The sequence below is a fragment of the Ascidiella aspersa genome, chromosome 2 (genome assembly GCF_963924565.1).
Source record: "Ascidiella aspersa chromosome 2, kaAscAspe10.2, whole genome shotgun sequence".
NCBI classification, from domain to species: Eukaryota; Metazoa; Chordata; class Ascidiacea; order Phlebobranchia; family Ascidiidae; genus Ascidiella; species Ascidiella aspersa.
Window position 1 is genome coordinate 30,989,255 of NC_139448.1, and position 144,179 is coordinate 31,133,433.

Consider the following 144,179-nt stretch of genomic DNA (forward strand, 5'->3'; position numbering starts at 1 on the left):
TGAATGTTGAAAATATGTTTTTGTTCGAAATTTAGTTCTTTACCTGATAATTTGTCTTGATGTTAAAATACGAATTTAATTTAAACGATTGTTTTAGACCATTAAATAAAACGAAAATATATATTACTTTTGGTTGTTACGTAAGTTTTAAATGGTACGTGGTTAAACTTAAAAACAATGTCATCTTATTATAAGCCGTCCTACATTATTTAACGTTCTATTTAGAGAACAGGGCTACTTCACTTGGTCGATATTGCTCGTCTAGTATTATAAGCGAATGCTACAGATAATAAATAAATACATTTCAAGTTCCTCTATTATAAAACCGCATTCAACATTACTAAATTGCAACTTTTAAAGAACGATTAGTTGGGTGCTTGTTACACAATGTAAACCTAATCAACAGTGGTGGACAAAGAGCCCTGTGCTAAGAGTACTTGTGCTGTCATTTTGTATTGTGTTAGTTATATAGGATAAAAAATCATATAAAAATGATAAAATAATTCACTTGTTAAAAACAAGCTCAGATAAATAAGTTAACTTTGCAAGTGCCATGACTATCCACAATTTGACACAAACATTTATGTACACTTGAAGTTCGGAATCCTACCAGTTAACCCTTTTCCGTGATTTAGGTGTGCAATTTACTAATTAAGGTCAAAAATCTTGGCTATGCACCTATTACAGAATGTAGACTGGCCACTGTGGTACTCATACCACTGGTTGAGAACCAGTGATTTAAGTGATTGAACTCTTGTTTGAATAAAATTTAATTTTATTCTGATGGTAGTAGTTTGCAACCCTGATTGCATTCTAGTGCCTTCCCGCCAGAGATCTTTACCGCGGAATGCTTGCCCAAAATTACGCCAGTGACATCATTTGGCGTGGAATATCGCCGGCCTAGCGAATTCACCAAAAAAAATTGTCGTTTTGGCGTATATATCTTCCTATTTGGCATAGGATTTCAGCCAAAAAAACATTTGAAGTAACTCTTTGGCGGCCACAAATTATGAAATGCAGTCAGGTTTGCAACATCGTTCAGCCTAACCCACTATTAACCATTACCAAAACATTTGTTTCCAGATTTAGTGAATTTATGGTCAGCAGCCTGGCTTGAGGATATGTTGCCGTGCGGCAGCAATGAATCTTGATTCACTCTCGTTGGCCTTGTCTCAAATAAGCTACCTTGTGGCTAATTTGACCAAGAAAAATTATAAGCAAACATCTTCGGAACTCAACAGTGTAAGTTAATGTAACTCTTAAATTATTGGCAGGAACTGATTCCAACTTTATGGAACCAGATATGAAAATGATTGGGGAGTTTACCCAACACCAATATAATGCTGGTCGATAGCACTCTGTTGTTTTCTGGTTTATGTTCAGCCTTAAATTTATTTTTTTGTTATTTTATTTTTTCAGTTGATTGAAAAGAGTGGATCGGAGGCAGAACGTCACCTTTTCCGCTGTCTTTTCTCCTATGTTTATTTTGGAGGTGATGGTAAATCCAACTCCAAGGATTACCACCAGGTAATAATATTTATGACCACCAAAAAAATGGAAAAGATTTATCTTCTAAGTAATTAAGCTTGATTTTTTTTGGAAAAACTACATTGACATCAATGGTTTCTCACCCGAATTAAGCCCCAGTAGGATTCTATTTTTAGCATTTACCTTCTACTTGATTCCAACAAATCAACATAAATGTCAATCACCTGAAAATGTAGTCAGACTGTCTTAGTTGTTAACCATACTGAAATCTATGAGATGTCCTTAGGTGAAAATCTGGAGTTATCTTCAGCAAATTCGTAATTTCATTGATGCTAATAAAACAAAATAAATGTCGGTCACTTGTAAAGTAACTAGGACTGCCATTGTTAATAAAACCCAAGAGATGATTTTCTATGTTAAATCTATTTACCTAGATTACTTAATGCCACATAATCAAATTCTATGTCACTCCCTCTCAGATACAGCTACTGATCCAAGAGTTTCAATCCCTGGTCACTCGGCCGAGTTTTGTCACCACAATTTGCGGAGCGATAGAGAATCCCCTTTCTCACCAGAAGTCGCTGCATCCCTCCTCGACACTCATCCCCAACATCAGCAGGGTCCTCCAGTTCTCCAAAGTCCAGGAGCTTGCCGTTGCTCTTGCATTGCAGAATTCTGCAGTTCCTGCGATCGAAAAGCAAGGTGAGTCAGATTTGAAATTAATAACACAAATGAAAGGTTGTGCTGCCCAGAGTAGAGTTCTTTCTGTCGTTAAATAAGGAGTCTTTTTTAATCATGCAATAGTGTATGATTAAAAAAAGACTCTCATATGCAGTATGTATGTCTAAAATGCAATATGTACTTCTTGCGTGTACTATTCAGTGCCTTGCTTATTTGTCTGCATGCTCCACAGCATAATAATGGTTTTCATTAATTTCTCCCAGATAGGCATACAGCTGCACCAGGCACACCTGATTCCATTTGTCTTTTGCTGCTCTTATACTCAATCAACAAACATACAGATTCATTGGAAAATTTATTTTGAAATCATACAGACCGAAAGTAGTCATCCCGAAGTGGAGTTGTTACCCTCTACCCTCAAAACTGTACAATTATGAAAAAATCCATTTTTAAAATTTTTCACCATTCAGTGGCTTGTTTATCTAACTACTTGACAGAGTATGACAATGGGTTTTCCTTTCTTTTTTCATATCAGGCATCTTTGTTCCACTTGTCCTTTGCTCATCTTATACTAATTCACTGAAAAGACATTTTTTTATGATACTTCTTTAACCTAAGGCCAGGCTGTAATATGTTTTGTTTTACTAATTAGCCACCGAATTTGTGTCAACCCAACTTCCAGAGCTTGTCAAGTCGCACATTGAAAGTCTTAACGGAAGAAAGACATTTGAGGTAAGTGGTTTTAAATTGAGTTTTTTTCGCCTTATTGATCGGATTTTGAACCTTTCAAATAGTGGACCACTTTTTTAACAAAACCAACTTTCTTCTATTAAGCATAAAAAAGCTTCAAAAAGTAGCTTGTTACCATTTTAGGATTTTTACTGTGGCTTATATTTTTCGAAGTTTGGTCTGTCATATCTTGCTTTTGTTGGTGACGACAGATTTCTTCCAAGAATGCTGTTTTTTTTAATTCATTTTTTTCATTCCAGGATATTGGCTTGCAAGACACTGCTGTTGAGGTTCTTCATTTACTTCTGTTAAACATCGATCGGAGTCACTTGATCGAAGAAGATCAGAAAAATACTTTTCTCAGCTATCTGAGAAAAGGTGCTTTGCCTAAGTAGAACATAACTGAAATTTGAATTCTTATCAGAAACATGGGAATAATTTGCACTTTCTTGATATGTTTCCGTATAAATGCCTTGAGTAGTATACCATACACTAGCATTAATATAGCTATGTAAAACTTCCAAAATATAACAAATATGTACTAAAAACCATGTATCATGACTGTAAAAGTTAAAAATTAGAATGCAAAACAAATGATTGTGCCAATTGTATTATATACCCAAATGCACATTGGTGCTATTTTTTGGTTTTTATCTGTTCCTCATTGGTAATGAGTTTTTTAATTGCCCAAAGAGCACTCAGTGGGGCGACTAGGATAGACTCTTTCACTGCTTTACTGACAGAAATATAGCAGGCTCCATAGGGAAAAAATTACCATCCTAATGGCATTCCAACTTATTGAGTGGCAAAAACCAGGAAATAACTGTATCCATAATCCATTAATACTAACCGATGAGTCATTCCAATAGATCACAGTAGTTGTACACATATGTGTACCCTGTGGGTATCTTTCATTTTCCCATGCACTTAGACTTTCCTGTCGAGCGGTGTCCTGTTGTCCTCCTTCCATTCCTTTACAAGGATCAGGAGAACATCCACCTGGAGCGTCTGCTCGGAGATCCATCCATCACCACGATGATACCTCCCGGCTCACTCGCCGAGATTCTGCTCGAAGTCGGATACACTGCCTGTGCTAAGTAAGAAATCTGTTTTAAAAGCTTTTAATTAAAAGCGTGAAGTAAAAAATTAAGTCTTATTGATTAAGATGTTCTTGTGAAACAGAACACCTATTTTAAACTATGTGCAACAAGTTTATTCAGGTTTGGTAGCCCTGGGTCAAAACAGATTCCGGCTCTGGTCTAGAATCCCACCACATTTTTGTCTGGGGTTTATATTGCTTACAATGTTAGGGTTAGGGTGAGAGTTTGAGTTTGGGTGGCTCAAGTAATATTATTATACTAATTGTAACATATTTATGCCTTTCCTTGCAATTTTAACTTTTTAACTCGTTTCGTTACTGCAAGAATGAATGTGGTAGGATTCCCAGACCAGCGCCAGGATTTATTTCACCCTATACCAAACCTAAATAAATTTGTTGCACATAGCAAGTAGCTCTTCTCTTTTACAAGGACATCTTAATTAAATAAGACTGGATTTTTTATTTCGCGTTTTCAAACGTTAAAATCTTTGAATGAAAAAATCTGGTTAATAATAATTTGAAAAACTTTCATATTTTGGTAAACTGTTTATATGTCTCTTAGTATAGGACAGTGTTTTGATTTATTTCAGTGTATTATTCTTTATAACATTTTCATGCATTAAAATTAAAAGTCTTCCTTAATCTTCAGTTACATCAAAGTTAGAAATAAATTTTCCCAAAATAAAAAAATTTAAAACTGACATGCCAAAAAAACACAGTTTTACAAATTATTGCATTTTGCTTTACAAAGCATAAACTTTTGATTCCAGTGTTGAGGAATGTCGGAAGACCCTGCAAACTTACAAGATCCACAATGTGACGGCCAGTCATGTTGCCCAAGCCTTGTCCATGATGGCTCGCACTCCATCAGATGCAATCGACAGTGTCACTCCATTACAGGTATGACATGTAAAAAATCAATTTGCTGTAGTTTATCAATGTATCCGTTTTTAGAGGAAATATTAATCCTATACAGATGTACAGGTTTAAATGTAACTTTTATTGATTTTTAAAACTTTTATAATTTTTACAGCAAATACTCAAAACTTCACAAAATGTTATCTAATACCGAATATAGGATTTGATGCTTATTCATGTCTTACCAGTAACCACACTATTCATTTAAAACAGTGGTTCTCAACCTGGGTTTAGCGGCCCTCAATGATACTTACGTCTAACTCTTGACTATAATAAAAGGTGCATGTCCGACTCTTAGCACCGTTTGTTGCACTCGATAAACCTCTCTTTAACAACATTTATACATATTTGAATTTCCTTTTACAACATTTCACCCGTTTAAACAATGCAGAGAAAAATATAAAAAATACATAAAACAATACTGCTCAACCCATGTGTTGTCAAAAACGGAAAAGGGAGCCGAGACAATAACTACTTTTTCCAGTTGTTAATATTTCTTTTAATATTTGGGTTTTAAACTTTGGGAGTTTTGAGTTAACCAAATGCTGTTTGGGCACACTATGCCCGGATCTGTAATGTAGCTTGATTATTTATCTATTTCTTTGCAGTCATTTGCTGGTGGGTGGACCGAAAACAAAGATAAAGGAGACGATGTTCCCAACTCCTGGAAGGTGGAAGTTTTTCTCCAAGTTGTCAAAGAACTGGTATGACACATGATAACCTTCAAATAATTAAAAAAATAGCCAAAAAAAAAAAAAAATTTACGACAAAACTATTAAATCCGAAATAAAACTTCTCTTATTTGTTTTGTGTAGTAACCACCTAAAAATTAGTAATTTATGCTAAATCTGACAGTCTTCACACTAGGCAGTTATTTCCATTATCTACTTATCTAACCTACTTAAATAGGAGTAAGAGTTGAACAAATATATGTAATATATAATCAATAAATTTCACTGGCCATGTAAGTAACATTTTTTTACTACTCTTTCACTTTAAATCAACCACCATTTTCATTAACAGAACCCGTCCTTGTCAGCCAGGGATATCTTCACGGAATACGACCACCCCGGGTTTATAGTACAAGAAGTGGGCGGCTTTCGGCTCCTCGTACGAGCCCTAAATCTCCTTTATAGCCAGGGTCCGCAGCAGTACGAACATTTCCCCATCGATGTTCTCTTCAGAAACTGGACAAACTCTCGTGGCCAGGTACACCTTGTGAACGTCAAGTAAAAACGTTCATTAAACATCTTTTTAATTGCTTCTTTGTAGGGGTATTTGAAATTCGTCGTTTAGTTCAATTTTGATGCCCTATATTCAGGGTTAACATCTGCTAAAAACAAAAACTAAACATGCTGCCCTGTAATGGCATAGTAGTAGCTGATCTCCCGTAATTATTCAGTGCAATCTTTTAAAGAAATATATTTTTTAAATTCTTTGAACTGGCAAAGTTTTGAATAAGAGCTTATAATGGTCTATTAATGCTTGGCATTTAATGTAAGTAAAAAAAACATGCTTAGAAATTAAATTAAGGCATTTGAACTAAGCACTTGACTAAAAAATAAGCGTGTTTCAAAGAAATATCCACGTTAGTACTTCCTAAGACACTACTAAAAAATAAGCTCAAATCTTGGAAAAAAAAGCACGGAATGGCAACCCTGCCTATATTACATTATTATTATCCCTGCTTGTTGGTGCCGCTTGATATAAAATAACTTTGCTTAGTATAGGTCTTGACTCACAATGAGTATATCCCGATAAAAACACACAGCCAAATGGCAGTGGATTTTTTCACTAAACATTAAATTCTAAGAATATAGACAAAACAGTGATTACAAACTTTGAATCTAAAAGCCAGATATCTAATACTTGTTAGTTGGTCAATGGTTAATTGGTCATGCATGGCGCTAAGTTAATTCTCTTATTTCGAAGTTGTCCTGGATCATGCAAAGTCTTCTACATCCAAACGTCTTCTGCATCGGAGATTATTCCTCGCGAACAGTCAGCCTCGAAGTACTCAAACAACCAATCGACGAAGACAACAGAGAAATCCTATCCTGGTAAATGTAGTATCGCGTATAATTGCTTTTAAATTCAATACGTGACTGTGTTTCAAGAGTTTTAATCGCAGAGGTACAGAGTCCTTTGTTTAATTTATCAAACAAGTATCTTTAACTGGAAATTTTATGGTACTATCTCAACTTCAACTTAGTCAACCTGATATGACACCTGATTTAAATTCAAGTAACTGACGTTCCTTAACGGTTTATTTTTTCAGGAAATCTTTGGATCTTGTTGAGACATTAATCGCACTGTCTGATTGTGGATTGTATGATGAAGTGAAGAATCTGTTTCAACAGCCGTTTAAACAGTGCCCTGATCTTCTTACACTATCTCTCATACAGGTAGAGGGAACATGTTAAATTTTTACAATTTTATTAAATAAAAATCAATAGCGAATAATTAATAACCCTTTTGACGATAAGTCAAATAGACCACAGTTAATGTAGAATAGTTATGATATGCCTCTAAATCTAAATCCTAGTTCATTGTGAATAAATATATAGTTATTAGTTGTTTATTTCAAAGCAACGTCACTTGAAACCTGACCAAACATTTCTCCATATACTTTTACATAAAGTAGTAGACGTGCCCAATAATATCATTTATCATAATTAGGGCGAATATTTTTTGACTTGTCAAAAAAAGTCAAAATTTTGTCAAAATTTACACGTTAGGTCAAAATTTGTCAAATTGTTTTTGGGTCGAAATCGAATAAAATTGCACATAAATCGCTTACAAAATTAAAAAAAAAACTAAATCATTTTAACCGTATTATATCTTTATTAAAGCAATATACAGTATAAAAAACGCGTGATTAACGATGCCTAGGTTATTTAAATCAATGTATTTCTAACAGGTCAAAATGTTGTCAAAATGAATTATTTTCAGGTAAAAAATTTTCAAAATTTTAATTTTTCAGGTCAAAATTTCCTATTTTTTTGGTCAAAAAATATTCGCCCTAATCATAATATTCCCATTGCGCAGTAGTAGTTTCGTTACCTGTCCGATACTGGTTTGGCATCGGTGATCATCCAATACCAAATAAATGTATGCATTTTTGCCATGGTTTGTGATCCAACTTAGGGTTTATACTTTTAAAGTTAAATTCCCGAGAAAATATCTGGCTAGTACACTAAAAATCATTACTATTTTATCATTTTTTTCATTTTCACCCTAGTATTAACGTAATTTGGTATCTGTTAGGATTGCGTTTTTTTACCTAAAAAATATTAAGTATCGTTTTTTACCAACTATTGTAAACCTAACACACTCTATTATTATTTCCCCATAGTCGGGACCCGGTTGGCAAGCCTTGAGACGCGAGTTGATTCTCACTCTGCTTCCCGTCTTTCTAGGAAGCCATCCCAACTCGGCCACTGTACTCGCTTGTGTCTGGAACGCTCAGGTAAGGGCTGAATATCGTGATTTATGACGAAACAGTAACTTGTCTGGGGTGTGATGACACTCGATCGTTTTGGATGCTATGAAGCAAATGAGATTTCTTGTATTCATACTGTCTGACCCTGGTATTAGAAAATTATATTACTGTGGGCATTTCAATAAATAAGTAATATTGCCTAACTATAAAAATCCAACAATTTGCAGTAACTTTTATATATATTTTACTTCAACTAAGCCAAGTTATAAATATTTAACATATGTAAAAAAATATTCATGTGTTTTTATCAAATCCGTCCACTTGTGTAAATTAGTGCCTCATTAGACCAAGCATTTAATTGATACAATTGTGCGATTCTCCATGCGCTTTGGTTTGAATAAAAAAACTGAACTATCAATTATGACATGCTCAACTTCTACGCATTATACATAAATACAACCCAGTTCAATAATATTATTGATTGTACTTGTATTACTCGAAAGAATAGCTACCGACCAAGAAAAATAGGTCGAAAACGCTCGCCGGGCGTTAGATTTATATAGCCTTACAATGTAAATCAAGTCACGTTGTTTCCTAACCCCTAAAAACGCACACTTTTGCTTTATCTAAACAGCAAGGCCAGTCGCCCCCGATCGCTCGTCAACTGGTGATGGTGAGTATGTCGGAGTGGCCGATGAGAGGTGACCAATATGACCAGCAACGGCTGTCCCGTCTGCTCGACATCGCTCAGGACCTCAAGGTTTGTAGTTTTTTTAGCGGTAAATTTTATAAACTGACTGTTTTTATCAGTTGTCAGCGTTAAAAATCCATTAATTGCGTTGGTATTTGATAGCGCTCGCGATGGTCTTTTAATTGTCCCTGTCGTTTTACATTTTATGGGTGTTCTCTGCGCTAGAGGATTTTGATGTAACTATACAGTATACAGGCAAGCTTCACAAAACAAACAAAAACTCAATAATGTGTGGTTAATTTTAAAGTGATAGGTCTTCTAAATTGTCCGTATTATTTGTAACATAAACACTAAACAGAGCCCCTGGTGTGGCCATTGGATTTTTTCCCTCTTTCTCCATCAGCCAAAGTTAGGCATGTTTCCACCCGTGACAATCTGCTCTGGCGTGTTAAACCCTGTAATGCTGTAACTACTGAATCTTGCCTCTGCTGAAACGCCTAAAATTCAAATGTTTCATAAAACCGTAACAAGTGACAGTTTCTTTGAAATAAACAATAAAACAAGTTCAAAAACACGAATGAAACACAGGATCAGACAGTTTTTAAGGATTAGATATTTCTGCCACGATGCCAGTGTACGCGAAATATATATATTCCTTAAAAATGCCTTATCCTGTGTTCTACTTTGATTTTTACCTGAGTTTTTTATTGTTTATGACAGTGATCGACAAGCAGAAATATGCAGCCACTGGTTTGGGATTCCATAAAGAAATACCCTTTTGCTTTGGGATATTTACCACAGAATACAGATCCAAAAAGCTTTTTTTTCACTTCTTACTCCTAGGCCTTGTCGGTGCTGCTCAACAGCAAGCCGTTCGCTTTCGTGATCGACCTAGCCGCTCTTGCCTCCAGACGGGAATACCTCAAGCTGGACAAGTGGCTTTCCGACAAGCTGGCCGAGCATAGAGAGGAATTCGTGCAGGCCTGCATTAGCTTCATAAAGAGGCGCTACCCGGCCATTCTCGGTGGGTTTATTGAATAATAGAAAATACCTTAAAAATGGATCTGTACAGAATAATTTTCTCGAATTTCAGGGAAAACAATTATTCTTACTGGAAATTTTAAAAGTATAAAATACTAGAACCTTAGTCTTAGTTACATGTGTGGTGTGTTTGTTTAACTACTACCAAACTTTAATATATTTTCAAATGTGAAATAAGTAACGTTTCTGTGGCTGGTGTCATTAGGCAGTTTTTATTATTTAACCAACCTCACTAAATAGAGACTAATTGAAACAAAAAAAACATCAAAAATTTCTTACTGTGAGTAAAGTGTTTACATTCAGACATACGGTTTCTCAAATCTTATCTAAGTTTATTTAACTATCTTTACGGTTTAGTATTCAACTGCTATACTTTTCGTATGTAGGTAGCCCTTGTATTTCCCATTGAACGCGATTTTAATCAGAGTATTTACTTGCTATCACATGGCCGCCGCACTGCATATCCCATCAATAATTCAGTTCGCAGTTTATTTTCGTTGGCGCTCTTTGAAACAACCTAGCCTCGATGATTGCGATTGTGATAACCTTATGACGTAACACTGCACTCTTGTCTACGTCAAGGTGTCCACCACCTAAAGGAAGAAAACCTGGCATCGCTCCAACTTCCCCCAGAGACTCTCGCTACCATGGTAACGTGTCTTAAGCACTACACGCAACATCCAGGCTTTGCAGGGTGAGGCGGACGTTTCGTTAAGCTATCATTTTTTTAGGTTTGTGTGTAGCTGTTCAATAGCGGTGCCAATTTGTTCGTAGACCCTATAGATTGGTTTACTGAAAATTGTGATTTACTAAAAGCGGGTAAATTCTGCTGCAAAACTGAACCACCTTTGGTAACTGTTATGCAAGCAAAACTGAAAATTGGGGTATGTTGGAATTTAGAGAGAAACTCTAGTTTTTTCATAAAGCATATTGCAAATTTCGTTAGTAAAAATAAAATAGTTTTTGCTTGAATCCTAATAAAACTAGTTTTTTAAACGAGCATATTTTCTTATTTCACAGGTGAAAAATAAAACAAGTTTGCTTTTAGCTGTTCTACATTGTGTCGTTTATCTAAAGTAATTGTAAAAATTCTGATGCAAAACTGAACCACACTTAAAAGCTATTTATAAAAGCAAACCTGAAAGTTGGGATATGTTTGAATTCAGAAAGAAACTTTCGTTTTTTAAACAAGCATATTTTAGATTTCGTTAGTAAAAAGAAAATAGTTTTTGCTTTAATCTTAATGAAACACTAGTATTTTAAACGAGCATATTTTTAAAATCTTAAGTGAAAAAACAAAATTATTTGCTTGTAGTTGTTCTACATTGTGCCATTTTCTAAAGCGAACATCATATCTTATATCTATTTGCGAAAGTATATGTTGAATATATGTAAAATGCAGAAAGAATTAAATTAAACTAAAAACTGGACGATGTTTTGGGAATGATTTGTCGACCGAAAAATATGACAAATGATCGGTTTTAAAAGCACCAAAATATTATGCTTTAAAATCCACTTTTGCAATTTCATACAAAAAAATTACAATTTAACAGATTCACAATTTTCATTGAAAAATACAAACACCACTTTGGATGGCCAAATCATGTACACCAGTGGTTCTCAACCTTTTTTTCACCGCGTACCATCTCGAGGTTCTATGATCTTGTTGCGTACCAACAAATTATCGAAAAACTCAACTTTAGTCAAAATGTATATAGGATTATTAACAGGGATGGATTAGCTAATTAGTTAGGCCGGAAATTTTGAAACAAATGCGGCCCACTAATCTTGAAAAAGTTTCCCTTTTTTAACTTGCAAGATACCGGTGGTCAAGTTTTGTGATTCTTTGTTGTTTTTCTATGATGTAATAAAATAAATTTGCATAGATGTTCCAGAAAGATAATAATTCCTATCCTTGATGAAGCATAAAATATTTAACTATACAATCGTAACGATAAATGTATAGTTTATTGCAATAGAAAAAATGCTAAACTTTTTCGTAAAACTGTAATTTTATTTAAAAACATACTGTGTACCACCCAAAATAACTTCGCGTACCACAGGTTGAGAAACACTGATGTACACGAACTCAAAAGTTTTTCTTATTCCAGGTCGCTTCCCCAAGATATGTCTGACGCGATCGCCACAATGGCCAACAACTGCAGTGGCCTGCTCAACAAAACCCGTCCGCCACAACAAGGGGTGACCGCCAACCCCCAGCAGCCCTCCAGCCTCATCCCGCCCCAACAGCCCCAGCTTGGCATCAACCCAGCCAATGCGCTACCCCCGGCAAACAATAAGGTCGACAACCTGCTCGCAAAACCGGTGGGTTAACTGCTTCTTCTTTAAAATAGCGCGATGAAACGACATGTTTGTTCTACTTTTCTTTAAAAAGGCATTCAAAATTATGAATTTTGTACTATTTTTAACAAAAATAATACGGCTTAAAATCCGGCCTTTTTACCTTTTTCTAACCTCCCGTTGTGCAGACTTTTGTGCCTTGTTCGCAAAACAAATCAGCCCGGCATAAAAACAGGTGTTTCTGTTCCTCTTTTCTAAAAAACAACCCCGGCATAAAAACAGATAGGTTCTATACTTATCCTAAAAAAATTGTTATGTTTTCGTTAGATTTTTGTCGTCAAAATTTGTACGGTTATTGGTCAAGGTTACTATTCTTGCGCCATGGTGTTGTTTTAATCTAACGTGTGGCTCTTTGCAGGTTATGTACTTAAGTGATGAACGAGCCGTCATACACGTCAGTCTGTATATGACTATATGGCTTAGCCACAAACATTGCACTTCAAGAATATTTTTCTTTTTTTATCAGTGCTTTTTTAATGTTGATTTTCATTGGCCTAGTTTCGAGCGCTTACAAACACGCTATACTTCCCCCATACCAATGTGTTGTACCTTTTCACACACATATTTACAATACAACTGTCACCAACGCTATTTAAACTTTATTCAGATGGACCCGGTTTCGGTCGGAAACGCCTTCAGCAACAACAACAAGGCCCCCGGTTCGAACCCCGCTAACCTACCCGGCTTCGGGGGAATTACCGACTTCGGCAACTCGGCCCCCGCCAACGGGCGCATGGGTCACGTCATCGGCCCCAATAACCCCAACCCCAACAGCATGCCCAGCCCCGCTGGGTCAGGAATCGTGCCCCCTAGCAACTTACTTTCGGACGTGGGGCTGGGGTCAGTTGTCGGCGCCAACTCAGGAAACCCCATGGGCCCCATAGGGGGACCCAGCGGTGGCCAATTCGGAGGGGGTGGCGGGGGTCCGTATGGGTCAACTATCGGCCAGGGCATCGGACCCCAGCTGTCGGGCGGGGGCTCGAACAATCTGGGGCTTTCCGGTAGCCCCATCTCTACTTCCAGTGGTTTTGGATCGTCGTCTCAGTTCGGAATAGGAGGTTTGCCTCGCAATAGTGAAATGTTGTAGTAATGTAACTTGGTGAATCCATTGTGGTTTTGCAAAACTAATATTTTCGCAATAATCCATATTGAAATGTATTACAACTTCAGATAAAATTTTCTCAATTTTGAAAGTATTTAATTTTAAATGCTTTATAAAATAGACCAGGGATCGTCAATGCCAGTGTTTTTTTTATTTAAATGATTAATACAAATATGACTGGGAAACATTTCATTCCAGTGTTCTTTTTTCGTTTTTATTAATGAATGTGTTACCCCTAATTAAAGGTTATAAATTCATTATACTATTTTTTTTCACTGCACATAGTCTTAGTCGGTTAAATTACAAATTTGTAATAAATGTACGATATAAAACAACTTCAACTCCTCTAAAACCCGCATCGCTTTATCTCAAATAGAACTGAAGCAAGGAAAGCTAACGGCGGTATGTTTATCATTAGGTTTCTCCAACCAACTACTCTCAAACCTGGGCGGTATTGGAGGCGGTGGCGGGGCAAGTGACGCCTTTGGGCCCAACAAGTTCGACTCGTTCGCGCAACATCAACAAAAACAACAGCAACAACAACAGCAGCAGCAACAACAACAACAGCAGCAACAACAGCAACAACAACAACAGCAACAACAACAGCAGCAACAACAACAACAACAGCAGGAGCTCTTCCGCAACAAAATGCCCGACATGTTCGCGCAGCAGAAACCGCCCATGGCCGGTGCCGGTAAGAAGCTGGCGTTTTTGCTTAATTAAAAAAAAAAAAATTTCAAATTTAAACAGTTTGATTTGAGCTGCCGTTGTTCGAATAATTTTTTTTTTTGCTTTTCATATTTGTTAAAATTGAGCTTTACTCGCTTAAAACGCTAGAGCCTATGCAGAGGATACAGCCAAATTGTTTTCTGTTATTTGTTTTTGCTGTATTTCTAACCCAAAACACTGTACCAAAAAAGTGAGTTTGAAACTTATTTCAGAAAAAAAGAAAAGCAAGAAACCCTTGACTGTAATTAAAAAAATGATTTGACAACCTCTTTGCGACTAAATATATGTTTGGGAAACATAGATTTGCCACAAATCTATTGAACACAAATCCCACCATATATGATTCTAAAAAAAACAACGTTTATAAGTTGCTTTGACTTACTGGAACGAATTTTGTGAATTTATAAGAACACAATAGGTTTTAATTACTTTATACCGTCTGATCAGTGCAATAAAAACGACCCATTTCAGACAAAATATCAGGAGTAATATTGTTTTCCATATTATATTGTACGAGCGTTCGGTGTCATTCACCCTGACGAAGACAACTTGCATAGGCTGCCGAAACGTTGCTAAAGAATTACAATTAACAGAAGAGCTGTTTTCTTGATTATTATATGAGACATACGTTTTATTTTGCAAAAAACTGTGCAAACTTCTATCGGTTCAATCTTGTACAAACAGACACGATATTGCTTCTATTACTGCAGGCGGCGGAATGGGCATGGGTGGATTCGGTTCCAGTCTGGGCGGTGGAACCGGTGGCCTGGACGTGTTTGGCCAGAAGAAGCAGGTGGGGGGCATGGGGTCCCTGGGCCCGGCGGCGCAACAGGCCTTCCAGCAGGCATCGGTCAAAACCAACAAGCAACAGCCGTCCAGTAAGTACCGCGATAGTTAGTGACGTTTTTACTTGCATTAAACGTTTATTGAGTTAAATATTTGCCGATTTAAGATATATTTTGGGTTTGTTTTGTGAAATCTTAGTTGTGTATATGGGTTTCGGCACCAGACGACTTTTTGCCGTTTACTAGAATCCATACTGTTTTTTTTAAATGCCATTACATAGTGTGTAACACCTTTTAATACAAGATAAAAGGTCGTGTTTAATTTTACGTGGTGTTTATGAAACATCACGCCTGTGGGGTCAATAGCCTTCACACAGAAAGTGCGACAGAAAAAGCGTTAAGAACCACTGGTACAGATTTTACAGCTACAAATTTTATGAAACTGAAACGAACAAAAACTATCAAGCAACAATAAACCTGCTTGCTTCTTTAAAAAAGTGACCGACTTGTCGCAAGTGTGGCCCGAAATGAACCAGCAGTTCAGCAAAGAGATCGAAGACGAAGCGAACGGTTACTTTCAGCGAATCTATAACCAGCCCCCGCACCCAACCCTCTCCGTGGACGACGTGAGTGCTACAATTGCCAATTCGTTTAGCCTGAATTACAAGCTTAAAATGGCACGCGCATTTCTATGCTGAAAAAAGGCGTTTAAAAAACTTCGTTATAACGTGCTTTGTCTAACTCAGGGGTTCTTAAACTTTTTTTACCGCGGACCCCTACATTTTTTTGTTTGCTTTGCATGGACCCCGGTAGACAAGAAATGCTCCAAAATGACGTCATAAATTGACTTCATGACTCTGTTATTTCGGTCCGAAAAATGTGAAAGTTAAATGGAGTCTAACTATACATTCAGTGCAAAACCGTTTAATTTTGAATTAAAGTGTTTTCTTTTAAAAAATTATTGCATTAAGTATACACTAGTTCTTTAATTAGGCCTTCATGGACCCCCTAATATCAGTTCACGGACCCCCAAGGGGTCCATGGACCCCAGTTTAAGAACCCCTGGTCTAACTCGAAAGTAAACATTAAAACTTTTAAGTTTGAAAACCCGAGTAAAACCAGGATCAGACATTTTTAAAGGAATATATACCTATACTGGCATCGTCGTCAGTTTTTAAATTCGAATGACTCCAATATATTGTCTGAAGAATTATTTAAACTAGAAATGTTGTTAAACAGACGTTAATTAAAATATGCAATTCACCTACCAACAAAGTGTACAAAAATTTCTTAGAATTTCATTTTCCAATTTTCGGATTTACATGAATTTTGCTATAAAAAGCCCAATTTCAAATACAAATGTAAATAAATTGAAGATATAGTGCAAAGAAACTTCGTTGTTTTATCTCGATGCAATCGGCGATCTTGACAAATTTCTGCTTTCAGATTCTCGACCTTTTGCAAAAGTTCAAAGAATCGAGCAACAAGAAGGAAAAGGAAGTATTTAATTGCATGATCAGAAACCTATTCGAGGAATACCGTTTCTTTCCGCAGGTAAACTTTTGCTATTTTCTTATTTTCACCCTATCCATCGCAACATAAATCTCCCCATGCTATTCATATAATTTAGAAAAACTTGCAAATATACTTGAGATAGACTTTCTATAAGTTATAATCTTTAACATAGTAAGTTCTAATATTTAACAATATATATTTCGCAAAAAAATATGGCATCATCAGTCTCTTTAATTCAATTGAATTTCGATTCACTTTGACTAAAGACAAGAAAACTTTGACTAAGACAAGAAAGTCCTCATTTACGTCTAAGGGCAAGGGGGTATCTTCCTATTTTACACATTCAGTTTATCATTAAAGAACTTGCTGATATTTTTTTGCCAACATGTGCTATATGTTTTCAGTACCCCGACAAGGAGCTCCACATAACCGCTTGCCTGTTTGGCGGAATCGTAGAGAAAAGCTTGGTGACCTATCTTGGTAAGTTGCAGCTCGCTTTTACTTTCAACGCTCATGTTTTTTTCCCCTTAAAAAGGAATTGCCTCAGTTTTATTTTGTAAGCTCATTACCAAGGTTAAGCAGTGTTTTTCAGCTTTTTGTAGGCTTTTGGCTTTTTAACTAACCGGCAGCCTCTATATATTTACGGTAAACATTTTTCGAAGCACTACTGCGTAAGTATTGAGTAGTGGTTGCTTTCGGTGGTAGAAACATGGCAAAATAACCCGTTTGTTTATTTGTCATAATTATTTATATTTGACAGGAAATAATATTATAACAGTTGTTCCCGACCTGTTTTAGGCTGACGGCACCCTACATTAAATATAAACAGTTTGCGACACCCTTATTAGCATTTCGCTAAGTGGTTTAGCGCAATGTTACAGTTAACGAAGTTGAAACACACATCAAATTTGTACAATAGGTAAACATTGTTAATGAGTTGTACAATATTCGTACACAAAATGGTATGGATATAACCTTAACAATGGAGTAAAATTAGAATAAGAAAAATTGAAACATCTCTTTCCGGCATCCTTTAGCGTTAGAAAGCGCATTAGGCCGGGGATCGTTGCTGTAGTGTGACGTAACACAAGTATTTTTTGTCATTGGGTATCTTCTTCATCCTAGAGTAGTGTTAATCAATGTCTGGTTGTCTTACGTGGTTCTATACCAGCGCTTCCCATACTGGGGTCCGCACAGCAGTTTCAGAGGGTCCGCAAGGAGAATTAGTCTTTTAAGTTTTTAAACATTAGTCTATGTTTGAAACATTATCTTTATTGTATTAGTTATGCTTTATTATCTATTGTGACATCATAAAGCATTTTTTATGCTGTACTACCTGCTATCAGCGAATCGTTCGCATTAGTTAGAACCGGGTGGTCCAAACCCAGTTGCAATTTCAGCCAAATTGATCTGGTTAATTAAACCTTTTTGCGCGAAATGATAACGTCTTTGTAATTTAGCGATTGGGAAGTATGCAATATCTCTTTTACGCGAACATTCTACGCTTATAAAATGCAGTCTTCTAATTACAATTTTTGTCAAATACGCAATTTTTTCGCGCTTCGCGCACACCAGTTTTCCCAGTCTCGTAACATTCGATGTTATTTGCGCACAAGTTCGACGAAAGAAGCAAGTTTCTGGAGCGTATCTGTCTTTCGATATTACTTTGTGACGTTATCTTTAAACATTTCATGCCTCGACCAAACGAAAAACGGTGATCCGCTCCTGGTACGCATTTAGCCCACTTTATGTGGCCCGCAGAAAATAGGCAAGAAATATTGTGGCCCGCGATGCAGTCAACCGTGGACCACCCTGAGTTAGAAGATTGTTACATTAGAAAGAATCGTGACTGCACTAGTGTATTACAAGAAATATGGGTCAAATGACCCTTGAAATTTTATAGGGCCGCGAAATATCAAAATAATTGCAACGGGCCCGCCAGGCAAATTTTTTAGAAAAGTTGGGGAACCGCTGTTCTATACAGTGAACTAACCTAGAAAACAACAAATAGCGGTCCAAAAATTTGTTTGCAAGCATACCTAAACACTTATATTTTTCCACAGGACTGGGCATCGCGTTGCGCTACGTCTTAGAGGCGCTTAAGAAGCCGCTGGGAAGCAAGATGTACTACTTCGGTATCGCCGCTCTCGACCGCTTCAAGGCAAAACTGAAGGACTACCCGCAATATTGCGTTCACATCTCCACCATACCACACTTCAAGGACTTTCCTGGACACCTTGTCGAGGTAATTACTGGGAGAAAATAGCTGTGTTGTATATACCCTCTCGTTTGTCCCCCAAAAGGCTGTAGACTTGTAGGTGCATTATCGGCGACGGCAGTGTATCCCTGTGTTTCAAGTAGTTAAGGGTCCTTAGTGGTTACAGCATACGACAGGCCTAATTAACTAGCTTTGCTAAACCAGGGCTGTTACTGAGTCTGTAAATTAATTTGCGTATCGAAAAATCTTGTTTTTCCAAAAAGTCTTTTAATAGTTTTTGAATTTATTTATTTCTAGCTTGTGTTGTGTATTTAGAAAGTGTGATTTAAAAAAATATTTTTGGATTTGTGTATATTGAAAAAACATCAATCGATCTGATTTTAGGTCTTTACATTTTTTAAGAATATGATTTTTATGTAAAATTGTGTGGCGCGACCTGTAAACGTCCACCTTCAGATAATTAAGTTTAAAATTTACTAAGCAAGGTCAAGGCAATACACACTTCCAAAGTCTTTAAATCTTAAAGTGTTTGAATTGATAAAGTTTGTTCTTTTAATAAGTTTCCCGTTTGTTAAGTGAACGTAAATAACCAGATTTTTCGTCAAACCCATGCAGTACGTGGACTGCGGCAAGCGATCGGAAGAAGCCACCGTAAAGTTCCAAGGCAACGTAACGACCCCGGGCAGCATCGCGCTAGCCCAGCAGCAACAGCAGAACGCCCGACAGCAGCAGCAACAAGCATCCGAGATGCCCCAGCTCCCCCAGTCCAACACACCCACACAACTTGAGGCATCCAAGATCACCCTGGGGGGTGGCGGCGCCATGGGAAAGGAAATTCAGGTGCGTTTTTTTATCGAGAATGGTATTAAATCTCGAATTCGTCTGAAATTTCGGGCCGTGGTTTCAATATTAGCGAAGTTTGCGGTTAAAGTTGGGCTGGAGAATCGTGGTTTTACTTCACTCCGTATAGAAGACCAAAAAAGTTCAACTTTAAGAAGAAAACATTTCTTGCCTTGGTAAAAATCCCTCAAACTTTCCCACTTCCAAAACGTTTAATAGCAAGCAAGAACGACATTTAAACTTAATTTAATATTAGGGAAGCCCGTGGTTAATCTGGGATTAGGTGACTTGACGAGGAAAAAAAGTAAAACTTTCGCGAATAACTTTTTTCTGCTCGTTGCTGAAATATTTTTATAAAAACTCACCTACCTGACACTGTTACGCTTCGAAAGCAAAAACAACCTAAAGCACAATTAATTTTTAAATTAAAGCAATCAAGGCAAGTCGTGCAGTTATATTCTTGAGAGGACACCGATATCGAAAGAATATGGTCTATTCTGAGGCCCACGGAGAATTTCCTTGTTGGCAGGGGATTCGTATGGCCAAGTTAAAGAAAAACTGCTTTAGTTTAGGAAAAACCATGGTGCTATCTAAAACAAATAAAACATTTTTTCCCCTTTTATTTTCCAGCAACCGTCCATCGCCAAGGCAACGAACATCGACACGCTCCTCGGAGCTCAAGTTCCCGAGGAGAAGATTCCAGAACCTCCGGAGTCGATCCAGGACAAGATCGCCTTCATCTTCAACAACCTCTCAGTATCCAACATGCAGGCCAAGGTATACGCTCTACCTAACCAACTATAATTATATACATACCGGTTTTATAATATATGTTGTGCAATGTATATTGTACAAGATCTATTTATTTGCGATTAAAAACATCCTCTATATCAGAGGATGCAAACATCTACACAAAAACTTATCATTTGATCTATTTTAGTGGACGTTTAACATAAAAAATGTCGAAGAGTAAAAATATAATTAAAAATAAATTATTTCCCTGTCATTCACCCCCATTTGTTGGTTCACCCTTGCAAAAACTTCATTCATCCTTGCAAAAACTTCATTTTTTAAACATTTTGAATAACCATCTTTCTGTACAAGCATGGACATTGGACAAGGTTAGAAAAACGTTGCTTGCGGCGAGTTTCGAACTTGCTACCTCGGACAAAGCAAAAACATTGCTCAATCGCTAAACTGAATTAATAGGGAACAAGTCGTGGAACAATCGTTTTTAAACTTTTACCCCACTATCTTTCAGTCGGAGGAACTTAAGGAGGCGGTAAAGGACGACTACAACCCATGGTTGTCGCAGTACCTTGTCATGAAGCGGGTCAGCATCGAGCCCAACTTCCACCTGCTCTACTCAAACTTCCTCGACTGCCTCAAAATGCCAGCGCTCAGCAAAATCGTACAGGAGGAGGTCTACCGCAACATCACTGTAAGCTGCTTTTTGTGCTGTTTTTGTTGCGCGAAATTCCAACGGTCACTTGTTCGGATCCCGTCCTGGACTTAAATAATCGCATTTGTCGGACGTATTATCACCGTCAGCTGCTTTTTGTGCTGTTTTTGTTGCGCAAAAATCCAACGGTCACTAGTTCGAATCCCGTCTTGGACGCCTGGACTCAAATAATCGTATTTGTTGGATTGCATAATCACCGTAAGCTGCTTTTTGTTCTGTTTTTTGTTTGCGCGAAAGTCCAACGGTCACTAGTTCGAATCCAGTCCTAGACACACAGACTCAAATAATCGAATTTTTTAGGTTTGTGTTTTAAATTGTGGCAAAGTTTGCTTACCGTATTTCTCTGATTTATGATTGGGCCATTTTCGTTCATTTCCTAAATTCTGAAAACAAAGTTTTAAAAACACCCGTTAAAATAAAAAACTTCAATATGGTAAATATTTATTTTGGATTTTTGTTATACCACATACACACATTATTTCTAGTCATTCGAAAAACGTTAAAGGTGTTTTTCGAGTACATGGACAGCTTTAATCGCCTGTGTAAGATGACGAAGTATGTTTATTGTTTAGTGGTTTGTAATGCCCAATTACTTGTTCTACAACGACCCGTACCTTCTAACTTATGTTTTCCAACTGGTAAATATTGTCTGTCTTTTTAGAATGCACACAAACTGTATATATATATTTTACTCATTTATTGCGCTTTTCTATTGACAGGTTCTTCTTAAGTCTGACAAAACCGTGGCCAACTTCTCCGATCGCTCACTGCTCAAAAACCTCGGTCACTTCCTCGGAATCATTTCGCTCGCCAAGAACAAACCAATCCTATACGACGTAAGTGTTCCAACTGAGATAAGTATTCAACTAATAATATATATGAAATGTATATTCAAGGAAAACAATAAGAGACCTTCATTTGTCAATTTTCCCACTCCTTTAAAGGTTATCCCTGTCTTATATCAGTGCTCCCAAACCTTTTTCACTTCGCGCTTTAATGCAAGTTTTATTGTGCGACCCACAATAAGATATGACTGAACAAATGAAGTTTCATTGAAACTGCATCTTTACTATTGGCGTACGTTTTAAAAATGTGATTGCAACAAAACACATCCTATATTGTTACGTATTTGTGATATTGTTGCATAAATGTTACAACCAAATTAATGAATTTTTGGTTTCATGACACTTGCACAAAAAACTGAAAAAAATCAGCGGAAGCCCTAGACTAGACTAACACCCCTATTTTGGTCGATCGTTTTTTTGTGAAACGTATTTTTCGGTCGTTGTAGGACATCGAACTCAAGTCCCTTCTATACGAAGCCTACCAGAAGGGCGTGGGCGAACTGCTGTACGTTGTGCCATTCGTGGCCAAAGTCCTCGAATCGGTCGGCAAAAGCAAGGTCTTCAAACCTCCCAACCCCTGGACTGACGTCATCATGAGTGTGCTGGTCGAACTGCACATTGAACAGGATCTCAAGGTGCCTTTTTGTGCTGTTTTGTTGTCTTGCATAGAGCCGCGTATGTGGTGCAACACGTGCGTGTGTTCTGTTGTGCTGTTAAGGTTTTTACGTTTCAGATTGCAAATGGCGCGGAAGAAGGTAAAAATTGAAGTGACCCATACCAGGTTTATGTATTATGCTGTAAAACAAATGGAAATAGCAAGTTTAAAGATAGGAATTTTAAGTTTTATAATTTATGCATTCGGCAATTTAGGACATTTACCTAATACCTCCTTTAGTGAAAGGACGTAAAAAGTGTATTTTTTTAAATAAATCATTGATTTTGGTCATTACAGTAATGCAAAAAATAGATTGAGTACGTATTTTATTAATAATAAAAACAATAAAAAAGTAGTTTTAAAATATTCCGAGCTCTGATCTAGAATGCCCTTTAGCTGCAGACGTACGCAAATGCAAAATTTCATTGACCTCCAATCTTCCAGGATAGGCATTCTAATTACTCTTGGCGTTTTTTTTAAGTTGAACCTAAAGTTCGAGATCGAAGTTTTGTGCAAGAACCTTCAGATCGAGATCAACGACATTAAGCCGGCTTGCTACTTGCGCGACCCAGAGATTAAACACAAGATCGAATGCCAGGTGAGTGAAACGTTTGCCCTAAACAAATGCATAATTTTGTTTAAGTTTGGCCTAGTCTGATCCCTAAACTGTATCCATGGCAGCTTTCGATGTACCTTGTAACAAGCTATAAATTCGCCTGCCCTGTGAAATATCTTTTACTTTTTCATTTCAATTTGATTTTTTATATATTCAATAAATCTTATAATCGTTGTAACTCCTGTATGATAAATTTGCTTCATTTTTATATTTTGATTGTTTTTACTTACAATGACACTGGCTCGCAGTTCGCGCATTGACAAAATGCTTTTAAAAAAACGGCTTCGTTTTAGGACAGTTATCCGTTATTTTCTCTACATTTAATTTTGACAGTTATCTGCCAAGAAGGAGAACATCTTGCCCATGAAGCCAAGCACTCCTTCAGAGCAACCTGCCATGCAAACAAGGTTAGTCGTCCGTAAAGTATTTTGCACAAAACCAACTGAACCTAACTCATTGAAGTTTCTTAAGGCCAGTAACTTTGTTTATTTAGACCTCGTTCTCCACTACCCCGTGTTTAGCCTATTAAACAATAGCAATACGTTAAAACGCAACAGCTATCAAAGTACACAAATAAATTTTCCACAAAACCCTTGATTGAGAACCACTGCCCTAAATAATTGCAGAATACTCTAGCAAAGCTAGTAATTTAGGTCAGACATTTTTTTATACATGTTAAAATATATATTATATATATTTCGCCAGCAATGGCATCGTCAGTATATCTGAATAACAACTGTTTATCTATAATTAAGTATCTGACCTAAATTACTAGCTTTGCCAGAGTATTTTGCTTTTATTTATGGCAGTGGTTCTCAATCTGGTTTTGTGGAAAATTTATTTGGGTACTTTGATGCTTGGTGCGTTTTCACGTATTCGCTATTGTTTAATGTGCTAGCTAAACACAGGATAGTAAAAAAAGAGATATAAATAACAAAAGTTACTGGCTATTACTGATCAGGAAATAAGGTCAACATTTTATCTTGCTAAATGGTCAAGGTGTTTTTCCAATATTACATATTCACTTCTCCACTGACATAAACGCCTTTTTTTCACCACAGAGTGAGCGCCCCCAACCTAACTGGCCTCGGTGGTTTCCCTCCCACATCAGCCCCCACCCTTTCGACCCCGACCCAGCAGCAGCCCCCGCAGATGATGCCCATGCCGGCGATGGCCCCACGCTTTTCCTTCCACGACATCAACATCTACTCGGTGTCGACCTTACAGTCGCACCTCACCATTAAGATGGAGGTCTGTAATGTTTTGTGTTCGTTTTATTTGTTGAAGCGATTGTTTATTTGGATTTTGGATTTATATTCAAGAGTTAAGTGTGTGTAGTTGGAGCTTCGATATTATTGCTTTGAAGCGACTTTATCTGTTGTTGTTAAATTTTTTTAAAGTCGCTTATCGGTATTTTCGACTGGATGCTTTAGTGTTAAGTCTGATTTCACAAGTCAAGTTCTAGGTTCAAGAGTTAAGTAAGTGTAATTGTTTCCTCCGATATTATTGCTTTGAAACGACTTTTGTTAGAATTATGACCGCCCAACAAAACTTCACAAAAATAAATAACGAAGTTTGCGGAAAATTTCTTTTAATCTTAGCCAATCAATGAATTGTTTAAAAAGTTGCCTGTTTTGTTTTAAATTGGTAATAATTTTGCAAACAAATATTCCAGCAACTAAATCCTATATTTACTTTGTCAGCTTCCCCTACTGCAAGCCCAACCGCACCTTAAGGTGTGCGCGCGTACAGCTGTGGAGCGAGCAGTGCAAGATGTTACAGGGCCGGCGGTTGAACGAGCAAAGATCGCCCTCACAACTTGCGAGCAAATTGTCAAGAAGGACTTCGCCTTAGACCCCGAAGAATTCCGCATGAGGACCGCCGCCTATCACATGGTGAGTAGGAGCGTATATGCCTTGTAAGGTTTCTCCTTCGCTGTACTGCTCAAAAACGACATTTAAACAAGTTTAGATTGAGATTGAAATCAGCAAAACGGAATGTTGTGCCACAAAACACTGGGAAATTACGGTAAACGTTGTTGTAATTCTTGTGTAAAACCAATAAAACACATCTTGCTTTATTTACGACTTTTATTTAGCCGTTATTACGTCTAATAGAGCGGCTGCCACTTTGTACCAGGAGTGCAACTTAACTCAAAATCGGCGTTTTAATAACTTTAGCTTAAAATCAGAAAAAAACGGAATATTGTTGCATAAATGCCAGGAAATTAACTTTTAAACCGTGATTTTATTCTCGTGCCATAGTTACGATTTACTGTTAGCCGCCATTGCGTCAAATAAAGCGTCTTCCACTATTGTGGTTTGATTTTGAACTCTGGCGTTTCCTAAAGGAATTTTACTGTAGGGAGTAAGTGTATTTTATTACAAAATGGTTTTATAAACAGTGTTTATGCGTCGTCTTCGAAAAAAAAAGTGAATAGCGATCTTAAAGTTTTACGATTTCTAGCTATACTGATATATAAGCTTTAATAGTTTTCGTACTTGTTTGATTCGTTTACTTTCATTAGGACTGTTATTTACCAACAGACACACATAACATGGCGTTTCGCCGTAAAATCAACCGAAATAGAAATGTCTTGAGATTGTGTTTAACCCACACAATTTCTCCAATGTAATTCCTGAATTGCGTTAAATGAGGTGACCAACGGCATTGAGGAAGGCTTCTGGGCGCTGGTCTAGAATCCTACCACAGAGTTGGAACAATAATTAATAAAAGCATGGGTTAGGGTGTCGGTAAGTGTTTGGGTGAGGGTGGGTCAAGTGACACTTTTAATAATATTGCTTAACCCACCCTCAACCCAAATGCTAACCAGCACCCTAACCCAAATAATGTTCGTTGTGGTATAGGATACTAGACCAGGTCCGGCGTAAGTCTTTCATCTCTGTGTCAAAGCAAATTCCCCAACTAGTTGTGTGTTGTTTCCAGGTGCGCAACTTGACAGCCGGGATGGCGCTGATCACAGGACGCGACCAAATCCTGCAGGGAATTAGCAGCCACTTGAAGCAGAACTTCGTGCAGCAGTTGACCAGGGTAAGAGGGTTTCCTTTAACTTATTTTTGTAATCTACGATCGATGCGAACGTCGGAAATGCGATTGCTTGGGTGCAGAGCACAGACAGCGTCGTATTTTTTGTCATTTTTTGCAATAATATCATGCGAACCCCTGCAGACGATGTGGCAAAGATAATATAGTAAGTATATACGTCATATACAAGTCTCAAGTTAAATTCTCTTTGAGTTAGAAATGCTTTAACTGGCAAAATAAAGAGTCTTAATTAGTGCTTTTCTTTCCAATGTTCAAGTTGAAAACCTGTTTTCAGTCCTCTATAACTGTTTAGTACCTCACGGTCGAAACGTTAAGTTGACCAGTACTAGCTATGACCGATAATAATTAACAATTGACTTTTTATTTCGATACCCATATCCGATATTTTGGACAAAAAGTATCCAAACGACGTCATTATTACGCCTAAACAACCATGTTAGATGAAATTACGGGTAATTAAAGGTTTACGGGTAATTTATTTTCTAAAAGTTGCTTTAGCGGTATTAAGTCTAGTTACGTCCAGGTGTTAACCTACTGTATTTTGATAAATTTAGTTTTAAGTTAGAAATCAATGCGGTAGAACACAAAGTATAGCTTAAATTCCCATATCAATTTGGATTTGGATGTGCACCAATCGTCCAATACCACCCTAGTATAGGACGAATAGCGATACTACTGCATCGGGTAACGACTCCAATCCAAAATTATCAGACATCCCTAGCCAGTTACCCCGCTTAGAAGGCATAATTTTTCATTGCATTTCGATTTGTCTTCTGCAGACAATGCCTCAGCTGACGATGCAACAGAAGGAGATGATAGAACAAGCGGCCAGTGTGATCGCGGCCGATAATGTTGAGCTTGCTTGCTGCTTCGTGCAGAAGACTGCAGTGGAGAGGGCTATTGCCGAGATGGACAAGAGACTCGCTTCGGTATGTGTGGACGCTTCACATATCCGATTTCAGCGGAGTTTAAACGGCGTATTTATCCTTTTTTAATTGTAACAAATTTCCCACCAGATCTGTCTATATTATTTCATAAATTTCTACCTAAAGTCCGTTGTTTGAATTACCAAGGCTTTTCTTAAATTTAAACTTTGTTTTGTGAACGACTGTTTTGTTTTATCAAATCGCCCGCACTTACAATATACGCCTAAAAAACAAACATGTCTCGTGGTCATTCTTAAAGATATCCAACGTTACTTTCAACAGTAGATCGTTGATGAACACCTGATTGGCTTGCTCGAATGTTGTAGGTGTTTTGGTCATGTTGTTATATATACTAACTTTGTTTTACAGTCGCGATTGAGTATTGACATTTAACCCAAGTAACAAAAAAATTCTTTTTGTTGAGGTTGCGAACTTGTGCACAGCTGAAACTTAACTAACCTTTAGAGCCTAATGCTTTCAGGCTGATCGTTAAACCTTCCCCTTACCACTTTTGCAGGAGTTCGAGCTTCGTAAGCGGGCTCGACAAGAAGGAAGAAGATATTGCGACTCACTGGTGCTAACTTATCAGGCCGAACGCATGCCCGAACAAATCAGGCTCAAGGTAACAACCATCAATCATACGTGCTATATTCGCGTGTGGAAAACAAATTAAAAAGCATTTTTTATAATATGTTTTTATAAAAAAACAGCAAGAAAGCCTATTATGTTACATATAGATATATATATATATTATATATAATATATCTTTCTTTCAAAAGGCCTATATGACTGGCGACTAACCAGTAACTGGACCTTTTACCTATACTACATAAAAATACTTTTTAAAACGCCTCTAAAAATGAAAATGTAAGCCGTGCTACAAAAATTGCCTTGCCGTTGTATCAGGTTGGGGGAGTCACCCCGCAGCAGACGGCAGTGTACGAGGAGTTTGCGCGGTGCATCCCCGGTTTCATGCCAAGCAACGACTCGTCGCAACCTTCCGGATTTCTCACCAAACCCATGCCGGTAAGAAAACTGTTTTTTATTAAACATTAACGATGGAAAGGTAAGGACAAATTGAGCATAATTAGCCTCATTGGTTATTTTTTTACAATGAAAGATGCACACACGTATGTGTGTTAACAACTGTGGCCTAGCCCTTCTGAAGCTGCATTTTGACCAACGATTACGGCTTACATATCAATAGTACACTGAAAGCCATTGCAGACTCGCCGAATCTGTCGATCAATGATGCAAACAAGACAGGCTAGAAAAACAACTATAACCTGCCGTGAGGTTCGAACTCACGACCACCAAGCATAGGTCTATAGTTGTTTTCCGACTCGCTCCTCTCTGAGCCTGTGCAGCTCAATTGGTGGAGCGACGATCCCGGTATGACCTGAGGTCGTGAGTTCGAACCTCACCGTAGGCTAGTGTTTTTTTTTTGCTAGCCTGTCTTGCCTGCATCACACAACGACCAATGTGGCGAGTCTATTTCTTTTCGGTGAACTGTGGTTATAATTTCTTCACGTTTCGCTTTGATCAGCAAATCAGTCGAACAAGACCGTACGAATTTAAAATTGTTACATCGGCTCTCCAAAAGAGTTGTGATGCATTCGCGTTTTCTGTTTTACAAGTGATCTGTAAAACCTTTACATTCAGGAAAATAAAATTTTCTTTCTTTGTAGACTTGGGGAGTGGACGAGATCACGCAGGTGTACGACAGATGTATTGCAGACATGGAGCAACAGTTGCAGGTGACTGAATAACTTAAAGATGCGAATTGTCGACTTGCAATGAAGTTGACATTTGGTGCTATAGAACAACAAGAAATTTATAATAAAAAATCCAGTTTGAAAATACCGCTTACTGGCTATATGCTTAAGAGTAGATGCGACATACTACTTTTATGGAGTTAATCTGTTCAGGGCTGCCAAAAAGACTTTTATCCAGTTTACAATATCACACCGCTTAGTTTTAGCTCTGGATTTTTAAAGTGCCCAAATAACCCGACCATTTCTCTATTCTCAACCAGGGCGTCGGCTTCTCGACCACGAGCCCTCCCTTCCAGCAGCTGCAGAACCTCCACGAAGCTCTTCTGCTGGCTCGCAACTCCCGGGAGATCGTCACAGCACTAGCACTGCTGCAGAAGGCGGTCGAAGGACTGCTGGACACGCCAGCGCTGCCCACTAACGACCAAGAGGTAGACTAATTACACCTTTTTATTGGTGTTAAATTAAGACTTACGAAATACCAAGAATATAATGACGATAAAATTTAAGTCAAATAATTAAAAAAAGTTGACTGGGGCTTAACGACATTATCGTTGTCCGTCAGCAACGCAGGCAATGTTTGTTGTCCATGCGCGTCGCTATCTACTGTTTTTTTGTGTTAACAAGAGTTTATAAGATCAGGAAGCCGTTAGTTAGAAGGCGTACAGAAATTGCTTTCCTTGTTTACATTCCGTATTAGTAGACAACTTAAAAGTATAAACCACACTCCAAATTTTAGAATTTTATGAAAAATCTTGTCGCAATTACTAGAATGGTTTAAAATATAAACTTTCACGTCTAATAACACTTGACTATTTCCTGGCAATACCCCGACAAGAGTACAGAGCGAGTCGAACTAATACGTCTATTGCTAAAAAGTTAAAACAAGTACTGGTAAAAATTAAATAATAGTATTTTAAAAAGTAAACGAGCGAACAACAGGTAAACCAATACCACCGGAACATAGCTCAATGCTCATGGACATCCGCAGGCGCATTGCCACATTTTTACTAAACTTTTTTAAAAGTTTAAACCATTTTTACTAAAAAACAGTACCTATTCTTACTGAAAAAAATACTTAAAAACAGCTAGCGGCAACCTTTTTCTCTTTACACCCACAGGCGTACCGAGCGTGCCACATCCTGGTGCTAAAGGCGCTACAAGACCAGCGCGCCTACGGACCACAGTGGACCAACAAGCAGGTGACCCAATGCCTGACCAGCCACCGTGACGAGTACAAGTACAATGTCGAAGCAGTCGAGATTCTTATTCGTTCGCAGCTCGTCAACTTGCAGCAGTACGACCAGCATCTGGCGCAGGTATCTGCACTGTGCATTGCGTTTTTTTACAGTTTGTGAGTGAAACTTTTGAACCCAACAAATGAGTTCCTGAACTATAACGAAAAATAAATGTCCATGTTTTGTTTCCGTGCTAAACTCGCTTTAAGGGGCAGCAAGGGAAATTTGTTTTGACCCATTGTTTTTATAAAAGATGCTTTTGCATGTTCTTGCAAAATCAGGTGCTTGTTAGTTTTTTGTTGAGCCCTGAAATTTGAGTTTATTTCATGTTTTGTCTATATGAAAATAATTTTGTGGTATCTTGACAAAGATTTGGGGGAATCTTTACAACTGCATTTATTATAGTGATAAAGTATGTAAAAGATATACCCCATAGCTGGAATCTGCAGTATAAAAACTTTTCTAACACATGTTTCCGATTTTCATCAAGATTATAAACCAATCATAACGGTATAAAAAGTCTTTATTTTAAATCAGCGTATTGCAGTCAAGCTAGAAATTTCCAATTTTCAAGAACTAAAATATCACGAAAAATATGGAATAAACAATAAATATAAATACAAAAATATATTTTCGTATAATACAAATAAAACGAAATGCATTAGCAAACCCAGCGCGGACGACTGTTAATCTTGTTCAGAAAGTTTTCACGATTTAGATGGTAACTTGTCAAATCGTACACCAAGATAACAATAAAAAAACAAAAATAAATTTCCATTGACAACAACAACTTCTTTCCTCTATAGGCGATGGAGGGCGGACTGAACTACATCGCCGTGATGTTCGCCATGAGGCTTGTGCGTCTCTTCCTCGTCGATGAGAAGCAAGGATCGCCTGTGAACGAGTCCGACATCTTTAACACGATCGAGACGCTCAACAAGATCAGCGGCATATCGAGAGGCGCAGGATATGAGGGGTGGGTTAAGTCTGCTGCTGGTGTTTCCCTCTTTCTGACTTTACAAAGGACACCATTTAGGAAACGTACTCCGATAGTTTTAATGCAGAATGTAAAAAACACCGCCCAGTTAATATTTACTACCCATTTATTAATTTTTCTCTTACAAGACAAAACTCCAACTCCATTTGCGACCACACGCATGACAAAACAGGCCACGCGACCATTTCGCCAACTACTTTCTTCAGTTTTCACGAAAAACAACTAACAACTAACCCGAATTCCTCTTCTCGCAGCCTGGACCAGCCATTGATTTATTTTTAACTAGAACTTATTTAAGTTCTTATTAACACTTCATCAGGAAAATGTGACCTTTATAAAAACACTAAAAAAAGCTAAAATACTCCATTTCCTTTACAGCCTGGGCCAACTAATGGAGATGGTTCGCTCCAGCTACGACACGATGTTGGACAAGGCGCCCGGCGGTCCCACTCACATGATGCATTCGGGAATTTCCCAGGTATCGCAGGTGCTTAGACGCGGAACCCTTGTTCTGGCGCCGCCCAGCGGTCGGGCCTGTGTTGTATTAACCTCGTTGGTCTCCACCAGGGGGCAGCACCGCGCCAGCATGAGCCGGTGTGACGCTAACTCGCTTCTAACCCTTATTGCGGTCGTAAACCATGCATGAAGACATTTCACTTTTTTGCATCGTATAAATCTTACGTCTTTTCTGCATCCAGATTTAAAAAAACTTTTCGTTTTTTTTTTAAATCGTAGCAAAGTGTGATTTATTTAACCAATAGCGCCTTCCGGTATTTGTCAACGCTAACGCTTATTATTTAATTCAGGTTATACTTTTAATCGCATGACGTTTTTTTCATTATATCTAGGATTTAAATTAACTGTTTACTGTTTGTATTTGTCAGTCAAAGTTTTTTTTTTGTAATTACAGCGTAAATTCTTGTCGTAGATTAATAGTTGAGTCCTTGCGTGATAATCAACTGTTATTTAAGCATAAATGTTATAACATAATATATCCTGTCAATTGCGAAATTATGTTTTATCGTGACAGAATAATTTTTCAAGCAATACTTTTAAATAAAAATATTTTATTTTTCGAAAGATGAAATTGTATTTTGCAAGTATAGAGTTGATCAAACGACGTGTAACAACCCCAAACACAGGCATTTCACTCTCTTATTAAACGCCATTATAAACATAAAGAAAATTAATTGATAAACAATTAAATGCCTTCTATTAGCGCGTTTCACCTTAGTTAATTTTTTTGCCCCCATTTAATATACCCCGAAGATAACAGTGTCCGATATAGTTTCCAGCAAGCTTATGTTGACGTAGGCTCGCGAATACGATGACCCTCCCGGCTTGCACGAAAAGACCGAGTACTTGCTGCGAGAGTGGGTCAACATTTACCACAGCCCCAGCTCCGGTAGGGACTCCACCCGGGGATTTTCCGCCTTCGTACAGCAGGTAACTGACGAAATAATATTTTTGCGAAACAGATGCTGGGTATTGGTTCGCCGTTGCCTTACCGACTGCGAAAAACTTACCCATGCAGTCTTTAGTTTGGCAGATTTAATATTTTTTAAATTATCAACCCCTTTCTTTTAATTTTCCAAGTTACGAACCATATTAAAAGAAGTACTCCATAAGGATAGTTAACTTTTCGGAATATTTTTTAAATATATATATTTTTTTTGTTAAGAAATAGTTGATTTCACACCAATTTGTCTACAGCTTGTTCATCAAAAAATTATGTGCATTTAAACGTTTGTTAACAGCAAAAAACTAGTTTAACAGATTTAGTATTTATTAAATTATATTTTTACCTGTAAACAATTGATTGCACAAGGAAAATCGGTTGTTATACACTTTAATAATATTTTAGTCCAACGTTGCTTATATGTACGATTTCTATAGTTTTAAGGTATGCACCATATTAACAGAAGTGCTTCGTAAGAATTTTTTTTTTTTTCGATAGAAAAGTTTTAAACCATGTAAATAGAGAATATTGCAGACATATTTTTTAATACTGCCAAACAGTTGTAAAAGATCAAAATCATGCTAAAATAAACACGAAGTAGTCGATTTGCCACCAATTTGTTTGAAGCTCGTTCATCGAAGAAATTTGGCAATTTAGTAGTGTTTTCATGCGTGACAATTTTTAAATTGACTTAACAATGTTTCGTGTGTTTAGATGCACCAGCAAGGAATCCTTCGCACAGACGACCTCATTACAAGGTTCTTCCGTCTTTGCACAGAGATGTGCGTTGACCTCACCTACAGGTTACTGCAGGTCAGTGGAATGCAAAACACAGCTTTTTCATGTAACGTTAAATACACTTATAACGTTAAATGTATTTTATTTCGCTACGCAGTTAGCACGACAGTTCACTTTTTCAAATCAGTCTGTTGGCAGAGATATTTAATAACATCTAAAATACAGCGAAGAAAAAGGGATTATTCAGTTATTGTTAGAAGCAATGCATATGATTTATCGAGAAATTGTCCACTATCTTAACGTAAGTTGCAGCCAGGAAATTTCGCTATGTGTGTAAACTTGGGCCGCAAAATAAAAAAAAAGTGGAATAACCTCTGTAATACAAAAAACACCTATTTTTCAACCGCCAGGAATCGAACGTGAGTCCTTCTCTGCTGAATCCTACCCTGGTACGAGCCAAGTGCTTCCATACACTCGACGCATTCGTTCGCCTCATCACGCTGCTCGTCAAGCATTCGGGAGATGCCGTTAACTCCGTCACCAAGATCAATCTGCTCAACAAGGTAAAAGCATGCGTCTACTATAGCTAGCTGTTGATGGAGCCCTTTGAACATGCGAGGGACAGTTTGTTTTCTGTATTATTGTCATCTACCAATCTAAGTTGTCCGTTTAATAAAGGCTAGGTTTGATATTATATGCCTGTTATTTCACTGAATCTGTACGTACAAACAGGTAACGGCGCCATGGTTTTTCTCGACATGCTTTAAGTGAAACCTAATTTTATAATTTTTATGTTCTTATTTTTCATAAATTTTCGAAAGAACCCAATTAGGAACCCTTAAGTAACCTTAAAGCCCTGGCGTACTAAACGTATGTGTGCCATAATGGTTTGTCAACGTGCCTTAAGATATTGTGCAAGCGTGTGTATGAATGTTTGACCTTCCAATGCAGTTTAAAATTTTGTCGTGATTTAACAAGAGATCAATTTTACAGTAAGCACTAAGTTTGCTCATTAAATACCTAAATATATGTTGTTGCACTGAATGTGTGATAATGAATATCACCTTGACCCTTGCAAGATAAATGTCGACCTTAATTCCTGATCAGTAACACCAGAATACTCTAGCAAAGCTAACATTTTAAGTCAGATACTATTAAAAGATCTTAAAAGATACATATAATTTCGCCAGCAAAGGCATAGTTAGTAACTCTTATTTAAATAGAATTTTAAAATACATATTTAATACATATTTCGCCAGCAAAGGCATCGTTAGTATATCTTATTTAAATGGAATTTTAAATGTGTATATTTAATATGTATTAAGATATTTAAACAGTGTCCGACCTGAATTGCTAGCTTTGCTAAGGGTATTCTGCTGTTAAACGTAAAAATATATTATTATCCATTGCTTTTTTTCCTGATCTTCTACTTGCAACTTTTGATCGCTCTTGCGCCCCCAGGTGTTGGGTATCGTGGTCGGAGTGCTCCTCCAGGATCACGAGACGCGCCAGACGGACTTCCACCAGATGCCCTACCACCGCATCTTCGTCATCCTCTTCTACGAGCTCAACGCTCCCGAACATGTGCTAGAGTCCATTAACTTCCAAACACTGACCGCCTTTACGTGAGTTGACCTTTCGTCTTTCTGGGAAAGGGATAGTTGCGTTTAATTGCAAGGAAATACTCGCATAAACTTGTTATGAAGGCTATGGGCTTTTTTTTTAAAAGAAAATTGTATGATATTTATGCCTATTTTTTACAGTTCAAATAATTAGGTGTTAACTGTTGAGAAAGGGATTTGATAGGCCAGTGCGATTTTACAACTTTTGGTATAAAGTAAAGTTTAATTTAAACAAAAAACCTATTGCATAGGGCATAACTTTTTCCATTTTTATTGCACATCTTTCCCATTTTCCCTAAATAGTGCCAAGTTTTAAAGTGGATAATTTATCACGGTAATCCAACTTGGCCTTTGGAATACCAAGCCATGTTGATGATTTCAATATATCACTTCAAATTGCCACGTTTTTTTATTTTTAAAATTAAAACTGGACCAGAGAAAGCATATCGTTTTGCATTTCTGTATCTTGTGAATTGTAAATATTGTAAAGCTATTTTTTCAAACGTAATAACAAGGTCATTTACTCAAAAAGTGAAGTCTAGTCGTTTTTACTAAATATATACACTTGAGCTTTACTAAATATATACACTTGAGTCCAGACGTTGAAAAAGAGCAACTGAAATAAAATAATGAGGTCAAGGCAGCATTACCGGGAAAAGGTTGATATTTTTATACCAACAGCCGAGATTGATGCGAAATCAAAACAAATCTCGTACCAAAACGACAAAGTCCTTTGTATTTTTCCCATCAGCAACACGTATCACATCCTGCGACCGAGCAAAGCTCCAGGTTTCGTATTCGCTTGGCTCGAAGTGGTTTCCTACCGAGCCTTCATATCGAGGATGCTCCTTCACACGCCACAACAAAAGGTATACGCACCTTCGCAAGTATTCTTTGACTGTTTCACACCTTAACGTTAATTTTAGTTCTTAGGTTTACGTTCCAAGAGTTAATACTTTTTTTATTCAGTGGCAAACGCAAAGGATTGTTTAGGGATTAGGCAATTTTTTAAGAAAAATAAGCTTTCAGGTTTTTCTTGACTTGATTTAGCATATTTGATTAACTCAATTACCCTTGTAAGGCAACTTCACCTATTCCTACTGTTACGAGCTTGTCAAAACAAGAATATTTACAACTTTCTTTTAAAAGTAAACATACTTTAAATTACATGTATTTCATATCCTGTTTTTTTAGTCTTTCGAGACATTTTATGTTTTCTCCTGTCAAAAATAATTTCCCACCCATGATCTATACTTTGATAATAAACTTTATACGTCAATGCTGGCTTATCATGATTGAATGCCTAGGTTCTTGTGCGAAACGTCAATAATGTTAGGTATGAAGGGTTATGTGCTTTGTTCAATAATATTTGAAAACCTAATATTTAATATTTACTTTGAACTCACGATAAGTTAAGATGTGCGTATGTATGGGACTCCGCTGCTATTTTATACGTCATTACCAGCCTCTTTTAATTTATTAGGACCAAGGTTTGTGTGCGAAGTGTCAATAAAATGTATTATTCGGTCGTAAGCGTTATGTGCTTTATAACAAAACGATTTGGACAGATCAAATATTTAGTTTGAACACCTAATTGGTATGGCTTTCATACTTTGACGCTTTTACTTTTTATGCAGTCTATCATGCTATGATGTCTTTATTTATTTACGAAAGATTAAGTCAATATATATTTTAAAGTGGCCTTCATATCACTGATGATGGCATGAGCATTTGCCGAAACGTTTGAACAATAAAGCATGTCGCTTTTAACGTCTATTTGGGCCGCTATTTTCACCATTAAACTTATGAAAAGATCTGTATATAGTGTTCCAAATATATATTTTATTCTGTAGAAAGTATGATATGATCCAGATCCACTAAGAATGACTCGAATGCTTAGTCTGTAATTTGAACTCCGAGAGTTATAGATAACAGTCCTTTCAATATATCCTAGGTTTATGTACAATTGTACATGAAATAAAAAAATGTATTTTGCGCTTAATATTTTGCGCAAAAATCCATCAATATACCATGTAATAACGTTATGCGCTTCCAGTATTACTGGAACACTTAATGTATAAGTAGTATTTTCAAATCTGATGTTGAAATTGAATCAAGAGTACGGTCAAAATGATACCTACTTCCGCATGGGCTTTGATGCTTACTACGTCTTACTACAACCCAGCTAATGTATAATTTCTTAACTTCGCGAATGTATTTCTCCAGGGTTGGCCGATGTACGCCCAGCTCTTGATCGATTTGTTCAAGTTCCTCGCTCCGTTCCTGAGGAACGTCGAACTCACCAAGTCGATCACCATCCTGTACCGGGTGAGTTGTGACAGTAGCTTGTAATACTGTGAAACACTCGATTCAATAAATTGATTTTTTATACGGCAGATTAGGATGCTTTATCCTTTGGTTACCTATCTAATCGTCAGTTAACATTTTTTTCATTCATTAGAACGCTATTGCTGAACATCGTTCTGTTCAATATTTTAAACTTTGAAAGAGGCATAAGTCACTTATCAAAACGAGGTCAGGTTTTATCGTTTATTTGCATGTGGGTTTTCAACAATGTTACTTCTGAAGACAAAGCAGCGCACTGTCTTGGATATTCAATATGACATGCGGCTGGCTCTTTCCACCACTAAACAACGGCGTAAAAAAGCTTTGGAACCCCTGCTATAAACTATTACGATATACGCAAACTAACTAAACCAACGCCTGAATGTAAATCGTTAACATTATCATTCCGTATTATCTGCATTTACATCTTTAATCCTCCTCTCCAGGGAACCCTCCGGCTTCTCCTGGTCCTCCTGCACGACTTCCCCGAGTTCCTGTGCGACTACCACTACGGATTCTGTGACGTCATACCCGGAAACTGCATCCAGCTGCGGAACCTGATCCTGAGCGCATTCCCACGCAACATGCGACTGCCCGACCCCTTCACGCCTAACTTAAAGGTAAGAGGAAAATCGAACCATTTTTATTGCACTTAACCGAAGTTACCTAAGATATACCGTGTTTATTCGTGAAAGTATTCATCGGTATTTTTTTTTAATTATAACATCATTTTTTTTCGCACATCCAAATGCTTTTAGTTGATATTTTTCTCATTAACATTGCTATTTTACCAGTTGTTGTCTTATTTTATGTCTTCTGTAAAGGAAGCCAAGCTCAACTCAACACATTAGTATAAAAAAAATAACAGTTAAACTATTAAAATTTGTGAAATCAGTCGATTTAGAGCAGTGTTTAGAATAGCAGTAGGCCTTCACTCAAAACTATGCGAAGTTTAAAAAAAACGGTTTTCTGTACAAAAATGATAAAAAAAAAATTCCGCTCATTTCCTTACTAATATAAGTGATTGCTGTAGCGATTTAATACTTTTTTCATAACTTGGTTACATCCAAAATTATTTGTTGAATTGACTCTCAGTTCTTATATTGTCCCTAAAATTATCAAAAAGTGTTACCTCAATGTCACACTAACTGATGCTGATACAATTACGTATGGAAACGTCTCTATCAAGATGATGTCGATTTTCCCGACCTTCCGCTCACCTCAATATATATTCTTCACTTGATCTCTATTTATAGTCCTGTAATTTTTTTTAGAGACAATGCTTCTACGTTGCTTTGTTTAATCTTACGTTCACGGATTGCGAAAAATTTCCACAATGTTTTTTATCATAATTAAATTTAATATTTTAAAATCAGTGACTTTCTTCTCTGATTGCTTTACACCTGTCAGATTTGCTTTGCACCAGTGGTCGCTAAACTTTTTTCTCGCGGCCCAGAATACTCTTACAGGAGCCTTCGGTGGTCTACGTAAAATAACTACGACAAAGGGACTGATCCAGGATTTTTTTGGGGGGAGCGTGGACATAAACATTTTAAAATACTACACTCAGTATTAACAAATATATATTACTTTTGCTACTTCCAGGTTGACAAGTTGCAGGAGATTAACGTGGCCCCTCGCATCCTCACAAACTTCGTGTCTGTGATGCCTGGAGGTTTCCAGAAGGATCTGGATAGCTATCTCAAGACCAGAGCGCCTGTCACGTTCTTGTCCGATCTCAGGTCAAACCTGCAGGTAAGAACGATGATATCGTTATTTAGTTTAAAAGGCGACAATTGTGAACCATTGCTGTAAGGAATATGATCAATCAAAATGTTTAAGTCGTATATTAACCACAAAGAGATATAAAGCTTTCAGGTAAGACTCGAAAGTTCAAGATTCAGTTTATTTTGTGCACCTTGTAAACATAGAAAGCAAAGAGCACAAAAATAAAACAAGGACAGCAAAAGGACCTTATGGTCATTGAGTGGAGCTACCCATGTAAGCATGATGGGTATCGTTGTTTAGTTTCTGCCATAGCTGACCACTATGAATGCAGTTAGTGCGATTAGTCGATGAATGATACAAGGTTCTGAATTGTGTGGTCGCTTTCGTTGGCGACCATGCTCCATTTGGATGACCACTTTTTTGTTATTTTTATAACTCTTGGCTGTTTCGTGCCTTCCTTTTTTAGAAAAAAAACTTTTCTTTTTTCAAAATTTTTTTTCAAAGATTTTCATTTTTCAGTACATAACTTTCCAGTACACTCGTGTGTTACTTTGTTCTGTCCCTTCTAACTGGGATCTCTGTAGCATTACGCTTTTTTTTTCGGCGCGCAGATCAGCAACGATTCTGGTGTGAAGTACAACGTGCCGCTGGTTAACTCAGTAGTGATGTACGTCGGTACCCAGGCCATCACCTTCATCCACAGCAAGGGCGGCACCCCTTCGATGGCAACCATCACCCACTCCTCACACATGGACATCTTCCAGAACCTAGCCGTCGATCTCGACACCGAAGGTAGGTCGTCGCTGTTGTTTTGTGACGTCATTGTGTGCAGCAAATATCGCTTTGTTTCACTCAATATTCTTATGCGCGGGATCTTTTCGGCGTAGGCACCTTTTTTTGCTCGAACCACAGCTGAGTCGGACAGACCGGCAAGAAATGCGTATCGCGCGTCACCCAATTACATGAAAATAAACCACAGCGCACTTTGTTTTCCAGGTCGCTACTTGTTCCTGAACGCTATCGCCAACCAGCTGCGCTACCCGAACAGCCACACGCACTACTTCAGCTGCACGCTGCTCTACCTGTTCGCCGAAACCAACCAGGAATCGATTCAGGAGCAAATCACAAGGTAATAGAGGCGCGGAAGTCGATACTAATATGCCAAACTTTACTTTATGGCAAGTCCGTTGGTTCGTGTTGTACTACAATTATTATGAGCAAGTACGGCCGATTCGATTTTTATGGCATAATTGCTGTGACGAAATCAAAACGTTTGAATTCGATTTTTTCAGGGTTTTTTTAGCCAAAAGACCAAAAGCCAAGTTACTCTCAATTGTTATTTAGTATTTTCGATAAATTCCTATTCCCTTTTCAAGATAGAAACGTTGCTTTGGTCGCAAATTATTGCTGAAATTCCTGAATATCAGAACGTGCAAATGCAATGTTTTTAGGTTTTTAAGCCAAATATGCTTAAACGGCAAAAGTCTTTAAAAAAATACTCTCGATTGCTTAATAACTATTTACTAATAAATTCCTTTTTAAACAGTAAAAACGTTGCTCGCAAAACCAAGAATTAAATGCAAAAAATATTGGTATCGCTTCATCCCCGATGCCACCCTATATCGAATAAATACGATAACACCTCGAGATATTTTATTCTATACTCGCTTCACCAGCACAGCTATAAAAAAAACGAGTTCAACTATTACATTATACGTTTTTTGTTTTATTAAACGTCTTTAAGATTCATTTGTTTTGAAGCAAGAATATTTTATTTTATTGTCTGCGAGATATATCTTCAATGCGAAAGCGTTCCAAGTTGTTTTTAATATTTGCGCTCTCGCAATAAAGTTACTTTTGTCCGAGTAACAGCATCAAATACATAATTGTGATTTGTCAGTGTGCTGTTATGGTTACTTATAAAACGTCCAAAGGTCCGGCTCCTTTAATTACATTATACTTTTTGACGATTTACCTATTTTTTGACCTGCTTTTGACGCTTTACCTATTTCATTTAACGTTCTCAAAATTCGTCTGATTTAATGATATTTTGCCAAAGCCTTCAAGCTGTTTTTAAAATTGCGCCCTCGAAATTTTGTCAGAGTTACAGCTCGAAAAACCTAATTGTGATTTTCAGGGTGTTGTTGGAGCGACTGATCGTGAACCGACCCCACCCCTGGGGCCTTCTCATCACCTTCATCGAGCTCATCAAGAACCCCAACTTCAAGTTCTGGAACCACGAGTTCGTCCAGTGCGCGCCGGAGATCTCAAAGTAAGTTTTGAACAGGAGTTCTTGATATTTATAGCTAGGTAATTTTGAACCGGTCTATATAAATTGGCAAGTATCTCTTTTTGCTACATCTCGCTCAAGAAACGTTTATCATAGAGTAACTCGCCAACTAATAGGTTACGACACCATTTATTAAAATATTTCATCAAAATATTTTTTATTTATTTACCAATGTCTACGATGTACCCATTGAACTTTATGGTTTTTAATATACACTAATGCTCATACACCATTTTTCGACTAAATTGTTACTGAAAATTTATCCTCAAAATATCGGTATTTAATGTATTTGTCACACGGACGTAATTTGCACAATAGCTTTAAACGGCCGCCTTTAAAACAGCGTATATTTTACAATTCGCAAGTGACCAACGTAAAAAACTAGTTCAATATGTGTTGTGGTGGTTGGCCCACAAGTCGGTTAATTGCCTAACACCAGTTGCGATAACCTACAACTGTTAAACCTCGCGGAAAAATGTATAGCATCAAAAATCAAACAACGGTCAGGTTTCAAGACACTCGAGTGTCATCCAATGCAAACTGTCCTACTTGCATCTATTTGCCGCAATTACAAGCCAAACGCCAATATAATTGCTTTGGCCTCTTGCAGGCTCTTCGACTCGGTGGCCCGAAGCTGCATGGGCAAGCAGTTCAACAACAACAGCCAGCAGGGCGCAGTAGAGAGCACCGCCACGTCGAGTGCCACCAGCCAAGCCACTGTGGTCCAGACCTCCTAGTAGCTGGACACCGCCGCTCAAACCAGGCCCGCTGCCAAAACCGTCGTCGTACGCTACCCGTCGATTCCGTCGGGTCCCATTCCCGCAAAACCGTTACTCTTAATTATTATTCTTTTTTTTTTCTTTGTGTGCTTGTTCTGGCTGCTGTCGCTGTTACGCGGCATGTTTTTTTTGCTTGATGTATATACCCTGTCCTCCCGTCACCCTATGTGTCGCGTAGCTGGCGTTTCGCCATTGCTTTCTGCTTTTCTTGTCGGTGTTCTTTTTTTGTGTAGACGACCAACCTTGTAAATACAAATAGGAAAGGAGGAAATATTGTAGTGATGTGATGCCAGCTGTCGCCGTTCTACTTTAAAGAGACGTGACAAGCCGAAACTATTACGAACCCTTACAACCGTTAGTTTCAGCCCGACACGATACGTTATCTGTTGCATTGTAACATTGACAGCGCATTCAAACCTCGACAAATCGGTATTCTGCAAAACACGATTGGCAAACAAAAACATAAATATTACCTCTAGATCATGTGAAAATAGAGCTAGATTAACAATCTAAAGATTAATCGGTCGAGAAAAGCGAACATACTAAAGGTAGTTATTTATTTTCACCAAGGCTCAGTCCGGCAATTCGATAGTAACATACTCACACCCTTACTGTAATGTGATTGATTTACGTTGGAATTCTCAATGTAAAATGTTGGATTTCACCTTCTCCGAAACATCGATATGTTGATTCTGAAACGGTGTTGTTTCTCTCCAGGTTCACTAACACGAAAACAGACTTTCCATGTACGTCAGTGAATTAACCGCTAATAAACATAACACGTTAATGTCACGTGCACTTGTCACTGTACGTGCACTTGGCAAAGCACTTTAGTCGAGGAAAGCACCTTAGTTCAAGCATAAACCATCTCCCCGAAACTTTAGTGCCAAAATTTAACACAAAAAATTCCAGTGTTATTATGTGCGCCGGAGGGGTCAATTTCGTTTCAAGTTGAAGTATGTCCAGGATTTTAAAGAAAAAGAGACAGTCCTTTGCAATTTATTGACTCATATTTAGCGCCAGGAAGTTATTGGATCATCTACATTTATGTTAGGGGTATATTACGTCTTTAAGGATCATAAAATTGGCGAGAAAGTATAATAAGGTTTAATGCGATACCTAAAGCTTAAACTATAACGTCTACGCTTAAGGCAATGTCGTGTTCGGAAATATTACGATGGTAATAAACAGGACTGCGCGAATACAGATCGAATGGCTGACAAAAACCAAACGGATCGGAGGACTGATGCTAAATTGTGTTACGAAAACTAGTCCAATACTATTGGTGCTAAACTGAAATATAGGAAAGTCAGCCATATGGTTGTGAGGTTATCAATTTTGCTTGTTATACCTTTGTAGTGACGGTTTATGATTCTGTATCGGACGACCGTACTTTCTGCTTAAAATCTTGGCTATCGGTATCACAATAACATAATTATGAAATATTCCACCCATTCTTCGTTCAGTTGATTATTATGATTAAAATTGGCGGCAAACTGCTCCTAGTCGCCCGAACTATATTCATTTTTGCTTTAAACATCGCGCGAAGCTCACTTCGGTTTTCATGCAACGTCGCCTTTGTGTAATTTTGCTAACATCAGGGAAAACAATTCTGCGAACTGTTAAAGAGAATTCTGCCATTTTAACAGTCGAGTTTATCTTACCTAACAAGCAGTACGAATGCACTCGTAAAAAGGTGAGCAATCACAGTATGTGCTTGCTGTGTGTCATTTATTAGGGATGTGAAATTTCGACAGATATCAGACTCAACAGAGTAAGAAATATTGCACGATTGCGACAACTATCCGAGTATCCGGGTAATGTAGACCTAATGTCATTTTTGATATGTCTAGCACATTCTTTCCTAATAAGGTGAATGCCTAGGGTGAACCAACTAAAAGGAGTGAATAAGGGTGAACCGTCAGAAATGGATGATAGCTAGCGAGCAGGGCAGATATTCCGGGTGTTCAACTTGTTTTAGTGTATATATATATATATATATATATATATATATTATTCAAGATAGTTTTATCATATCATAAGACAAGGGTGTATAAAATCTGGAGATAGATGGTAGGTGTGAACAAGAAGCACTGGTCTAGCACATAGTATTTCATTTTAAAATTTTCGGGCGGTTTAACTGAAATGAAGTCCTCCAATCGCATGCGAACAACATAAAAACTGAGCTGTGGTACTACCAGTAATTGACAAGGTTGCGTTAAGTCCGTATATTTTACAACGTTACATGAACGTTTGCGCCGCCGTAAATAGAAAAGTATTCCATTTTAAAATTTTCTGGCGGGTTAACTGAAATGAAGTTCACTTCGCATGCGAACCTCATAAAAAGGGACTGCTGTGCTACCAGTAATTGGCAAGGTTGCGTTAAAGCCGTATATTTACAACGTTACATGAACGTTAGTGCTGCCATAAATAGAAAAGTGCCAACTTCGAACGTAATGTCGCTCACACAACGGTTAAATCCGTCCCTATGTGACCCTGCCAGAAGGCAGAGCGTCGGCCTAATCCAATATTATTGCTATTTCGTGGTCGTTGTGGCGCCTATTAAATAGGGGGAACTCCCAACCATCGCAGTTTTTTTCGCTCTTTAATTCCCACTAACCACTGTTGAAGCTCACCAGCCACTGATAGTAAACAAAGCTATTTATGGGTTGCGGATTTTAAAACAGAATATGTTTTGGGGTTTATTTTTAAATCGTGCAGTAGATTGGATATAGGTAAAAATGCACTCACCAATGCCTGCGTGTTGTCAAAAAAGCAATACTTTTCTCTGAAAACAAAACTTTCAAAGACATCTGAAGATATTTCATTTCATTTAAAGTAGATAAATTTCTTGGGGGTGCAGTATGAGGCTTCGACAATGCAGTGTCCAACTTCTTGTATAAAAATTAATAAGCAGCCTTAATCAATTTGTATATGTTCGGTTTATTTTGCGTCCCCCACTTCCATTAGATCCAGTGTTATTTTATTCCCTTGATAAACACGAAACCGTTATGTGTTGGCAACCCAGTGTAAATCAAATTTTAGTAAGAAACCGATATTTCCTTGTATGTATGCGTTGCCCGTGACAAAAGGACGCTCAGTTCTCCTGTGATCCATATGCGAAAACAACAAGCTTATCGCTTATAAAGCGACGTTTAAGCATCACCTGGCTGTGACCAAACATTGACTGTTTGCTAGCAGCAAACCATAAAGAACCCTCACGAACCAACCGCCCTAATAAGAAATATAGTTAGTGCGAAATGGCCTCAATTTTGATAAGCGATCACTGAGTATAACCAGGTGAGTTAGCTGCCGTGACTGGCAGTGACATAGGTATCCAAATCCTAGTGTGCTCGCGTTCGTCCGAGCAGAACTAGCTTGGATTGATCACATGCGTTGTTATGTGTACCCATAAATCCTAAAGCAACGTACGGCTCTGTTCGGGAACTACGCAGCACCGTATCTGCCAACTAATTGACTGCGATTAAATTTATCGGTAAAACTTCGAAATCACTTTAAACAAAGTATTTCGCCATTTGTGCAGGACAAGGTAGTTTAAGTTGGCCCACACAATGTGCCTTAGAACATTGGCTTACGGTGCCTTATGCTTAAGTTTTCTCTTTACACTTAGGTATGTTGCTGTTGACCTATATTTCGCGTCGCCTGACGCGTTGTTTTCGAAAACGTAAATACTCCGCGACGCCGCAGCCAGGTCCCTTGGGTTTAACTTGATTGAAATCTTTAATCTAATATCACCTAAGTTCAAGACAAATCATAACCGCGTGTATGATTGACTAATGAACACTCCCTTCAAGAAAATATTGTATTATGTGGGTCTGTCAGCCAGCGTTGGTTCAATAGTTTACTTTTATAATAGTTTGTTTACCTTTTCTGAGATTAAATATAGATGAAGTAGACGAAAGAATTGTGATGCGGTAGAAAGTAAAAACTTCGTTTCAAAGTTTAAAAATTAACATTAATAAAAATAAAGTATACATGCGTTGAGTCTGAACCAATTGAGCGCTTTTTGTTGTGACTATGTTTTATATTCGGACCGGTTTGTCTGACCCAGCTTCCTTCTTATAACAACGTGGGGTTAGGATTTCAAACAGAAAGAGATAATTGCCTATATAAATGTTTTGTTTTATCCTATACGTCAGATGTAGCCAACTTACGTTTGATTGCGATCGACTGAAATATCGCGAGCGACTGTTTCGGTAAAAAAGTCACAAGAACACTTATTAAACATTTTGAGCGTTAATTGCATTCCAAGCCAGCGATGAAGTTAAACTTGTTACGTCAAAGAACGCTTTATTAGGCTTGTCCAGACAACAGTTGGTGGTCATTTTAGTAATCCGCTTGTAAGCGACAGCTACTGTAATGACGTAACACATATTCGACAAGGTGAATTGTGGCGATCGACCTGTTGGTTACCGTTCTTCTGCTTACCAATAATCTACTCATGGGCTCCAAATCTCCCGATATGCTATGTGTTCTCACGCGCGACGAAGCGAAACGGAAGTTTGATCAACATTTTGTCGCCGTCAGGTCAGAAAGACACACCCGGCCCGGAGCCCCGCTCGGCGCTCGGCGCTCGCCCAACGCGCCAATTAGGATATCCCGTTCCACCTGAGCCCAAAACATTTGAGGATTAGAGACGGGTTGTTGGTGTAGAGCAGTGCTTCGCGGCCGGGGAACGGTAAGCAACGAAATGATGCTGGTATAGTGTAGCATTATGAACTCGTTTTGTTGAGAGTTGAGAGTGAACTTTGGAAATGTGCTTTTTCTTTTATCGAGGGCTTTGCAAGAGTATAGGTTGAGTTTATATGAGAACTGATCGGTATGTTTTGACTGTGTGCTTTGCTTGTCCTATTGTAATCGGGTGAAAACCACATTTTTTACACATGGAAAACAAACGTCAAACGTGACCATTTCATCCTTAACTTATTTTAAAATGCCACAAAGGTTTGACAATTTTTGACAGAAGACATTGTAGAAGGGCAAATCTAAAGGTGTTTTTTTGAATAGTGAAAGATGTCCGATCATGTCGGATCGGGGCAAAAACCGGTACCAAGTGGAGGTAACGGTACTTACCCGATACTAAGGTGCGATACCAAGTTAATATAGCAAAATAGCAACCCAACGGTTTGATTTGTTTTTACTTTAAAGGTAAATTTGTCAAAACATATAGTAGGTTAATAAATCAGGATAACTAGGCTTAAGCAAATTTTGGCGTAATACATATATATTTGACGGTTCAAAATTGCTTGTTTGGGCAGAGTGACGACGTCATTATTTGGATCGGATCGCAATATTTTGCGTCTGAAATATCGAGTATCGGAATCGCATTAAAATGTTAATATCGGGCATCCCTAGATAGTTATAACTGATTGAGGTGCGTTAGGCGTGTTGGGCAATGAAACATTTTATTTACACCTTCGAACAGAATATAGTTAGTATCAATTTGGATACATGCGTATGGGTCATTGTTTAAACTTGATGGCCCGTGTTAAAACTGAAACGATTGTCGAGGATTGTAACAACAATAGCTGAATCGGACCTTATATTTTAAATGACTTATAAATGTACAAACGTAAGTTTTTTTTATGATATCATCGCAGCACCTGCAAAGTTCTCGGCAAAAAGTCCGAGCGAGCCACCGCCGTCATTAGCGCGATGACCTGTGCTCTTTTCTGCGAAAACGTCAGCGCTTCGTTGATGACGTATAGGCTGATCGTAATCGAAGCCACTCGCGACCTCGCCGCGTTTGTCCGTCCAGATGGACACTAGTGACGTTTAAATGGCCGCTGATCGTGGGTTATTTGAGGTCGAAGGCAGCTAGGCAAACTGCTGCGCTGTGGCAGCTAAGACGAGGTAAAATGAATGGTTGCTGGCTCCGTTTGGTTGCCTCGGATATAAGCTTAGCGCTTTTGTTTTAGTTAACAGGGTTTAAAATGTGGAAAAATGGATTAATCTATATAATAAATCCAAGTACTGAACTCCCAAAATACGATTTTATTGAACCGACTTAACTGTAAATTATGAGGCTTTCTTAGATTCAACATGTAAAAACCCTAAAGCCTCATAAAACACGTTAAAAATTATACCCGCTACCTATTTAAATCTTGAGTTATAATATGATCCATTTGCAACACTATTATGTACACTGTACTACAGTGTACAGGTATTCCAAATTGTGTGTTGCAACTAAAACATTTCTAGAACCAATGACCATTTTGATTTTCAAAATTGAACCAATGACCATTTTTGATTTCAAAAAAATGGCATGATTTGGAAGATATACATGTTTATTAAACCATGTTTATATATTTGAGATTTAAAAAGCACTAATGCTACATCCTCGTTGGAAAAATGGAATACTGGTATTTTGTAGTCTTTGTGCATTTTGTAACAGCTTGGAGGTGCAACAAACACGAAGTTACAGTTTGGCTCAATTTTTTGTTAAAACTCGTTCGTTCGATTATGTTAAAAAGTGTCGTGTTTTGATATCAGGCTCGTGTATAGATATCTAGTGATGAAGTTTCATGAACTGTGTGTAAATCAAAAACTGATCCTCTGGTAAACGTTGGTAAAGAATTACGATTACCAGAGGAGCTGTTTTTATATTTATATTACTATGCCTGGTAGCAACAGTGTATATAAAAACCGTGTGTGTATGCGACAGTTCTGTATAGGTAAATGGTATACGTTTTTTTATAGGGGCTTAAGTTTGCAAGTGGCAACAGGAGCAGCGTCCGCTCAATTGAATTAAACGTTATCTTTCGCGGCCAGCACAATGTTAAATCAGGGTCACGGATCCGACAATCAGTCGTTCAACTATTTGCAATACGTGATGCCGTGTATGTATTCTATCTGGCAACGTGAGCGATTACTTCTGCGCTGAACTGACCAGAAAACAATTGATGAGTATATTTTGCAATCTAGAATTGGCTCGCTTGCATTTTGTACTTTCGGTTCGCTAAGATATTAAAGGATTTTGTAAAAGGGGTATGTGTTTACTGGTGGCTAGGAACCAATTTTATAAAGTTTTCACGTCTTGCGGGCTTAGGTTGCTTTGGCGTATAAAATTGTATAAAACGAAAAGTCTTATTGTTTTCATCAAAAGTTGTGAGGTTTCTTTTTGCAAAAAATGTAACAGGGTAACACGAATAAAGTGCAATCGGCTATTCTCTTTTTTATAAAAGATTTGTTAGCAAAAACTGAATTATTTACGAAAGGTTAAAATGGAATAAGAAAGTGGAACGACTTGATTATAGTATAGTTTGTATAGTTAGCCTGCATTTGTTGGAACGTTACGAAGTTAATGTAAAAAGAAATATATTTGAGGGAACAAATCTGTTTTTTGAGGTTCTGAACAGTCGTGCAGTGTTGTAAAGTCTTTTTGAAATGACTTAAGTCCCAGTTGAGTGATTCGTAAAATATAACTTGAGTCCAAGTCAAGTTCGATTATGAGCAATACCCCAAGTAAAAGATCATAAACGGACATATAGCAATCGAATTGTTTTATGTGCAAAAATAAGGATAAATAACCCTTTTTATAAACAAAAATCCGTAAGAAAAACTCCACTTCAACCCAGGTCATATATCCAAAAACTTAAGTCAAGTCAAGTCGTTTTACCCAAAAGACTTAATTCAAGTTATGTAATTTTTAAAACACGGACTTAAGTGCATTTAAGTCAAGTCACCGACTTGAGTTACTGCAGTGGTGATAATAAAATAAAAAAATGTAATGATCTAACAACCTCCGAACTGTATATTTTGCACAGTGAGCATATGCATCTCCTACTTAGCTGCTGTGCTTCCGTTTTTTAAGCCTATTAGCATTTTTCTGCGCGGGTCTGCGTTAATCACACAGTTCGCACAGCTCCTAATTGATCAGCGGACCTGCGCATGATCATCGCGTGAATTGCTCGACTAGCTCCTCGAGGTTTTGGGCAAAACTCATCGCGTGACGCACGTGCCACGTCACGTGACTTGAGAGGGCCCCTCTGAGTGGCTGCGGCCACGACGCCAAGTCATCTGGGTTCGAACGCGGTGGGGCCTTTGTTGTGGAAGCCGATCAATCGGAGCCGAACGCTAAACTGATTTGCAAACGCCGGCCGAAATCTCACTTGAGGCAAACATATCCAGGTGACTCACTGGCTGTTGTCGATTTGCCGATTGCCATTCATTTTATGACGCCACTGCGCGACTATATAAAGCTGCGTTATTAAGAGGGCAATATTAAAAATTAAGAAATTTTAGTTTTAACACTATCTTTTTAAAACTATGTAACATTTGTTGTTTGGGAACTGTTACCTTGATAAGCGATATTTCCGTGCTGTTATGAAACCATTCTGCTGAAAAAACAATAGATTAGGTTTTTTTGAAATCGATCCTAAACATAGAAAATGAATTGAAAATTGAATTTCATAACAGCCTTTAAGCTCTAATCTGTTTTCATTTCGGTATTTTTGACTTAGCTAAGTGTTACCCGCCACACGTGACAGACTTGCAACCCGGAATAAGTTATTGACATATCGGGGACAATATGAATGAACACAGCCCATTTTAGCTGACAAACCCTTAGTTGATTTTCATCCCACTTCAAGTTATATGGTTCGACCTTCGTTTGCCAGTCATGGCAACATTTCTTTGAAAAGCTTTTTTAATGATCTTACCATTCTAAAACAGAATTGGTCTCCATTCATTGGCATAGTACAGACTTTAGAAAACTGAAGCTTGCAAGCAGCTTGCAGCTTTTTGACATGTATTTGTGATTCTTACGTTCGACGAATATCAAAAAAATTGACAAAGAGGTGTGCCCCATATTAAAGCTATGTTTGTTAATTAAAGTGTTTCATTTTGATAAAACAGTTTTTTTCATAAAACCCCGCATTCAAGTAATTTAAGCTGTGATGTAACAATGCAGTGTAGCTGCTTCACAGAAAAAAAAAACAAGGCATAGGTTAAATCTATAGAGTAAGGTTGTGAGTTGTTAGAATCGAGCTAAAACGGAGTTGATATCCTCATTAAACCGTATTCCAGGCCAAACATTAGATTGGGTTCTTGATTTCGCGTTGTACGTCTCAGACCCACAAATGAAAAATTTTATAGCGAGAGAAAACCGCGGCGCCACTATTTGACGTTACTCTGGTTTCTCTTCATAACTCGGATAAATCTTTCGCCTTTTACTAAAGATTTCCGTGGAGAGGAGCATTACAATGAGTCTTTTATAATTTTTCTCCCCCACCATTGGTGGGGTTACTTTACTTATAATCGCTAAAACACAAGTTCGCCATAACTTTAACGGAACATTGCAACCACACCACTTTTATAAATAAAGCCTTAGCCCTGCACAAAATTCTGCATCCTGAGACCTTGTAATGTGCACCACCTTTACGTCAGCAGTCACGCATAAGTGAAACCGGTTACGTAAACAGCAACGTCATGTTACACTGGTGTGTAGAATTACTGCCGGTGCCGGTTTTAGTTACCAGGTCCGCTTTGGTAAGTAAAAACATGACACCTGGTTCCGAACAAACAGTGTCGTTGATTAGCAGGATGTCACGTAGGCTTGACATCCGCGAAAACCGAAAAAAACAACGCTAAACGTCAACAACAGAACTTGGCTTCGGTCCCCGGCTTGCGCGAGGTGAAAAACGCAATTTGCAAATCAAGGCGGTCCAGGAAAAAAGCATAAACAGGCCGCTTCCTGCCCACGGCGTCACGCTCCAGCGCGCACCAATGGAAACCGTCACGTGGCTCCGCCTCCGCGAATGACGTCGAATGCCGCGTGCTGGGAAACTTGGTAAACAAACGTAACAGTTTGCAAGGGTCTCTCGTGTTTGTGTTTGGGCGCAACGTGAGCGAATGGCGAGTGTGTCCAACGGCTCTGCTAACATCGCGTCGTTGGGCATGTGAGGGTAGGCGACAACCTAGCGCTGGGCGATATTATTTCGTGTGGAACGCTTGTGGTTTTTTAAGTCGCGGCCTTCGACGCTTGAAGTCGCGTTTTGCTGTTTGGCCATGTGGCAAACTTTGTTGGCGGACAACTTACGGCAGACAGCGGCAACGTGTTAGTCTTACTAGTGAACTTCGCGTTGTCAGGGCGTTATTTGTGCATCTATGCTGTTCAACTGATCGACGTGGCAGACTTGGAGAGTTTAAATATACTTAATTTTACGAATGCATTTTAACAATGCTGGATATATTGTCCATCCGTATATTGAAGGAATACGTGTGCCATAACGCAACGTATTTTTGGTACAGGTTAGTGGCCAACGAATATTCCAATATATCTATGTGGAAGTATTTCAAAAGTTAATTATTGAATTGTTTATTCTTAACTGGTATCCTTTTATAGCTTAGACGCAAACGCAATAACTTTGTTAAGTTACTTTTACTTGTGGAACAACCCCCCTGATTATCCTGATACTAATTGAACACTTAAATTTGCAACGATTTCCATATCTTAACACAGTTTCCTACTTATATACTTCTATATGGACTGCTTGGATTTTTTTCTATTTTGTATATTTTTAACATCCTGCCATTCATCATATTTGACAACGTTTAATGTTTAAAAGTGTTTTTAAATATTCTCAAGCGTCAATGATATGATGGCTGACAGCATACTAAATACTAGGCACATATTATATATATTACCATATTATAAATTTAGTTAACAATTTTATCTGTTTGGTGCATGATGGCTATTAACATAATTATTATTCTTTTCAAATTTTTGTTCTTTCTCGTTTAAAAATATGCATTTATATTACGTTGTGATATGGTTTGACACATGACACAGATTTGTTGACAGCAACCAGGCGGTGTTTTTGACGTAATTGATATAAAGTACTTTTTTATTGATGACATACACTGTTGCACCTTAGTCACTCAATGATTTGTCATAGCTTTTTAACCATTTATATAATATTGTAACCGAAGTTTGTTTCTATGGAATTTGTTAATACTTTTGCAAGTAATTAACGCCCAAAGACCACAAGACTCAGTGTTAATTTTTTAAATCAGTTCCAATGCCTCTTGATTGTTTCATTACTTGTTTTGTTGTAGGCCTGTCTGGATTTCATAACACTTCACACCGAGATCTTGGGTGTCCATCCCAAAATTTGGGTGTGCGGTTAAGGTTTTATACCCCTGAAGTTTGACAATCTAGCACAACTAATTTTTTTTTCTGGAATTTAGGTGTGCAAGTTACTAATTCTAGTGCGCACACATTGTTTTCCAAAATATCTCGGGTGTGCACAGAAATTGTTTTCCAAAAAATATTGGGTGTGTACCTGCCACAGAATGCAGACTGGGTTGAAGGGATACCACACTACTTGTTTGCATCCTCTTTCTGCCAACTATGATCAATTAGCCCATAGATTTTCCTGTTTCCCAAAACTCTTCCAGTTGAGTATTTCTCTCCCGAAAATAAATCAAAGCACTAATTTCAAGCACGACTCTGTGTCTTATTTTGGCCACAAATCAGAGCTTGTTTTTTGACGTTGGCACTTGGCACTTGGCATCCCTATTTCCTACCATGATTTAGCTACTTATAGTGACATATCATGATGATGTGTTTCACGTTTCCAGTGTTTTTCTTAAAGTAGCTTCACTGCAACCATCTGAAAATTGTTTTATCATGAACTTTTTAATGTCATGTTTAAAAATTTCCAGTTTTACTTTTATAATTTCTCAAACAAAGTTTTTGATTTGACAATTATTTCTTGATTAACAAAAAAAAAAATGTGATTTTAAAGGGAATGTTTTCATTTGAAATCATTTAAAAAGTGAAGTGTGATAGCAGATGTGAAAAAAACACACTCTTTATTGGCAATTACTTAGATCGCAGTGGCAGAAAGTGCTGACTGTCGTGTTTCTCCAGGTTTGTTTTGATTTAATGGCTGTAAATAATTCAAAACACTTTTCACTACCATCCATCTTTGTACCCTAATTCCGACCAAACTTGTTGTAACTGCAGGATGCCTTCGTGCTTGCCTTCTCTCTGTTTCGATTAGGATTTATCCTGACAAATAGCTTTAGGCTTTCCCAATTTTGTTTGGCTTGTTTAAAGAAGGCCAAGTTCTGGTGAATATATTAAAATAAATCGCAGAAGTTTCATGTAATGTTAATTTTAAAACTAAAATCTTCCATTTGTCTTCATTTTTCAAATATTGTGGTTATACTAGTTTCAAATAGCGTGTCTATGTATCTATTATATACATATATATATTTTTGCTTTTTCATGCTAAATTATACTATTTTTCAAATTCCTTTTGATGCTTAATTTCATTGCACCCCAAGCAAACATCTACCTATATAAGATTAAGATAGGTTTTGAGAAATACATCTGGCCCTTCAAAAAAGTGTTTGCTTACACTTGTCAGTCTGATAAACAAGGTGAATGCCATGTTGGTGGATGATTAATGTTTCATAAAGATGTTGTTTAGAGTTGAGTTCTCAATCAATTTTAAAGCGTAATTAATTTCCGAAAAATTGCTGGATGAGCTTGACATATAAATAACAACAGACATTATTTTTAGTTTAAATTATTGCATTTGAAAGTGTTCTAGTAAACTGATTTATTTTTAGGTTAATATAAAATTTGTGATAACGAGCATGAAGCAGTAAATCCTGAAGATTTTTCCTGCATCGGAATTTTGATTTGATTTACACCAACGGTAAGAGTTTTGACTGTTTTAAACTTCCTGTCAACTGGTTCAATGTACTAGCTTAACAAACAACTTAATGTAAATTAAAAAAAAATAATAATTTACAGAATTTAAAACAATTTTAGTAAAGATTAGTGTTCCATGCATTTCATGTAATGCATAGATATATTTAAGATAAGGGGTTAAATACCTTTTGCAATTTAATTCAAAGGAGTTCTATTGCTATAGGTTAAGGCAAACTATTTTTTTTTGGCACCGCTGCAAAATTGTGGGTCTGATTCATTGTTTTAATGATTCATTTTCTCTGGCCGAGCTGTCTTTTAATAGCAAGTGGAAGTATGTCGCTGTCATTCAGTCATGACACCTAATAGTTTGTTCAACATATCAAAAAATAAATAAATAACCTATTTGCATTTTATTGTTTTTGAATAGTTAGTATAAAAAGCGCATTAATAAATTCAACTATTATGGGGGATTTGCAAAAATATATACTGCTTTATTTTAATCTGGCCCAATTGTGACAAAATTTTGTGTTATGTAACAAAACACCCGGTTCGCTTTGTTGTTGTTGCAATCATCATTGTGTTGGCTTTTCCTTTCAAGGGTGATGATTAGAGATTGAAGAACTGCCGGGCAACAATAAAAGAAAAAAGAAATGTTGCATCACGGCCCAGCAATGACTGGCTTCCACAGGCAGACCAACAACAATGAAAGCCCCAACAAAAGAAAGCCGCCAATAAGTAGCAGTAGCAATACTCCCGTGGTCTCAATACCCATCCCAAACCAGGTATTGCAGTGTTTTGAGTTTAAATTGGTTTGAATATTATATAGCACTGCATTTTATGAATGACATTATCTCAGATTTGCTGATATGTGTATAGCTGGTAGGTAGTTAGCAGTTCCAGCAACATTATAAACAGATTAGATACATATAAGCTCATATATTTATCCTAAGTTGACAATTTAATGTGTTTTTCAGCTTCTCAATAGAATAAGTAGTGTAGCAAGTATGTTACTGTGGGTAGTATCTCTGTGTTGAATTGTTATTTTTGTTGAAAGGCTTCAAAGCACCGACATCAGTCGACTAATGATTCCAGTAGCTCTGGCGACTCTATTTCAATGCCAGACGGAAAAGCTGTGGAGGCTGAGCATTCCCCCATAACTGGTGGGTTATTTAAATTCCAACTTTTATCTGACACAAGTACTAATAAAACTAATGATCATTGATTGCAAAATAGGTATTTTGTAAATTAAATTAATATTAATTTTTGTAAAATTTAGATATATATATACCTTTTGTAGTCATTTTACCCGTGTTTTTAGCACACTGCAAAGTCTCTAGGTTTTTTTTTTGCTTTTTGCAAATGTTTTCCTGGGTGCAGCTGTTCGTGTTTTTAACTTTCAAATAGTGCACTTTTATCCTTGATTGACACATGCCCCCACAGCTAACAAAACAACAAAAGCTCAATGGAAAATTTTTAATACTGGAGTCAACCTGCATTGACGTCAGTGCCACTATGTGTGCTGGCTACATAGGTCCCTGTGTGTGTTTGTAAATGTGTGAGTCAAGTGGTCCCCATTGATTTTCCAGTCCATATTGAAGCACTTTTCTGTGGCGACAAGCTTCATTGATGTTGCCAGTTTGATTTTGTGCCAAGTCCTCTTTTGTGCTGGTATTTGACAGAAGAGTGGCATCAATGGGTCTGGGCTTTATAGTGATGATGAAAGTGACCATCACTATCTTAATGTAGTAACTAGTGGTTGTGACAGTTTTTATAATTCTTGTTAATATTCCACTTGTTTAGGGTTTAAATAGTTGTTAACATTACAAAACAACACATTTTGTTTTTCAACATTTTAATGTTTTGTATTTTACAAACTCTGTATTTTGTTTTTCTTCAATTAGAAAAGAAATACCAATCAAGCTATAACTGGATATTTCCATACATAAACTTACCATTTTGCAATTACACAATTTGCTTTTAGAAATGTTTCTTTGCATGCCGTGTTTTGCAATCCACTATAATCTGTTCAAGTGTTTAACTTGGATTTACATGCAAACAGACTTGTATCGAGCAAATCAATATAAGTAATGTGTTTTTGCTTTCCTTTTAGCATTTTCACGTTCGGCCAGCAATCAGAACAGTGGCACACCACTGAATGTGTACAGCATGTCGCCGCGAAGCACATCGGTTATGTTCCAATACTACAGTACACCACGGGGCTACTATCAACACAAGCCCATTTCCAGGTTAGGCAGCAATCATTGTGGTTGTGCAAGGTATTTGTTGTCGTGCAATCTGGCCTGGTTTGCACTTGACTGGAATTACGCATGGGGAAACCCAGTACACATTGTTTTACATTGCAAATGCTTTTAGGGATATTTGACATTGATTTATTTTATTGTACAAATATGGTGCTTGAGATTTAAGGTTTTGCTGTTTGCCAAAGAAAAAAACAGTATTTTTTAATGTTTAACTAAATATACGGTATTGTAAATCAGTTAACCTGCACTGAATTCACAAAACTCGTCATTTGAAATGAGATATGCTACCTTTGCCGACAAATATATATAAATCTTTTAACATCTATCAATAGTGTTTGACCTGAATTGCTGAATTTCCTAGACTATACTATTCTCCAACATTTTAATTAACTTATTTTTACTTTATTTTTTATTTTATGATTTTTTTAGGGCGTGTGAATAAAAGGCTGGTAAAAACTTGGGCCCAAGCTGCATTTGTCTTTTGCTTAACAAAAAATTCTTGTCAGGACCAAAAGCTCTGAACATGCCAACGCTCAAGCAAGACGTAAGCTGGTCACACGGACCATAAGTGAATGTGGACAAGTACCAATCACTAATGGATCAGATGTAGCTCTCTCCCCACCCCCTCCAAGACAAAGTGTTTTGCCAGGTATATATATATAATACTTTATCGACAAAACTAGAAGGATGCTTTTAATTTCCAATGAAAAATACTAATTTGTCCTTAATATATGGATACTTTATCTGAGTCCTAATTAAGTGTCGGTGAATCAATTTGTTTTTAAATTATGTTTACATTTTTAAAAACTGAAATTTGCTTGCTTTAGTATAATTATCAAGATAAATCTGAGTAAATGACCTGAAATAGTTTTCCACATAAGTGACAAATTTAAACATTATAATTTATCAAAGTTATAACTGCCTATGTAAACGTAATAAATGTCAGGGCTGCTACAAAGTCTTAGAATCTTGAAATGTTTTTCTTAAATGTTTGTTGTGAATTGAGAATATGGATGAAACCCTGTTTTTTAAAAATTTTACCTTTAGTTATGTGTTTAGAAATTGTCATACTCAAACTAAACTATTTGTTATTGCCATGGAATTTATGCTGTTTTGTTTTTCAATCATATTTAAAGCATATCTTATGATGTAATTTAAGGTATTTAGAAACCTATTATTTTTCTTTAAAACGTATTTAACTGTTTGGGAATTGTTTTATAATGATGTGTGGCAACCCTGCATATGTCAAAGGTAAAACTTAATATTTGTAAAATACTCTCTTCAGGTGCATTATTTCGCAATTCGTATAGTTGTCAGTTTATATGTATCAAAGTTACTTTAAAAAAAAGATTCATTCATACTGTGATTGTAAGAAACTCTTTCATAGTGTAAAACTACCAGGGTTTCTCAATTGAATAACCGTACTACCGTAGGCGGCTTTTATTTCATTGTGCTTTTCGGACAATGGAAGACTTCTTGTGCCTCACCTGTTATGAAGAGTTGGCAGGAGGCAGAAATCTATTATGTCCCTTCAATAAATTTTTGCTCCAAATAACAGTCGGGGGTCTATTATTGACCGAATTTGGGTCTCTTTGTGATTACTTTGCAGAAAGGCTATTTTTAGGAAACATGCTTTGAATCAAACATGATTTGGAGTTTTCTTGTAATGTTGTTTGAATATGTTTAAAGTACATGGATTGGAGCCTGTTATCACGCATGGGAAGTTTTGGCATTATTTATATAGTATTGAAGACATTTTGTACAACAGAATAAATTTGTAACAAATGTGTAATGGTAAATTGTGGGATTTCAGTACTGATAGGTTGAAATCAACCACTTTGAAAATGCAATAAGATTGCACACATTTGAATGATTTGGTGCCCTAAATTGTTTTTCATTTCATTAAAAACTGCGCAAACATTGGTGGTCCCCTGGGCAAACATACAGAAGCAAACTGATGGAACAAACGTATGAAAGTTAATGATTCACTTTTTATCACACCATGAGCATTCGCTAAAATACACTGTCAAAAATGTAGGTCCATTTTCATTCCACTATAAAACATATTATTGTCAAACGCCTATGACTGTACCATAGTTTTGAATTCAAGCATGTGCTGTTTTTCAGCTATTCTAACCTTGCATGACAGTGAACAATAGATGTAAGTTGTTGAAAACCGCCAGTTGAACAAGTTGTATACTTGTTTTTTCGGATAAATGTTAAAATGACAAATCACATATTGTCTTTGACTATGTTTTTTATTTTGCACTATTATTTTTGTATTATAATTTATGCCTATGTTTGGAAAGTAAGCTTGCTACATAGCGGTATCTTAATTACCCTACAAGTTAATATGTTTGTTTCTGCTACATTTTTGTGGTTTGGCCAACAGGTGTAGCCTGTTATGTGTGTATGAGAATGAGTTTTAGGTATACAACAAACAAATAAAATTGGATACTAGTGTTGGCAAACTAAGTTAAGCAATCTCGGGTTATTGAATATTGTTGTTTGAAACATGTGTTAATCCATGTGCAAATGTTTCAAAACATGGTAATAAGTCAATGTGCAAATAGTTAAACCTGAAGCTAACCCCATGGCTTGTTGCTAGGTTATATTTTGTTTTGGGAATTTTAAAGTTACACCAAAACACCTAAATAATTATTTTCATGCCACAACGACCCAATGATTTTCTTAAATGACACATTAAACCGAACATAAAATAATATACATTAGAACCAGAGAAGGGTTGTCTAAACTTTTGAATTTTTTTTATATGCCAAACCTGTTGCAATTTGTGAAATAATTTAAATGACCTTGAAATAAAGATAAAAATTTCCTTAGGAAGCAATGTAAAAAGAAAAAAAACACATAATTAAAGTAACTAAAATATGACAAATTTATTGAGTTGATTCCGCTACTAACGCTACTTGATGATCTGGTCATCTTTGTTGCATACCTGTTATTGTAAGCCAGTTAGACTTGGCTGATTCTAATACAGTAGTTTCAAGTCCATTGTAAGTAATGGGTTCACTTATTTTGCTTCCTTATATTTACCTTGTTTGTTGTGGTCAGAATTCAAAGTTTACATTCGCTGACCTTTTAAAAACTGCATAACCGATCCCTAATTGATCCGTTTGTACCAGTAAGCCTTACTATGAATACTTAACCAGTGATCGGCAAATGAATCAACAAAAATTTTTTGTCGCAGGCCAAGTTACTCTTTTCAGCGATAGTAACGGCCCACTTTGTAAAACCACTACGAAACAGGGAGGATTTAAGATATTTGGTTTTGTTTGGGTCATGCAAACTTTTCCAATTAATCTTAAAAACCTGTGTTGTTGTCAAGCAAACTTATGTACAAATATGCAGCTAAAAGCCAGTCTAATTGCAAAAAAAATATGTTACTTTGTTTTACATTGGCAAAACGGCCTGGAGGCCCTGTGATGCACTAATGAGCCAAAAAAAAAACTCTTATCCATAATAACTCTTATCCATAAATTAAAATTAAGTACATTGAATGTACGACCATCATGCGGCCCACAATTACATGATAAAACGAAACAATTAAAAATTATCTCGCGGACCACTAAAAATGGCTAAAAGGCCCACATATTGGCCACGGCCCACAGTTTGCCGACCACATGACCGGTCTAAACTGTTTAAGTTAATGGTAATGAATTTTTTAAGGCCTTCCGCACCTGACCCACAACGATGTCTTGGAAGACCCCCGGCGTCGTGCCTGGTCCGAATCGGACTCTCAGCGAAAGAACGGCAGCATGCACAACAGCCGCATGTCGGCCCTTCGTAAGCTCAAGCAACGCCTGAAGCGAACCGGGAGCCTTAAGAAGAAAAAGGACGAGCACTCGAGCACAGGTAACGTTAGAAACTGGTTATAACGACTGTTTGGATGTGGCAAGCCACTGTACAGGGTCATAGCATTGAGTCAGGTCCAGTATTTAAAAGTTGAGCCAAATATGTTAAAATTTTAGGTAGCTTTTATTTTGAGTGCGAAACAAAATGTTTTAAGGTATTAGAAATATTCAAGATTATGCTAAATTTAATAAACACTTTTAGATAACTATTGTATTTAAAATGTATGGGTTGAGAGATGTACATTTATGTAGCCTGAACACCAAGCATACTAGAAATATAAATTGCTACAATTTGCCGGACGTTTTTGTTTATTTTTTGGAGAAACGTTTAGTGTTCTATAACCTTTAAAGCAATTGGTTTGTACAGTAATATTGTCAGTTGACACAATCACAAATATTGTTTCATTTTGGCTACCTCACGCTAAAAATTGTTTGTTTTTTAGATACCCTCAACACATCTGCACCAAGTGCAAACTCACTTCTCAAGGCAGAAGAAGGAAGGAAAGATGTTGATCTGAACACAAGGTATTGAAGTTGTGCAGAGTTTTTTGTTGTTGTGTTTTACTACAGTGGTTTTGCCATTCCGAAATTGTAGTTTTATTTAGATTGGCCTAAGCTTATTTCTGCACTAGGTATGTTCAATATTTATCGAGAGATAGCCAAATTGGTAACATCTGTTTTTGTCTGTTACTGGGGTAAAAAATAAATATAATAATTTCAGCTCTGATTTGCCATTTAACACATAATATCCTTTGTAGTGATGTCATTTGGTATCGGATAGAATCATGAAACTTTTAGTTTAAAATATAGAGTATGGGTATCAGAATAAAGTAAAAACTTTTGGTCATTGATATTTGCGACTAACTATTGCATTTGTTTGGATTTAGCCAGGAACTTGTGAATTCTGTTGGAGGACTGTCTCTTCAAAATAATTATTATTGCATGCTTAAACTAACATTTAGTATCGGATCGGATCACAAAACTTTTAGTTTAAAATATCAGGTATCGCTATCGGAATAAAACAACAACTATATTGAACATTCCTATTTACAACTAACTGTTGGATTTATTTGCACTTAGTCAAGAACTTGTGAATTCTGTCGGAGGGCTGTCTCTTCACGAAGAGCACGAAACTGCCAGAACACCGACCAGGACCTCAGGCCACCTGTGTAGTCCAAATCACAACAACAATCCTTTACCTCAAATCCTCAACCCAGAAGCCGATCTCATATATCAGAGATTCTTAGAAGGTGCTTAGCTAGCTTTCATTTGATATATTGACTTTGCCTTTTTGGAACAGTGCATTTCAACAGTGTACTGCATAAAAACCACACGTCTTACAAATAAGAAAAAATACATTATTTTTTAATTTTAGTATCTTGTTATTTGTTTGTTAGAAGAATTCTTGTTATATATAAGTATGTAGCTGTAATGCTGAATCATTTAAGAAATATTGTTATAGGTTTGATGAAAATTGTACTTGAAAAAAGAACAGACAAAAAGTCATTAATAGCCTAACGCTGTTCAGTTTTTTTTTATGTGTTGTCATTAAAGGCATTTTATCCCTTGCTTTTGCAGAGCACACCTGCTACGACATCATGCCCACCAGTTGTAAGTTGGTTGTGTTCGACACTCAACTGCTAGCAGGCAAAGCTTTTCACGCCCTCCTGGCTAACGCAGTCCGATCTGCCCCCCTTTGGGACTCCCAGCATTCCCGATATGTTGGAATGCTGACCGTCACCGATTTCATTCATGTTCTCATCGCCTATTCCAGGTGTGAACAACAACTACTTAACCTATGTACTTTGTGTCTGATTGTGTGGGTTGGTATCGAGAAGAGCAGTTGACCCCGCAGCAAAATACAGCTGTATTAATTTCAGTGGGTTGCCTGACAGCCACATGATTTTTCTGATTTGATATGAGATGTGTTTATGACACTGCTTTGTCTATCAATTCTTTGTTTGTACAAGAAATATGGTAACATTTTATTCACAATGCAACAAACTGATTAAGTTAGGCTTTGGTCATTGTCATTTTTTTTCCACCTACTTGTTTTGGTAATTGTAATGGTCTTACATCCCCCATGTTTTAAAAAGCATGTTTAAACAGCTTAACAAAAGCATTAATTTCAAGTTAAACCTTGGCCAACCTTATACATAACCTGTGCTGTGTAACTCATATTTCCCTTGGGAATTGTCCCAGGAGAAAAACCATTCACAGCAAGGTTAATGCCATGTTCAATTACCACCCACAGCTTGTTGTTGCATCCTATATGTGTTTTTGCACCTTAACAAAGTTATTAAACTCTCTATGAAGCTAAAATGTAAGGTTTTAAATGATGTATGACCCTCCCAAAGATTTCAATATGTTATAATAATTTTATTTCAAATTTTAGTAAGTCTGTTATTTTAATAATAATCTCTGTCGCAGTCTGGCCGAATTTGTGCATTAGAAAAAAAACATTTTATCTACCTAATGGCATAAATGCCATGATTGCAATCGATTTTAATATGTAAAGACAATTTTATTAAATTTAGTAAGCTGTTTTTCTAATTTTAGTCAGTCTGTTTTCTTAGTAACAATTTCTGTTGCAGTCTGGCAAATTTGCACATTAGAAAAAAATTGTTTTAACCAACAATTGCAAAGGCATAACAAATTCAGTGTCTCCAATTACATTTAACCTTTTCAGATTGGGGAAATCTCCACAGACCCTGGAGGAAGAGAGCCTTGATACTTGGAGGAAAATCCTTCATCAAGAGCCGGACTTTGAAAACGTCAGTCCGGAGAACACGTTGCTTGACTCTCTTGGTATCCTGTTCGAGGGAAACTACCATGGGTAAGCAAACGGCCTTTGAAATTTATTGTAAGTGTTTTGTTTGATGAGAATTCTGTTTAGGTTTACGGTAAGCAAATATTGAAGATAGATCTCCTATATTGAATCAATATATATAAAATGTGACAAAGTTTCTTGAAAATTCTGAAGTAGTAAGGTGGAACTTTGGGTTTGGTCAATTTTTTTGCTTTGATTTTACTAAACATTTGTTACTAAAGCTTTATCCCTGCTTCCTAAGTTTTAATCATCGATAACACAATAATAAACCATTCACCTTATAAAGATAAAATTCCATGCCAAACTAAACCTTTTTATTATGCATAAATTTGGCTTAACAGGAGAGCGACATTTCTGCTGTAAACGTTATCATACAGGGATGTGATTTTAAATGAGTGCAAAATTTTGTTTCAACAGTGTACCAGTTCTGGACCAAGCCAGCGGCGACATCTTCCACATCATCAATCACAAGCGGATCCTAAGGTTTCTCTACCTCTTCATGAACGAACTGCCAGCACCCTCCTTCATGGGAAAGGTAAGTGACTCAGTGCATCCGGGAAAACGCTGCTCACCTTCTATTCAGTTTTGTTCGCCTTTGTGAATTGGGTGGCGACTTCCTTTTGGTATTGCCTATTGTCTGTTTGGGGTTTTCCCAACTGGTATCACTATATCATCCTGCCATTATGCGGCAGGGGTAAACATTGCAGGATTGCTGTTATATTCAATGGAGTTTATTGCGAAAACGTAATGCACTTACTACGTTGCACTATGACAACATGATTGTTCGCTTTTCAAGTCTTGACACAACATTTGCCCATCTGTTGCTCTTGCCTGTAGACCTATGATAAATATATCAATATTGAAATGAGTTGCAGATAGTTGTGATTATGATTTAGAAAATATTTCTGTAGTCGCATATGATGTGAGCTTAAACCATCTGTCGAAAGTTTAAATGGCGCTGGCGCCAATTTATGAAGTTTGAATAAAAATATATTTTTTTAGTTTGATTTTTTTGTGTGAAACCTCATAAAATTCTAAAACTATTAGAAAATTTAAAAGAGTAGGGGGTACTCAAACTTAGCACTACCGTGGCAGCTTTTTTGAGGAAAAGATTCTTATTGCAAAAAATGCAAGTCACAATGAGTGCCAAAACACAACAATGAACGATGTTGTGTCAAAGTCAATAAGTTACCCCCTAAAGTGCCATGTAAAATATTAATACATCCTGTGACTGCTCTCCTCTGTAAATATCCCGGAATCCTGAAAAAGACTGTTATTAGCTGTTTTCAAGTTGTCAATTTTGCAATCGTGTTGGCAAACAGCTGTGTGGTCGGAAAAGGAATTTTAGGCTACTCTTGTAAGTTTATGTGCCTCAAAAGATCCTTTTTTAGAATTTTAATATCTTTAAGAAAACAAGGTGCATTTACTATCTCGCCCAAAAAATTGTAAAAAGAAACGCGTGGTTAAAGTCTTGAGTCCTAGTGTATTTTTACCAGAAAAAGTTTTATAACATACCTACTGCGATTTCCACATAAAATCATTACGCCGTGCTTTATCGTTATTTATTATCTATTAAATATTCTGCTTTTTCTCCATTAAAAGTATAACAAAGTTTTGCCACACTTTTTTTATTATTTTAGTATCCTAAAAACAAGTCCGTTCACTATCCCGCCAAAAACTTTTTAAACAGAAATGCTTGTTAAAGTTATGACTCCTATAGTTTATTTATACCGAAAAATGTAGAGATGTACTGCGATTTCCACATAAGAAAACATTGCCATCCCTAAATCCTTAATGACACCTTGTTGTGTGCGTGTATATGTGTAAGATTGCGAGGCATCTCCCAACGTTAAGGGGCGGCTTCAGACACACAAACGCCTGACGATCCGCTAATTGACGGGCCTGCGTTGCAGAACACCGCAGTCCTGTGTTTGTCAGTGGCCCGTCTTCGCCTGGCGTAGTTGGACCGTGTGTAAAACCACGCACGGCTGACAAATGTCCTCCCCTTATAGCAGACCTTTTGCGCTCGTAAACCTAGTCGCACGGCACTGCGGAAATAAGGGTAAAACGGCGATGAACTAGATGGTTACGAATGGGAGCCGTTTTCGTTCAGCTGTGTGAAATGGTTTCCCGCCTTGAATATTTCACTGTCGCGCGGATGGCGCTAAAGCGATAATAAACAAGACTTTGGCGTTTCCCACTTGATGCATTGTCCCTTTAAAAACCTACTTCGTTTAGTTTTTCAGTAGGCTTCTTAAAACAAGCGTTTTATTTTTTTTGCTTTTTGATAACCTAATTTACAAAATGTTCATTGCGGTTGCAAAATAATTTTGTTCAACCATCACAGACGTTTGCTTGTTGCATTATGCAAAGCAAATCAAATCAAATTCAATCGAATCTGTTCTCGGCAACGACTGTAACGTTTGGGCTGCTCAAAGCCTTGCTGAAATTGTCATTAGCCCCTTTGGTAAACAGGCTAACACACCCCAGGTTTCGGTAAACAAGCCAATTATTCTGTTAACAACGCCGACTGTAGTGTAAAGTTGCCAATAATTAATTATCAACGCAAAACCAACAAACAAACATAAAGTTTCAGGAATAATTTGGTTTTCATTAAACAACTTTAACTTTTTGGTAAAGCTGCAACAATTCCCGAAATTCTACTTGTCGCGTGTGCGCTGGGCTATTCAACCACCCAATTGCACAGCCCTACAAGCCGCTGAGGCTTGTCCATTTCGTTTATTTTTGGGGGATGATTGTAAGTTTTTTGATTGAATGTTGTACGAAACCCGCCACTTGTATTGAAATGCTTAAATTCGAACGATTTTCTCTTGAAACTGCGGATAGCCATTTAATAAAAATTTTGGTAAATTTTGAGTTAATGATGTACAAATTCGTAATGGAAAGCTTAATTTAAATTTATTTTGGTGACAAACTAAAATGTAAGATTATTTCTCGACTGAGTAACAAACCAGTGGAATACTTGTACCCTTTATTGGTGGCATATTTATCAGCCTGACATCTTCTCTACGCGACAGGCCTCCGACTATTCAAATAGAATCTTTGCGGTCGTTGGGTTTGCCCTTTAGGTGAAATATTACAGACGATAACGACTCCATGATCTATCGCTTAAACCAGTAGATAGCAAACTCGATACACGGGACTTTTCAGGGTTGTACAATGTTTCCAAGATTAAGTTTGTTTACTATATAGTTTATTGCCCTATTTTATTGTACGTAATAAACCAATAGTGCTTGTTTCTGTTTTATATTCCATTTCAAGGACCCGCGCTTTCACTTAATTGATTGATTGTGTTTTTTAAAATGTTTTTTCATCGGTGAATGGATTTGGGTTCATTATGTTGTTAATATTTATTCTTTATTAAAGCGAACTAAGCTTTATAGAAGTAACCTTGTAGGAAATTCTGCGCGATTAACTAACTTTTGATTAGAACACTATTTATGCAGTTTTTGGAATATCTTTTGAAAAGGAAATAATATCACATTCTTGAAAACAACTGCGCATTAAGCATTTAAATTAAATCGTGATTTACTTTGATTTAGCGTTTGTAGATTTTTTTAGAGTGATTTAGCAACTTTTGTGAGTAACAGGGCAAATTATACCCTTTGAACACAACTTGCACGATTTGCATTTTGTGTAAAAATATTGCGTGTGAATTGGTTTAATATGCTGCTCTTCACAACAATTTACATTGCAGCATATAATGTTGCGCAACCACGCAAGCTTACACGTTAGCTGGAAAAGAATCCTCGAAACAGATTTTCAAGTTCGCTCACCAGAACCGCATTTTGCCGATTAAACACAACGCCGAAGGCGGTAAACGCGTTTGAGACGTTACTGTTGCTTTATGTTCTCCCGTGGTGGTTCGTGACAAAATTTCCGTGCGTTACGTGGAAGAAAGTTGTGAAAGCACCGCTGACAAATGTCAATTAATGATGTTAAAAAAACTTTTATTTTATTTCGATGGCAAACTTTACTGGCGTCCTATCCGATTCCAAATTACTTTATGATGGTAAAATGGGCAAAATTTATAAAATTAAATGTGCGACGGAAATATTTTTAAGCTATTTACCTAAAATTGTTGTAGCTAGTTATTTCCTACTACAATTCGTCCAAGGGTTTATATTGCTAAGGTTATTTGGCTTAGGGTGAGAGTTATCGTTTGGGTCGTTCAAGTATAATTACTATTTATTTTCTCATATTATGTATTTCTATTAGTTTCAATTTTAACAACTCGTTTCGTTACCGTGAAAAAAGTGGTAGGGGTCTAGACCAGCGCGCCGTTATTTTATTTTTATTTACAACTTTCGGAAAAAAATACCTTCAAGAAGGAAAACACTGCGATGAATTGCAAAGTTTGGGCAGAAATAAATTTTCAGGCACCACTACCAGCCTAGTATCGGACGAACACCCATACTACCATATGGTAATAAATATCGGCCCCGATCTGATAATATTAAACACCCCTACTGTCAACGGCACCAGAAATGACTTAAGTCCAAGTCAAGTCATTTGCCAATATAACAAGTCAAGTCCCAGTTCAAGTCATCGGCTGCCCAAGTCAAGTCCTTGTCAAGTCATTATGAGAGCAAGTTAATTTTTAAGTCATGTCATTGATAAAAAGTAAACTGTTAAACTACTGAAATTGGTAAACTCGTCCAATTGTAAGCAACAATTCAACTAAAAAACTAACACGAACGCAATATACAGCAATAAAAGTGTTTAATGTGAAAAACTCGAAATAAATTTTAATCAAAAACACGTAATTTAAGTTATTTGACAAAATGATTTAAGTCAAGTCAATGACTTAAGTCATTACAACACTGCTGTTTGCTCAGCGCAACAGTCTCTCTCACTTGTTGACTGCCCGCGTTTCGCTCGTAACCGCAACTACGCGGGAGCGCTGGGGGTCGACTCTCATACAATAAAGCATCAGCGACCCACCAACCGCTGCTGAATCTCGGCCGCCGAATAATATTGACGGCTTTGGGAGAAGCTACTGTTTGAAACTGCGTTGGATCCGGCTTGGGCCTTTTCCAATCGCCACAGGGCCGGCGAACACTTGAAATATTTTTTTACGTCATTCAGTCAGTTAAAGGCGGCAACTTTGAGAACGAACCATTTTTTCGTAATCGCCTTGTCAATTTTAGTGCCCGTTTTAACTTCTTTCTTTTCTTAGGCTAGGTCTTCTAAAACTGGCCCGTTTGGTACCCCATTTAATTTTATAAAACTTTTTGCGGCACACTATTTTTTTTGGTAATTATTTTATAAATATTACGTATATCTCGCTGCGATATCCCAGTTTTTGAAAAGCTTTTTTTTTAACCAAGTCAAAAAATACAGTTTGAAAGGGGTCATGGTACCGTGCAGTTTTATTTAAACCATGCTAGAATGACAGGTTAGATTTATCTGCGAACTAGATCTATCATCAAAACAACCTTATTGCGTCATCGAACAAGCCATATATGGCTCGCTAGTCATGGGTTCCCGACCACTGATTTAGGCAATCGCTTAATCAAACCTAATTTCCGCTTGTATTCCAACTTTAGCGGTTGCTTCCAAAAACAGGCGCTCGTGTTTTTCAACTAGTTCCCTGTTATTTCCAAATCGATTGACTTCAAAGCCCCCTTTCGAAGCGGCGACGTTAATGACAAATTTACTCCCGAAAGCGGGGCGGAAAATGCACTCAACAACGTGGTCCTTTGAAACGAACAACTATTTACTATCGCCGCCCTCGCTTTGTTATTGACCGAGGTGGAATTCCACTCCCTGTCACGCCCCCATGCAAAGCGTCACGCCCCTTTTGGGTGACGTAGTCGTGCGAAATACTCGGGCTGGAGCTTTCCATTATAGTGCGTTGCGCCACGGGCGGGCGCCCAAATTGCATTCCCAACAATAAATAGATTTTTTTGTAGTGGAATTGATAACGAAAGCGTGCAAGCTTTCCCATAGGTTGTACTTTTTGAGACTCTCTGTATAAATGATCGTTTTTTGATCGATTTATTTTGAGGTTTTAATGTATTTTTAATAAATTTCGCTGCCATCTGTCTTATGTTATTTTGTTCATGATCAGAAACTATCTTTTCTAGTGTTTTTTTTTTAAATTAAGCTACTTGTTCTGTTTGGACTTTTTTCAGCATTTTTCAATACTGGTATTATTTTAATTAAAAAGAATTGGATAATTTCGTTGACAATAAGCATGTACAAGTATAAATTGCTTCAACGTTGTTGTTCGTCTTCCAAATTATTAGTTTATAACGTTTTTTTTCAAATTTTCAGTTTATCACCTTTTTTGTTTTAATTTAAATGTTGATTCATATAAGATACGAATCGGCAATTTTAACGGAATGAATTTATCAAATTCGTCTAAAGCAGTGAAATTACCTGGCAAAGTGCAAATATATGTCCAGTCTAATGCATACACGGCTGTAGCTATTGGGTCAACTCTCTCGTCCTTTTTATAACATCTTGTATCATATTTTTGCGATATTTTAGAGACGGTTGTGTGTGAATTGTAGCGTAAACAGTGGCACGACCACCTAGCTTCGCAAACCAGCTGTGTACATGGACGGTTCGCGGTTTTCGCCGCGGCCAAAAACTAACGCTTGAATGCGAAACGAATCGTTGTTTTGGCAACAACTGGCTAAGCGTTTACCGCCTATCATTGTGCGAAAGCTTAACATCGCGCTACGAAACGTACCCGTATGCCCTCGTTGCTTGCTGCATAGCAATCGGGCATTTTGAGCTTTCTTAACCGCCGCAACGCTGAAAATTCGCCGATTATTAGTGTTCGATTTCAAACCTGACCTTTCGTTTTTCGCCCGACCTGCCTGCACCTGGTTTCCACACATGTCGTGAAATGAATCGACTTGGCATTTCGTCGATCCTAAATTGTGGTTAATAGAATGCTAGTTTAGGCTATTACCAGCAGTTATTCTATGGTCATTATTATCATACCCTCTAGAAAATTAGCTAAATTAGGATAATAATACTGTGGTTAATTGGATGCTAGTAAAGACTACACCAGCAGTTATGCTATGCTTGTTATCATACCTTCCATAATATGACCTAAATTAAGACACTAATACTGTGGTATGTGGTTAACGGCTATACCAGCAATTGTGGTCTAAATAAGTTTCTGTTTAATCGGACAACTATTAGCGCTATTCATATTTCTGGGCGTTATTAAAAAACAGGCCAATTTATTAAAAAGTGGACGCAAAGTTAACTTTCAGTTGTTGTCAGGGGTAGTAGTACCAAAACTATTATAAGCGATTCCATGTAGCGTTTTCTAAATGCAAAGTATTGTGTCTCTCTCTTAACAGATAGTTACGTTTAAGTGAAAAAACCTTGCCTATTTTACGTAACTAGTTGCCATTTCGCATACCACACTCATCGCTGGTCATTAGTATGTAGCAATTAGGGTGGTACTAAATATCGAATTATACCGAATGCTAGGCAATGACACAAAAATTAAACGTCAGCTTTACTCCTAAACCATGCACCTAAATTATACACTGAAGCATACCATCTCGCATGAGAGCATTTTAATATGAGATGTAACAAAGGCTGCAATAAATTTCGAACCATTCGGTCTTAGTACCACCCTCGCAATTATACCTTTTGTTCAGTTAATCTTTGCAATAAAAACTTTGGATTGAAGGGCGTTACATTTTTCAAAAAATTATTGGCTACCTGTATCGGGATTAACTACAAATTGACTGACATCTGTACTAGCAGTTGCTATATGTTGTACACAGACTGTGGAGGAGGCCGGTATCGGTACCTATGATAATGTGTGCACGGTGCGGAAAGACCAGTCCCTACTCCACGTACTTCAAGTCATCTCGGACAGGAAGCTCACTGCCATACCGGTCGTCGATCAATCAGGTGAGGCCACGTGTCTAAAGTCAAAGTTTACTTAGACGAAACTTTTGCGAGATCTTGTTGTCGGTGGATCAACACTGACTTAACATTTCGTTTAATATAAGCCTCTGGACTGTAATGACTATCCTTGACGTAAATAGTCACAAATTTAGCACCGAAAAAGGCGCAATAAATACTGTTTAATGCATTTGTCCAAAACAGAGATATACAACTATCTGAGCAAGAACAAAGTTCGAGCTGAACCTAATGAGATTAATAGGCTTGCGTGTATATTTTTTCCGACTCGCGTGTTCCATATATTCCCCTAATGAAGATACAGTTAAAATGCTGTTGGATGTAAATCATAACTAAAAATCGTTGAAATTAAAATAGGCTTAATTAAAAACATGATGTCTCAAACCCTTGCATTGTAATATTAAAAAATAACTTTTACCACATTGTAGCATAGATATCTAGTGTTAATGTAAAACAGAAGTGAAAACGCAACGCAAAATACACTGTTGTGTTTAGTTTCTGGTAAATCACTTCAAATCGTATCAGAATTGAACTCAGACGCTTGCAACCCCGAATATCCGCACAAGATGACGTCACATTGACCATTTTTCTTTGTTTCGTCACAGGTGACGTGGTGGACGTCTTCTGCAAGCTCGACATGATCCCGCTCGCCGCACAAGGCATGCATTATGACCTCACAGTGGCCCTCGAGACCGCCCTCTCGTGTCGCTTCGCCGCGCTATTTGAAGACGAAATGGAGCCGGTGAATTTTACGAGGTAAGTTATTCTTAAGGTCAAAGCGTTGCTCTTGCACCTAATAATCATCACACACTCGATCTTAATGATTGACTATAGGGAATTAATTTATCTGTTTTTTGAGTCACGATGATAGTTACTTACTTTTTTCCGAAATATCCGTAATATACGTACTTTTTTGGTTTGGAAAGCTTCATTGACATTGGTGTGTTTTTAAATTCGACTGAAATTTGCAAATTACTTGACCCGACAGAGAACGACCGATTAGGAAGTCCTATACTAGCATATTCTTGTGTCTATTGACAACAATAATTTGCAACAGTGCCCGTTTTCTGATTTTTTTTCTCTTCAATAAACAATGTTTACCAACGGGATTTATGCAAAACTGTCAAATGTTTCTTCCTAGAAAACCGCCTGATTCCCTACGATTTAGGGCAACCTCATTTCCATTAGTTAGTGCAAACGCAAGTCTTCCATCGCAGACAATTAAGCTGACAACTAAAAGTTGTCCCCGTTTTTGCTATGAGCGCAGCTCCGCGTAGTAAACCCGGTTTCGAGTTGTCATTAAGCCGCCCCAGTATATAGTTTGGCTTTCACGAGCTCAAAGTCCGCCCAAGCGAGTACACTCATAAAGCATCACATCCCCTTTACTCGCCGCAACCACCGTCAATGGCGGTTTGCTTAGATAAGAAGCCCCACTTCAATGTTCCCACCCGCATAGTTTGAAACGGACGGCAATTTTTTTAACAATTTATTTAACCGGCCGTTTTTTTATAGGTGGCTTTTTAGACAAACCCCTAATTATAGCCGAAACGCCAGAGAAAATAATAAGTGGCGGATGAACCTGTTTTCAGTATATACCATGTCTGGTGACAAAAGCAAATATTTCAGGTTTTAAAAAAAAACTCGAAGAAATGGCAAAATGCAATAAACGTGGCCTAGCTCTTGTATAAGGTGGCCATGTAAAGATATAAACTCTGTGTATAACTGCTAAAATCCAAGTTGTATTTAAAAAAACAAACAAGCTTTCACACGCAAGTATAGGCTCGACTCAATTTTAAAGCTGCCACGGGACCCGAACTTCGCAAAACTTCCCGTTTTGTATTTTCGTTGGACGATTACACCTTGCGCCTCTTCCCGTTGAAAAGCAAACTAAGCGTAGTTCGTCGGTGGATGCCACCTCGTTGCCGAGGCAACGGACATAGTGACGTAACCAGCACGTGCTCGCAACCCATTGGCCGTTGTCAGGGCACCGCCCATATAGTTTGTTTGGCTTTTAGCTGTACCCCATTCCGAATTTAGCTGATGTACCCCTAGGCGTACAACAGTTTTTTCAACTGCGGTTTGTGTACTCCATTGGGGTTCGTTGACTAGTTAAGGGGCTCCATGAAGGCCTTAACATCTGGACGGATAATTAAAAAAATTGTAATAAAGTTTTTTTTAGGTATACTTGTTTTATGATGCCATCACTAAGAAAATTCTTGGCGACTAATTTTTTAGGGTCTTGCATTAAAAAAAAGTAAAAACCCTGGCCTAGAATAACCTGTAAAGGATTGGAGACGTTGTGCAAAGTATGTGTGTTTTTTCGGCATTCCACATAAGAAAACCTTTTAGTAACTTTGTTGACGTGTGTTTGTGTGTGGACAATCTGCTTAAAAACCCTCAATCTCTATGATTTGTGAAACAGCAATGTGACTTTTACAGAAAGCCGCTTTTATAATGTGCATACCATATGAAAACTGTCTATTTGACGCAGCACCAGTTCAATACAAAACCTAGTGTCCCCTTAATACGTTTTTATTGCCATGCCGTTTTGAAAGGAAAAATCTCTTCCCCCTTCCAAAATCAGTAAATTCAGTAATTAGTAATACGAATAAAAACCATCGTTTGAAAACAAATAAAACATCTGTGGAATAAGACTAATTTAAGTTAAAATCATACTTGATTGTGAATCGAAGTTCTTTATATTAGGTGTGGAACTTTTGAAATAGTATGGGGAGATGTTAAAACAGCTTGACATTGTGCAACAATATGACAAAGTTACTGCCGAAGGCTGTAATTGCTGTAAATGAATCTACAATCGTTAAAGCATAGCATCAGTTTTTAGCTGCTTTGGCTAAAAATGTAGAACTTATTGTCAGCTAGCATTTTTAGCATTCATATGAAAGAGTTCGCTTTTGCAAAGGAAGCCTTACAAAAATTTAGGATAGAATTTTACACAACATAGCTGACCCTTAACTTAAATAACTATTAGGTCACTTTTGGGTGCCGCTTTTAGCAGAAATCCGTCCCAATCGGTTTTAGTAGGTCAAAAGTTAGACGCGTTTTGGGTGGGCGTGTGCGACAGAACGCGCAAAAACCGCCAAGTGATGTAAGCCTTACCTGCCTAGTCACTGTAACTTGCGCGCAGTCACCGTTACCTGTACGTGTACGTGTGTACCGGCGCTCGTGCCAGGTAGAATATCCGTCACTGTCGATTTCCCGTCAAATAGTCGGCGGTTTTGCCGGCCTACCTGGCGCACTGTCGCATTGCGCATCGACGCGATTTAATTGATTGCCAATAAAGATTTCCCGCTACCGCCGTTTGCTGCAGTTTAAAGGTCTATCGCCGTACAGTACCAGACCGCGAGAAGTCTGGCCTAAATTAAAAAGCCACATACATGCTTTGTGCCATAAAAGTTTCGCATTAGTTTGTTTAAGAAACAATTATCGGTTTCACCGCACTAAGAGCTAAACAATCGATACAAAATTATATATATGTACAAAAGTTGTGCCTGTTTAAAACTGGGCGGTATGTAGCCACTTAGTTTTATAAATGAATTAAATCAGCCTAACACTATATAGAGTCCACTTGTCCACCTGTCCACGCACATGCTTAATAGAATAAAAATTAGCATTTGTTCAACAGACTAGTAGCACGCAAGTTAGACATAAACAATCGATCATAATTTTTAGCGGTTCTCATATCAGTTTAACACGATATGGTATATAGCCATTTTTCAGCAAATGTTAAAAGTGTTGTACACATGGCGGTATCAAAATAGTTTTATTTTTAGGCTTGAACTTCTTGTTTTTTTTTTGCGAACTCTATCTTTTTGTGTTTTTCTTGTTTGAACAGTTTACATAATAACTGTTAGATCAGTTTGATCAGCTGCCACGCCCAACAGATGCCCCTATTTTTACGTGAATCTACAGTACTACACATTACCAGTTAACCCGTTTTCTTTACTGAACTCGTAGAGTCACGCTCATTATTTTACAACCACGCCAAAGTATGAAAAAATAATAATCACTTTCCACAATTGCTCCGTCAAGGCGGTTTTGTCAAAGGGGTGGTCTTGCTGTTAATATCGAGCGGTCCTTTTCGCGTTCGCGCGACGCAAAAAAACCTGGCAGCGCAGCAATAGTGTCAGCAGCCCTCCAGCCAACACGCTTCCCGCTAAATCGATCTTATTGATTGGTTGCCCCACCAGTACCACCCACAGCCTCGAAACTGCGCGTTATCACTCTATTTAAATGTCGACAGCAAAAAACAACATTGAGACACATTCGTTTGAATTAAGGTAAGACCGTGAGAACACTGGTTTCTCTTTAAAAACAAAAAATTACCAAACGTAAAAGCAACATTGACACATCCACATGAAAAGGCGTTCGAGGTGTTTAGAAACTGTTTGTGAGTTTTTCGGGAAGAAAAACGCGCTTTAAAACTGTAAGTCTTAAAAAAAATGTTTTGTGAATGGCAATAATGCGAATTTATTAAAAGTTCCGATATTTCTGACGATTTGCTTTGCAATCTTATTTCCTATAGCATTTACAATCATAGCCTGTAAAGTTTTGCAGGAATTATTTTGCTTGCTGGCGTCCTCTGTGAATTCTTTAGCGATTTTTTTGCGTTTTAGCTTTAAAATACCTCGTGTTGCCCATCTTACTTTATTTTGGTCTGAAACTGACTACGCTAAAATTAGACCAGACTATGGTTTTTGGTTATATCAATTTTTGCGGATAGCACTACATTTTATTAAATCTTTGGTCGTTTAATTCTTACCACATAATATACAGGTGGCAAATGGAAGAAAACCAATGAATACGACGTGTAAAAAACAATCTACGTGTAAAATTTTGTTTTTTGTTAAAACCTAAATGGGCCTTGGTCCTTTTGTCCCATAGTCCTATATCTCGCATAAAAGCGGAGATTTTACCGAATGTCATTAAAATGATACAACATAATAGATCAGTCAGCAGGATAAATGAAAATGAAAAATTCCGGCACAGTTGTGACATGCTCTAATACCGACCTAATCTGTAAAGCCTTTTGTCAGTTCATGTAAACCCTAGCTTTGATTGCTATACACTTCGCTGTCCATCAATGTTGTAAGCAATTTTAAAGGTCGGTAATTTTAAACCGGCCTAAAGCCCCAGTCTAAGTCATCAGCTAGCCAAGCTAAGTCCCAGTTTGCCCAAGTCAATTTTAGAGCAAGTGTACTCCAAGTCGTGTCATTTATAAAAAAAACAGCAAAAATACTTAAATTAGTGTACTCGTCCGATTATGAGCAATAACTAACCTAAAAAATACCCCTGACTTATAGCAAGCAAATTGTTTACGTGCAAAAACTAAAATAAATACTTGAATTATACGCAAAAATGTCAATTAAAAACACTTGATTGGTAAACCAGAGTCATTTGACTCAATGTCTAAAGTTGAAGACATTCATAAAAAAGCCTTAATCAGGTAATTTGTCCAAAAAACGTAAGTCAACTGAAATCATTCTCAAAAAGCGACTTAAGTCAAGTCAAGTCATTTGTCCAAAAGCCTTAATTAAGTAATTTTCTCAAAACAACATAAGTCAAGTCAAGTCATTTTCTCAAAACGACTCAATTCAAGTCAAGTCATTTTACCAAAACAACTTTGGTCAAGTCAAGTCATTTTACCAAAACAACTTTAGTCAAGTCAGGTCATTTTACCAAAACAACTTTGGTCAAGTCAACTCATTTTACCAAAACAACTTTAGTCAAGTCAAGTCATTTTACCAAAACAACTTTGGTCAAGTCAAGTCATTTTACCAAAACAACTTTAGTCAAGTCAGGTCATTTTACCAAAACAACTTTAGTCAAGTCGAGTCATTTTACCAAAACATTTTTGGTCAAGTCAAGTCATTTTACCAAAACAACTTTAGTCAAGTCAAGTCATTTTACCAAAACAACTTTAGTCAAGTCAACTCATTTATAAACAGTGACTTAAGTCATTACAACACGGGTACATACTAGCATTCCCCGTTGAAAAACACTGGCTTATTAGTTCATTGATTTTTATTCAACGAATAAACTTGTTTTTTACCCCAGGTTTGCCTCACCCAAGCCCCAGCGGCGTGTTATCCAGCAGAGCAGCGACACCGGCCCCACCCCGCCCCAGCAGCAGCGCCCCCGCGAAAACGCCCCACGTCTGACGTCACTACTCGACGAGTACGCATCGACAAAGAACCGGGGAAACCCCGTTAGTGCGTCGCTACAGGGACACTCAGGTGAAATAAATGAACTTTTTTCCTTCTTTTTCAGCTGCATTCAAAGCGAGAGCAAAATACACTTTGTGATGTTACTGTGAAGATTTTTTTTTGATCAAACCTAAAAAATTAATAAATATATTTTTGAAAAGTTTTGTTTGTCCTTATTTTTTGTTGTTGTTTTTTTGATTTTTTCTTTTTGTGGCCAACAACTCGAGGCTGTTTGAGGTTAATTTTTTAAATATTTAATGTCAAATAGAGGTGTCCGATTTTCGTATTTTATTTCCCTATCGATACCCGCTATACTTTGGGCAAACAATATCGGCGATGCAATGCAATACCTAATTACGTCATGACTATGGTCAAATACGCAAATTTTGCAAATTTACGTACAACATTTTAGATGCTCGGTTGTTATGTGAAATATTGTTTAGTGCTGAAAAAGTTGGTTACCTTGTTTGGTGATTTGCAATTCTTTAATATGCCTTCAGAAAAGCGCCAAGATAGACCCGAAACCGTGACTGTAGTAACACTACCACTTGGCATCGGATACAGGCTCCCATCAATAATATCCATCATGCCAAATTCGGCAACTACGCATTGCTTTTTTCATAAAACTATCTGAATGATTTTCCACAAGTGCAAGCAATGCAGCTGGCCAATTATCATGTGGCAAACGATCCGTTGAAGCTATTTTTCATAACACTTGAATCTTAAAATACATGGTTTGTGTTCCTTGAACAGTCAGTTTGAATAGCTTTACGGTAGGTATGTTATAAAATATATTCTTTATGCAAACATTCCCGTTAAAACTTCCGTCTAATTTTTTTTTATTTTATAAAAAAGGTTGAAGTAAACACTTGAGAGTGTCATATCCAGTTACAGTTGTTTGCGACAGGGTTGCTTTAACTACCGTCAAAACGACGGGAAAATTGCCATTTAATTGGTTTTGCCTTGAGTGCTTTTAAACGCAAGACAATGCTATTTTTCTGGCAGTAAGTCTCCTGAATTGCCAAACAGCTTCGGCGATATATCGCGTAACAGCTTTTTAAGGTGACCAAATTGTCTTAATGCGAAATCATTGCTACATTAATGCTATATGGTTTTGTTTTTAGGTTGGAAAGATTTAAATTTAATTTAACATTTAAATCTTTACAGAGCGCAATCGTTAAAAATTCGATTTTTTAAGCCAACACAAAAATATTCCTTCCTGTATTAACGCCGCAAAAAAATCATACTGAATTTAAAATAACAACTGCTTTAGTTTTTAGTGACTAAGTCAAATTACTGGTTCTTTCCTACCCGAGAAGCAATAAAAAAAATAAAATATTAAAAAAAATGTCCGCTTTAATCTCAACTTAACCGAATACTATTTCTATTTTTCAGTGCAACCAGTCAAACCGAACCAATCGCCCCGGCTAAGCGGCGGGGGAAACACCCGGCCTCCGTTTCTTCGCCAGCACTCGCTGCCCCTGGACGGGGTGGGCAGCAGCACGAACCAGTGTGAAGTTTCCCGGTCGCGTCACAAATCGCTGAGTAATCCCCTGGTGAAATGCCGACTCACCGATTCCATTCAGGTACGACAAAAAAAGTTTGTTGCTTGAACTGGTTATCAATCTGTTTTGAACCTGAACGTGTTTCTGGCCAAGTTCTTGGAAACTATAGTTTCCTGCGGCAGACGCTAAACTGTGCGTTATAAAATTGAATATATTTGTCAGGATTGTCCCAAAGTCTTTGAATTGATTTGTGTTTTGAAAAGTTTTTGAAAAATATTTTTTTTTAAATTCTATATTTGGTCTTTGAATTTATTTCGTGTCCGGCTTGAGATCTGTGTTTTTTTTTTTTTTTTGCAAGGGCCCTTAAAACTATTTTTTTTGTGTTACCATGGCATTTATGCTGTCTTGTTTTTTAATTGTATTCAAATCTTTACAAGGCGCACTCCGAAATTATATTCAAAAAAACGTTGAATTATATGAACCAGCGTTAGGTATTTCAAAAGCTATGAATTTTCATTAAAAATTTTGATTTTTTTCTTATATTATTCGGCAACCCTCCCTGATTTATATTGTTAACGCAACTTGATGTCGTAAATACGGTTGCTTTGTGTTCGTCCTATTTCGTCGATAAGTATACCTCACTACCTTTAGGGTGAGCAAAAACTAAGACCCATTGAGGGGCGTACGAACTCAAGGAACACGATTCCGCTTCGCCATTTTTTTGCGATGTGCGAAAATTGCGATGCGCGAAAATTGCGCGAAATTGCGCGAATGGGCGCGAACGCAACGGAAACAACAACTCCGCATCATGCTTGGGGCGCGTTTAGAGCACTCGTTTCGGTAAATCATTTAGAGTGAGCCGCAATCGGAGAACCGGACGTCGGTGATCCAGGACTGCCATGTTGTCCGGCCACCCACGTATTAGCGCAATGAATCCTGGTTGAAGTTCCAACCAAACGGAAGCTTGCATAGCGGAGTTACACTGTCGCCTATTTAATCAATTTTGGGGTCGCATGCGAGTCATCTGATTTTAGGCGTATCTGGTTAAAGTTTTTGCTACTCAATTCGTCACGTTTCTGTAGAAATGCAATAGATCCACTTTTGTTGTGACGAACTGTTAACATTTGGTTATTTTTTCCACTTTTGCATTTTTGTAAAAATGTATGGCATACCGCCATAAACTGCCTTCGTAACTGCTTAGTGATGTGTCTGTTTTAAGATTTGCTTCAGTTGGTTTGCGAAACTGAGTGATGTTTTTTCCAATTATATTATAGTTTATCTTCCATTTACGTGCCCAATATTTCTAGGCGTTTCTTTAAAAAAATGGCTTGCTAGTCAAGATATCGAATCTAACGCGTTTATTAGGTGTGTAGAAAAGAGATCTTAATTCGTAGAAGGTTCGCATTTTCCCTGGAATAAAATCGGACATAACTCTTTTTTATCGTTTCATCGTTTTACATTCGATCGCGGCGTCTGGCGTAATTGGCCCCAGCGCGCGATAATTCTGCCCATATGTAGATTAGATTGTGGGGTATTAAATCTACTGATCTTGTAATACCCCATGCATTTGTTGCTGTATGAATTGGATTATACCTATACAGAAAATAGAACAATTCACGCTTTTTCAAATTAGGAAGATGTAGGGTTTGGCGAATGACTTGCTGAAAGGGTCCACACTATTCCTTTACCCATCAGTAGCACAAGGTACACAACGTTTTGGTAATGCTCAATAAGGTCGGACTTAAAACTGATGACTTCACAACGATATCACGCTGCTGATTCATCCAGTCACGTACAACGCTCCACTGTACGTGACCCGTAACAGATAGGCTCACGTAACCGCAACATGCTGACAAAAAACAACTGCCAGTCGTGGTTTTGTGCATTAGTAGGGAGACGCCCACTTTTATCGGCTTCACTCCTGCCGGTCTGTGCGCTCTACCTTGATTTTTAGCAACTCTTACGGTCGTGTTGCAAAATTATTGTTTTTTCAAAGTTTTTTTTCTGAATTATCATCAGTTGCTTTTTTCAGTAAAAGTTTTGAGTCGTTTTGACAATGCTGGTGCCTTTTTAAACTATTTTCAGTCGCTTTAAATGTTCCCCTTGGTCCCCCTTTTATTTAAAAATAAATTTGTATTAAAAAAGCACAGATTCATGAAAGAAAATCTTTATATTTTTTAACGGTAATCTCCATAGGAATATGACATTGTGACCGCTAGGTATCAATAATGTCCCAGCATCATTTTTTTCCCAGTTTTAAATTTTTTATTTCTTTAAAATGAGAAATATTTAATTATTCCGTTGTTTTATAGTTGGTAAGTGATTGCAGGTTACATTTCCTAATTTAAAATACGGTTTGGTTACAACTTGGTTCTAAGCTACAGCCATGAGTGCAAAAAACACCGCAGAGACGTGAAATGGCCTCTTAATTGCTGCCTTACACTCGTATGCCCTGCCATTAGCAAAACCGCAACACCACTGAATCTCTTCTTTCGCCTTTGCAGTTCGTCATCGACTTGCTTGTCTCCAGCGATGCCAACCTACTGGTGGTTGTCGGTCGACACGATAGTCACGTGATCGGTGTCGTCACGGTTTCTGATGTACTGCGTTTTATCATCGACCCGCAGGTAAGCAGAAAACACAGTTTGTGAGATAGGCTTTTTTATAATTGCAAAGATACACGCATATTTTCAGTCATTCGATTCTAGTAATTTTTCTCGAAATATTTCCTGTTGTTTACCTTCGCGGATATTTTTGTGAAACTCCTCGAATTTCACCGAAAAAAATCATTCAATCAAGCTCTAAAACGCACTAAAATTGCCCAGTTTGAACAGTTTCGTAAAACTAGTTAACATTCCTATTTTTTCACAAATCTAAATAAACTCCTATTTTCGCGCGGGATTTTTTAAAATCTCAGGTAAAAAATCGAAAAAAAGACCACTATACTCACATTGTTACCTTTTATTTAATACTGGTGTTCTGTAAACAAGGACAATCCTTTCCCGATACCGACAACGACCATACAGCCTTTATTCAACCCATTTTACATAAAAAAGAGTTAATTTTCAGCAGTCACTCAGTGGGTGTCGTATCATTCATACACAGGAAAATATTCCACCATATGCTATTCCACCTATACAACCAACGCGGCCTTATCAGTTTTTCAATTGGATACTGCACACGCGCACGTCGGACATAGGGCACCTTTGTGTCACGTAGTCTCACCCGAGTCCCGAGTCCGATTTCAGCAAAACCAACCGACTCGCAGCCCTGCCACTTGCACAAACCCATATCATATCGCCATTATCACTCAGGGCCGCAAGTTCCATCGCCCGAAGCGGAAGTCGCAAAGCGGCGTCGAAGCAACAGCGACAACAGCAGCAGCGGCTCGGACCACCAGCAGCAGCAAAAACAGCAGTTCACGGGACGCGACAGGCTCAAACCGCTCCTCTGAGTCTTCTCTCCCACCCACGGACGACCTCTCGGCCTTGGCCCAGCAGTTGGACTGCGAAGACGGCCCCGGGGCGCCCCTGTTCCGCGCGCGGCACCGTTCCTCCGATCACGTTCTTAACGACAGCGGCTACACTAGCTCGACTTCGTTGTCGCGCCGCAAATCTTCCGAGACGCGCCAGTCGAGCAGCGTCAGCTTCGCAGACCAGACGCGCTGCGACGAGCCACAGCAGAGGGTCACAGGCTCTTCTGCGGTCAACGGGCGCTTTTTGCGCGCCGGTGCCCAGATTGAGAGGCTCTGACAACGCAATTGAGCGCGAAACAACGGTCGAATTGCGGTGATCTAGCATCGCACGGTCGTTTCGCGGGCGCGGAGCCGCATTTTTCCCGCAGAGTGCGCGAAACGCTTTAAAGAGGTGTAAAGAAAGGCCTTCAAACGTGACTAATCTTCTTTGGTAACGCGAGGCTTTAAAATCCGCCAGGCTTCAAACAACCAAAGCCAAGTTAAGCACCAAAGGATTGCAAATCGCTTGAATTCTACCGAAGATCTCTTGAAACCGTGACTTTGAACAGGGGAGGGTTGTGCGGTCTTTTCACGGCTTTAACGCTTTTTGGCGGAATCGAAAGCGCGTCATTATCTGACGTCATCGTTTGGGGCTTTCCCTGTTTGGCAATCCATACGTCATATGTGCGGAATCGCTGCTTGGATTTTGTGTGTGGTCGCTGTCCGTGTTGATAATGTTCCGCTATGTTTTTGTGTTCTCTTTGTTACGTCTGTGTTCCGACGCCAAGTTTTGCTGGATGAGAAATCTACGGGACTCGAAAACTAATTCACCAAAAAAAGGTGGGAAAAAATTAAACCTTAATCAACTTGTATACAAAGGTGAACTCGAAATCCTTCCCGTAGATTTCTTTTCCCAAGAAATTGCTTTTCCGTTTTGTTCGTTGTTCCGTCTTCCCTTGTTTTTCGTGCCTTTCCGTTCAAGTTCAAGTTTGTTTTCTCCTATTTTTTTGTTTTCCGCATTTCTCATAAATCCCTATTTCGCGGTCCCCCTATCACAACACCATTGGTACTTATCTTTTAGCGGTACCGTATAATGTAAGCCTATTGTCATTTCAAATTAACGTATAGCACGGTTAATACTGAATCAACCCTGCTCAGATTTGGTTTGTGGGGTTTTTAGACGCAACCTAACAATTCCAAGAGGTCTCACTAAAATTCGACAAAAAAGTGTTTTGTTTTGAACAACCCTACTATACATGTTCTGTTTTAGGACATGAAAGGCCAATACCAAAGTTCCGCCATTGCAAGAAAAAAATCATTGTTAGATAAGCAATACCAGTTCTCAGATAAAAGACGTAAAGCTATATAATACCTTAAAACAGCAATAATAACATCTGGTCGTAATCTACCCAAGGCTCACTTATCTTCCCTTTCTTAAAAAGATATGAAACCTATTTTTTTTTCAAAGTATGCGACAATATAATATAAAGTAGAAGAAAAAGGTACACACGGTTCCTTTTGAAAGTATTGTATCAACGACACTTTTGCTGACAGTTTTCTGTAAATCAAGACCCAGCGCAACAAAAAGTTTCAGCGTTTTTAGCCAAATTTGGAATTCGTTGCTGGCGCTACTCGCGTAGGCCTTTCCCAATTAACCTGATTTACTCTGAAGCTTAAATTGGACGTGAAATTGCTTTTTCTGTCTCAAAGGAAAAACACCATCAGGGTTGCCACAAAATCTTTGCGTCTTTAAAAGTCTTGGAATTTGTTTTAAAATCAGCTTTAAGTTATGTGTAAGACAAGATATAGATTACTAAATTTTAGTATGTTGACCATGGTATTTACAATGTTTTGTTTTCGAACGAATGTTAAAAAAAATTTAAGATCTTTAAAAATCTATTAATTTTCAACCCGAACATGCCCCTTGCGATCTGCAGTAAGTAGTGATGATGAGGTCTCAGCAAAAAAGGCTCTAACCCAAAGTCCAGCTATTCTTCCAATTAAGTAATTTAGCCAACTGGGTAGCGGATTTTGCGAAAACAAGCCAAAAACAAAAACGTCGACTCCAAATTAAATCAAACCACCGCCAAAACGTTTTCACTTGTGTTTTGAACGGGTTTTCGTATATCTTCGCTTCTCTGCTCCACCAACGCTTTCCAAAGCGTTTGTTTGCCTATTTACCGTGTTGCCGCTAAATCTCACAGAAATGCGAGTGTCATTCAAATGCGCCACCCCCTTCATTGTGTTCATATCGAAAACAGTTCAACGATACACCATATCTGTTCCTTCTCTTCATTGTTTTTAAACCTTACAACGCCTTCCAATTTCTGCGAGATGGCCTTGTGTTTTCTGTAGGTTGTGGTATTGCATTCTGACCATTTTTTGTGTTTGTGTGCTTGGGGGTAAACGTTGTCGGTACAGAAATCAATAAACGCGTCTTAGATCTGCGCTACCATAATATGCACGGGTACATAAATACCATTTGTTGTTTGGTTGTTTAAAAACCATTTTGCGTTTTCTAGTAATTGTAAGGTGTCTCGTTATCTTTAGTTGAATCAAGACGCCTATATAGCCAAGGTACGTAGAGATTTTCTTTTGGGTGTAAGTCACTTTATTTTCTTTTTTTTAAGAATCTATTTAATGGCGCTCGTTTATGTACCCAAGGTTCAATGTAACCCACCCTCTAACAGACCCTGGCTACAACAAGCACACAACCATGTCTATATAACCGCTTCAGTAAGGCTACATGAAGGCTCTTGCAAAAGTTCTCCGAAGATACAAAAAAGTTTTTTGCTCTAAGGTGTAAAGCGATTTTTCGTTCATTGTGGCGAACCAGGTTACCGTCGCCGAAGGTAATTCGCCTTTTCTTTTCGTTGTTTTTTGCTTCACGAGTGTCCCCCCCCCCCTTATTTGTGTCCTTTTTTAATGTGTCGCGTTTTCAAAACAAGGGCATTCGCGGCGGAAAGTTGCTCTTGCAATATTTACGATCTAGTCAAACTTTGCTCTTCTTAGTCATTTCGCTTTCCTGAGGTTAAAATTTAAATGATCTGGTCCAGAAAGCCGCAGTCGAATGTAACCGTGTTAAATTTGTTTCTCAATGCAGGCATTGCAATTCCTATTATTTCGAGTTTTTGTTAAAAGCACGTGCTCAAGCCAAAAATGCAAAGCATTTGCGTCAGAATATTCCAAAAAAAAAAGTTTAAATAATAATCTTTACTAGGAACCGCAATTGGCTAAAACTAGTCCCAGATTGTTTGTTCTAAAAATGCAACACCGGCATTGTAATTCCTACTATTTAAAGCGTTTTTTGAAAAAAAAAAACTTCCCGTTTTAAACTTTATCTATTGCTCATATACTTTTGTAGTCGGTGTTTACTTCCGTTTTCGTGTGTTTTTTCTGTTCTTTAGAGGTGTTATGGTGCTGCCGCGTCCCTTTTGCTTTGTGTCATTGTGCATCGATTCGAAAAAAAGCTCAACCTCTGAACAAGCTACGGAAAATATCCGAAACGCGCTGCAAAAAGTTGTCTGCGAAATTTGATTTTTTTGTTAATTTAACGGCTAATTCGCGACTTCAAATTTCCTCGGTTCGATTCATTGCTTTTGATTTGGCGTTGGAATTTTCTGCCGTGATTCTCTTCTTTGCTAAAGTCGCCTGTTTGAAATGAAGACAGGCCATTCTCCAATATGGCGTCCGTTCCCCCACCCCCCTTCACTGTACATGTAAATCAGTTTCGTTCGTTTTTTTCAAGTGTGTATCTCCCGGTCTTTTTGTGTACACTGTTTAGTGCGACGTGGCGAATAAAAAGACAGCGAATGCGACCGTAGTTTCACTTTAAAATGTCTAAACTTTACTTTAACCGTGCTTCTATATATCAAGGATTTTTAGACTGGGGTCGGTGTATCCCTTGGGGATGCTTGGACTAATTTTAGAGAGTACGTAAAGGTCGAATTAAAATATGACTGAATAATGAAAAAAATGAACCAAGTTTTTAAAAAAGAAATGAGTGTAATTAAAAATAACGCTTTGGTGCTATATTTATGAGAATAAAGACAATATACCCCAAAAATAATATTTTGTTGAACTTAGTAACACGATAACAGTTTTATAACAACAAAGAATGTTCTGTATTGCTTTAATAAGGGTCATATGTAAAAAGTATTAAACTTTTTTAGACTGTTTAAACACGCCTAAAAATCATGTCTAAATACGTTCAGATTAAAATGTTTATAAAGTTCCAGTTCGGGTTGGGTTCCCTGCAGTGTTGTAATGACTCAAGTCACTGTTTTCAAATGACTTGACTTGACTTAAGTCATTTGGGAAAAATGACTTGACTTGACTTAAGTCTTTTGGGCATATTACTTAGGTTGAATTGAAGTGCTTTCTGTAAGTCTTTTTTTAATAAAATTGAGCTATTTATCCAAATGTTTGCACATAAAGCAATTTGTTTGCTATAAGTTGCGTTTTTCTCATTTTTTAGTTCAGTTATTGCTCATAATCGTACGAGATTAAAAATTCCATTAGTTCAACGTTTTATTTTTACGACAAGGACATGACTTGAAGTTGACTTGCTCTAATTATGACTTGACTGGGACTTGACTTGCGCAACCGATGACTTGGACTGGGACTTGACTTGTTATTTATTCAAAAAGACTTGACTTGGACTTAAGTTATTTTACAAATAACTTGACTGGGACTTAAGTCATTTCAAAATGACTTGTTTACAACACTGGTTCCCTGGTTGAATTGTACAAATAAAAAATGTTCGTTTCAAATATTACCTCTATGGAAATACTAGTAGGCTATGATGGAAATCAAGTCATTTACTAAAATAAAACAAGTTTGACTGGGTACACGAACATTGTCGCAGAAGTTTAACTAGTAGGCTCACTTTAACGGAAATTTTTGTTGTAAAATTACTGAACAAAAGTTTGGATTCGATTGGAGCTGACCAGCGAAACAATAACACACTTGAGGTTATCAAAACATGTTGTATTTGCCTTATTTCGAAATACTCAACCAGTTCTAAACTTTTTAACTTTAGTATCTTTCTGGGCCCTAACTTAAAGTTTTGAAGCTGCCTTAATCTTTGGGTTAATGGTGATATCTAGCAATGTCATTACGATGCAGATACAAAGCAAAAATATACAAGCAAAATAAGATTGAAACGTTCAAATCTGTCCAGCTATTAGGACAACTTTAAACTTTAGTTTAGCGTACAGACGTTTTACATTCAGTTGTTATTCAATTATTATTATTATTTTTTTTTTTATAGAATTACATTTTAAACAAGAAATCACTGCGGATCGCAAATCATGGCCGAAATTTTTATAAAAAATTGGATTTAGATTGGCACTGATTCCATCCTATTATCGGAGGCTTACCGATACTACTACGGTGATTATATATGTAGGTACTCATGTTCGTACTTGCCTTTGTTGTGGTTACAGAATGTAAAAAGTGTAGCGAGGTTTATCATAAATAATGACAAAACAAACTTGGGGTCATAAGCTCATCAACTCTGACGCCTTTTTAGGCTTCTTTGGCAGTGTTTTGTATACAAAGAGCTTCGCGTTTTTAGTCGGTGATTTTTGTAAAACTGCACATTTCTTTGATAAAAAATTTAAGCGAATACCACAATTATTCGATGATTCATGAATCATAATAATTTAATGCTATTTTTTCATTTATAAGGTGCAAATATAACATGGTGTATATTTTTAGCAAAATTTGATCTTAAATTATAAATGTCATTGTTTTATTCTTTTAAAACTGGTGTAAAATATATTCTATCAAATTCGCAGCAATAAATATACATTGTTATGTATTCGCGAGACTGTATAAGCTTACGGATTCCCATGAAAAGTAGTTCCTTTGGCCTTCTTGACTATTTTACGTATTTTGTCGACTTGTGTTAATCTGGATTGGCTGTCATTCGGATCACATCTCTGCAATTTGTAAGCGGCAATAAATAGGAACCAACACCAAACAAAGTGGTGTGTGTTGTTAGACCGCACCACGCGTTCAAGCCAGCATTAAAAAATCTCAGCCAATTAAAGTATATTTTGCTTGTCATCTAGCAAAATAGGTAAAAAAAAGAAAAAAGAAAACCCTTTGGATTTAACATTATTTTAATTTACAAATACCTGATTGAACTTAAACATAATCAGCCCTCCCAACAGAAGAATATATTTATCACATTTAAAAAAAATCTAGAATTGTTTCTAATGTTGTTTAGTCTTATATTTAATGTTTAAATTAATTTTTTCTTAGAAAAAAACGTTATATAAGTATTTATAATTGGCCGAATATCGCTCAAAGATTTCTGGTAATCGGAAATAAAAAAAATTCTAAAAACATTTTTTTGGGCAAAACATAAGAATAAAAACGTCATTATCAACCTCCAAAGCCATTGCCATAGAAATAGAACTCGTTAGTCGTGACCAAATTTGTGCTGAAATCATATTGACGACAACGTAAAGCAGTTACGGATCGCAACTGTACAGAGACGTCTGATCTCTGAATGTCACATGCTTCTACTTGACATTACAGGCTGTGCTGTTGCAATTGCACTTGGATTGCTATGCTTTATTTCATTTCTTTCTAGTGTGTTTTTTGAAAATGTGGTAGGATTCCAAAGTAAACCAGCGCCGTTTATTTTATTACCAGGTAATGCATTATGTTTTGTAATTAATGCTTGTTGCGGAGTCGCACTTAGACGTGTCATCTGATACTGACCGCGCGCAGTGATTCGTAATCCAAGTGCTGGTGACGCGGTACAATAGTGAATCTCGAGGGATTCCCAAATGAGCCGCGCAACGTTTATAAAAATACGGCGCTGGTCTAGAATCCTACCACAACGAAACAACATTTGGGTTAGGGCACAGGTTAGCGTTTGGGTTAAGGTGGGTCAAGTATTATTATTAAATTAGGAATATAATATTACTTGACCCACCCACACCCAAACGCTAACCCGCATCCTAACTCAAATTTTGTGCGTTGATTTTAGAACTGTGGTAGGATTCTAGACCAGCGCCAAAAATACCCTACGGTATAATTATAGATAGCGTTGTAGACAGGCATGCGAGATTTCAACGCGTACATTAGCCAACTGGAAATGTTATGGTGTTTTTACGTGTTGCCATGCTATAGTAGTTGGGTATTCAAGTTTTAAAATTGTATTTATCTTTAAGTATAAACTACATATCTGATAAAGTTTGAGAAACATAGGCTTAGTTGTATTTGCAAACTAACTTATTTTTCTCAATCGGACCAAAATAACGCTTTGGAACATTCCAGGTGTGTGTTTAGATTTAAAGAACTATAAATCTTAATGGCTGCCACTTCTTTGACCCCAGATTCACCTTGGCCAACCAATAAGGATGCATATGAACTGCAAGAAGTTATTGGTAAGAATCAAGTCCGTCTATCTTAGTTTTTGTGCTGTACAAGTTGTTATAGATCTATCAGGAAATTAGCTATTATGTAGGAGTTGGCTATTTGACCTGGGTGGTCTTTTTTATGCTTGCAACCATAAGTGCTTATACGTTGCTTTGGGTTAAGTTTGGGGTTAGCATTTGGGTTTGGTGCTAGTATTACATTTAATTTCCTGAGTTTTGCTTAATTTTAATGATTTATTTCAATGGATTTGAATTTACTCCTTAGCCAGGTAAATAGCATAAGAAATTGCCTATAGGCGATTTGCCTAGAAGTTATACCTTAAAATGACGTTGGGAAGTAAAATATTCGCGAAATACTATGCAGAAGAAGAAGAATTTAAATATATATGCCCCTTAGTAATTGTTTGGACCATCAATTATCTGAAATCCGTTGAACAAATCAGTTTAATTTTCAGTTTAAATGTCTGATTAGTTTTCCGTTGAGGCAATTCCTAGCTATAACTTTTGTTTAAAAGTATGTATTTGGAGGGTTTTTATTTGGACCTTTTTTATCTCCACTGCATGAAGGATAATGTTCATAGTAAAACAAAGCATATTTTATTTATGACATGTTAGGCTGTTCTTATTTCAAGCAAGCTTTGGGATTTTGTTGATTTGTTACAATTAACTTCATCCATAGCCCCACAAATAAAACACTAGTATATTGCTTTGATTTGTTTTAAACAATAAACTTGCATATTATTATGTTATATTGTATGTTACCAGGACATGGAGCTACTGCTGTTGTACAAGCGGCGTATTGCAAAACGAGAAAGGAGATGTGTGCAATCAAGCGTATCTCGCTCGAGTCGACCAACCAAGACGAGCTATTGGTATTTTCGAAACGTCCCACTTCCCCAGATGCGACAAAAGTAATATAAAACACAAGTAGCATGTCGGATGCTGGCTTTTGCAAAAAGCATTGCGTGAAGCCGTTCCAAAACGCTGCTATCCTCAAGTCTATCGTGTTGTGTGACTTACCCAAATGTTTGATTGGGAACAAATCCATTTTAAACCAAAATTATGATTTCCTTAAATTAATAGATTACATCCGATACCGCTAAAATAAATTTCTGATTCTAGGTAGTAACTTGGCTACTCTATAAATAGGCTGATTATAATGCTTTTAATGTAAATAGATATATTAAGTAGAAAGCTTGCTTTTGTTGAATTTAGTTTTAAAAATTTAGTGTAATAGCTTTGCTTTTGGACAAACACCATGAAAGCACCACTTCTCAACCTTTAATGAGTTGTGCCCCTGCTTTCCTGGGCTCGAAACACTTTGTGACTCCTCCGGTGTGTTGTGGTACTCCCCTTGTAGCGAAAAACAACATATGTAAAACAGTCACAATTCACAAGGCAGTTCTTTAAAGTCGCAATGAAAACCACAAAAGTGTATTTAACTTGCTAAAAATTTACCTCCTCCCTGGGGTGAGAAACCCTGACCTATACAATATACAACATCAAGATGTTTCAAAGCAAACTTTCATCTTTGACTGAAGCATCACTACTTGTGTTTTGTATGGACTTTTGTGGACTGGTGCACTATAGATATGTCAATGCCACTAAAAATAAGTGCAAACCTGCAGCGTTTGACAAAATTTTACTCATTCTGCTTTTGCTGTAAATCATTTCTTAAGCTACAAATCAGTAAAAAACGTGCAACTTGATTGTGGTTTAAGGCACTGTAGTCAGCTGGCTTTTCGCAATTAATAAGCTGTTAGTCGTAAATACTGATAAATTCAATTATAATTACAGATTCAATTAAAAGTTTTAAAATGATTGATAAAGTTTATAGTTATCATTGTAAGTGAAAAAGTTTTTTTCCTAAAAATTAAAAAAAAAAATTTCAAGAAAAAGTCATTTATAGGTAAACGGCCTACTGTAATTATGTTGATTGATATTTTATTATGAATACAGAAAGAAGTCCAGGCTATGAGTCAGTGCAACCATCCCAATGTGGTTTATTTCTACAAGGCTTTTGTTGTCAAAACCGAAGTTTGGCTCATCATGAAACTTTTGGGCAGAGGTAATATTAAAGATTTTGCCGTTTTGCGTACTAATATTTTGCAAAGCTGGCAAACCACCATACGCAAAGATTTCTAATTCATGACGCGGTATGAGTTAACCACATGTTTGTTCGCATAGTATGCATTTCTTCAACAAAAATGACAATAAAAATGTATCTTTTAACTTTAGCAAAAAAAAAATCCCATATCTATTTTGTTATTCACATGGTACGGGTAGGAAAATAAACTTTTTATTTCTAAGATAGCAATACATTTTGGTTGTTTATATGTTTTGTAGTCAATTTTGATTTTTAACAAAACTACTGTTGACATCGTTTCATAATGCCAACACGCTTTACTAAGTATTATTTCACAATAGTCTGTATCAAAATCATCAACAATCAAACTGACAAAAACATATCTACACACTTGGTGATGAGCTTCCTGTTTTAATGTTTGTTTTCAGGTTCTGTGCTCGACATCATAAAGCACAGGGTAAAGTCGTCACAATACCAAAACGGTGTTTTGGAGGAAACCACCATTGCGTCCATATTAAGGGAGGTCCTCAAGGGTCTGGAATATCTGCACAAAAACGGACAAATTCACAGGTTTTTCTTTAGTTTTTTATTTAGTCTTCTGGTTAGAGATAAAAGTTTGATGCATTTAACTTAGCTTGTCGGTTTTGTGCTTAAATTGCAAAGTCGTCAAGTATTTGTTTTTGCATGGTAATGTACAAAAGTTAGATAATAGAGAACTGCTATTTTAAGACAACCTAAATAATTAAAGGTAATTAACAGTTTTAAGTTGCAAATCACAAATAATTTTCTTTGTAAAATTGGCGACGTACCAGATAAACAGGCTAGATAATTGGATATATAATGCTGTCTTTAAGACAACCTGAAGTTAAGCTATTTGTAATAAGTAAGTAAAGGTAATTAACAGACCTATTCATCGCAAACCTATTTTGTAGTTTTTATGGTAAAAAAAATGTAAAGCCTATTTGAATTGATACTGAGTAGTAGCGTTTGGAATGTTTACATAGGTAAATGCTTTTGTGTAACATGTAACAAAACACCGGGCATTAATGCCTAACAAGCACATTTCACATGCACATAACTGTTAGGAGGTCAAGTGTGCATTGCCACCCTTTTTCTGCCTTTGTCAGCATGTTCTTTCCAGTTCACGTAATAGTGCTGGTGGTAAAAGGCTTTCTGAACTTGCTGACTTTCCATTTTAAATGGTTGCTCTTTCTGTTCCCACTGTTTAAGCTTAAATACATTTCTGATTCCTGTGCACACAAATCTTACAATACACACATGACGGCTATTTGACAGAACTTCAATAATGTCACTGTTTGTATGATCTGATTGAAACTGCATTTTTATGTGTTTGTACCTGAATAATGTTAACCACATGTCCTTAAGTATCTCAAAATAGTAAAGTATGTATAGGTACAGGCAAACTGTGCTTGCAAGCCTCTTGCAGCTTCTTGACATGCAGTTTTTGGCTCTTCTGTTTATAGAGTGATATCAAAAAATAGATGGAGAGGAACCATAGATAAACAATCTGTGTTTAGTAATGGATTTCATTTTCATTGTGACAAATCTATATTCAAAGAAACCCCCCTGCATTGTACTAGTTTACCATGTAATGTAAAATTGCAATAATGGTGCTTCAAGGCAATACAACAAAGTACAGCAATTTTTGGCTTGTTTGGCTGTTACAAACAATGACTATAAAGAAAACAGTCTGTTAAAAATGCATAATATTCAGAATCTGTTGCCATGTTCTTAAAAATTCTGTTTAAGCCATCATGCTACTCTCACATCGTTACACAAAAAATTAACTTTTATCCAAGTTTACGGCTCAAAAGTTTAGAATGCAGCTCGCATGTTGAAAAGTTTGCCCACTCCTGATGTATAGAATGCCATTCTTCCAATTAGGCATATATATTTAACTACCAAGATAAATATTAGTCAAATATATGTCTACATAACAAGTAAAATATTAGCAAACTGGTGGAATGTTGAACCCTAGTGTGCAAGGGTTTGGCATATTGCTGCTGTTATGTATTCACAAGGAATATTGCAATTGAACTTGGTATTAGACTGTTAACTTGTATTTAAAAAAAGTGTCAACTGGTGAATAGCATTGTTATGTTTGGCATGAGACATAAATTAATCCTCGTTTTGCTTTTTTAGAGATGTGAAGGCTGGAAATATTCTTCTTGGCGACGATGGAACCGTGATGTTGGCAGACCTTGGAGTCAGCTCCTTTATTGCCGCGGGCGGAAACATGTACCGCGACAGGACGAGGCACACTTTCGTCGGAACTCCCTGCTGGATGGCGCCAGAGGTCATGGAGCAGGTAAGAGGCGTCTTCTAATTTTTGGTGAACTGTTAACTTGTAAATATACAATAACCTGTTAAGTGTAAGTGTTGTGATATTAGACTTATTTGTGTGTGGCTACCACCGCAGACAAAGTGGTTTGATTGGCACAACAGATTTAGTAATAGTTTAGTAGAACTCAACCAATATCACTTTTTTCGACCGATACCGATAACAGATTTTTTATGTTTTTGCAAACTTCGCATGATGCTAAACACATCAAAAGTTTAAACCAAACACTATGTTAAGTCAGTCATTATTGAAAATGAAAACAAATCATGAATTTGCAAGTTGAAAAATAGGAATTTGTTTGTTTTTATGGCAAAATTGTATAATATTTTAAAATGTTGGCAAAATATCGGCTAAAAATTACAGATATAGTGTAGTTGGAATATTTAACGATATTATAAGTAAAACATTATGTCGGTCTATTTCCAATTTTAACCAAGATTTGTTTACACAATCTAATTGGTTGCGTGGGTGTATATAATTATCTCTCAGACATTATATACGCATTTGTAAAAAAGTGTGAAATCAAGCAGAGGCACAATTGCGGGATTTAAATCGAGTTAATTATGTTTTCATTATTTGAAACAAAGATACGAAAATTGTACTCAGTCCCGACATCTTTTAGAAACTTCAAAAATCCTTTGTGTCCTTTTTAGCATTTTCAAGTTGCGTTTTACAGTTGTACAGCAGTCGTTGGCCTTTGTTGTTTTAGGCAAGGGATAGTAGATTCCTTCCCAAACGATTGCCGTCGTATCCCGATGCTGGCATTTATTATTTATTCGCGGCCAGAACAGTCGTATCGGAATGTTGTTATAGAACCCAGAGTGCTTGGTAGCTCTGGGTTGTAAAGCCCATTGGCCTAAAATGTGCTTTTAACGCAATTTCGTGCTACAGTAATGCATTTTATCTCGTGCTAATGTTATTAATGCAAACGTTATCTGTCGCTAAATTCTGTCGAATTGCCATGTGCTGTTGTCACTAGAAAGTTCTGGCAGATGACGTCATGGCAACATGCGCCGCTGGCAGTTTGCGCAACCCGCTGTATGCTCTTTAGATAACCGGAAATGTTCTACGAAACAAATTAGTGTTTCTGCTTGTTTGAGTTCTGATATGGCTGGCGCAGACTGCGTTTGACTATTAACCTTTACATAATACAGACCTAGTAAAACTGACCTTTTCAATTAAAAATAGCTCTACACGTCTTTTAGCATAATTTTAGAATATTTAGTTTTAAAAATTATGTTTGTAAGACAACCTCAATTTTCCTTACACACCAGATTGCCACCCTCCCCCCAAAAGTAATAATTGGCCACCCTTAATCTTCAAAAAATATTCCTTCCCAAAACACGTTGTTTAAGTTAAGAAATTCTGACTAACTAAGCACTAAATATAATCAGACTCTGTTTATTTAAACAAACTAAGAAAAAGGACTGTAGTTTACTTTAGATTTGTTTATTAATGCATGACTTAACGTTATTGCGTTTTATTTCAGGCCGCAAACGGCTATGGTATTAAGGCTGATATCTGGAGTTTCGGCATTACAGCAATTGAGCTTGCCACAGGGAAAGCACCATACCATCAATTTCCTCCAATGAAGGTCGTTGTTTAGTGCTTATCCTATGCTTTGTTCGGTAATACGTAATTATGTATTTCATTTTTGCAACAATATCGTTTTATTTGCGAGTCGCGTACAAATCTATCTTGCTTAGGAATTTAGGATATGTATTTTGCATTTTTACGTTGTGCCTGATGCTATCAATATCTTTGTATTTTTATTCCATTTTTAATTAACCTTTTTATTTACAAGCGAATTTTGCGAAACTTTTGAATGTATTTCACGTGAACCACACCTTTCTTATTTCCTGTTAATTCACTTCAGGAATAACTCAAGACAATTAACGTAAAGCTAGTTAGGCCCAATTCAAGTTATTTAATTGGAAACACTTCGGTTTAAGGGTAATACTTTGTACATAGCAAATAACAAAATCTTAAACATGTAGCAAGCAAACACTTTTCATTTACAAAATGAAGGAAATAGCTTATCATTCTATTTTTGAATTCGCCTAACTCTTAAGTCAAAGTCGTCACTTGCCCAAACGACTTGACAGGCATCTGAATACAACAGTGAAATCATCGACAGTGACACAATACAGTAGTTCTCCAACCTTTTTTCTTGCGACGCCTTTCAAAGACTTTGTTGACCATGCAACAAACCAATTACCACAAATTTTACTAATTTTAACTAATATCCATACACGAAAACCAATTCTGTTTTTTTGCTTGGTAAAGAAAATCACATTCCATTTGCGGCAGATGCGAAACCGAATCACTATGTGATGCCCTTGGAAAATTAAAACGACGCACCAGAGTGTCGCGACGGCCAGTCTGCGAAACTCTAACTTAATCCCACAGTTTACTTTTATCATTCATTGCACATTATCACACATATTACTTTCATCGCTTGAAATGCTTTCGCGCAATAAGACACAGAAAGTGGCCTATCAAAGATCAGCAAGAGTTATTTTCACCCAAGGTGAACGATTTTCGCAGGTCCTAATTCTGACCCTTCAAAACGATCCCCCGAATCTCGACACCGGAGTGAGCGACAAGAGTATGACGAAAAAGTACAGCAAGCAATTCCGCAAGATGATTGAAAGCTGTCTGCAGCGGGATCCTGAAAAGCGGTGCGTTAATATATTATTTAAACAGTCTAGTTAGCCAAATAAGCATCTTCTTTAATAAGGAATGTTCAGAGTAAATTCTGGAATAATAGATTTTGGATCCTGTTAACGAATCCAGAATTTCGAGTCCTGTATATCTTTTAATAATATTTATTCACCGTTTGCTTTATTGGGTGGATTCATCAGAACATAGAACTGGAATTTAAGCAAATTTTTAGGGAGGTTCAAAGCAGGGCTGGGGAGCCACCGTAAAATAGCATTATCTCCGGCTCCAGCTCCGGAGCCATCAGGCAATTATTAAATGGCTCCGGCTCCAGCTCCGGAGTCGTAAAACTCAATCCTTTGGCTCCGGCTCCAGCTCCGGAGTAGTAAAACTCATATCCTTTGGCTCCGGCTCCAGCTCCGGAGCCATCAAACACACACCCAATGACTCCGGCTCCGGTGCCACCAGTCACTTATTCAATGGCAAGTTTTAAAAATTGCTTTTGGCTAAATAACGTTAGAGATGGAACAAAATATAATTTCTTAGCTTTAGCACCACAAATTGTAAAATGGCTCCAGCTCCACAAAAATAATAAAAAGGGCTCCGGCTCCACAAAAATAATAAAAATGGCTCCGGCTCCGGCTCCAGCTCCACAAAAATAATAAAAATGGCTCCGGCTCCGGCTCCGGCTCCACAACAAAAAATAACAATGGCTCCGGCTCCGGCTCTGGCTCCAGAGAAAATGCTTAGCTCCGGGCTCCGGGCTCCAGCTCCGGCTCCGGCTCCCCAGCCCTGGTTCAAAGTAGAATCCCAGGGTGGTCTGCAATAATAGGTTTCGAACCTGGATTAATGAATCCAGAATATCGAATCCCCTTTATTTTTTTAATTATTTATTTTTTACTCCCTACTTTTTTGGGTGATTTAATCATAATATACCCAACTGACAAAACAATAATTATTCGCAAAACTATTTGCTGATATGTTGATATTATAATCGAAAAATTAAATTACAAACGATTAACGTTCTAATTAAGCATTGTTTAAATTGTGATGCGAAACTACACAAAAACAGAAAACACAAAAGAAGTACGAGGTTCTTGTCCAAACTTATTATTTTGCCATAAAGTGAGTGCATTTGCAACACGATAAACTGGAAAAAACATCCCTCGTATTGACCACATTGACCTTTAAATGACTAAATAATCCGACTAAGTAATTAATGTGCTCCAACTTCAAAGATCTGTCTGAAAAGTGGTGGTATTGAATAGTAAGTAATTACTTTTTGTTACTTAGTTAAAGAGTCCAGAAGGGCGAAATCACAGTTGTTGTGGACGTATGTGTATGTATCTTTTATTAGTTGAAACATGAATCAATTTGTTGGTATTCATCACTATTCATATATGTTACAACTTAAATTTTTTTTTGCATTTTATAAGTGAAATACGTATTGTTTGGCCTATTCCGTAATTCAAAATAGGTCCTGCGTTGACACTGTTTCGCACGGCGCTTAAAGATTTGCTATGCCTAGGCCCTAGGGCAAGGATGTCCAACATTTTAGCAGAATGGGTCGCATTGCCACTTTAAAAATTTCGATCGCCCGCAAAAGCTCTCAAATTAAAGGGGTGACGTCATATCGTGACGTCATAAAACAACTTAACCTATAAGCACCCGCTCTTCGAGAGTGAACTCGTGCGCAAATATGCAAGTAATCTCGACCTTATTGATTTTTTTTATTATGGCGAAGCGCAAAAACTTTGAGTTTACATGTTTGGGCTGATATATTTCCTTAAAACGGTCCGCAAAAACACACGTTTAGAAAGACACATCTTGCTTAGCAATAATGGGTGCATGAAGCATTTGATGGATGTTATAATGCGACATTAGACTCGAATATAATCCCAGAAAAAACTTAAGATTATACCTACATCAAATACTGCGCGTTCTACACGTTTTGATGATAGTCGGAACAATTGTTTTAAATATAGGCTACTGAAAGTTAGAATAAGTGGTGGACCGCACGTAAATATCAGGTGCCGCAGGTTGGACATCCCTGCCCTAGGGGCTTGGAAAACTAAGAATGTTGTTAATAACAACACCTTAATCCGAATGTAGCTTTCAGTTGATCATCTTATCTTAGCCGTATTCCAAAATATTTTGTTGAGGTGTTGATCAATTAGGTAACCCTCAGATAAGTTATTCTTATTCATTTGGATGCCTGAACCCCTTAAACCTTATTAAAGGGTCAATTCAGAAAAAGTTCTGTAGTTCAAAAAAATATGGTAAAAATCCTATTGCTATTATTTTTATTGTTTATATTCGGATCTAAGCCTGTTCAAACACTGCCAATTGTATCTTTTACCAATGTCGTAGGATCCAAAATAACCACAAAAGTTAATACAGTTCTAAAGCAAATTTATTAAAATACAGAATACCCCATTTACATAAACAACGGTATCAAGCAACTGCAATTTTAGCTATTTTAATAATTCTGTTTTAGATCTTTTTCAACCTGTAGTTATTTTATATAGCGTCAAAAGCTTTTATAGGTGTGTTCTAAACCAATATACATGCTACTACTTTGCTATGGTCGCGTATACACATCTTTATTGTTCAAATATTAATATTTTCACTTCACGTATCGCCAGACCAACCGCCACTCAGCTTCTAAAAGATCCGTTCTTTAAAAAAGGCAAGGCAAAGGAATATCTGATGGAGCACCTTCTCACCACTGCGCCGTCGCTTAAAGACCGGGGAAAAACAGTACGTGGAATTTATTTTTAAGATTTCGTTCGACACAGAGAATTTGAGCGAATTCCCACCTCATTATTTCTGCTCTGATTTTAATTTTCCTGGCTTAACACAAGTTTTAAAACGTAACTTCACCTCGAAAATAGCAGCATCTGTACTTACATTTGAGGATGCTCGATACTTTTTATTTCATTACCCGATATTTTAAAACTAACGCAGTTTGACCCGATACCAATTGATGTCATTAATGAGCCCAAACAAACAAATCAGACTAATTAAGACATTGACAAAGTAATCTTTTTCAGGTTAATAGTAGGCCGCCAAAATTTGCTTTAACGTCAAACGTTTAGTTGCACCTTCTGTTATTAACCAACTGTTTTTATATTTACCGTTCAAAATCGAAATTACCTCGTTGGATTGCAAATCATGGCGGAAATTTATGCATTAATTTGGTATCAGATAGGCACCTATTCAACCGTAGTATCGTTTATCACCGCTACGATATTATCCAGGGTTGCGACAAAGTCTTTGAATTGCTTTGTGTATTGAAAAGTTTTTTTTGACAAACCCTATGTTTTTAAAAAAGTCTTTGATTAGTCTTTAAATTTACTTTATGTGTAGCTTCAAGTTATGTACGTAAAAAAATTGACCAATTTTTTATTGTGTTGACCATGGCATTTTTCCTGTTTTATTTTTAAATTACATTAAAAAGGCCCCGAGCGATCGAATTTTCCATCTTTAAAATGCTATAAATTTCCATCGAAAAATCTTTCAATATTTTTGATTTTTTAGGTAAAACTGTTTGGCAACCCTGTAACCAGATACTTAAAGATATATAGCTATAAAGCCTATGGAATAAAACTTTCAAGCTATTCGAGAAAAATACCGGTATAAGCAAAACAGCTCGCACCCAATTCGCATTGAGGGATAAAGTCTAGCAAACACTGATCTATTGAACTTATCATTCTCCCAAAATATTCAATGAAACGTATCATTAGTACATAGTATTACGTATCATTAGTACACCGAAAGCCATCACAGACGCACCGAATCTGTCGATCTATGATGCAAACAGGGCAGGCTAGAAAAGGAACTTACCCGTAGTTGGATTCGAACACACGACCTCCGATCTTACCGGGACCGTCCCCCAAAATACTCATATTTTAAATGGAATTCCCATCGCGATTTAATCTCATTCACGGAATACGGAGCACTTGTTTTATACCACGGTTCTTCAAAATACATTGCTTGTTTCAAACCTAAATGTGACCCCCCTTTTTGTCTCTCCAGCCGAAGAGGGTTCCCGGATCGAGCGGAAGACTTCACCGACAGGAGGACGGAGTTTGGGAGTGGAGTGATGAGGAGTACAGCAAAGAAGAAGACGAGGAGGCGGACGAATCGCCAAAGCGTGGCCAGGTGATTGACTGGAATCGCGGATCTCGAAATTAAAACGTTTTACCACTTTACACACTATTTTCGCACTATTTAGCACTTCAGTCAGGATAATACGCTATCCGTAACATCACTTTTTAGTAACACGGTAAATGGCCTGTTTTTAAATCATCGGCAATAACACGCGACTTAAGCAAATGACACAGAGTACAACATTAGATGTAATAGTCATTAAGAGGGCACAGCTTAATTTTTTCTTGCACTTTGTTTAACCTATACTAGGGGAATGATTTGTCCCGGGTAATACGCATTTGTTATGGACACACATCGCCTTCTGCCAGAATATAGGGCCTAATATTGTTGCTGCATTCACAAGGACCGGAAATTGTGAGAACAGTATTTTAATTGTGGGAAAGTATCTACTCGATCCATTTTATACACAGTACGGAACATTAATTTCGGTTACATATTAAATAACACATTTACACTTACACGGAAATGGTACATCATAATGTGCGATGGTGATCAACAATCAACAGCTTGATGGCGTCATACATTTTTATCCACGCAAAATCGGGGCATTGCTCGAATGCACGTAATATTTTGCGCTTACTGCAAAATTATACATATTCTTGTTAGAAGTAAATACCATATTTAACCTGGGCAACGCCGTGTCAAATAAGATCAATTTAACAATTTAAATCCCTCGAACTAAGCCACTTTGTTTTAGTTTTAAATATAACTCTTAAATAACGTAATTCATATCGGAGCGAACGGCTGCGATTTTTGCACAAAATTATAGGCTCTATGCCCGAATCGGATAAAATGCGAACTATATGATCCCTAATCCTACAGTCGTCCTCTACGACACCGACCCAAGAAAACCCAAGCAACGGCCAGGCGCCCGGCTTCAGCGAGGAAGCGGTCCCCGTGAGCCCCAAGTCACCTACCCACCCGAGCTTCTACGTGCCCCCGCAGGACGCGTCAGGGGGTGACGGGGGCGGCCCAAAGTCCCCCCAGCCCCTTGCAGGCGACCCCAGACCGGTGGAACGAAGGAGCTCGACCAAAGCGAAGACCCCGGCCCCCCAACAACCGACCGCGGCCCCTGGGTCTTCCAAAGTACCCCAGATGTCCCAAAACCCTCCCCCAGTCAACCTGGTTCTTCGGTTGAGGTAAGCATTATTTATAGACTTTACCTAATTCCCCAAACCAGGGGTTTCCAACCCTTTTTGCTGCTCGTACCCCATTGTCAGGTCAGAGCGTTATTCGTACCCTCAAAAAAATATGATGGAATTTTTCAGATATATATTGATAAATTACTTTGCTTTTATAGCTCAATTAGAAGTTAAACCGGTATTTCACTAAGAATGCGAAAATCTGAAAGTAATTAAATATCAGTTATTTTGTTTGTCACTTCTTAGTGAGATATTTATTGTTGCTTCATTGATAAAGATTGCTAAACGATGGTTCGATTATACTCACGGCTACACGTAAATAATCTGCAGTTAAAAATCGCAAAAAAAAAAACTCTGTTCTGTGGCCCAAGGTTCTGCGTACAATCGTTCCCCTTGATGTTCAATCTCGATTGCATGTAACTGTGCCCTACGTCATTCCCTAAAAGGCATTTTTTATAGGTCTTTGTTTAATAATCATTCTTTTGCTTCTTTTTTCGATTGCGTGTAACTGTAAGCGACGCACAGAATTCTAATTGGCAAAAAATAAATTGCGCTGCTTTGAGCGTAGCTTTCAGAAATAGAAATCTTTACTCCTACTCAGCGGTATAACTATACTGCTGTGCTTTTTTTTCAGTTTTTCTTTATTAGTTTTTTACAGTAAAAAATGAGTTTTTATTAAAATTTTATGTCGTAACGACAGCGAGCCTCGCATGAATAAGGCCACGCTTTCATCGAACAGTTAGCGCCTTCTAGAAACACGCGTTAGTTCCTCATTTACCAAAAGTTTTTAGATCAGGTGTTCGTACACTTGGGTTCGTGGCCCCTTGGGGGTACGTGGGCTAGTCTAAGGGTTCATGAAGGCCTAGTTTAATTTAATTGTGTATAATTTAAGAAATATTTTTTTTTATTCAAAAGTAAGTTGTTTAATTGAAAAAATGCTTTTGCCTTTTACTTAAATGTGTTTAATGACGTCATCTATATTAATCTCATTACGACCCTAGTTCACGCAAGCTAAAAAATTGTTTGCGGAGCGCGCGTTTTGTTTCACATAATTTCACAAAATTGGCTTCGGTTTTTGTAATTGTATGCTGGAACGGCTAAACTGTTGCCCTTATCAAATATATTGCTATTTAATGCCTATTGATCTTGGCTTAAAACGAAAGCTTTGCCTATCGCCTGCTATAATCGATCGCTACCAATTCGATAAAAACGCTTAGTAGAGGCGCAACGCCCTTATTGACATCGGCTAAGTCAGCTCAAACACTTACTGTATGCAGAGAGTGTCGTAACGCAATATTCTAAATAGCAAGTACTGTTTAACAATTTCTATTGATTATTTGGAAATCATAGGACCTGGTTTTTATTTATAGAATTTAGATCAGAGGTTCCCAAACTTTTTTTTCTTGAAACAATTTTTTATAAAACTTTTAGAAATGATGTCATGAAACCTGCTGTTTTCAGTTTCACAAATGTGAAACTAAAACAAAGTTCTAAACACATTTAAGAAGAAGGCGCCAAACGCCTTTTTTTATTTTTTTCTGAAAAAATCATGCCATTTTTTAATTTACACACCAAGATTTCATTTACATTCCTACTCAATTCCTCCCCAAGGCATTGTTCCTGTAAAATTAGGTATAGTGACACAAATGAAACTAAATTCTTCAATAAATCTAGCTTTTTTAAATTGGTCTGTGTCCCATCTAAAAAGTTTCCATGGCCCACTGGTTGAGAACCGCTGCCCTAATACTTGGCCACTTTTCCCCAAGGCGTCCATGGACTCCAGTTCAATAAAACCTGATTTAGATGCATTGAACGAATTTCCACAATCTGTTTTGAGTGTTTATTTCAGTTTCTGTTGACCTACGAAAGGTTACGAATAAGAATTTATATGGTATTCTTCTTATATCGTTAACGCTAATATTGTTTTGAAATGAAACCCTATAAAAGAGCTGGTAATAACTTAAAGTTCTCCTATTGCTTTCTTTTTAAACTATCTGCCTTATTATGTGAATCTGTCAAACCAAGTCAACATCCGTAGCTTGCCTAATGCCGAAAAAATCACCAATTTTTTCATGCGATTAAAATTCCATTTGAATGAAAAAATGCAGGAATGCCCAGCAAGAGCTGCACGACATCAAGTTCGACTTTAAGCCGGGCCAGGACACGCCAGACGGCATTTCGCAGGAGATGGTCAGCGCCGGACTGGTCAACGGTATGGACAAGGTCATAGGTGAGCGTTGTGAACTAACAAAACGCGCCTTTTCGAAGCAATCTATTACCCCGGGTGATTCATTTTAGGAAATTTTGTGTTGTGTAAGAAAAGGCGATTTCGGCTTTAGAGTATCGTTCGTGTTTACAAAATCTTGAAACGATCATACCAGTGTCGATAACTTATGTGCACTTAAGTCATTGTTTTCAAATGAATTAAATTGACCCGAGTTTTGTGGGAAAAATGACTTGACTTATGCGCACTTAAGTCCTTGATTTCAGAAGACTTGACTTGACTTAGTCTTTTGGGTAAAATGATTTGTATTAACTTAAGTCTTTCGGATAAATGACTTGATTTGACTTAAGTCCTTTGAACAAATGACTTTGGTTAAATAAAGTGTTTTCATTGAACATTTTTTGTAAAATGGGTTATTAATCTTATTTATGCACATACAACAACTTGCTTGCTATATGATGCAATTTTGTTGTTATTTTGTTAAGTTTATTATAATTGGACAGGTCTTAATACTATGGTATTATAGAATATTCTGCTTTAGATGATATGATTTGTGGATCTTATTGTGTGTTTTCCCGATCCAACCGATTTAAGCTCTTAGTCAGGCGAATATTTATTTTAACCCCTCCAATGTGTCGTTCCCAGTCGGTGAATATCAGAACCAGACAGCATATACGTAAACAAAACAAAACCGCTTTACAACACTTCTTGTTATCCCCAGTCGCCGCCAACCTCTCGAAATTGGTCACGGATGGTCCGCACCCCATCTCCCTGACGTTTCCCCTGCACCCGGGCATCCTGGCGTCCAATCAGATCGCCGACGAAAAGACGCTGCTCGGTTTCGCCCAGCTGAGCATCACCGACTCGCCCAAGTAGCGAAACTTACTCGCGAATTTTATCTTGCCGCTAGATGGAGATTTATTGATGTCGTCGTCGTTTCTCGTTCTTCGCGCTTTGTTGCGATTTTTTGCCTACAAGCGCTAAACGCATACTGGCGCTCTCGAAACAAAAATGCTATTAGTTTTTTGATTTAGTTCGATATTTGATTCTATATATGTCGCAGATATGCGATATAGCTGGCTATTTATCTCCCACTCTGCGCTAAAGAGGGGTGCTATATCGCTACTTATACCCAATCTTTTGGGCAAAACGTACCGCCGCCTGATGCGATACCGAAATGGCCTTAAAACTTTGATGAAATCAGCACAATTAATATAACCGAACCGTCCAAATCAACTGCTTTTATTCAGTAGAAAGTGCTGAAACTAAGATATCTTTGAGCAGTTATTAGTTTAGTTAATATTGTCATTTATATTTTTGGATCGCAAACCAAACCAAGGCTAAAATGCTTAAATTAAATTGGTATTTAATGGGCACCGAAACCCCCTTAGTATGTAATGCGAGTACGAATAAAATGCAACTCGTTATTGAGTGGATTTCGATACGATATTATCGGACGACCCAAACGCTAATTCCTCTTTTTTTGTCGGCTAGTTGTTATATTTTCTGCTGCGTTACTAATCTTACCTTACAGTTTCTGCCGCGCAATCTTTGCTGGTGATTGTGTGTTTATTACGGCGCTTCGTCCATTTATTTATTGCGGCAGCAGATTTTGCCGCGCCTTAGTATTTAGACAAATTATAGATCAATCTGCTGTACGGTGATTACGTGGTTTAATGTCGCATTTTCTTAAAATGCAAACTAATAAGTTCCTTATTGCTACAGTTCACGCCGCAATGTAAAGTATTTGAAAAACGAGATCACTTTTACAAATTCCGTTTTTTTTACTGTTTTGGCAACAGACAGAAAAACAGCCGCCATGGTGGAAATCAAACAACGTGCAACACAGTCCATAGTTTACACACAGAAATTGCTGGGGAGTGCTTTTTCGCGATTCTCATTGAATCAGATGTTTTGCTTCTAATTTTTTGATAAATGTGTGGATTCGTCTGCTATTTCTTTCGCTGCCCATCGGTTAACTTTCGAAACAGTCATACAAAGTTTTAACTAAGTATCGAGCACACAAGTTTGACCATCATAACTGTCGAACTAAACAGTAACTTATTTAAAGAGCTTTTCAATATACAAAAAAACGCGCAATTTTGTTATTCTAAGTTCTATGTTCTAATCCTTACTAATATTTTTTGTTATCTAAAGCGAAAATTTTTCTTTGGTCAAATTCCCAACCAGTTTTGTCTGATTGTCTAAAATTCAAGTTGCTTTGATTTTAAAAGGCCAACCTTTCTCCAGCAACCACCCAATGTTTAAGAGGCAATTGTCCCATGTGTTGGTTTTCCCAACCTTGCCCGTAAATAGTTGCTGGATACCTTTGAACTTAAACAAAGCAACATTACCCTTTCCCTGCTTCCAATGCATTTCGATAAAATTCTTCAGTCATTTCGTTTCCGTTCCAAAATGCGTTACGCTAGCTTCCGCTATATTGACCGTTTTATTTTCGTCATTTCTTGCAATTTATTGATTTGTTTCCTTTCGGTGTTTATATAATCATCGTTTGTGTCTGCAATCTGTCCAAAGCTTCTGTCCTTATTTTAACTTGCGCGTTTTCGTGTGACGTCACTTTATCTCCATTGCAATTCGCTTCATGCGCGTTTACTGCTCGAAAGAAAAAAACTAAACTAAACACTATTTCCCCACCAGAGTTTGATTTGCCTTGAAAAACATAGTTCATTTTATATCCCTGTGTCAAGCACAAGCCAGCCAAAAGTACAAAATTGCCGTGATAAAAAGTGCTAGGTTTTAAATCCGCGCTTCTGTAACTTTTTAGGCCTTACGTTGCCAATCGAAAGGACGGGACATATTTACTACGTTTTAGTTACGTATTTGAATCTAAACCGTGCGCCCAAACGAATCACCTGCCTTGACAAACATGTTAACTATTCTAAATGTATTTACCTAAGCCCATATTATTTCGTTTTTAAATCTAGTGCCTAACCGAAGTGGGCAGCCTTGTTGACATTTTGGCCTCTAGTAACCTAAATGGCGCTTTTCATAAATGTGTGCTCTGGGGACCAATGATATATTTTGAATTTGACTTCACCAATGACACACCTAAAGTCGGTGTTTCTCTTTGGTCACGGACTTGAGTATAGTTCACACGGTTAAATTTGTTAAGATCGGTTCTGAGCAAGTTGGTCTGTTAGTGGAATAGGCACATGGCACACATTAATTGAAACTGCACTTATAAGAATAATACATGACATTTACAAAGTGAGATGGGTCGCAAAATCTTTCTCTGTTACACAATCAGTATTTGGTCGCCGCCGAAAAAAGGTTGAGAAACGCTGCAATAAGTTCACATTTCGTCCCTAAAAAGTTGTAATATTGTAACAGACCGATGTACGCGCTACTGTAAAGGAAAAAAATGGGTTTACTTTTTTATTACTATGAACCTGTAATGCATTCAAAATGCAAGATGCCACTGCATCATTATAGTTATCATGCAGTTGGGATCACATTAAAAACAATCTTCAAGTTTTTTCCCAATGGTTAATAAACGTCCCGAAACAGTGCATAACACCTCTATCCTTTGTGCTATCTGCCCACTTGTGATCTATTTCCTGCCATGATTTCCAACAGTGGTAGTATGAATTGCTGCCAACAGTAGACCGATTAGTAACAGGAAGTTACCTATGTCGGTTGAATCCAGTATCACTCTTAACCGCCTCCTCGAATTGTCTCGCATTGACTTCCTTGTTTGGCTCGCCTAATATGGTAAACAAATAGGATTCATATAGTCAGTTACCTCTGTCGGTTGAATCCAGCATCATTCTCAACCGCCTCCTCGAATTGTCTCGCATTGACTTCCTTGTTTGGCTCGCCTAATATGGTAAAACAAATTACCTTCATATAGTCATGTATCGGTCCTCTGTTTTCCTACTGCTACAAGAGCATCGACATTTGCTGACAACCTAATCGATATAACTAGTTTATGTTAAGGATTTAATGTTGTGCGAAAACTTTAACAAACCTTTAATATCCAAAAGTTTTAATAAGGTTAGTTGTAACCTACGTCAGTCGAGGTGATGTGAAAAGGGATGGTATCATACAAGTTTTACGTTAGGACGCCTTGAAACTCTGAAAGGTGCGGTGAATAATTAAAAAAAACTCCTGAAACTAATGCATAACTGGACGTTTGATTAACCTTGGCGGTTAGCTTTGCGAACGAACTTATCGGATTACCGGTACGTTGTTTTGCTGGTCTGATATCTTTCCCTTTAATGACGTTATGTTTGCTTATCTGTCTTTGCATATTATAAAGATTTTTTTCTATTACTAACCTAATTAAGACAAATTTGAAGCTTTATTTGTAATCTAATTTAGAAAGTTGAAAGAGTTTTAGTGATGTACCTCCCATAAGTAAATAAGAAATTGAATTGGGTAATTCGCTTATGTTTTTTAGGACACCTGGTTTGAAAGGTTGTAAAGGGCGCAGTGAGCTATAAGGACAGAGAACCAACGAAGCTTTAGTTTCGCCCTTGTTTTATGAAACGTGGCGGTTTCCTTTGCTAGAAAACACATCATCAGTTAAAATTGTAAGACTATCATCCGACAATTGTTTTTTTAATATACCGTGGTTTTGATAACTTATGTGCAGGGAATCATCATCAGGGCAAGGATTGATTGTTCGTATTTAATAACAAATATATATATTTAACGCTATATTTAGTAAAAAAAGTTGTCCGAAGAACAGTTTTACAATTGATACAATGCCTGGTACTAACCACCAGTTTTCTTTTAAACTTCAGTAGCGAAACGAATATACAAAATCACATGTGCCATGGTTACTGGGATCAACCTCGAGGTTTGCTTAAAATGAATTTAAAATTGAACTTATTTTATGTTTTTATTCATGAAAAAAATTAACTGGTTTTTTATTGTCTGTAAGGCCAATATTATTTCCTCCAATGCTTTTCAGGCCGGGTATATGCTTTTCAAAGAAGAAACGTTTTGTCACATTTAATATTCACTCATGGTTGTCAGAATAGTTCTCAGTAGGAGTTGAAATACTATTTGACAAACATTTTTGTATTCTCAGAAAATATTCATTATGTTGATGATGTAGGCATTGTTTGTGAACTTACAGCATATAACGGTGTTTCCTTATTTTTGTTAGGCCGCCCACCTAATCACCTTTATAATCCTAAGGTCCCTGAAAAAATCTTAAGGCGGTAATAAACTTTTCGTTACTTTTAAACATAGAACAATTTCGTTTTTAAATATCAAAGTGTGTTTTTGCCCAAGGGAAAATGTAATTTTAAAAAAAGGCTGTTTTTCGGTGTTGTGAAATAGGTTAAAGTCATTTGAAGTTTTATATCTACATTGCACGTAAAATGCCACACTTGATTGTAGAAGCAGGCATAGGGAGTGACGCAATACGCTATGCCCGTTCGCTTGTAGTATGTTTTCAACTATAGGCCACCTAAATTGTTGCAGGGCAGTCGTGCAGCAGTAAAACGATATATAACAATGTGCCGGTGTAGATGTTATCGTATTTGTACGACAATAACTGATTTGTTCTCTCAGTTTTTGCGGCTTGCGTTGGATCTTCCGCGACATCTCCTATTAATCGCCGTTCATTTCAGAGACGTATAATTTCTTTTTAAAATATTCTAAAATGTTGTTAGACGTTTATGTATAATCACTATCTTTTCTCCTAAATCAACGGTGTCCAACCTGCGGCCTTCGGCCGCATGCGGCCGTCGATGAATAATTGTGCGGCCGTTAACACGTATTGTAATCAGCTTGTGTTGGCGGCCGTGACCGTGCTGACATGCGTTAATGGTTAATATGCTTAATGCAGATTAGAATTTTTTTTACGATTTTAGGGATTGCAGTTAAATCAGTGAGCTAAGCTCTTTCGCTATATTCTCAGGGAAGAGATTTCTTATGTACGCTAAAAAAACTTGATTTCATTGATTGATTGATGCACAAAGAAATCTGTGTATGACAGGGCTAGGCAACCTACGGCCCGCCGACCGGATCGGCTCGCCAATGTAATTTATCCGGCCCGCGGCTTCTTTGGACAAACTAGACAGGAGTCATTTACAAATACTTTTTGACTATTTTAACTAGGCAAGTGAATTTTTCGCGCTTTGCGCGAATGAAATTTGTACGTCCGGTTCGTTTACGATTTGAGGCTGTCTTTTGAACTAGATCAGCGCGTCTTTACCGTTGAACAGTGAAAGGCTGACAAGTGGGTTGCGAACAAACGGAAACCGTATTCAAAAATATTGGGCATATTTTTTTAATTTGTGACAATGGAATAAAAACTTGTACGAAATTTAAAACAAATGCCAGTATAAAAAAAAAATGATGAATTTGGAACTTTGAGGCAGGTCTAAAATTAAACAGGGGTTTTCATGTTATAAGCCAGCAAGACATTCGTCTACCATTGCTGGTCATTAGATTGGCTAAGAGCATTAGAGAAGGGGTGGATCCAGAGAGGGCACCTTACCATGCCCCCTAAAAATATTATTTTTGACAAATTTCAATGCAAACGCTATTTTTTCGCGCTTTGCGCGAACTTCTTCGATCTGTCTTTATTGTATTTTAGTCCCTTTGAAGTAAATCCGTTAATATCAAAAGTGCTATTTATATCATGGCATATTGCGCGTTTATAACAATATGCGATTATTTTATGTGCCTAAGCTCATTTCGATTAAATTAAAAGTTTTGCCAAATCTAAGCGTAATAAACGCATTTTTTTTTCGCGCTTCGCGCGACTAATCTGCATTTAGGTTATATATTTTACCACGAGTTCATTAGACAACAAAACGTCTTTTTGAGATTAATTATGTTATGACGTCACGATTTGACAACTTTTTGAGTCATTCCTAAAAAAATTGAACTTCCGGCCGTGAGGAAAATAGGACTGTCAATGCGGCCGTCAAGAGTTGAAAGGTTGGACACCCTTGTCCTAAATTAAAACATTTTTATAAATCAAACGTAATTCTTGCAAGCTAAAAAGCTACAGTTTAAATGTAAATCGGAAAGCTGTTAAACATTTTTTTTAGTTAAATTTAGTTTTAGTCTGTAACGGAACTGGTTCCTTTACGTTGTTATTAGGACGCTTGGCTTGAATTGTTAAGGGGAGTTTTTTCGCTGTTTTTATGTTGTTAGACGTTTATGTATAATCACTATCTTTTCTTCTAAATAAAACATTTTTATAAATCGATTACAATTCTTGAAAGCTGAGAAGCTACAGTTTAAATGAAAATCGGAATAGCTCATGAAAATTTAGATTTAGTCTGTAACGGAAATGATTCCTTCTTTTTTATAGTCGTGACTCTTGGCTTGAATTGTCAAGGGCTCGGTGAATGACGTGAAGACAATATAACCCGAATCTAGAGTTTCGCCCTTAAGGTATTATTTATGACCATTACCTTTTCTACAAACTATATATCCTCTTGAATGCAAATGATTAACGGTTAGGGTTAAAATTAGTATTATGACAATGGATTGCATCAACTTGTTAATTTAAACAACAAAATATTGCCCTTATCAAGCTAAAATACGGTTATTAATAGTATATCAACGGGAATTTGAGTCGGGTGCAATGCTGATGAAATTTTAGTTTTAGTCTGTAACGGAACTGATTCGTTCTCATTTGTTATTGGGGACGCTCGGCTTCGGAGGTTGTAAGGGGCGACGTATCGCTACTTATACCCAATCTTTTGGGCAAAACGTACCGCCGCCTGATGCGATACCCAAATGGCCTTAAAACTTTGATGAAATCAGCACAATTAATATAACCGAACCGTCCAAATCAACTGCTTTTATTCAGTAGAAAGTGCTGAAACTAAGATATCTTTGAGCAGTTATTAGTTTAGTTAATATTGTCATTTATATTTTTGGATCGCAAACCAAACCAAGGCTAAAATGCTTAAATTAAATTGGTATTTAATGGGCACCGAAACCCCCTTAGTATGTAATGCGAGTACGAATAAAATGCAACTCGTTATCGAGTAGATTTCGATACGATATTATCGGAAGACCCAAACGCTAATTCCACTTTTTTTGTCGGCTAGTTGTTATATTTTCTGCTGCGTTACTAATCTTACCTTACAGTTTCTGCCGCGCAATCTTGGCTGGTGATGGTGTGTTTATTACGGCGCTTCGTCCATTTATTTATTGCTGCAGCAGATTTTGCCGCGCCTTAGTATTTACTTTAGACAATTATAGATCAATCTGCTGTACGGTGATTACGTGGTTTAATGTCGCTTTTTCTTAAAATGCAAACTAAAAAATAAGTTCCTTATTGCTACAGTTCACGCCGCAATGTAAAGTCTTTGAAAAACGAGATCACTTTCACAAATTCCGTTTTTTTTACTGTTTTGGCAACAGACAGAAAAACAGCCGCCATGGTGGAAATCAAACAACGTGCAAAACAGTCCATAGTTTACAAACAAAAATTAATCCGCGGTTCAACTGTCACAACTTTTAGTGATAACTTACATTAAAGAAAACAACTTTCTCTTATATTTCGTGCCCTCGCATGTATAGTATCACTATTTTTGTCCGTCCTTTTCGATGGAAGAACGATTAAGACTATTTCGATTGACTATAGTTATATTTTCTGGGGAGTGCTTTTTCGCGATTCTCATTGAATCAGATGTTTTGCTTCTAATTTTTTGCTAAATGTGTGGATTCGTCTGCTATTTCTTTCGCTGCCCATCGGGTAACTTTTGAAACAGTCATACAAAGTTTTAGCTAAGTATCGAGCACACAAGTTTGCCCATCATAACTGTCGAACTAAACAGTAACCTATTTAAAGACCTTTTCAAACTACAAAAAAAACGCGCAAATTTGTTCAATATTCTTAGTTTTATGTTCTAATCCTTACTAATATTTTTGCCGTTTCTACACTTTAAGTACCTAAAGCAAAACTTTTTCTTTGGTTAAACTTTTCCGAAGCAGTTTTGTCTAATTGGTCTAAAATTCCAAGTTGCTTTGATTTTAAAAGGTCAACCTTGCTCCAGCAACCACCCAATGTTTAAGAGGCAATTGTCCCATGTGTTGGTTTTCCCAACCTCGCCCGTGAATAGCTGCTGGATACCTTTAAACTTAAACAAAGCAACATTACCTTTTCCCTGCTTCGAATGCATTTCCATAAAATTATTCAGTCATTTCTTTTCCGTTCCAAAATGCGTTAAGCTAGCTTCCACTATATTGACCGTTTATTTTCGTCATTTTGCAATTTATTGATTTGTTTCCGTTCGGTGTTTATATAATCATCGTTTGTGTCTGCAATCTGTCCAAAGCTTCTGTCCTTATTTTAACTTGCGCATTTTCGTGTGACGTCACTTTATCTCCATTGCAATTCGCTTCATGCGCGTTTACTGCTCGAAAGAAAGAAAAAAAAACTAAACTAAACACTATTTCCCCACCAGAGTTTGATTTGCCTTGAAAAACATAGTTGCTTTTATATCCCTGTGTCAAGCACAAGCCAGCCAAAAGTACAAAATTGCCGTGATAAAAAGTGCTAGGTTTTAAATCCGCGCTTCTGTAACTTTTTAGGCCTTACGTTGCCAATCGAAAAGACGGGACATATTTACTACGTTTTAGTTACGTATTTGAATCTAAACCGTGCGCCCAAACGAATCACCTGCCTTGACAAACATGTTAACTATTCTAAATGTATTTACCTAAGCCCATATTATTTCGTTTTTAAATCTAGTGCCTAACCGAAGTGGGCAGCCTTGTTGACATTTTGGCCTCTAGTAACCTAAATGGCGCTTTTCATAAATGTGTGCTCTGGGGACCAATGATATATTTTGAATTTGACTTCACCAATGACATACCTAAAGTCGGTGTTTCTCTTTGGTCACGGACTTGAGTAAAGTTCACACGGTTAAATTTGTTAAGATCGGTTCTGAGCAAGTTGGTCTGTTAGTGGAATAGGCACATGGCACACATTAATTGAAACTGCACTTATAAGAATAATACATGACATTTACAAAGTGAGATGGGTCGCAAAATCTTTCTCTGTTACACAGTCAGTATTTGGTCGCCGCCGAAAAAAGGTTGAGAAACGCTGCAATAAGTTCACATTTCGTCCCTAAAAAGTTGTAATATTGTAACAGACCGATGTACGCGCTACTGTAAAGGAAAAAAATGGGTTTACTTTTTTATTACTATGAACCTGTAATGCATTCAAAATGCAAGATGCCACTGCATCATTATAGTTATCATGCAGTTGGGATCACATTAAAAACAATCTTCAAGTTTTTTCCCAATGGTTAATAAACGTCCCGAAACAGTGCATAACACCTCTATCCTTTGTGCTATCTGCCCACTTGTGATCTATTTCCTGCCATGATTTCCAACAGTGGTAGTATGAATTGCTGCCAACAGAAGACCGATTAGTAACAGGAAGTTACCTATGTCGGTTGAATCCAGCATCATTCTCAACCGCCTCCTCGAATTGTCTCGCATTGACTTCCTTGTTTGGCTCGCCTAATATGGTAAAACAAATTACCTTCATATAGTCATGTATCGGTCCTCTGTTTTCCTACTGCTACAAGAGCATCGACATTTGCTGACAACCTAATCGATATAACTATAGTTTATGTTAAGGATTTAATGTTGTGCGAAAACTTTAACAAACCTTTAATATCCAAAAGTTTTAATAAGGTTAGTTGTAGCCTACGTCAGTATGGTATCATACAAGTTTGACGTTTGGACGCCTTGAAACTCTGAAAGGTGCGGTGAATAATTAAAAAGAACTCCTGAAACGAATGCTTAACTGGATGTTTGATTAACCTTGGCGGTTAGCTTTGCGAACAAACTTTTCGGGTTAACGGTACGTTGTTTTGCTGGTCTGATATTTTTCCCTTTAATGACCTTATGTTTGCTTATCTGTCTTTGCATATTATAATATTATATTGCATATTATAAGTAAAATAAGTAAATAAGAAAATTGAATTAATCCACATAATATGTTGTCAAGACACCTGGTTTGAAAGGTTGTAAAGGGCGCAGTAAGCTATAAGGACAGAGAACCAACGAAGCTTTAGTTTCGCCCTTGTTTTATGATCGTGGCGGTTACCTTTGCTAGAAAACACATCATCAGTTAAAATTGTAAGACTATCATCCGACAATTGTTTTTTTAATATACCGAGGTTTTGATAACTTATGTGCAGGGAATCATTATCAGGTCAAGGATTGATTGTTCGTATTTAATAACAAATATATATATTTAACGCTATATTTAGTAAAAAAAGTTGTCCGAAGAACAGTTTTACAATTGATACAATGCCTGGCACTAACCACCAGTTTTCTTTTAAACTTCAGTAGCGAAACGAATATACAAAATCACATGTGCCATGGTTACTGGGATCAACCTCGAGGTTTGCTTAAAATGACTTTAAAATTGAACTTATTTTATGTTTTTATTCATGAAAAAATTAACTGTTTTTTTAGTGTCTGTAAGGCCAATATTATTTCCTCCAATGCTTTTCAGGCCGGGTATATGCTTTTCAAAGAAGAAACGTTTTGTCACATTTAATATTCACTCATGGTTGTCAGAATAGTTATCAGTAGGAGTTGAAATACTATTTGACAAACATTTTTGTATTCTCAGAAAATATTCATTATGTTGATGATGTAGGCATTGTTTGTGAACTCACAGCATATAACGGTGTTTCCTTATTTTTGTTAGGCCGCCCACCTAATCACCTTTATAATCCTAAGGTCCCTGAAAAAATCTTAAGGCGGTAATAAACTTTTCGTTACTTTTAAACATAGAACAATTTCGTTTTTAAATATCAAAGTGTGTTTTTGCCCAAGGGAAAATGTAATTTTTAAAAAAGGCTGTTTTTCGGTGTTGTGAAATAGGTTAAAGTCATTTGAAGTTTTATATCTACACTGCACGTAAAATGCCACACTTGATTGTAGAAGCAGGCAAAGGGAGTGACGCAATACGGTATGCCCGTTCGCTTGTAGTATGTTTTCAACTATAGGCTACCTAAATTGTTGCAGGGCAGTCGTGCAGCAGTAAAACGATATATAACAATGTGCCGGTGTAGATGTTATCGTATTTGTACGACAATAACTGATTTGTTCTCTCAGTTTTTGCGGCTTGCGTTGGATCTTCCGCGACATTCTCCTATTAATCGCCGTTCATTTCAGAGACGTATAATTTCTTTTTAAAATATTCTAAAATGTTGTTAGACGTTTATGTATAATCACTATCTTTTCTCCTAAATCAACGGTGTCCAACCTGCGGCCTTCTGCCGCATGCGGCCGTCGATGAATAATTGTGCGGCCGTCAACACGTATTTTAATCAGCTTGTGTTGGCGGCCGTGACCGTGCTGGCATGCGTTAATGGTTAATATGCTTAATGCAGATTAGAATTTTTTTTACGATTTTAGGGATTGCAGTTAAATCAGTGAGCTAAGCTCTTTCGCTATATTCTCAGGGAAGAGATTTCTTATGTACGCTAAAAAAACTTGATTTCATTGATTGATTGATGCACAAAGAAATCTGTGTATGACAGGGGTAGGCAACCTACGGCCCGCCGACCGGATCGGCTCGCCAATGTAATTTATCCGGCCCGCCGCTTCTTTGGACAAACTAGACACGAGTCATTTACAAATACTTTTTGACTATTTTAACTAGGCAAGTGCGTAAAATTTTTCGCGCTTTGCGCGAATGAAATTTGTACGTCCGGTTCGTTTACGATTTGAGGCTGTCTTTTGAACTAGATCAGCGCGTCTTTACCGTTGAACAGTGAAAGGCTGACAAGTGGGTTGCGAACAAACGGAAACCGTAGTCAAAAATATTGGGCATATTTTTTTAATTTGTTTTTAATTTGTGACAATGTAATAAAAACTTAAATGTAAATAAAACAAAACAAATGCCAGTATAAAAAAAAAAATGATGAATTTGGAACTTTGAGGCAGGTCTAAAATTAAACAGGGGTTTTCATGTTATAAGCCAGCCAGACATTCGTCTACCATTGCTGGTCATTAGATTGGCTAAGAGCATTAGAGCAGGGGTGGATCCAGAGAGGGCACCTGACCATGCCCCCTAAAAATATTATTTTTGACAAATTTCAATGCAAACGCTATTTTTTCGCGCTTTGCGCGAACTTCTTCGATCTGTCTTTATTGTATTTTAGTCCCTTTGAAGTAAATCCGTTAATATCAAAAGTGCTATTTATATCATGGCATATTGCGCGTTTATAACAATATGCGATTATTTTATGTGCCTAAGCTCATTTCGATTAAATTAAAAGTTTTGCCAAATCTAAGCGTAATAAACGCATTTTTTTTTCGCGCTTCGCGCGACTAATCTGCATTTAGGTTCTATATTTTACCACGAGTTCATTAGACAACAAAACGTCTTTTTAAGATTAATTATGTTATGACGTCACGATTTGACAACTTTTTGAGTCATTCCTAAAAAAATTGAACTTCCGGCCGTGAGGAAAATAGGACTGTCAATGCGGCCGTCAAGAGTTGAAAGGTTGGACACCCTTGTCCTAAATTAAAACATTTTTATAAATCAAACGTAATTCTTGCAAGCTAAAAAGCTACAGTTTAAATGTAAATCGGAAAGCTGTTAAACATTTTTTTTAGTTAAATTTAGTTTTAGTCTGTAACGGAACTGGTTCCTTTACGTTGTTATTCGGACGCTTGGCTTGAATTGTTAAGGGGAGTTTTTTCGCTGTTTTTATGTTGTTAGACGTTTATGTATAATCACTATCTTTTCTTCTAAATAAAACATTTTTATAAATCGATTACAATTCTTGAAAGCTGAGAAGCTACAGTTTAAATGAAAAACGGAATAGCTCATGAAAATTTAGATTTAGTCTGTAACGGAAATGATTCCTTCTTTTTTATAGTCGTGACTCTTGGCTTGAATTGTCAAGGGCTCGGTGAATGACGTGAAGACAATATAACCCGAATCTAGAGTTTCGCCCTTATGGTATTATTTATGACCATTACCTTTTCTACAAACTATATATCCTCTTGAATGCAAATGATTAACGGTTAGGGTTAAAATTAGTATTATGACAATGGATTGCATCAACTTGTTCATTTAAACAACAAAATATTGCCCTTATCAAGCTAAAATACGGTTATTAATAGTATATCAACGGGAATTTGAGTCGGGTGCAATGCTGATGAAATTTTAGTTTTAGTCTGTAACGGAACTGATTCGTTCTCATTTGTTATTGGGGACGCTCGGCTTCGGAGGTTGTAAGGGGCGACGTATCGCTACTTATACCCAATCTTTTGGGCAAAACGTACCGCCGCCTGATGCGATACCGAAATGGCCTTAAAACTTTGATGAAATCAGCCCAATTAATATAACCGAACCGTCCAAATCAACTGCTTTTATTCAGTAGAAAGTGCTGAAACTAAGATATCTTTGAGCAGTTATTAGTTTAGTTAATATTGTCATTTATATTTTTGGATCGCAAACCAAACCAAGGCTAAAATGCTTAAATTAAATTGGTATTTAATGGGCACCGAAACCCCCTTAGTATGTAATGCGAGTACGAATAAAATGCAACTCGTTATCGAGTAGATTTCGATACGATATTATCGGAAGACCCAAACGCTAATTCCTCTTTTTTTGTCGGCTAGTTGTTATATTTTCTGCTGCGTTACTAATCTTACCTTACAGTTTCTGCCGCGCAATCTTGGCTGGTGATTGTGTGTTTATTACGGCGCTTCGTCCATTTATTTATTGCTGCAGCAGATTTTGCCGCGCCTTAGTATTTACTTTAGACAATTATAGATCAATCTGCTGTACGGTGATTACGTGGTTTAATGTCGCTTTTTCTTAAAATGCAAACTAAAAAATAAGTTTCTTATTGCTACAGTTCACGCCGCAATGTAAAGTCTTTGAAAAACGAGATCACTTTCACAAATTCCGTTTTTTTTACTGTTTTGGCAACAGACAGAAAAACAGCCGCCATGGTGGAAATCAAACAACGTGCAACACAGTCCATAGTTTACACACAAAAATTAATCCGCGGTTCAACTGTCACAACTTTTAGTGATAACTTACATTAAAGAAAACAACTTTCTCTTATATTTCGTGCCCTCGCATGCTAGTATCACCATTTTTGTCCGTCCTTTTCGATTGAAGAACGATTAAGACTATTTCGATTGACTATAGTTATATTTGCTGGGGAGTGATTTGTCGCGATTCTCATTGAATCAGATGTTTTGCTTCTAATTTTTTGCTAAATGTGTGGATTCGTCTGCTATTTCTTTCGCTGCCCATCGGGTAACTTTTATACTGTCGAACTAAACAGTAACCTATTTATAAAGCTTTTTAATCTACAAAAAAAAACGCGCAAATTTGTTCAATATTCTAAGTTCTATGTTCTAATCCTTACTAATATTTTTTGTTATCTAAAGCGAAAATTTTTCTTTGGTCAAATTCCCAACCAATTTTGTATGATTGTCTAAAATTCAAGTTGCTTTGATTTTAAAAGGCCAACCTTTCTCCAGCAACCACCCAATGCTTAAGAGGCAATTGTCCCATGTGTTGGTTTTCCCAACCTCCGTAAATAGTTGCTGGATACCTTTGAACTTAAACAAAGCAACATTACCCTTTCCCTGCTTCCAATGCATTTCGATAAAATTCTTCAGTCATTTCGTTTCCGTTCCAAAATGCGTTACGCTAGCTTCCGCTATATTGACCGTTTTATTTTCGTCATTTCTTGCAATTTATTGATTTGTTTCCGTTCGGTGTTTATATAATCATCGTTTGTGTCTGCAATCTGTCCAAAGCTTCTGTCCTTATTTTAACTTGCGCGTTTTCGTGTGACGTCACTTTATCTCCATTGCAATTCGCTTCATGCGCGTTTACTGCTCTCAAAGAAAAAAACTAAACTAAACACTATTTCCCCACCAGAGTTTGATTTGCCTTGAAAAACATAGTTCATTTTATATCCCTGTGTCAAGCACAAGCCAGCCAAAAGTACAAAATTGCCGTGATAAAAAGTGCTAGGTTTTAAATCCGCGCTTCTGCAACTTTTTAGGCCTTACGTTGCCAATCGAAAGGACGGGACATATTTACTACGTTTTAGTTACGTATTTGAATCTAAACCGTGCGCCCAAACGAATCACCTGCCTTGACAAACATGTTAACTATTCTAAATGTATTTACCTAAGCCCATATTATTTCGTTTTTAAATCTAGTGCCTAACCGAAGTGGGCAGCCTTGTTGACATTTTGGCCTCTAGTAACCTAAATGGCGCTTTTCATAAATGTGTGCTCTGGGGACCAATGATATATTTTGAATTTGACTTCACCAATGACACACCTAAAGTCGGTGTTTCTCTTTGGTCACGGACTTGAGTATAGTTCACACGGTTAAATTTGTTAAGATCGGTTCTGAGCAAGTTGGTCTGTTAGTGGAATAGGCACATGGCACACATTAATTGAAACTGCACTTATAAGAATAATACATGACATTTACAAAGTGAGATGGGTCGCAAAATCTTTCTCTGTTACACAGTCAGTATTTGGTCGCCGCCGAAAAAAGGTTGAGAAACGCTGCAATAAGTTCACATTTCGTCCCTAAAAAGTTGTAATATTGTAACAGACCGATGTACGCGCTACTGTAAAGGAAAAAAATGGGTTTACTTTGTTATTACTATGAACCTGTAATGCATTCAAAATGCAAGATGCCACTGCATCATTATAGTTATCATGCAGTTGGGATCGCATTAAAACAATCTTCAAGTTTTTTCCCCAATGGTTAATAAACGTACCGAAACAGTGCATAACACCTCTATCCTTTGTGCTATCTGCCCACTTGTGATCTATTTCCTGCCATGATTTCCAACAGTGGTAGTATGAATTGCTGCCAACAGCAGACCGATTAGTAACAGGAAGTTACCTATGTCGGTTGAATCCAGCATCATTCTCAACCGCCTCCTCGAATTGTCTCGCATTGACTTCCTTGTTTGGCTCGCCTAATATGGTAAAACAAATTACCTTCATATAGTCATGTACCGGTCCTCTGTTTTCCTACTGCTACAAGAGCATCGACATTTGCTGACAACCTAATCGATATAACTAGTTTATGTTAAGGATTTAATGTTGTGCGAAAACTTTAACAAACCTTTAATATCCAAAAGTTTTAATAAGGTTCGTTGTAGCCTACGTCAGTACGGTATCATACAAGTTTGACGTTTGGACGCCTTGAAACTCTGAAAGGTGCGGTGAATAATTAAAAAGAACTCCTGAAACGAAAGCTTAACTGGATGTTTGATTAACCTTGGCGGTTAGCTTTGCGAACAAACTTTTCGGGTTAACGGTACGTTGTTTTGCTGGTCTGATATTTTTCCCTTTAATGACCTTATGTTTGCTTATCTGCCTTTGCATATTATAATATTATTTTGCATATTATAAGTAAAATAAGTAAATAAGAAAATTGAATTAATCCACATAATATGTTGTCAAGACACCTGGTTTGAAAGGTTGTAAAGGGCGCAGAAAGCTATAAGGACAGAGAACCAACGAAGCTTTAGTTTCGCCCTTGTTTTATGATCGTGGCGGTTACCTTTGCTAGAAAACACATCATCAGTTAAAATTGTAAGACTATCATCCGACAATTGTTTTTTTAATATACCGAGGTTTTGATAACTTATGTGCAGGGAATCATCATCAGGGCAAGGATTGATTGTTCGTATTTAATAACAAATATATATATTTAACGCTATATTTAGTAAAAAAAGTTGTCCGAAGAACAGTTTTACAATTGATACAATGCCTGGCACTAACCACCAGTTTTCTTTTAAACTTCAGTAGCGAAACGAATATACAAAATCACATGTGCCATGGTTACTGGGATCAACCTCGAGGTTTGCTTAAAATGACTTTAAAATTGAACTTATTTTATGTTTTTATTCATGAAAAAAATTAACTGTTTTTTTAGTGTCTGTAAGGCCAATATTATTTCCTCCAATGCTTTTCAGGCCGGGTATATGCTTTTCAAAGAAGAAACGTTTTGTCACATTTAATATTCACTCATGGTTGTCAGAATAGTTCTCAGTAGGAGTTGAAATACTATTTGACAAACATTTTTGTATTCTCAGAAAATATTCATTATGTTGATGATGTAGGCATTGTTTGTGAACTCACAGCATATAACGGTGTTTCCTTATTTTTGTTAGGCCGCCCACCTAATCACCTTTATAATCCTAAGGTCCCTGAAAAAATCTTAAGGCGGTAATAAACTTTTCGTTACTTTTAAACATAGAACAATTTCGTTTTTAAATATCAAAGTGTGTTTTTGCCCAAGGGAAAATGTAATTTTAAAAAAAGGCTGTTTTTCGGTGTTGTGAAATAGGTTAAAGTCATTTGAAGTTTTATATCTACACTGCACGTAAAATGCCACACTTGATTGTAGAAGCAGGCAAAGGGAGTGACGCAATACGGTATGCCCGTTCGCTTGTAGTATATTTTCAACTATAGGCCACCTAAATTGTTGCAGGGCAGTCGTGCAGCAGTAAAACGATATATAACAATGTGCCGGTGTAGATGTTATCGTATTTGTACGACAATAACTGATTTGTTCTCTCAGTTTTTGCGGCTTGGATTGGATCTTCCGCGACATTCTCCTATTAATCGCCGTTCATTTCAGAGACGTATAATTTCTTTTTAAAATATTCTAAAATGTTGTTAGACGTTTATGTATAATCACTATCTTTTCTCCTAAATCAACGGTGTCCAACCTGCGGCCTTCTGCCGCATGCGGCCGTCGATGAATAATTGTGCGGCCGTTAACACGTATTTTAATCAGCTTGTGTTGGCGGCCGTGACCGTGCTGGCATGCGTTAATGGTTAATATGCTTAATGCAGATTAGAATTTTTTTTACGATTTTAGGGATTGCAGTTAAATCAGTGAGCTAAGCTCTTTCGCTATATTCTCAGGGAAGAGATTTCTTATGTACGCTAAAAAAACTTGATTTCATTGATTGATTGATGCACAAAGAAATCTGTGTATGACAGGGGTAGGCAACCTACGGCCCGCCGACCGGATCGGCTCGCCAATGTAATTTATCGCTTCTTTGGACAAACTAGACACGAGTCATTTACAAATACTTTTTGACTATTTTAACTAGGCAAGTGCGTAAAATTTTTCGCGCTTTGCGCGAATGAAATTTGTACGTCCGGTTCGTTTACGATTTGAGGCTGTCTTTTGAACTAGATCAGCGCGTCTTTACCGTTGAACAGTGAAAGGCTGACAAGTGGGTTGCGAACAAACGGAAACCGTAGTCAAAAATATTGGGCATATTTTTTTAATTTGTTTTTAATTTGTGACAATGTAATAAAAACTTAAATGTAAATAAAACAAAACAAATGCCAGTATAAAAAAAAAATGATGAATTTGGAACTTTGAGGCAGGTCTAAAATTAAACAGGGGTTTTCATGTTATAAGCCAGCCAGACATTCGTCTACCATTGCTGGTCATTAGATTGGCTAAGAGCATTAGAGCAGGGGTGGATCCAGAGAGGGCACCTGACCATGCCCCCTAAAAATATTATTTTTGACAAATTTCAATGCAAACGCTATTTTTTCGCGCTTTGCGCGAACTTCTTTGATCTGTCTTTATTGTATTTTAGTCCCTTTGAAGTAAATCCGTTAATATCAAAAGTGCTATTTATATCATGGCATATTGCGCGTTTATAACAATATGCGATTATTTTATGTGCCTAAGCTCATTTCGATTAAATTAAAAGTTTTGCCAAATCTAAGCGTAATAAACGTATTTTTTTTTCGCGCTTCGCGCGACTAATCTGCATTTAGGTTCTATATTTTACCACGAGTTCATTAGACAACAAAACGTCTTTTTAAGATTAATTATGTTATGACGTCACGATTTGACAACTTTTTGAGTCATTCCTAAAAAAATTGAACTTCCGGCCGTGAGGAAAATAGGACTGTCAATGCGGCCGTCAAGAGTTGAAAGGTTGGACACCCTTGTCCTAAATTAAAACATTTTTATAAATCAAACGTAATTCTTGCAAGCTAAAAAGCTACAGTTTAAATGTAAATCGGAAAGCTGTTAAACATTTTTTTTAGTTAAATTTAGTTTTAGTCTGTAACGGAACTGGTTCCTTTACGTTGTTATTAGGACGCTTGGCTTGAATTGTTAAGGGGAGTTTTTTCGCTGTTTTTATGTTGTTAGACGTTTATGTATAATCACTATCTTTTCTTCTAAATAAAACATTTTTATAAATCGATTACAATTCTTGAAAGCTGAGAAGCTACAGTTTAAATGAAAATCGGAATAGCTCATGAAAATTTAGATTTAGTCTGTAACGGAAATGATTCCTTCTTTTTTATAGTCGTGACTCTTGGCTTGAATTGTCAAGGGCTCGGTGAATGACGTGAAGACAATATAACCCGAATCTAGAGTTTCGCCCTTATGGTATTATTTATGACCATTACCTTTTCTACAAACTATATATCCTCTTGAATGCAAATGATTAACGGTTAGGGTTAAAATTAGTATTATGACAATGGATTGCATCAACTTGTTAATTTAAACAACAAAATATTGCCCTTATCAAGCTAAAATACGGTTATTAATAGTATATCAACGGGAATTTGAGTCGGGTGCAATGCTGATGAAATTTTAGTTTTAGTCTGTAACGGAACTGATTCGTTCTCATTTGTTATTGGGGACGCTCGGCTTCGGAGGTTGTAAGGGGCGACGTATCGCTACTTATACCCAATCTTTTGGGCAAAACGTACCGCCGCCTGATGCGATACCCAAATGGCCTTAAAACTTTGATGAAATCAGCACAATTAATATAACCGAACCGTCCAAATCAACTGCTTTTATTCAGTAGAAAGTGCTGAAACTAAGATATCTTTGAGCAGTTATTAGTTTAGTTAATATTGTCATTTATATTTTTGGATCGCAAACCAAACCAAGGCTAAAATGCTTAAATTAAATTGGTATTTAATGGGCACCGAAACCCCCTTAGTATGTAATGCGAGTACGAATAAAATGCAACTCGTTATCGAGTAGATTTCGATACGATATTATCGGACAACCCAAACGCTAATTCCTCTTTTTTTGTCGGCTAGTTGTTATATTTTCTGCTGCGTTACTAATCTTACCTTGCATTTTCTGCCGCGCAATCTTGGCTGGTGATTGTGTGTTTATTACGGCGCTTCGTCCATTTATTTATTGCTGCAGCAGATTTTGCCGCGCCTTAGTATTTACTTTAGACAATTATAGATCAATCTGCTGTACGGTGATTACGTGGTTTAATGTCGCTTTTTCTTAAAATGCAAACTAAAAAATAAGTTCCTTATTGCTACAGTTCACGCCGCAATGTAAAATCTTTGAAAAACGAGATCACTTTTACAAATTCCGTTTTTTTTACTGTTTTGGCAACAGACAGAAAAACAGCCGCCATGGTGGAAATCAAACAACGTGCAACACAGTCCATAGTTTACAAACAAAAATTAATCCGCGGTTCAACTGTCACAACTTTTAGTGATAACTTACATTAAAGAAAACAACTTCCTCTTGTTTTTCGTGCCCTCGCATGCATAGTATCACTATTTTTGTCCGTCCTTTTCGATGGAAGAACGATTAAGACTATGTCGATTGACTATAGTTATATTTTCTGGGGAGTGCTTTTTCGCGATTCTCATTGAATCAGATGTTTTGCTTCTAATTTTTTGCTAAATGTGTGGATTCGTCTGCTATTTCTTTCGCTGCCCATCGGTTAACTTTTGAAACAGTCATACAAAGTTTTAGCTAAGTATCGAGCACACATGTTTGACCATCATAACTGTCGAACTAAACAGTAACCTATTTATAAAGCTTTTTAATCTACAAAAAAAAAAAAAAATAAAAAACGCGCAATTTTGTTCAATATTCTAAGTTCTATGTTCTAATCCTTACTAATATTTTTTGTTATCTAAAGCGAAAATTTTTCTTTGGTCAAATTCCCAACCAATTTTGTATGATTGTCTAAAATTCAAGTTGCTTTGATTTTAAAAGGTCAACCTTTCTCCAGCAACCACCCAATGTTTAAGAGGCAATTGTCCCATGTGTTGGTTTTTCCAACCTCGCCCGTAAATAGTTGTTGGTTGCTGGATACCTTTGAACTTAAACAAAGCAACATTACCCTTTCCCTGCTTCCAATGCATTTCGATAAAATTCTTCAGTCATTTCTTTTCCGTTCCAAAATGCGTTACGCTAGCTTCCGCTATATTGACCGTTTTATTTTCGCCATTTCTTGCAATTTATTGATTTGTTTCCGTTCGGTGTTTATATAATCATCGTTTGTGTCTGCAATCTGTCCAAAGCTTCTGTCCTTATTTTAACTTGCGCGTTTTCGTGTGACGTCACTTTATCTCCATTGCAATTCGCTTCATGCGCGTTTACTGCTCGAAAGAAAAAAACTAAACTAAACACTATTTCCCCACCAGAGTTTGATTTGCCTTGAAAAACATAGTTCATTTTATATCCCTGTGTCAAGCACAAGCCAGCCAAAAGTACAAAATTGCCGTGATAAAAAGTGCTAGGTTTTAAATCCGCGCTTCTGTAACTTTTTAGGCCTTACGTTGCCAATCGAAAAGACGGGACATATTTACTACGTTTTAGTTACGTATTTGAATCTAAACCGTGCGCCCAAACGAATCACCTGCCTTGACAAACATGTTAACTATTCTAAATGTATTTACCTAAGCCCATATTATTTCGTTTTTAAATCTAGTGCCTAACCGAAGTGGGCAGCCTTGTTGACATTTTGGCCTCTAGTAACCTAAATGGCGCTTTTCATAAATGTGTGCTCTGGGGACAAAATGATATATTTTGAATTTGACTTCACCAATGACACACCTAAAGTCGGTGTTTCTCTTTGGTCACGGACTTGAGTATAGTTCACACGGTTAAATTTGTTAAGATCGGTTCTGAGCAAGTTGGTCTGTTAGTGGAATAGGCACATGGCACACATTAATTGAAACTGCACTTATAAGAATAATACATGACATTTACAAAGTGAGATGGGTCGCAAAATCTTTCTCTGTTACACAGTTAGTATTTGGTCGCCGCCGAAAAAAGGTTGAGAAACGCTGCAATAAGTTCACATTTCGTCCCTAAAAAGTTGTAATATTGTAACAGACCGATGTACGCGCTACTGTAAAGGAAAAAAATGGGTTTACTTTTTTATTACTATGAACCTGTAATGCATTCAAAATGCAAGATGCCACTGCATCATTATAGTTATCATGCAGTTGGGATCACATTAAAAACAATCTTCAAGTTTTTTCCCAATGGTTAATAAACGTCCCGAAACAGTGCATAACACCTCTATCCTTTGTGCTATCTGCCCACTTGTGATCTATTTCCTGCCATGATTTCCAACAGTGGTAGTATGAATTGCTGCCAACAGCAGACCGATTAGTAACAGGAAGTTACCTATGTCGGTTGAATCCAGCATCATTCTCAACCGCCTCCTCGAATTGTCTCGCATTGACTTCCTTGTTTGGCTCGCCTAATATGGTAAAACAAATTACCTTCATATAGTCATGTATCGGTCCTCTGTTTTCCTACTGCTACAAGAGCATCGACATTTGCTGACAACCTAATCGATATAACTAGTTTATGTTATTTAATGTTGTGCGAAAACTTTAACAAACCTTTAATATCCAAAAGTTTTAATAAGGTTCGTTGTAGCCTACGTCAGTACGGTATCATACAAGTTTGACGTTGGGACGCCTTGAAACTCTGAAAGGTGCGGTGAATAATTAAAAAGAACTCCTGAAACGAATGCTTAACTGGGTGTTTGATTAACCTTGGCGGTTAGCTTTGCGAACAAACTTTTCGGGTTAACGGTACGTTGTTTTGCTGGTCTGATATTTTTCCCTTTAATGACCTTATGTTTGCTTATCTCCTTTGCATATTATAATATTATTTTGCACATTATAAGTAAAATAAGTAAATAAGAAAATTGAATTAATCCACATAATATGTTGTCAAGACACCTGGTTTGAAAGGTTGTAAAGGGCGCAGTAAGCTATAAGGACAGAGAACCAACGAAGCTTTAGTTTCGCCCTTGTTTTATGATCGTGGCGGTTACCTTTGCTAGAAAACACATCATCAGTTAAAATTGTAAGACTATCATCCGACAATTGTTTTTTTAATATACCGAGGTTTTGATAACTTATGTGCAGGGAATCATTATCAGGGCAAGGATTGATTGTTCGTATTTAATAACAAATATATATATTTATCGCTATATTTAGTAAAAAAAGTTGTCCGAAGAACAGTTTTACAATTGATACAATGCCTGGCACTAACCACAAGTTTTCTTTTAAACTTCAGTAGCGAAACGATATACAAAACCACATGTGCCATGGTTACTGGGATCAACCTCGAGGTTTGCTTAAAATGACTTTAAAATTGAACTTATTTTATGTTTTTATTCATGAAAAAAATTAACTGTTTTTTTAGTGTCTGTAAGGCCAATATTATTTCCTCCAATGCTTTTCAGGCCGGGTATATGCTTTTCAAAGAAGAAACGTTTTGTCACATTTAATATTCACTCATGGTTGTCAGAATAGTTCTCAGTAGGAGTTGAAATACTATTTGACAAACATTTTTGTATTCTCAGAAAATATTCATTATGTTGATGATGTAGGCATTGTTTGTGAACTCACAGCATATAACGGTGTTTCCTTATTTTTGTTAGGCCGCCCACCTAATCACCTTTATAATCCTAAGGTCCCTGAAAAAATCTTAAGGCGGTAATAAACTTTTCGTTACTTTTAAACATAGAACAATTTCGTTTTTAAATATCAAAGTGTGTTTTTGCCCAAGGGAAAATGTAATTTTTAAAAAAGGCTGTTTTTCGGTGTTGTGAAATAGGTTAAAGTCATTTGAAGTTTTATATCTACACTGCACGTAAAATGCCACACTTGATTGTAGAAGCAGGCAAAGGGAGTGACGCAATACGGTATGCCCGTTCGCTTGTAGTATGTTTTCAACTATAGGCCACCTAAATTGTTGCAGGGCAGTCGTGCAGCAGTAAAACGATATATAACAATGTGCCGGTGTAGATGTTATCGTATTTGTACGACAATAACTGATTTGTTCTCTCAGTTTTTGCGGCTTGCGTTGGATCTTCCGCGACATTCTCCTATTAATCGCCGTTCATTTCAGAGACGTATAATTTCTTTTTAAAATATTCTAAAATGTTGTTAGACGTTTATGTATAATCACTATCTTTTCTCCTAAATCAACGGTGTCCAACCTGCGGCCTTCTGCCGCATGCGGCCGTCGATGAATAATTGTGCGGTCGTTAACACGTATTTTAATCAGCTTGTGTTGGCGGCCGTGACCGTGCTGGCATGCGTTAATGGTTAATATGCTTAATGCAGATTAGAATTGTTTTACGATTTTAGTGATTGCAGTTAAATCAGTGAGCTAAGCTCTTTCGCTATATTCTCAGGGAAGAGATTTCTTATGTACGCTAAAAAAACTTGATTTCATTGATTGATTGATGCACAAAGAAATCTGTGTATGACAGGGGTAGGCAACCTACGGCCCGCCGACCGGATCGGCTCGCCAATGTAATTTATCCGGCCCGCCGCTTCTTTGGACAAACTAGACACGAGTCATTTACAAATACTTTTTGACTATTTTAACTAGGCAAGTGCGTAAAATTTTTCGCGCTTTGCGCGAATGAAATTTGTACGTCCGGTTCGTTTACGATTTGAGGCTGTCTTTTGAACTAGATCAGCGCGTCTTTACCGTTGAACAGTGAAAGGCTGACAAGTGGGTTGCGAACAAACGGAAACCGTAGTCAAAAATATTGGGCATATTTTTTTAATTTGTTTTTAATTTGTGACAATGTAATAAAAACTTAAATGTAAATAAAACAAAACAAATGCCAGTATAAAAAAAAATGATGAATTTGGAACTTTGAGGCAGGTCTAAAATTAAACAGGGGTTTTCATGTTATAAGCCAGCCAGACATTCGTCTACCATTGCTGGTCGTTAGATTGGCTAAGAGCATTAAAGCAGGGGTGGATCCAGAGAGGGCACCTGACCATGCCCCCTAAAAATATTATTTTTGACAAATTTCAATGCAAACGCGATTTTTTCGCGCTTTGCGCGATTTCTTCGATCTGTCTTTATTGTATTTTAGTCCCTTTGAAGTAAATCCGTTAATATCAAAAGTGCTATTTATATCATGGAATATTGCGCGTTTATAACAATATGCGATTATTTTATGTGGCTAAGCTCATTTCGATTAAATTAAAAGTTTTGCCAAATCTAAGCGTAATAAACGCATTTTTTTCTCGCGCTTCGCGCGACTAATCTGCATTTAGGTTCTACATTTTACCACGAGTTCATTAGACAACAAAACGTCTTTTTAAGATTAATTATGTTATGACGTCACGATTTGACAACTTTTTGAGTCATTCCTAAAAAAATTGAACTTCCGGCCGTGAGGAAAATAGGACTGTCAATGCGGCCGTCAAGAGTTGAAAGGTTGGACACCCTTGTCCTAAATTAAAACATTTTTATAAATCAAACGTAATTCTTGCAAGCTAAAAAGCTACAGTTTAAATGTAAATCGGAAAGCTGTTAAACATTTTTTTTAGTTAAATTTAGTTTTAGTCTGTAACGGAACTGGTTCCTTTACGTTGTTATTAGGACGCTTGGCTTGAATTGTTAAGGGGAGTTTTTTCGCTGTTTTTATGTTGTTAGACGTTTATGTATAATCACTATCTTTTCTTCTAAATAAAACATTTTTATAAATCGATTACAATTCTTGAAAGCTGAGAAGCTACAGTTTAAATGAAAATCGGAATAGCTCATGAAAATTTAGATTTAGTCTGTAACGGAAATGATTCCTTCTTTTTTATAGTCGTGACTCTGGGCTTGAATTGTCAAGGGCTCGGTGAATGACGTGAAGACAATATAACCCGAATCTAGAGTTTCGCCCTTATGGTATTATTTATGACCATTACCTTTTCTACAAACTATATATCCTCTTGAATGCAAATGATTAACGGTTAGGGTTAAAATTAGTATTATGACAATGGATTGCATCAACTTGTTAATTTAAACAACAAAATATTGCCCTTATCAAGCTAAAATACGGTTATTAATAGTATATCAACGGGAATTTGAGTCGGGTGCAATGCTGATGAAATTTTAGTTTTAGTCTGTAACGGAACTGATTCGTTCGCATTTGTTATTGGGGACGCTCGGCTTCGGAGGTTGTAAGGGGCGACGTATCGCTACTTATAACCAATCTTTTGGGCAAAACGTACCGCCGCCTGATGCGATACCCAAATGGCCTTAAAACTTTGATGAAATCAGCACAATTAATATAACTGAACCGTCCAAATCAACTGCTTTTATTCAGTAGAAAGTGCTGAAACTAAGATATCTTTGAGCAGTTATTAGTTTAGTTAATATTGTCATTTATATTTTTGGATCGCAAACCAAACCAAGGCTAAAATGCTTAAATTAAATTGGTATTTAATGGGCACCGAAACCCCCTTAGTATGTAATGCGAGTACGAATAAAATGCAACTCGTTATCGAGTAGATTTCGATACGATATTATCGGAAGACCCAAACGCTAATTCCTCTTTTTTTGTCGGCTAGTTGTTATATTTTCTGCTGCGTTACTAATCTTACCTTGCATTTTCTGCCGCGCAATCTTGGCTGGTGATTGTGTGTTTATTACGGCGCTTCGTCCATTTATTTATTGCTGCAGCAGATTTTGCCGCGCCTTAGTATTTACTTTAGACAATTATAGATCAATCTGCCGTACGGTGATTACGTGGTTTAATGTCGCTTTTTCTTAAAATGCAAACTAAAAAATAAGTTCTTTATTGCTACAGTTCACGCCGCAATGTAAAGTCTTTGAAAAACGAGATCACTTTCACAAATTCCGTTTTTTTTACTGTTTTGGCAACAGACAGAAAAACAGCCGCCATGGTGGAAATCAAACAACGTGCAACACAGTCCATAGTTTACACACAAAAATTAATCCGCGGTTCAACTGTCACAACTTTTAGTGATAACTTACATTAAAGAAAACAACTTTCTCTTATATTTCGTGCCCTCGCATGCATAGTATCACTATTTTTGTCCGTCCTTTTCGATGGAAGAACGATTAAGACTATTTCGATTGACTATAGTTATATTTTCTGGGGAGTGCTTTTTCGCGATTCTCATTGAATCAGATGTTTTGCTTCTAATTTTTTGCTAAATGTGTGGATTCGTCTGCTATTTCTTTCGCTGCCCATCGGGTAACTTTTGAAACAGTCATACAAAGTTTTAGCTAAGTATCGAGCACACATGTTTGATCATCATAACTGTCGAACTAAACAGTAACCTATTTATAAAGCTTTTTAATCTACAAAAAAAAACGCGCAATTTTGTTCAATATTCTAAGTTCTATGTTCTAATCCTTACTAATATTTTTTGTTATCTAAAGCGAAAATTTTTCTTTGGTCAAATTCCCCACCAATTTTGTATGATTGTCTAAAATTCAAGTTGCTTTGATTTTAAAAGGCCAACCTTTCTCCAGCAACCACCCAATGTTTAAGAGGCAATTGTCCCATGTGTTGGTTTTCCCAACCTCGCCCGTAAATAGTTGTTGGTTGCTGGATACCTTTGAACTTAAACAAAGCAACATTACCCTTTCCCTGCTTCCAATGCATTTCGATAAACTTCTTCAGTCATTTCGTTTCCGTTCCAAAATGCGTAACGCTAGCGTCCGCTATATTGACCGTTTTATTTTCGTCATTTCTTGCAATTTATTGATTTGTTTCCGTTCGGTGTTTATATAATCATCGTTTGTGTCTGCAATCTGTCCAAAGCTTCTGTCCTTATTTTAACTTGCGCGTTTTCGTGTGACGTCACTTTATCTCCATTGCAATTCGCTTCATGCGCGTTTACTGCTCGAAAGAAAAAAACTAAACTAAACACTATTTCCCCACCAGAGTTTGATTTGCCTTGAAAAACATAGTTCATTTTATATCCCTGTGTCAAGCACAAGCCAGCCAAAAGTACAAAATTGCCGTGATAAAAAGTCCTAGGTTTTAAATCCGCGCTTCTGTGACTTTTTAGGCCTTACGTTGCCAATCGAAAAGACGGGACATATTTACTACGTTTTAGTTACGTATTTGAATCTAAACCGTGCGCCCAAACGAATCACCTGCCTTGACAAACATGTTAACTATTCTAAATGTATTTACCTAAGCCCATATTATTTCGTTTTTAAATCTAGTGCCTAACCGAAGTGGGCAGCCTTGTTGACATTTTGGCCTCTAGTAACCTAAATGGCGCTTTTCATAAATGTGTGCTCTGGGGACCAATGATATATTTTGAATTTGACTTCACCAATGACACACCTAAAGTCGGTGTTTCTCTTTGGTCACGGACTTGAGTATAGTTCACACGGTTAAATTTGTTAAGATCGGTTCTGAGCAAGTTGGTCTGTTAGTGGAATAGGCACATGGCACACATTAATTGAAACTGCACTTACAAGAATAATACATGACATTTACAAAGTGAGATGGGTCGCAAAATCTTTCTCTGTTACACAGTCAGTATTTGGTCGCCGCCGAAAAAAGGTTGAGAAACGCTGCAATAAGTTCACATTTCGTCCCTAAAAAGTTGTAATATTGTAACAGACCGATGTACGCGCTACTGTAAAGGAAAAAAATGGGTTTACTTTTTTATTACTATTAACCTGTAATGCATTCAAAATGCAAGATGCCACTGCATCATTATAGTTATCATGCAGTTGGGATCACATTAAAAACAATCTTCAAGTTTTTTCCCAATGGTTAATAAACGTCCCGAAACAGTGCATAACACCTCTATCCTTTGTGCTATCTGCCCACTTGTGATCTATTTCCTGCCATGATTTCCAACAGTGGTAGTATGAATTGCTGCCAACAGTAGACCGATTAGTAACAGGAAGTTACCTATGTCGGTTGAATCCAGCATCATTCTCAACCGCCTCCTCGAATTGTCTCGCATTGACTTCCTTGTTTGGCTCGCCTAATATGGTAAAACAAATTACCTTCATATAGTCATGTATCGGTCCTCTGTTTTCCTACTGCTACAAAGCATCGACATTTGCTGAGAACCTACTCGATATAACTAGTTTATGTTAAGGATTTAATGTTGTGCGAGAACTTTAACAAACCTTTAATATCCAAAAGTTTTAATAAGGTTAGTTGTAGCCTACGTCAGTATGGTATCATACAAGTTTGACGTTGGGACGTCTTGAAACTCTGAAAGGTGCGGTGAATAATTAAAAAGAACTCCTGAAACGAATGCTTAACTGGATGTTTGATTAACCTTGGCGGTTAGCTTTGCGAACAAACTTTTCGGGTTAACGGTACGTTGTTTTGCTGGTCTGATATTTTTCCCTTTAATGACCTTATGTTTGCTTATCTGCCTTTGCATATTATAATATTATTTTGCATATTATAAGTAAAATAAGTAAATAAGAAAATTGAATTAATCCACATAATATGTTGTCAAGACACCTGGTTTGAAAGGTTGTAAAGGGCGCAGTAAGCTATAAGGACAGAGAACCAACGAAGCTTTAGTTTCGCCCTTGTTTTATGATCGTGGCGGTTACCTTTGCTAGAAAACACATCATCAGTTAAAATTGTAAGACTATCATCCGACAATTGTTTTTTTAATATACCGAGGTTTTGATAACTTATGTGCAGGGAATCATCATCAGGGCAAGGATTGATTGTTCGTATTTAATAACAAATATATATATTTATCGCTATATTTAGTAAAAAAAGTTGTCCGAAGAACAGTTTTACAATTGATACAATGCCTGGCACTAACCACAAGTTTTCTTTTAAACTTCAGTAGCGAAACGATATACAAAACCACATGTGCCATGGTTACTGGGATCAACCTCGAGGTTTGCTTAAAATGACTTTAAAATTGAACTTATTTTATGTTTTTATTCATGAAAAAAATTAACTGTTTTTTTAGTGTCTGTAAGGCCAATATTATTTCCTCCAATGCTTTTCAGGCCGGGTATATGCTTTTCAAAGAAGAAACGTTTTGTCACATTTAATATTCACTCATGGTTGTCAGAATAGTTCTCAGTAGGAGTTGAAATACTATTTGACAAACATTTTTGTATTCTCAGAAAATATTCATTATGTTGATGATGTAGGCATTGTTTGTGAACTCACAGCATATAACGGTGTTTCCTTATTTTTGTTAGGCCGCCCACCTAATCACCTTTATAATCCTAAGGTCCCTGAAAAAATCTTAAGGCGGTAATAAACTTTTCGTTACTTTTAAACATAGAACAATTTCGTTTTTAAATATCAAAGTGTGTTTTTGCCCAAGGGAAAATGTAATTTTTAAAAAAGGCTGTTTTTCGGTGTTGTGAAATAGGTTAAAGTCATTTGAAGTTTTATATCTACACTGCACGTAAAATGCCACACTTGATTGTAGAAGCAGGCAAAGGGAGTGACGCAATACGGTATGCCCGTTCGCTTGTAGTATGTTTTCAACTATAGGCCACCTAAATTGTTGCAGGGCTGTCGTGCAGCAGTAAAACGATATATAACAATGTGCCGGTGTAGATGTTATCGTATTTGTACGACAATAACTGATTTGTTCTCTCAGTTTTTGCGGCTTGCGTTGGATCTTCCGCGACATTCTCCTATTAATCGCCGTTCATTTCAGAGACGTATAATTTCTTTTTAAAATATTCTAAAATGTTGTTAGACGTTTATGTATAATCACTATCTTTTCTCCTAAATCAACGGTGTCCAACCTGCGGCCTTCTGCCGCATGCGGCCGTCGATGAATAATTGTGCGGTCGTTAACACGTATTTTAATCAGCTTGTGTTGGCGGCCGTGACCGTGCTGGCATGCGTTAATGGTTAATATGCTTAATGCAGATTAGAATTTTTTTACGATTTTAGTGATTGCAGTTAAATCAGTGAGCTAAGCTCTTTCGCTATATTCTCAGGGAAGAGATTTCTTATGTACGCTAAAAAAACTTGATTTCATTGATTGATTGATGCACAAAGAAATCTGTGTATGACAGGGGTAGGCAACCTACGGCCCGCCGACCGGATCGGCTCGCCAATGTAATTTATCCGGCCCGCCGCTTCTTTGGACAAACTAGACACGAGTCATTTACAAATACTTTTTGACTATTTTAACTAGGCAAGTGCGTAAAATTTTTCGCGCTTTGCGCGAATGAAATTTGTACGTCCGGTTCGTTTACGATTTGAGGCTGTCTTTTGAACTAGATCAGCGCGTCTTTACCGTTGAACAGTGAAAGGCTGACAAGTGGGTTGCGAACAAACGGAAACCGTAGTCAAAAATATTGGGCATATTTTTTTAATTTGTTTTTAATTTGTGACAATGTAATAAAAACTTAAATGTAAATAAAACAAAACAAATGCCAGTATAAAAAAAAATGATGAATTTGGAACTTTGAGGCAGGTCTAAAATTAAACAGGGGTTTTCATGTTATAAGCCAGCCAGACATTCGTCTACCATTGCTGGTCGTTAGATTGGCTAAGAGCATTAAAGCAGGGGTGGATCCAGAGAGGGCACCTGACCATGCCCCCTAAAAATATTATTTTTGACAAATTTCAATGCAAACGCTATTTTTTCGCGCTTTGCGCGATTTCTTCGATCTGTCTTTATTGTATTTTAGTCCCTTTGAAGTAAATCCGTTAATATCAAAAGTGCTATTTATATCATGGCATATTGCGCGTTTATAACAATATGCGATTATTTTATGTGCCTAAGCTCATTTCGATTAAATTAAAAGTTTTGCCAAATCTAAGCGTAATAAACGCATTTTTTTTTCGCGCTTCGCGCGACTAATCTGCATTTAGGTTCTATATTTTACCACGAGTTCATTAGACAACAAAACGTCTTTTTAAGATTAATTATGTTATGACGTCACGATTTGACAACTTTTTGAGTCATTCCTAAAAAAATTGAACTTCCGGCCGTGAGGAAAATAGGACTGTCAATGCGGCCGTCAAGAGTTGAAAGGTTGGACACCCTTGTCCTAAATTAAAACATTTTTATAAATCAAACGTAATTCTTGCAAGCTAAAAAGCTACAGTTTAAATGTAAATCGGAAAGCTGTTAAACATTTTTTTTAGTTAAATTTAGTTTTAGTCTGTAACGGAACTGGTTCCTTTACGTTGTTATTAGGACGCTTGGCTTGAATTGTTAAGGGGAGTTTTTTCGCTGTTTTTATGTTGTTAGACGTTTATGTATAATCACTATCTTTTTTTCTAAATAAAACATTTTTATAAATCGATTACAATTCTTGAAAGCTGAGAAGCTACAGTTTAAATGAAAATCGGAATAGCTCATGAAAATTTAGATTTAGTCTGTAACGGAAATGATTCCTTCTTTTTTATAGTCGTGACTCTTGGCTTGAATTGTCAAGGGCTCGGTGAATGACGTGAAGACAATATAACCCGAATCTAGAGTTTCGCCCTTATGGTATTATTTATGACCATTACCTTTTCTACAAACTATATATCCTCTTGAATGCAAATGATTAACGGTTAGGGTTAAAATTAGTATTATGACAATGGATTGCATCAACTTGTTAATTTAAACAACAAAATATTGCCCTTATCAAGCTAAAATACGGTTATTAATAGTATATCAACGGGAATTTGAGTCGGGTGCAATGCTGATGAAATTTTAGTTTTAGTCTGTAACGGAACTGATTCGTTCTCATTTGTTATTGGGGACGCTCGGCTTCGGAGGTTGTAAGGGGCGACGTATCGCTACTTATAACCAATCTTTTGGGCAAAACGTACCGCCGCCTGATGCGATACCCAAATGGCCTTAAAACTTTGATGAAATCAGCACAATTAATATAACTGAACCGTCCAAATCAACTGCTTTTATTCAGTAGAAAGTGCTGAAACTAAGATATCTTTGAGCAGTTATTAGTTTAGTTAATATTGTCATTTATATTTTTGGATCGCAAACCAAACCAAGGCTAAAATGCTTAAATTAAATTGGTATTTAATGGGCACCGAAACCCCCTTAGTATGTAATGCGAGTACGAATAAAATGCAACTCGTTATCGAGTAGATTTCGATACGATATTATCGGAAGACCCAAACGCTAATTCCTCTTTTTTTGTCGGCTAGTTGTTATATTTTCTGCTGCGTTACTAATCTTACCTTGCATTTTCTGCCGCGCAATCTTGGCTGGTGATTGTGTGTTTATTACGGCGCTTCGTCCATTTATTTATTGCTGCAGCAGATTTTGCCGCGCCTTAGTATTTACTTTAGACAATTATAGATCAATCTGCCGTACGGTGATTACGTGGTTTAATGTCGCTTTTTCTTAAAATGCAAACTAAAAAATAAGTTCTTTATTGCTACAGTTCACGCCGCAATGTAAAGTCTTTGAAAAACGAGATCACTTTCACAAATTCCGTTTTTTTTACTGTTTTGGCAACAGACAGAAAAACAGCCGCCATGGTGGAAATCAAACAACGTGCAACACAGTCCATAGTTTACACACAAAAATTAATCCGCGGTTCAACTGTCACAACTTTTAGTGATAACTTACATTAAAGAAAACAACTTTCTCTTATATTTCGTGCCCTCGCATGCATAGTATCACTATTTTTGTCCGTCCTTTTCGATGGAAGAACGATTAAGACTATTTCGATTGACTATAGTTATATTTTCTGGGGAGTGCTTTTTCGCGATTCTCATTGAATCAGATGTTTTGCTTCTAATTTTTTGCTAAATGTGTGGATTCGTCTGCTATTTCTTTCGCTGCCCATCGGGTAACTTTTGAAACAGTCATACAAAGTTTTAGCTAAGTATCGAGCACACATGTTTGATCATCATAACTGTCGAACTAAACAGTAACCTATTTATAAAGCTTTTTAATCTACAAAAAAAAACGCGCAATTTTGTTCAATATTCTAAGTTCTATGTTCTAATCCTTACTAATATTTTTTGTTATCTAAAGCGAAAATTTTTCTTTGGTCAAATTCCCCACCAATTTTGTATGATTGTCTAAAATTCAAGTTGCTTTGATTTTAAAAGGCCAACCTTTCTCCAGCAACCACCCAATGTTTAAGAGGCAATTGTCCCATGTGTTGGTTTTCCCAACCTTGCCCGTAAATAGTTGCTGGATACCTTTGAACTTAAACAAAGCAACATTACCCTTTCCCTGCTTCCAATGCATTTCGATAAACTTCTTCAGTCATTTCGTTTCCGTTCCAAAATGCGTAACGCTAGCGTCCGCTATATTGACCGTTTTATTTTCGTCATTTCTTGCAATTTATTGATTTGTTTCCGTTCGGTGTTTATATAATCATCGTTTGTGTCTGCAATCTGTCCAAAGCTTCTGTCCTTATTTTAACTTGCGCGTTTTCGTGTGACGTCACTTTATCTCCATTGCAATTCGCTTCATGCGCGTTTACTGCTCGAAAGAAAAAAACTAAACTAAACACTATTTCCCCACCAGAGTTTGATTTGCCTTGAAAAACATAGTTCATTTTATATCCCTGTGTCAAGCACAAGCCAGCCAAAAGTACAAAATTGCCGTGATAAAAAGTCCTAGGTTTTAAATCCGCGCTTCTGTGACTTTTTAGGCCTTACGTTGCCAATCGAAAAGACGGGACATATTTACTACGTTTTAGTTACGTATTTGAATCTAAACCGTGCGCCCAAACGAATCACCTGCCTTGACAAACATGTTAACTATTCTAAATGTATTTACCTAAGCCCATATTATTTCGTTTTTAAATCTAGTGCCTAACCGAAGTGGGCAGCCTTGTTGACATTTTGGCCTCTAGTAACCTAAATGGCGCTTTTCATAAATGTGTGCTCTGGGGACCAATGATATATTTTGAATTTGACTTCACCAATGACACACCTAAAGTCGGTGTTTCTCTTTGGTCACGGACTTGAGTATAGTTCACACGGTTAAATTTGTTAAGATCGGTTCTGAGCAAGTTGGTCTGTTAGTGGAATAGGCACATGGCACACATTAATTGAAACTGCACTTACAAGAATAATACATGACATTTACAAAGTGAGATGGGTCGCAAAATCTTTCTCTGTTACACAGTCAGTATTTGGTCGCCGCCGAAAAAAGGTTGAGAAACGCTGCAATAAGTTCACATTTCGTCCCTAAAAAGTTGTAATATTGTAACAGACCGATGTACGCGCTACTGTAAAGGAAAAAAATGGGTTTACTTTTTTATTACTATTAACCTGTAATGCATTCAAAATGCAAGATGCCACTGCATCATTATAGTTATCATGCAGTTGGGATCACATTAAAAACAATCTTCAAGTTTTTTCCCAATGGTTAATAAACGTCCCGAAACAGTGCATAACACCTCTATCCTTTGTGCTATCTGCCCACTTGTGATCTATTTCCTGCCATGATTTCCAACAGTGGTAGTATGAATTGCTGCCAACAGTAGACCGATTAGTAACAGGAAGTTACCTATGTCGGTTGAATCCAGCATCATTCTCAACCGCCTCCTCGAATTGTCTCGCATTGACTTCCTTGTTTGGCTCGCCTAATATGGTAAAACAAATTACCTTCATATAGTCATGTATCGGTCCTCTGTTTTCCTACTGCTACAAAGCATCGACATTTGCTGAGAACCTACTCGATATAACTAGTTTATGTTAAGGATTTAATGTTGTGCGAGAACTTTAACAAACCTTTAATATCCAAAAGTTTTAATAAGGTTAGTTGTAGCCTACGTCAGTATGGTATCATACAAGTTTGACGTTGGGACGTCTTGAAACTCTGAAAGGTGCGGTGAATAATTAAAAAGAACTCCTGAAACGAATGCTTAACTGGATGTTTGATTAACCTTGGCGGTTAGCTTTGCGAACAAACTTTTCGGGTTAACGGTACGTTGTTTTGCTGGTCTGATATTTTTCCCTTTAATGACCTTATGTTTGCTTATCTGCCTTTGCATATTATAATATTATTTTGCATATTATAAGTAAAATAAGTAAATAAGAAAATTGAATTAATCCACATAATATGTTGTCAAGACACCTGGTTTGAAAGGTTGTAAAGGGCGCAGTAAGCTATAAGGACAGAGAACCAACGAAGCTTTAGTTTCGCCCTTGTTTTATGATCGTGGCGGTTACCTTTGCTAGAAAACACATCATCAGTTAAAATTGTAAGACTATCATCCGACAATTGTTTTTTTAATATACCGAGGTTTTGATAACTTATGTGCAGGGAATCATCATCAGGGCAAGGATTGATTGTTCGTATTTAATAACAAATATATATATTTATCGCTATATTTAGTAAAAAAAGTTGTCCGAAGAACAGTTTTACAATTGATACAATGCCTGGCACTAACCACAAGTTTTCTTTTAAACTTCAGTAGCGAAACGATATACAAAACCACATGTGCCATGGTTACTGGGATCAACCTCGAGGTTTGCTTAAAATGACTTTAAAATTGAACTTATTTTATGTTTTTATTCATGAAAAAAATTAACTGTTTTTTTAGTGTCTGTAAGGCCAATATTATTTCCTCCAATGCTTTTCAGGCCGGGTATATGCTTTTCAAAGAAGAAACGTTTTGTCACATTTAATATTCACTCATGGTTGTCAGAATAGTTCTCAGTAGGAGTTGAAATACTATTTGACAAACATTTTTGTATTCTCAGAAAATATTCATTATGTTGATGATGTAGGCATTGTTTGTGAACTCACAGCATATAACGGTGTTTCCTTATTTTTGTTAGGCCGCCCACCTAATCACCTTTATAATCCTAAGGTCCCTGAAAAAATCTTAAGGCGGTAATAAACTTTTCGTTACTTTTAAACATAGAACAATTTCGTTTTTAAATATCAAAGTGTGTTTTTGCCCAAGGGAAAATGTAATTTTTAAAAAAGGCTGTTTTTCGGTGTTGTGAAATAGGTTAAAGTCATTTGAAGTTTTATATCTACACTGCACGTAAAATGCCACACTTGATTGTAGAAGCAGGCAAAGGGAGTGACGCAATACGGTATGCCCGTTCGCTTGTAGTATGTTTTCAACTATAGGCCACCTAAATTGTTGCAGGGCTGTCGTGCAGCAGTAAAACGATATATAACAATGTGCCGGTGTAGATGTTATCGTATTTGTACGACAATAACTGATTTGTTCTCTCAGTTTTTGCGGCTTGCGTTGGATCTTCCGCGACATTCTCCTATTAATCGCCGTTCATTTCAGAGACGTATAATTTCTTTTTAAAATATTCTAAAATGTTGTTAGACGTTTATGTATAATCACTATCTTTTCTCCTAAATCAACGGTGTCCAACCTGCGGCCTTCTGCCGCATGCGGCCGTCGATGAATAATTGTGCGGTCGTTAACACGTATTTTAATCAGCTTGTGTTGGCGGCCGTGACCGTGCTGGCATGCGTTAATGGTTAATATGCTTAATGCAGATTAGAATTTTTTTACGATTTTAGTGATTGCAGTTAAATCAGTGAGCTAAGCTCTTTCGCTATATTCTCAGGGAAGAGATTTCTTATGTACGCTAAAAAAACTTGATTTCATTGATTGATTGATGCACAAAGAAATCTGTGTATGACAGGGGTAGGCAACCTACGGCCCGCCGACCGGATCGGCTCGCCAATGTAATTTATCCGGCCCGCCGCTTCTTTGGACAAACTAGACACGAGTCATTTACAAATACTTTTTGACTATTTTAACTAGGCAAGTGCGTAAAATTTTTCGCGCTTTGCGCGAATGAAATTTGTACGTCCGGTTCGTTTACGATTTGAGGCTGTCTTTTGAACTAGATCAGCGCGTCTTTACCGTTGAACAGTGAAAGGCTGACAAGTGGGTTGCGAACAAACGGAAACCGTAGTCAAAAATATTGGGCATATTTTTTTAATTTGTTTTTAATTTGTGACAATGTAATAAAAACTTAAATGTAAATAAAACAAAACAAATGCCAGTATAAAAAAAAATGATGAATTTGGAACTTTGAGGCAGGTCTAAAATTAAACAGGGGTTTTCATGTTATAAGCCAGCCAGACATTCGTCTACCATTGCTGGTCGTTAGATTGGCTAAGAGCATTAAAGCAGGGGTGGATCCAGAGAGGGCACCTGACCATGCCCCCTAAAAATATTATTTTTGACAAATTTCAATGC

At 37.1% G+C, this 144,179-nt stretch overlaps 3 protein-coding genes and 1 non-coding gene across 4 annotated transcripts; all 4 read left to right on the forward strand.

The window, feature by feature from the left end:
- The first annotated feature begins 1,098 nt into the window (after positions 1-1,098).
- LOC146164883 (CCR4-NOT transcription complex subunit 1-like) lies at positions 1,099-42,198 on the forward strand. The gene is made up of 53 exons (XM_083381789.1): positions 1,099-1,242; positions 1,420-1,527; positions 1,968-2,190; positions 2,822-2,901; positions 3,159-3,276; positions 3,830-3,995; positions 4,768-4,897; positions 5,524-5,619; positions 5,939-6,124; positions 6,848-6,975; positions 7,194-7,320; positions 8,271-8,384; positions 9,001-9,117; positions 9,892-10,072; positions 10,672-10,783; positions 12,201-12,414; positions 13,058-13,508; positions 13,971-14,246; positions 14,992-15,159; positions 15,565-15,692; positions 16,513-16,620; positions 16,986-17,061; positions 18,645-18,826; positions 19,415-19,639; positions 20,270-20,416; positions 20,901-21,080; positions 21,821-21,937; positions 22,393-22,581; positions 23,083-23,199; positions 23,551-23,624; positions 24,279-24,468; positions 24,921-25,112; positions 26,164-26,268; positions 27,063-27,212; positions 27,727-27,831; positions 28,116-28,235; positions 28,898-28,966; positions 29,245-29,412; positions 30,103-30,300; positions 31,026-31,195; positions 31,595-31,694; positions 32,531-32,662; positions 33,390-33,488; positions 33,824-33,976; positions 34,875-35,038; positions 35,787-35,904; positions 37,262-37,363; positions 37,828-38,001; positions 38,987-39,136; positions 39,721-39,901; positions 40,106-40,238; positions 41,247-41,381; positions 42,010-42,198. The coding sequence occupies exons 1-53, from the start codon at positions 1,141-1,143 to the stop codon at positions 42,134-42,136; spliced, it is 7,875 nt and encodes a 2,624-aa protein (XP_083237915.1). The 5' UTR covers positions 1,099-1,140; the 3' UTR covers positions 42,137-42,198.
- Positions 42,199-51,326: 9,128 nt separating this feature from the next.
- On the forward strand, positions 51,327-51,442 carry LOC146164884 (U5 spliceosomal RNA). The gene has a single exon (XR_014494623.1). It is a non-coding gene; the product is annotated as a U5 spliceosomal RNA (small nuclear RNA).
- A 3,287-nt stretch (positions 51,443-54,729) lies between these two features.
- Positions 54,730-86,116, forward strand: LOC146164885 (uncharacterized). The gene is made up of 17 exons (XM_083381356.1): positions 54,730-54,870; positions 55,465-55,648; positions 55,921-56,026; positions 56,977-57,112; positions 57,634-57,776; positions 60,815-61,000; positions 61,443-61,524; positions 62,080-62,249; positions 62,578-62,773; positions 63,689-63,835; positions 64,247-64,364; positions 71,611-71,740; positions 72,358-72,508; positions 77,828-78,006; positions 79,372-79,562; positions 81,986-82,108; positions 82,796-86,116. Exons 2-17 carry the CDS (start codon positions 55,517-55,519, stop codon positions 83,231-83,233), a joined length of 2,628 nt encoding a protein of 875 aa, XP_083237482.1. The 5' UTR covers positions 54,730-54,870; positions 55,465-55,516; the 3' UTR covers positions 83,234-86,116.
- A 4,113-nt stretch (positions 86,117-90,229) lies between these two features.
- On the forward strand, positions 90,230-107,081 carry LOC146164886 (serine/threonine-protein kinase OSR1-like). The gene is made up of 12 exons (XM_083383042.1): positions 90,230-90,341; positions 91,098-91,204; positions 92,292-92,400; positions 92,847-92,988; positions 94,582-94,747; positions 96,270-96,374; positions 97,328-97,461; positions 100,087-100,201; positions 101,480-101,605; positions 102,437-102,753; positions 104,865-104,986; positions 105,702-107,081. The coding sequence occupies exons 1-12, from the start codon at positions 90,266-90,268 to the stop codon at positions 105,854-105,856; spliced, it is 1,674 nt and encodes a 557-aa protein (XP_083239168.1). The 5' UTR covers positions 90,230-90,265; the 3' UTR covers positions 105,857-107,081.
- Positions 107,082-144,179: the final 37,098 nt, after the last annotated feature.

Bases quoted from the DNA above. Each gene is read 5' to 3' on its own strand.
- LOC146164886 (XM_083383042.1), top strand. From the start codon at position 90,266: ATGGCTGCCACTTCTTTGACCCCAGATTCACCTTGGCCAACCAATAAG. The intron at 92,989-94,581 runs GTTTTTCTTTAG...TTGCTTTTTTAG, and splicing joins AAAAACGGACAAATTCACAG to AGATGTGAAGGCTGGAAATA. The intron at 104,987-105,701 runs GTGAGCGTTGTG...TGTTATCCCCAG, and splicing joins CGGTATGGACAAGGTCATAG to TCGCCGCCAACCTCTCGAAA.
- LOC146164883 (XM_083381789.1), top strand. From the start codon at position 1,141: ATGAATCTTGATTCACTCTCGTTGGCCTTGTCTCAAATAAGCTACCTT. The intron at 19,640-20,269 runs GTGCGTTTTTTT...TTTATTTTCCAG, and splicing joins CCATGGGAAAGGAAATTCAG to CAACCGTCCATCGCCAAGGC. The intron at 20,417-20,900 runs GTATACGCTCTA...ACTATCTTTCAG, and splicing joins TATCCAACATGCAGGCCAAG to TCGGAGGAACTTAAGGAGGC.
- LOC146164885 (XM_083381356.1), top strand. From the start codon at position 55,517: ATGTTGCATCACGGCCCAGCAATGACTGGCTTCCACAGGCAGACCAAC. The intron at 55,649-55,920 runs GTATTGCAGTGT...TTTTGTTGAAAG, and splicing joins CAATACCCATCCCAAACCAG to GCTTCAAAGCACCGACATCA. The intron at 57,113-57,633 runs GTTAGGCAGCAA...AATTCTTGTCAG, and splicing joins CAACACAAGCCCATTTCCAG to GACCAAAAGCTCTGAACATG.